The sequence below is a fragment of the Plecotus auritus genome, assembly GCF_963455305.1.
Source record: "Plecotus auritus genome assembly, chromosome: 5".
NCBI classification, from domain to species: Eukaryota; Metazoa; Chordata; class Mammalia; order Chiroptera; family Vespertilionidae; genus Plecotus; species Plecotus auritus.
Genome location: NC_137776.1, coordinates 107865107 through 107980162, shown reverse-complemented (window position 1 = coordinate 107980162; position 115056 = coordinate 107865107). Strand labels below are relative to the sequence as shown.

Sequence of the window (115056 nt, the reverse complement as noted above, 5' to 3'; positions counted from 1 at the left end):
GAAAAAATGTAAGATCTTTTCTCTACCAGCTATGGAGGATCTTTTAGATGTTGCTCTAAGAGAAACTGGGGTAATCTGATGATTGAAGCTTCTTAACTTAAAGAAGCTGTGAAGAAAAGGAGAGATTCTTTATAACTTTATATATATCATACTTATATACATACTAGAGACCCAGTGCATGAAAATTCATGCACTGGAGGGGGGGTCCCTCAGCCCGGCCTGCCCCCTCTCACAGTCTGGGAGCCCTCAGGGCCGAAAGGCAACCCGGCAATCAGGGGAAGGCGATGCTCCATCACACTTCTGCTTCTGCCACTGCCGGCAATGCAAGCATTGGCTGGCCCTGGTTACCTGAGCCTCGGACAGCCCTGGGCAGCTGGGCAGCCGCCATGCAAGGCTTGCCTATGCCTTGGGCCGGACCTGGGCAGCTGGGGGGCTGAGGAGACTGGGCACCGCCATCTTGTGGTTGTGGGTGCCGCCATCTTTGAGGGCAGGGCAGTCAATTAGCATATTCCCTCCTTATTGGCTGTGGGTCATCCTTGCTATGGCGTGAAGGTCAATTACCATATTCCCTCATTATTAGATAAGATATATACTAGAGGCTCGGTGCATGAATTCATGCATGGGTGGGGTCCCTCAGGGTGACCTACAGGGATCGGGCCCCAGTTTGTGCCCCCAGGCTCGCAACCCCAGCTCATGCTCCCAGCCTTGCAGAACCACAGCCCTGCTTGGCACCCCACAGTGGCCTGGCACTGCCCCCTCATCTGCTCCACCATCCTGCCTGCGGGGCAATCAATCAGGGCTGGGCCCCCTGCCCGGCTCCCTCAGTGCCTGGGAGCCAGGCGGCAGGCCCACCCCCCGCTGCTGGTCACCATCTGTGGGGCAATCAGGCCCCTGCTTGCTCACACCTTGTCCTGGCGCCTCCCGCTCACCTGCTCCACCATCGCACCGCAGTCCCTGTCGTCGGAGCCCATCAGAGCCAGCAGCACCTTCACTGCCACCCACTGCCAGCACCGCGTCACTGACACCCACCTAGTTTCACGCCACCCCCTGGTGGTCAGCACATGTCATAGCTAGACCACCCACCGAGGGGAAAATTTGCATATTACTCTTTTATTAGATAGAATAACAGTATGTTATATTGAGAGATGGAATCTAAAAGGAAAGACCCACACATAAATAGCATGACTTTCTGAGCCTGAGCTCTTCCTGATAGGAATGCCTAGTAAAGACTATCACTCTGGGAAGTGACTCCAGTGAGCAGGAGTTGGGCTGGCACTGGGAGACTGAACAGGGATAGACAAGATGGAAAGACACGGATGTGTCCCTAAGCTGGTCACTGCTGTGGGTGACTGAGGTTTTGTCCTGCTGGGAAGCCTCTGAGAAACTGTAGGATGCAGCTCAGACTCTTCTGGTTTATGTACATTGTCCATTGGCTCCTGTGCCCATTGATCAAGCCCTTGGGTATGATCTCCCTCATTTCCATGTTTGCCCATATATCAGATGACTTGTGAGTGCCTGTGGGTGAAGAGGAGCCCCAGAGAGAAAAGTGAGAGATGCCAGTGTTTTAAAAAAAAAACAAAACACATCACCTGAGGAAGTTTAAATATCTCATTGGCTTTATTCAACTATTCAAAGAGGAAGTTTCTAGCAAAGGTTGGATTATCTCAGGCAAGTTCATCTACCTATGGAAGACAGAAGAGTTCTGTCAGACTGACTACCTCACTAGTATTGACCAGGTAATGCAAATTAACTGGTTAAAGATTACATTCCTGGGAGAGGCTAAAACTGCAGTTAGGTTAGGTAGGAAGTCTTGGTTTGCTGACAGGGGGCTTAGTACAAGTGACTCCATTGGGATCTATTGTCTCCTTTAAAAAACCCCTCTCCCAACCCCTTTGATCAGACACTCAGCCTGAGAGATGTGATCTAAATTTAAGGGACTCGTGCCCCTCGCAGCTACTGCTCTGTAGTTCCCACAGCTTTTATATCCTCTGTGTGGTATTCACAGGTCATGACTGTAGGCTCACAATTTTTTAGTCATTCTCATCTTTTTCCGGTGTTCCCATCTTCAGGAGATCATTTGCTTGGTGGTTAGCAGCTGTGAACATGCATTTAAAGCTTTTGGGAGAATTTAGTACATCAAGGAGAACATTATGATTATTATAAACAGGATAATTCCCTCCAATGTTTGGAGTGAACTTCAGAGCATGGTCCACATTCAAAATCAAGTAAGGAAAGAAAAGACTCCATTGCAGGAGTCACCCTTGTAAACCAAGTGGCTTGCTCAGTAATCTTACGTAACTAACTTCTAGCTTCCCCACAGGTCTTAACACAGGCTCCGCAGGTGTGCTGGCTACAGCACAGGCACTCCTTGTTCAGCTAAAAGATAATCAATGGCTGTTTAACTAAGAAGAACAACTCTAACCAGAGAGTCTACGAATTTTTTTTTTTTTTAAATATATTTTATTGATTTTTTACAGAGAGGAAGGGAGAGGGATAGAGAGTTAGAAACATCGATGAGAGAGAAACATCGATCAGCTGCCTCCTGCGCACCTCCTACTGGGGATGTGCCCGCAACCAAGGTACATGCCCTTGACCGGAATCGAACCTGGGACCTTTCAGTCTGCAGGCCGACGCTCTATCCACTGAGCCAAACCGGCTAGGGCGAGAGTCTACGAATTTTTTGTTGTTGGGCAGCTATCATCTTAGCAGTGGATTCAGCAATATTTTCAAGTGTTAAGGAGAGGTTCCTGACCATAACCTCATTTACACTTACTCCTAACCAGGGACGTAGGGCCCTGCCAAAGCAAGCAAATCCCAAGTCATGAATGCCTCCTGGCAGGTCTTTTCTAACTCCATGATGTAAATTCAAGGGAATTGACCAATAAAGTATCTCACTTCATTTGTGAAGTTTAGGGCACAAATAACCGAAGAGGCATTGCTTGGTTATGTGCCAGCCATGTAGGCATTCATAGGCCCAGGGAGAATGATAATGACCACAAAGAAAACCCTGTTGGCATTGTCAATGAATTCATTAGCAGGAATTGTTGCATTTGCCCATTCAAGCCACGGGTCGGTTAGGTTTCCAGTGCATTTGGAAAGTCAATCTAACCTGAAATAAAAGTTGTTCTAAACCCCTTGCAAAGATGGGAGTTGCTGCTGAGATCTTTTTGTGATTGGGGGCAGATGTGGTGTAGGTAATCACAAAAACATAGGGGTGCAAATGTACGTAGGTATTTATGTCGAATTGGGTAAGTACAGTTATCATTAGAGAAAGGTGAAAACAGGCACTGGGTGTTCTGGCCATAAAGGCTGACCTTGATAAGAGACTTCTGGGGCTGGATGGGTGCAGTCAGTCATAGTCTGCAGTGATGTTGGGGTAGAAGAGAAACTGCTCACAGGGAGCAGCAGGGAGTCTTTAGCATCAGGGACAGGACAGAATATCTGATGATGAATCTAGCAGTCTGAAAGGTTACCCCCTTAACAGTGGCCTGGGGTATATGGATGAGAACATTATCTTTTTTAGGCCAATGCCAGAGTCAAGGAAAGAAAGGGGAAAATAAACAGTTTCGTGGTTAAACGATGGAGTCTTGATCCAGTATCCTGCGTCGAAGTCAGCTACTTCTCTCCCTTGTCAATCTGATTCCAAGGTCTCCAGCATCTGTTCAGGACCAGCTGGCAGACAGACCCTGGGAAATGGAGACCCCAGGCTCAGGGCCTGCTGATGTGCAGCAGTGTTGGTGGTCAGCAGCACCCGGTACAGTAAGGTCCCCTCGAGTGGGGTTCGAGGGCTGTCTTCTTCTGATGGCATGTCCAGAACACCCAGCCACCAGGTCCCAGACCGTGACCACCAGGATCCTCTGAGTCAAAATCTGGAAAAGTTTTTTTAACCTGTTCAAAGACTTTAGTATAACCCATTAAACACTTACCAGTATAATCAGCAGGAAGTCGTATACCGATTTACATTGGTCTGCGGTGGCTATCGCATGTGGAGTGAGTTGATTTCCCAAAGGGGTTACTGCGAACAGTCAGCATGACCCAGCATGACTCAGGCTTCTACTAGCTTCAGCAAGTTTAGAGATTTTAAGTCTGAGGATCCCATTAGTTCTCTCAACCTTGCCTGATGGTTGAGGGTTATAGGAACGGTGATAATTCCAAGTATGTAAGGCAAAAGTCTGGGCCTGTTTTTGCAGAAGCAGAAGAGACTTTATCTACATGTGTCACAACCTTGACAGGTTCTGTTGCTGCTGCCTGTGCATGAAAGTCAGCTAGGGCCTTTCTGCAACAGGCAGGCGCTGTCCTTCCAGTGTGAGCCTCAGTGTTGGTGACAGTCCTTTCAGAAGGTTTGTAAATAGGTGTTTACTGGTTGCCCTTTTTTTTAAAAAAAGATTTTTTAATTGGTTTTTAGAGATAGAGGAATGGGGGGAGGGAGAAAGAGGAGGGGGAAGCAGAAGGAGAGGGGGTGGGGGAAGGGGAGGGAAACATCAATGGGTTGCCTCCTGCAAGCCACCCATCAGGGATGGAGTCTGCTACTCAGGCATGTGCCCTGAATGGAGATCAACCAGCACCCTTTTGGTGCACAGGATGACACCCAACCAATTGAGCCACACTGGCCAGGGCATTGTTGCCCATTTTTTACTGGGGTCCTTATAAACATAAGTAAACCCCTTTGTTTCCATAACATTCCAAAATCATGGATGACCTCACAGGCACACCAGCTGTCATGAGTCTAAACATTAGCAATGTGTCCCTTTGGGCTAATGGAGACTCAGGGAGGTTCCCCCTTACAAGTAGTTCATATTAGGTAGTAACGGCATAACCAGCTTGGAAATTCCCTTTTCATCTTTACAGTAGGAATCATCAACAAACACAATCAGATTCGGATTAGTTAAAGGGGTGCCTTGTACTAGGAAATCAGAGGGCGGTGTCATAAAATGGGACGTTGTTACCTCCCGGTCATGGGGCTCGCCTTAGCTGGGAGAGTGACGTGGCACGAATGAAAACATTGCCATATGTATGATGCAGATTAGGTGGTGAGGGCAGAGGACCTGCAGAGAAACGCCGAGTCAATTCAGAGTTAGGAAGACTTCAGAAGGCCTGTGGGGTTTGCAAATAAATTAAAGTGCTGCGGCTTCCACTCACTTTGCCGCCACCCTGACCCTTGAGGTGGGTGGGATGGGCACCAGCAGTGGAATGTGATTGGGATGGGCACCAGCAGTGGAATGTGATTGGGATGGGCACCAGCAGTGGAATGTGGCTGCTTTAATGGGCAACAGGCCTGTGGTGATTGCCATGTTCTCGTGTGAGCATTCCCAGGGCTTCGTCATCTCTTTCATACACGAATCAGGTGAAAGGTTCTGAACAGTCAGGTAACCTTAGGGCAGGCGGTTCTTACAGCACTTTTTTTGGTCTTAGAAAGGCCTGCTCATGTGGTAAAAAGTTGGCCCCTGGACTAAAAGTGTAAGACCTCAGATTAGAGAGACAAATTATGTACTTTACTGCAATATCCCCATGTTTGGTGTGGAAGGAGAAAGGACTGGGCCATGTAAAGAAATAAACAGGACCAAGTAACCAAGTTCACAGAGTGCCCTCTCCCATCACCCGAGTGGATTGCGGGGGAGGGGTAGAAATGCAAAGCAGCTGGTAGAACTTGGAGAGACACTATGTCAGGTAAGGCCTCGCCTAGATATGGGCCCAAAGGGAGCCCCAGATTCAAGGACAAAGGTCAAAGAACATCTTGGAGCTGAAAGACATGGGCAGAAAATTAAACAGAGAAACTAGTATGCAAACGTGTGAAATAATATTTAACCTCATACATTATTAGAAATTCAAATTAGAGGGCAGGATGGGGGGTGAAAGGGGTGTCTTCCCAAGGCTGAGGATCCCACGTGGCATAGTAGAGCTGGCAGGGGTCCTAGGCAGGTCACACAAGTCTCCAGGCCTCGGGGAATTGGGCCATCAAGGAAGGGTGAGGCCGAGCGCGGGTGCTGCCTGCAGAGGACTGGGAGTTCCTGGAGTCGGGATCTGGTACCACCCACAGGGTGAAGTGTAAGGTAAGGGGGTCAGGAGCTAGGGCGCAGACTAAAGGGGAGGGTACCCAACGAACAGACCCGGTCTAGACCTCCAAGTGAAATGGGTTGGCAGTCCAGGGCGGGATCGGGGTCAGAGGTTGCAAGTCTGGGGGTGGATCAGGCCGTTGATCAAGAGTCGGGGGTCGGGGCCACGGTCACCTTGAGCAACACGAAGAGACGGCGGAAGGCGAGCGAGAAGAGCGGCGAGTAGGTGACTGCCATCGTGAAGAAGAGCGCGTGGAAGTGCCAGTCGCTCACGTTGAAGAGCAGGTTGGGGTTTAGGTTGGGGGTGCGGGGCCCGAGCGCGAGGGCAGGGCCGCCGCCGTTGGGTCCGGACCCCGGGGCTCTGGGTGCCGCGTACTCCGACTTGCCGCCTAGAGTCGCGCCCTAACGGCCCGCGGGTCCCCGAGGGCGCCTCCCGGCCGCCAATCGACCGTCCTCTCCGCCGCCGCCATCTCCTGCTTCCATGGCCCTTCTACGCCCGCGGCGGCCCCGCCCTCTCGCCCGGCCGTGCCGGGGGGGCGGGGCTGCGTCTGCCCGGTCTTTTACATACTGCGCCCACAATACCCCGCGGCTACTAGGACATGCTTGGACGGTAAAACTGTCAATATATGAGGGTTTTACGTGATCAAAGACACCTTACATAAGCGCAACGATAGGACATGTTCTATAATGTGGGCTTTGTAAGAAGTCAGGTCAAATGGAAGTGTAAACTATATCGCTCTAACTATGAAAGTATTTAACTATCTGCCTTTAAATGTCAGGGCGCCCGGCCCTAGTCCTAGTGCTCTCTGTGCAAATCGCTGCGGGCTCCACCCGATTTCCTAGAACGCCTTACGTTCTAGGCTAGCTTGGCCAGGCCTCTTTGGCAGGCTATCTAGGTGCCCCGCCTCTCCCCCCATTGGCCAATTTGGCGTTTATGGGCGGCTTCTAGTCGGGGTGCCAAGCTCGGAACCAGCAACTGCGCCGGCTGGGGACGGGCCCTTAAGAGTGATTGAAACCCTGGCATGAGGGAAGAGTGGTTTGTTGAGCCGCGTTTTTTTCTCATCTTACACACCTGCCTTTATTTCTTAATTTTATTTTATTGTTTAAAGTATTACATATAGTAGCATATGTCTCCTTTTTTCCCCCATTGACCTTCCCCCAGCCTTCCCTACCCCCTGGCACATGCCCTCATTGCATTTATTTCTTACAATGGGTTTTTGCCACTCCTCCCAACTGGATCCTTTTTCCTCTATAACAGTGGTTCTCAACCTTTCTAATGCTGCGACCCTTTAATACAGTTCCTCATGTTGTGGTGACCCCCAACCATAAAATTATTTTCGTTGCTACTTCATAACTGTAATTTTGCTACTGTTAGGAATCGTAATGTAAATATCTGTGTTTTCCGATGGTCTTAGGCTCTACAGCAGCGGTTCTCAACCTGTGGGTCGCTGAGAACCGCTAGCAGGGTCGCCTAAGTCTTAGACCATCGGCGCTAAGACCATTGGAAAACACAGATATTTACATTACAATTCCTAACAGTAGCAAAATTACAGTTATGAAGTAGCAACGAAAATAATTTTATGGTTGGGGGTAACCACAACATGAAGAACTGTATTAAAGGGTCGCAGCATTAGAAAGGTTGAGAACCACTGCTCTATAAAGTGTGCTGTGTAGTTCGTATGCCCTAGGACTTCAGTAATACGACCCAACAGTCATTGTATGCCACGCACTTCCCCTCCCGCCACAGCCCCTACACACTCGAACATTCTAGGCACAGGTTGGCTGCATGCCAGCGCCCAAGGCAGGAGGACCAGACAGGAGGCATGGGGCCGGGACCCTGACCAGCGGCCCTCAGGAACAATGGACACCTCCGTGTGCTGAAAATGGCTTGAGGAAAATGAGCACACAATGCTCAGGGCCCGTGCCAGTGCTGGTCACACACGCAGGGTCCCTGCCCTCACAGAACTTGGAGACCAGCATGGACACACACAAACAGACAAGGGGGTGTCTGCTCTACTTCCTAGAGTTGAGCGCCCAGCATGAGGGATGCAGATGGGGCCTCTGAGAAAGGCCACGACATGGGAGGTGGTGGCAGTGGCTCTTCTCAGTTGAATCGTGTGCTAAGGGAGGGAGGTGACTTCAGCTGTCACCCAGAGGTTGAGGAAAACCTTCCAGACCTACCTGTCGGGTTTCATAATCCTGGGAGCCCAACAGCCTGAGTGGGAGGATAGACCCATACCTGTGCTACCACAACCAGGAGGCAAAAGTCCTTCTCTTCCTGTGCTCTGCGTGGAGTCTGCATTCAGTAGGTGCTCAAAAATGCACATTCTTGAAATTATTATGAATTCCCCCCCCCATCCGCCCCCAGATCACTTATTAGTTGCAAAGGGGGAAACATAATTCTTTACAATGGAGAGACCAGGCCAACTTTACCCCTTGACCTGGGGAGCATACCCAGCCGCACTGTGGGAGGCGCTGTGGGTCTCTGATATGTCCAGCGAGGCCCCATGCGCATGGGCTCCTGAGCAGGGAAATTTAGCCAGTCTGGCCAAGAAGCAGAATGTTTATTTTTATTAATATAATATACGTTGAAATAGCCGCACGTGCTGGTGGCTGCTATATCCAGCAGTGCAGTCTAGAGCTCTGGGGAAGTGGGGAAAGACAGTTCTACACCTAAACCATAAGAAATGGAGGAGGATTGAATGCCTCGCTATCCCCTCTGGGAACAGCAGGGAAGTTAGAAGCTTGGCTGGATTTCCGAGGAGGCTGTGGGCTGTGTATAGGTAAGGGGCGTGAGGGTGTAGCTGGTTTGGAGCATGTTGACAGTTAACCTGGGACTTGAGAGGGGACACTGAGCAGATGACCCTCCAGCAGGGGCTGGAAGGAGGACAGTGCAGGCACCAGGTAGAGAAGGTCAGGCAGAGGGCATAGCTGAAGCAAAGGCCCTGAGGCAGAGCAAGGAGAAGGCCCGCTGCCCTGAGCGGAGCAGGGAGCCTAGCGGACACCTTGTGGAGGGGTCAATGGGGATCTGGGGCGGATTGTGAGCAAGAGAGGGTTCCTGACCCGAGTTACCAGGCCAAGTTTGTGACTTGTGTTGCTTTTGCTGCATCATGCTCGTTTTGTCTGAAGGGTCCAGGAGCAAATAATGCCTTTTTGCAGAGAGCAAGGGGAGCGCCTGAAGCCCCCCAGGAGGTGCCCAAAGCCTCTGCTGAAGGGCCCAGTCCTGGGTCCCACCCTGACCCTCTGGGGTCCGGCTCAGAGCCCAGAAACTGCAGGGAGAGGATTGCCATAGAGGTGGCTGCCGGAAAGGGGCACCAGGGCCATCTGCTCCTGCAGCCCCCCTGTGCCAGACACCAAGACCCCTGGGCTCACACCCAGCTGTGTGGCTCAGTGGTTGAGAGTCAACCTGTGAACCAGGAGGTCACTGTTTGATTCCCGGTCAGGGCACATGCCCGGGGTGCAAGCTGGATCCCCAGTGTGGGGCATGCAGGAGGCAGCCAATCAATGATTCTCTCTCATCATTGATGTTTCTATCTCTCTCCCACTCCCTTCCTCTCTGAAATCAATACAAATACGTTTTTGAAAAATACCTCTGGGCTCACATCCCTGCCCAGCACCTGAGGCCCCTGCCGTCTCCCCAGGGGTCAGCCTGGTTGGATCAGTGAGTGCCGTGGGCTCAGGGCACAGGGTAGTTGCAGAAGCTCAAGACCTCCCAGCCAGGTTCCCTGGCTGAGGCCAAAATCCCTAAGATTTTGACATGTGTTAACTCAACAGCCTTTATCTCAGGGTTTACACAGATAAATCCACAGATGTCAGTCCTAAGGGCAGCAGGCGCTTTACAGACAGGAGAGGGAGGCACAGACAGGGGGAGCGTGACTGTGGAAGGCCACACAGCCAGGTGGGCAGTCATAATTTGAACCCAGCTCCAAGGCAGGGACACTGAAGTCAGAGAACTAACTACACAGAATCATATAATTCTATCAGTCTGAAAGAAAAAGAAATTCAAATTAAATAATAAAATATTACGTACACATGAATTAGTAAATAGAACTTCAAGCAGTTATACACTGCTCATGAGGATGCAATGAAACTGACATTCTCCTTCATGCATTAGTGTCCATAGATTAAACTGGCAAAACTTTATTAAAATGTACGGTATACAAGCAGGTGAGTTCTTAGGGCTGGGGATAGAAATGGAGATTGACTATAAATGGAATGAGGGGTTGTTCGGAGGGTAATGGAAAGGCTCTAAAACTGGATTGTGGTGATGGTTGCACAACTCTAAAAATTTACCAAAAAATCATTAAATCATACACTTTACAAATGGTAAATTTTATAGTATTTAAATGAAACCTCAATAAATCTGTTTGTTTATTCGGTTTAATTGGGAGGGCTTGGATGTAAACCCACTCCATCTGATTCCAGAAGGTACCATCACAACAGAAGAATATACCACAGTTAGAAAATGCCAATCATCTAGACCGCAGCAATATCCTCGGTTGGTTTCCCAGATAAAATACACAAGGACTAGACCATCCCACTCAAAACTATATACATGGGGGAGAAACCAAGATGGCGGCATAGGTAAACACCTAGACTGCTGCATCGCACAACAATTTCAAAACTACAACTAGAAGACAGAACGGACACCATCCAGAACCACAGGAAAGCTGGCTGAGTGAAAATTCTACAACTAGAAGGAGAGAGGGAGGCTCGCAGAGAATTGGAGGTACGGCAAAGGGGCTTTGTGCGCGCAGAGAGGAAGGGCGGCTGAGAGCCTGGCTGACTTTCTCTGGCGGAAGGGGGAAGGAAGCCTCCGACCGCACTGAACCCCAGTTCTGACTGCACTGAACCCCAGCTCCGGGCGAACCCCTGGGGACCCACGCTCTTACGGGGGGAGTCTGGACTCTCGGGCGGAGACTCGAGCGGGGAAAGGCAGAAGTCTGAAGGCGCACGCGGGCCAGTGCGCACAAAGGCTGCGGAGGTTGCCACAGGCTTTCCCTAGTGGAAGGGAGTCAGAGGATCCTGGCTGCACTGAGCCCCAGTTCTGACTGCAGTGAACCCCAGTTCCAGGCGAGCCCCTGGGGACCCACGCTCTTGTGGGGGGAGTCTGGACTCTCGGGCGGAGACTCGGGAGCCGGGGAAGGCGGAGGACTGAAAGTGCGCACGCGCGCGTGCGCCAGTGCGCACAAAGGCTGCGGAAGTTGCCACAGGCTTTCCCTAGTGGAAGGGAGTCAGAGGATTCTGACTGCACTGAGCCCCAGTTCTGACTGCAGTGAACCCCAGTTCCAGCCGAGCCCCTGGGGACCCACGCTCTTGTTGGGGGAGTCTGGACTCTCGGGCGGAGACTCGGGAGCCGGGGAAGGCGAAGGACTGAAAGTGCGCGCGCGTGCCAGTGCGCACAAAGGCTGCGGAGGTTGCCACAGGCTTTCCCTAGTGGAAGGGAGTCAGAGGCTCCTGACGGCACTGAGCCCCAGTTCTGACTGCAGTGAACCCCAGTTCCAGGCGAGCCCCTGGGGACCCACGCTCTTGTGGGGGGAGTCTGGACTCTCAGGCGGAGACTCGAGCTGGGGAAGGCGGAGGACTGAAAGCGCACATGCGCGCAAGGGCAAGGCTGACAGGAAGCCAAGACTGAGACTCCACCCCATCCAAGCTGAGCACAGAGGCTATTGCAATTTGGCAAGCCTAATCCTATAAGGCTGTCTCCAGCACCGAACTTCTCCCAGCATAGACACAGCTGATCCTTACAGCCAACTGGCCTGGAGGTCAATTCTTCCCAGTGATACCAACAACAATAAAGACTTAATTACAACAAGGCTGTACACACAGTCCACAAAGGGGTGCACCAAGAGTGTCCACCTCAGGTTAACTGGGGAAGCAGACCCACTGGGCCATATTGGAAACCTAGCACAAATATCTACCTTACCAACTCAGGGAATCAGTGAAAATGCGGGGTCAAAGAATCAGATCACAAACGAAAGAAATGGAGGAAAACAAACGACTGGATATAGAATTCAAAACCACGGTTATAAGACTTTTTAAGAATATCCTAGAAAAGGCCGATAAATATAACGAGACCCTCGAAGATATGAAAAAGGACCAACTAGAAATTAAACATACACTGACTGAAATAAAAAATATTATACAGAGACCCAGAAACAGAATAGAGGAACACAAGAATCAAGTCAAAGAATTGAAATACAAAGAAGCAAAAAACACTCAACCGAAAAAGCAAAAAGCAAAAAAAAAAAAATCCAAAAATTTGAAGATAATGTAAGAAGACTCTGGGACAACTTCAAGCATACCAACATCAGAATTATGGGGGTGCCAGAAGAAGAGAGAGAGCAAGATACTGAAAACCTATTTGAAGAAATAATGACCGAAAACTTCCCCCACCTGGTGAAAGAAATAGACTTACAAGTCCAGGAAGCCCACAGAACCCCAAACAAAAGGAATCCAAAGAGGACCACACCAAGACACATCATAATTAAAATGCCAAGAGCAAAAGACAAAGAGAGAATATTAAAAGCAGCAAGAGAAAAACAGTTAATTACCTACAAGGGAGCACCCATACGACTGTCAGCTGACTTCTCAACAGAAACTATGCAGGCCAGATGGGAGTGGCAAGAAATTTTCAATGTGATGAATAGCAAGAACCTACAACCAAGATTACTCTACCCAGCAAAGCTATCATTCAGAATTGAAGGGCAGGTAAAGAGCTTCACAGATAAGAAAAAGCTGAAGGAGTTTATCACCACCAAACCAGTATTATATGAAATGCTGAAAGGTATTCTTAAAGAAGAGGAAGAAGAAAAAAGTAAAGAGAAAAATTATGAACAACAAATACATATCTATCAACAAGTGAACCTAAAAATCAAGTGAATTAAAACCTGAGGAACAGAATAATCTGGTGAATATAATAGAATCAGGGGCATAGAAAGGGAGTGGACTGATAACTCTCAGGGGGAAAGGGGTATGGGGGGTTCATGAAGAGAATGGACAAAAATCATACACCTATGGATGAGGACAGTGGGGGGGAGGTAAGGGCAGAAGGTGGGGTGGGAAATGGGTGGAGGGGAGCTATGGGGGGAAAAAGGAGAAATAATTGTAATAATCTGAATAAAGATTTATTTAAAAAAAAAAAAAAAAAAAAAAAAAAAAACTATATACATGGGAATACCATCCACCTTCATCTCTTCTGGCCAGGACCCCAAGTTTGCAATGAAAATGCATGAGCAACTCAGTCTAAAGGAATTGTCCTACCTAAACAAAAATCCCCAAGTCCCTGGGGACCTTCTTTAAAATTCACCCTCAAGTGATTTTTTGTCTCCCCAAAAAGCCAACTTTTCAGAACAGTTTTCCATCAGCACGCCACAAGGGCTACAAGAGAGCAGAGAGAGGAGTCAGAGGAAGTACCTAATAGGAGCTGCCATTGCTCTCTCCATGGAGTCAGGACACATGACTTCCCCAGCACCGAGATGTGAGCACACGCAGGGAGTCCTGCCAACCAGGGGCGCTCCCCCAGGCCTCGGTGTTCCGAGTGTTGATCATATCACAGCATTTTACATTGTGCCTCCATTACACAGGCATGACTGATTGCCCAATGGCGACCTCAGTCTACAGCACCCCCAGGCATCACCCATAGCCCCCACCCTAAACCACAGTATTGATCTTTCGGGGGTGGCCAGCCCCCACTCAGGTAAGGCCAGCCCCCATCTCAAATCACCCAAAGTCCCCAAGTAAACAATGACATTTCTATCAGGCCTCACATGCCAAGGGATTAGGATGATCTCCCAGAAGCCCAGGGCTAACCAGACATCTTTTTGGATAAGAGGTTAAATTCTTTACTGCACAGCCTGCACCTCCTGGGAAAAGTCTCTGACCTGCCACTCTGGGTGCCAGGCCAGGTAGCAGCCTCCTCTGGTCTTGTCCGCTTGCCTCTCCCCAGCGTGGAGCCTCTGCCCTACCATCAGGTTGAAGTGAGGGTGACTGGGAACCCAGTATTCTTGGCTACTTCCCCTGGGGGAGAGCCTCCATCCTATGGGTAGGGCCTTGGTGGAGGGTGGCCCTATCCTTCAGCTGCACGCACTAGTCATTGAGCCTCTTCAACTTGGAGATGAGAAATGCTGGCGGCCTGCCCTCCTACTCAGCTATGGTGGCACTCCATTGGGAGCTGAGATGAGAATGAGCCCCGCCTTCTTGGCCACACCCACCTGCGATGGGGCCTCCATCAAGCTGGGTAGGGGCTGGGGCAAGACTCAAATGCCACAGCCTCTCACTGTTCTTACCAAGTTTTACCAGGTTTTCTTGAATCAATGGTTCTCCATTTGCTACATTAGGACAATTTCAAGAGATCTTCAATTTTTTATAGTCGTCTTTAGTTTTGCTGGTTTCCCTGGGAAGTGGGTTCACAGGGCTCCTCATGCAGTCATCCCACGCCCATGGACTCTTAGCTTACACTCCAGGCAGCAGGCGCAGAACCTGACGAATCAAGTTCTGTGCAGTGACACTGAGGATCCACATCCCTGTTCTCATCTTTGAACCAGGAGGCAGTGAAGCCTACCTGCTTGCTCTCTCTCTCTCTCTCTCTCTCTCTCCCTCTCTCTCTCTCTCTCTCTCTCTGCCTCCCTCTGGCTGCAGACAACTGACACCACTGGCTGGAGGATGGCCCCCTTCCACCATGTCAGATGCAAAAGAAGGCCCGGGACTCATCTGCACCCATTCAGACAGCAACCTCCACTGGACTAACCATTTCTGAGAAAATAATCTGGACTTCTCCTCCCCCTAATGCAGGGCCCTTCCTTTCTTCTGTGCTGGAGGCCACAATGGCAGTCTAGGGATGGCTATAGCCTCCTTCTTTGAATAATTTTAAATGCATAAAATAAAATACAAAAGATTATAAAAGAAACCCCCTTTAAAATGTTATCACACTATTTTCTAAATATGACCTACTAAAACATGCTTCTTTATGAACAGATTAAATAACAAGGACTAGCGGAGGCTCTGAAAACTACCAAAACACAGAGCAGGGCATAGATGATTTTTTTAATAAAAACTGCAGGTGATAAGAAAATAACCCAACTTCTATTGATAAACAAGTACAGCTAATACTACTATGTTTTTTGCCTACATTCAAATAAAAAATAAATGCTAAATTTTGTTTTGGGGAATCAAGATGTATCGTTTTCCTATGCAAGTTCACCAGCCCCCTAGCCCAGGTTAAGAACCCCTGGTATTAATAGTATGGTCTAGTGGTCGGCAAACTCATTAGTCAACAGAGCCAAATAGCAACAGTACAACGAATGAAATTTCTTTTGAGAGCCAATTTTTTTAAACTTAAACTTATTCTAATGCCACTTCTTCAAAATAGACTCACCCAGGCCGTGGTATTTTGTGGAAGAGCCACACTCAAGGGGCCAAAGAGCTGCATGTGGCTCGCAAGCCGCAGTTTGCCGACCACGGGTCTAGGCCAATGGCCCGGGGTGGCGCTTCTCAAATCCCGGGTTAAAATGCAGATTCTAACTCGAGCTGCAGCCTGATGGTCTGCGTTCCTAACAAGCCCCAGGGGATGCCGAGATTCTGGCCCAGGGAGCCCACCGCAGGGAGAAAGGGCTGCAGGCTCAGCGTGGGGGCCTTCCCCCTGCGGCGGAGTGAGTCAGCAGTCACACAGATGGCACTTCCCGGCCTGCGAGTCCCCAGCAGCAGCTTGGGGACATCCCAAAGGGCCACGCTGTCTTTTCCAGGTGCTTCAGGATCTGACGACGGAAATGTGGAGATTCTGAGCTGCTGGGCGCCCTTGGTTTCCAGAAAACTCCCGGGAGTAGACACGGCTGGCGGGCTGGCGCTGACCCTGGGCAAGTCTCAGCACAAGGACACATCTCCACATGCAGAACACAAAGGTGACTCGCTGGTCGGAAACAGGACTCCCCAGGACTGAACAGTTGAAGTGATCATGCAAAAGGAAGAAAGTAACTAACGATTCTGAAATTATTGGCGTATATGTACCTTCATCATTTTCCTGAGGGCATAGAGAATAAACACAAGTAGATATAAGAAAAAGATGTAATATGGATTGTTATATATAATACATAATAATGTATGTACTATATAATGTATGAACTATATAACATATAAAAACTTCGTTTCTACACTAGGTTCTATTATTGAAGCAAGTTCGGCTGTCACAAACTCCAGTGCCCTGTACTTGAGATATATTTAATATACAGAAAAATATTAAAACAACAGAAAAAAACCCAAGTAAACAATAAGTTGCTGTTATGAGCAGTACAATAGCCTAAGTAAGCAAAATAACAAGGGCAGTTTTATTTGTCCCATCCATACAGAGTGGTTTTTATGTATTTTTAGTAACAAAAAGGCAACTGGGGGCCTAAGGGATTGTTTTCTTCTTGAGGCTCCTTGGAGCTCATGGATCCCTCGGAACCGCCTCTCCACGTCCAGTACCCTCAGCTCACCTTCATTTAGAAGCCAGACGGGAGCTGCCACCTCGGGGACCTGGACCTTGAGCGGGATACAGAAACTGTGTTTCAAGCCAGGTACCAGGCCCGCCAACTGCGCTCAGGTGCCCCCTCCTGGGCACCGAGGGAAGCAGGCGTCTTCCCACACAGGTAAAAAGGAAAGGTGGTTGAAGAAAAGGCAAGGAGAGGTATTTGGATGATTGCAAAAAGGAAAAAAAATCAGTAAGAACCCCCACTCCCAACCAGCCTAGCTATGAAAACAAAGGACTGGCCATATTGAAACTAGAAAAACACAAAAGCAATTTCCTTTAAGAATTCTAAAAATAAAAATTAGAAAACATCTTTGGAAGAAAGCAAAAGGTTGTTTTTGTTTCTTGTCACTAAAAATAGATGGTGGTTACACAGCTTGGGAGCCCAGGGTCAAACTCCACAAACCTTTTAAAAGTTAAAAAAAAAGAAAAGAAAGAAAGAAAAACTGGAACAATAAAGAACTCCTACAACTCAACAACAAAAAACAACCCAATTCAAACATGGGCGAAGGGTGTGAGCAGACATTTCTTGGGAAAAGAGATACAAATGCTAAGTACTTTAAATGATGCTCAACATCACTAGTCACCAGGGAAATGCAAATCCAAACCATGAGATTCCACCTCAGACCCACTAGGATGGCTACAGCCAAGAAAATAATAATAAAGCAAGTGTTGGACAGATGTGAGGAAACAGGAAACCTTATGCATTGTGCAAGGGCTGTGAGGTGGGGCAGCCGTGGTCCATGTGTCTGTGGCTAAGAGGAACGCAGCCCAATTGGTGGGGCTTGGAGGGCTTCGGGCTTGGTGAACACATTGCTGTGCTGGGGAGAGGAGGCCCAGAGAGGGCATGGCCGCTCCACCCTTTCCCACATCCCTCGCCCTGGGCACCTCTTCCCTTTGGCTGTGCCTGTGTCCTTTGTAATCAATCAGGAAGAGAAAGTAAAGCACGTCCCTGCATCCGTGAGCCGTTCTAGCAAACTATTGAGCCCGAGGGAGAGGAAAGCCCTGGTTTATGGCTGGTTAGTCAGAAGCACTAGTTAAAGCCTGGGACTTGGGATTGGCATCTGAAGTGGGGGGCAGTCTGGAGGGACTGCGCCCTCACCCTGCGGGGTCTGTGCTGGCTGCGGGTAGTGTCAGAATTCAACTGTAGGACACGTCCAGAGAGTTGGAGAACTGCTGAATGTGACAGAAAGGCCCCACACATTTGGTGTCAGAAGTGCTCCATGTGCAGAGGAAGTGAGTTTTATTTTGATATCCAAAAAGAGCCCCGTCGGTTGGAGCGCCATCTCAATACGCCAAGGCTGCGGGTTCCGTCTCGGGTCAGGGCTCACACAAGAACCACTGAATGCACAGCAAGTGGAACAAGTGATGTTTCTCTCCATCTATCTATCTCACTCCCTTCTCTCTAAAAATCAATAAATAAGGGTTAAAAAATAATATCCAGAAAGAATTGAAAGCATGGTCTCAAAGACACAGCATACACCCAGGTTCATAGCAGCAGTATTCACACATGGCCAGGACGTGCAAAAGCCCAAGTGCCCACTGATGGGCAAACAAACGTGGTCTATGCACACAGCCGCTTAGCACTCAGCCTTAAAAAGGAAGAACATTCTGACACACAGGATAGCACGGTGACCCTTGAGCACCTTATCCTGAGTGAAATAAGCCCGGCACGAAAAGTGAATGCCGTGTGACTCCCCCTACAGGAGGCAGGAGAATGGCCAGCTCATACAGGCGGAAAGTAGAATGGCGGCTTCCTTCTGAGAAGGGGACGGAGGAGTTACTGTTTAATGGATACAGTTTCAGTTTGCAAGATGAGAAAGGTCCGGAGATCGGTTGTACCACATGTGAATATATTTAGCACTACTGAACTGGACACTCAGAAATAGCTAAGAGAGTGCATTTTATGTGTATTTTACAATTAAAAAATTTTAAGTTGAAACAACACATCAGCACAATCATTCCTTCATTTGCTGCCCTGGCCACATCTGGCTCAGCTTCCAAAAACTTAGAAAGTTAGAGCTGGCGGGGATTTAAAGGCCTACTTCAGTTTCACAGGGTAAACCATGGAGGCCACGGCAAGGTGCCCTGGCCGTCTCGGTGGACAGCAGCAGAGACAGGGCTGGAGGGAAGGGCTCTCGTAGTTCAGACTGAGGCCTGCCCTGCACCCCGACCCTAGCTCACGATGGAAGAGTAGTGATAACTCGCATCCACTAGGGGGGCCTTCCCACACCCAGGGGCCCGGGGGCCAGGTGGGCGTAGGGAAGAAAATAGGCCTGTGGTTAAAGTCCACATGGTCTGACTGTCACAGCCCCTGAACACACCTGGAGGGAGACGAGGAGAGAGGTGACCCGCTGAGACGTCACAGGGCACACGCGGTCTCGTAGTGTGTTCCACCGGGTTGTTCTGTAATTTCCCCCACACAGACCTTAAAAGGAACGTCACCCCTCAGGCAGTGAAGAACTGACCCTTCTTCTGCCCATCTTCCGGAATATCACACACAGCAGGAGGCGTGCGTATGGGTTATTTTTTATTTTACGTTGATGATTGGGAAAATACCAACATGTAAGATGGAACTGAAGCTAACAGGTGATTGTACTGGCAGTTAATTGGATAATTTTGTGAAAATAAAGATGCGCCTGTTTAAACTGAAAAGCACTTTTAGTCACTGCTTGGGCTGGGACCTTTGCCAGGAAGGCGAAGGTGCTGGTGAGAAAGTAATCGCCCTCCCAGCGCCTTGCACGTCCTCAGGCACCTGCAGTCCCGGGACAGCAGAGCGGCGGCCGCACCCCCCGGGGCAGCCCCGGTACCCACTGGCTTATTCCGAGATTCCCTTTGGGCCAGTGAGGCTTTGCCCGGACGCAGTTCTCCAGGCGACAGGGCTCACTTGGCAGTGCGCACGAGGTAGGTTCTCTTTGCAGACATTCCTTTTCTTGCTTTAACCGGAGGGTGGCCCACGTCCAAGGTCAGAGCAACCCCTCAGCCGCCAGGCTGCCCGGAGTCTGCGATGCTGCCCAGCATCTAACTCTTCAAATCCGGGGGGATGTTCTCTTCGTCCACAGGCTGTTTGGGCTTTAACTGGCTGCTCAGGGTTAAGAAGGAGTATCGCAGGCCCCCCGCCATGCTGAAAGGAGGAGGAAGGGGAGATAAAGAATGCCCGCAGCTGCTCCATCTTGGTAAGCACAGTCAGCTTACTTAGAAGGGAGCTAGCGAGCCCCGTTTTATCCCTGTTTTTAGGTTACTTGATGAGCATTACCCCTCTTATTTCAGAAATCTTTTGGGGCAGAAAAAAAAAGAGTAGATCAAATCTAATACAGAACTGTGTTGAGAAAATAAGCACTCGGTTATTACTGAATAAACTGTACATTATTACCCTAAAATAGCGCCCCATGTCTAGAACCCCCAAATGCCCTTTAAAAGTATTTTGGTCTTCCCTCCTGCTATCCTCAGCCCGTGGTGCTTTGATGGCACACGAGTTTAATGAGGCCACTGCACCAGAGGGAGACAGGCCGGGGGCTCTTCCGGGAGGAAGGCGCATGGATTAAAGCCGACCTCAGCCCTGGAATGTTCATTACTCATGACACACAAGGGGAAAGAGATGAACTGAGTGATTTAAGTGAAATTATCTTAGAAATTGGCATGTCAAAACACCTACTCCTTCACTTATAACACACTAGAGGCCCGGTGCACGAAATTCGTGCATGGGGTGGGGGGTGTCCCTCAGCCCGGCCTGCGCCCTCTCGCAATCTGAGACCCCTCGGGTAGGGTCCCTAGGCCTGGCAGGCGATCAGGGCCTATCAGGGCTTTCCTTCCCCCAGCTGCTGGCAGCTAGCCCCGCCCCTGCTGCTGCCACTGCTTGCCATCTGTGCGGCACTGCACCCCCCTTCCCCCACCACCAGTCACCTCCCTCTGCAGGTGATAGGCATGGGGTGTGGTCATTTGGCTGGCCTGGGCTTCCCTCTGTGGGGCAATCACTGGCCGGCCCCGCACACCCACCACAACGCCGCTGGCCAGTAGCCTGGGCCTCCCTCTGCGGGGCGATCGTGGGGCGATGGCGGGGCCCCCCAACCAACTGCATCATACCTGCCTTGGCTGGCCTGGCGCCAGTGCGTGTCACAGCACCGTCATCCAGAGCATCGTTCTGCTGTTTGGTCCTTCGGTCAATTTGCATATTACGCTTTTATTATTATAGATTAATCAGACATTTACAAATTCATATTTTGCAAAAATGAGTTCACTTAAAAACCCCACTTACCAAATATTTAACCCTATGAAGTTTAACACAGAGAAAACGTAGTCTCCACCGACTAACATCCCAATGTAGGCAATGGATACATTCTGCAGGGAAAGAGACGATCAGTCATTTTAAAAGTGAAGAATTTTGGGGGAAAATACATGTCTATGGTGAAATCTGAAATTAACTTTTAATTACTTTGCACATAGTAGGTGCTCACAGAATGTTGGATGAATGGAAATCCATTGCATATAAAAAAAATGAAGTGAACTGTGGCGTGGCAATCACAGAAGACTGCATTATTCGTGCTTCACACACGGGAAGAAGAGGTAAGAGTTGGGTAATAATCCACTTTCCAGATCCCATCTCTCTACCATCACTGGGTAGTGAACTTTCATTATATTGACCCTAAACTTGAACGGATCAGAGACGTCTCATCAATTCCAAGCCGCACTCTGTCCAGCGTATCACAGGAGGCCTCTGGGCAGCTGCAGACAGCCTCCGGGGCCCAGGCAGCTTCCCCACCTAGTCCACGTGAGGAGGAAAACAAAGCAACTATGGAAGAGAACGCAGACACCCTGTCCTCTTCATCCGTGCGTGCACTCAGCTGCCTGCACGCACACACGTGCCCAGGCCCACGGTGAGTGGGGCACCTTGTCACGGAGTGGCTGTCTTCACAAGGATTCCCTTTATTTGTCGGCAGATTCTCCCAGGAAGCCAACGTGCAGATGACAGGACGTTTTGGTGAGCGCGGAAATTTGGCCATGTTTCAGCTTTTTTACTCCATTTTCCCATACCATGCCCCTGCACCACCCCTAATTAAAACATCATAATGTGCCTCCCCTTTTGCAATTAGCTAGTCCTCCCTCTGTTTTATGGGTTAGAAGACGGAAGAAGTGATCGCCCAGGCACAGCTGGAAATGTCACAGCCTCCACTCTTACTCCACTGATAACAACAAAATCAAACTCGGTTTCTACAGCAAAGACTGGGTTCACAGGAAGTCCTGCTTCGACTCCATACACACACACACCCCACACACACCCCCGGCTTCAGCTCTTACCTTGATGGCTCCCACCACGGCCGTGGTCAGCGCCGAGTTGTAGTGGCTGCACAGCACGGTGGAGTACATCAGCAGGAACCTGCGAGGGATCAACACCTGAGCACCGGCCGGCTGCATGAGAACCGCCGGCTGCTTCAGTCGAGTGACCCCGAGGGCACTTGAGTGGATTTTACCACCTACACATTAAAACGTCTTTTAACTCTGACCTTTCACAGGAGAATGGTCCAGTCATGCATTTGCCAGACTTCCTACCTTAAGTATCCTTTTCATTTTGTCTGTCTCTTTCCCATTCATGGTTCCTCAAAAAGGGGGTAGGAACAATGAGATTTTTTTTAAACGATCTGAAATCTTTCATTTGACAGCTACACTAGAGCACTGGGTTTTAATCCCCTCTGTGCATCAGAACCGCCTGGTGCACTTTATTGTTGTTGTTGTTGTTAATCCTCACCTGGGGATATTTTTTCCATTGATTTTTTGTTTTAGAGAGGGTGGAAGGGAGGAAGGGAGGGAGGGAGAGAGAGAGGCAGAGAGAGAGAGAAACATCGATGTGAGAGAGACACATTGATTAGCTGCCTCCTGCACGTGCCCTGACCAGGGCAGGGATGGAACCTGCAACCCAGGTCCGGGCCCTTGACTGGGAATTGAACCTGAGAGCCTCCGGTGCACAGGCCAGCACTCTAACCACTGAGCCACCAGCCAGGGCACCTGGCACACGTTTCCACACGATGGTGCCTGGCAGAGGCTCTCCTTCCAGTGGTTCGGGGGTCGGGGGGTGGGGGGGAGAGGGGCCACAGGCAGTGTTAGCTCCGTGAGGAAGCCCACGAGCAGCCAGCGCTGAGCAGCACAGGTGTTAGGATGGAAAATCAGCGAGCAGCTGCTGGCTTTGGACAAAGGCGATTGACATGAATGGATTTCCCGTGTCAGTGACACCCCATACCTATTACCAAAGTTAACTCAACAGGCATTCGACACTGTCAGCACTTTCTTACCCACTTGCCAATAAAATGACCACAGAACTGTGCCCAAGCACCAGACAGGAAAATACACACACCCATGAAAGGACCTACAATCCAGTCACAGGGACACAAAGAGATTCGTTACCACCAAGTAGTGAAGAAAACTGGCTTCAAGGTAAGTGGGGAGCAAAACACCACCCACCTGAATCAGGTGATTAAATGCTGACAGAGATCACAATCAACAGGGGTACGGCGGCGGGGGGGGGGGATAACACTGGATTTTAAAGCCAAATCCCAGTTGGAAGGCAGGAGCAGAGGGAACCCCAAGAGAGGACTCAGCCTGTGCACCTGGAGGATAAATCCTGCGGGAATTCAGCGCTCAGTCTCCAGTCCAGGCCCAAATCTCTCACTGCTGGTAACAGAATCAGAACCAGAACAGTAACGGCGTTTAGCCTGAGATGTTTATTAGCAGGGGTGGTAGAGAACAAAGATTAAAGTACATCACGAGTTAACATAAAGTTGAGGAACAGACTCAATTACAATCTTCAATTTTGTAATTCTCAGAAAAATCTCTGTTCTCGAGGATATTGCAATAATTTGACAAGTGAGAGAAGCCACCATCTCGGCCTGTGTGGCTTTAATTTGGAATGTGCAGCTGACAGACTTGCAGGTTTCATCTGAACATGCTACTCACATGTTGAAAAGAAGCTGATTTATTTTCAACTTCTGTTTCTTAGTTTTCAGAGGGCTGCTTTGCTGTGCAAAGCAACCAGCTTCATTAGCTTTGCTAGGGCCGCATTAGGGCCTGGAATTACTGGGGGAAATCAGGTAAAGCAAATTGTAAATGCAGTTTTAAGGGGTTAAAAACCTTTTAATTCACTAAGTTGTAAATGGAACTAATTTACAGTAAATTGTTTAGGAGATTTTAATCAGTTAAACTTGAGATAACAAACCATTAATCAAATAATGAAAGTAAAATTATGTTTATGCAAAAATTACTGGCTTTATAAATAGAGCAGCAGTATTTATATATTAAAGGCTTAACGAAACCTCCGTTTTAATTTTTACATTTTTAATAAATTCAACATTAATGTAGAGCCCCGAGGAACTATAAATAATCCTGCTCATGCACAAAACGAAAAGATTGAAAAACGCAGCCTGCAGTTGGTGAGGGGGCGGCTCTGCGGGGCCCGGGGAAGAGACAGTGCCCCCAGCATCTGCTCTGGAGGAGCCCAGAGTCTACAAAATCAGAGAGTGCAGCCCAGGGCAGGGACCAACCCAACTCAGGGACACAGGAAAGCATCCAGCAGGCTTCCTCACGGCACTGCAGCCTCACACCAGGACAAGCATGGACATCCTTTAGTGTTATTTTCACTTTGAAGTTCCTATCCCAGGGTTCTGGTCCCGCATTTTCTCCATTCCACGTTTTAGTGAAACAATCTGGGCCTGCATTCAGAATCACGGACACCTTGGATCTAAGATCCCAATGTCCACCTACCACGAGTGTGGGTGACCAGGACACTCACTGGACAGCTGGGGAGGAGCTCCCTCTCTAACGTGCTGGGGGTGGGGTGGGGGGTTGGGTCTGAATTAGCCAGCAGATCTTGGTAACAGATGGCGTCGCCACAGAAAGGCTGCAGTTCTTAGTGTAACCACTAGGTGTCCCCAAAGAGGATGAATATAAAACCGCAAGATCAAGGTGGTGTATTTTTTTTTCTCTAAGAAACAGAATGTATTTCTATATGCAAATAAGTACCTGTGCAATCCTTTGGTAAAGACCTAGGTTCTAAACTAAAAGAACCTCTATTAACTCAGTCCAAAGGAAACCACACCACTTTTAACACCAAAATGTCGACCTGCACATGACAGTTTTGATTTTGGCACCTGTGGTTGAATAAAATGCTAATATATTTAAAAGCACTGCAAATACTCAGCAGCTTTTTGCCATTCTGCATTTTTTTAAATCGCATATCATCTGTGTACATTTGAAAAGTAATAGCACATATATGATATACATCTATTTAGATAGCAGATGCCAGCTATGCCCAAGGAATAGAGGTGCCCATGTGGACAGCCCTGGACCAGAACCCCTGCTCAAAGGTTTCCTCCTGTTTCTGCAAATCACACACACACACACACACACACACACACACTTCACATATTTACCCAAGCCTGTCTGGCACACTGGTGGCCGACACAAACAGAACTCAAATGACCTCATTTACAACCTGCTGCTGGTTACCATCCCATGCACAAGCATATAGAAATTCAAAACAGATGTTCAGGTAATAAAAGGCACTTTAACACTCCTTGCACCGACCACAATGGTACCCAGAACATTACTGTTCTATAATTCTGGGTTTCAAAGAATGTCAAGCATTCTCATCTTGCCATCTCTGATAGGACTCTCCAACCCCAGGCCTCCGTGATGTGTGAAGACACTGGTCATGGGATGAATAGGCCCGTCTTCCTAGAGCAGTGTTCGGCAAACTGTGGCTCGTGAGCCACATGCGGCTCGCGAGCCGCGGTTTGCCGCTCTGTTGACTAATGAGTTTTCCGACCACTGTCCTAGAGCATTGATCACACACGAAGATTTCTTTGCTGGGGAATTATGGGAATATCTGCCACCTTCAAAGCTCTGTCGTACCAGTGCCCAGCAATCCACAGCATCCTGTTCTCTCGTGTGCTGCATCTTGCCAGTATCAATGACAGTTCAAAGAATAGAACACCTTTTATCGAGAGTAGGGAAATCTGATGCTTTTGTGTTTTTATTAAGGAATACATTACTGCTTCCGTGGGGTTAAAGCAGGGGTGGGCAAACTTTTTGACTCGAGGGCCACAATGGGTTCTTAAACTGGACCGGAGGGCCGGAACAAAAGCATGGATGGAGTGTTTGTGTGAACTAATATAAATTCAAAGTAAAGGAGCGGAGGGGAGAGCAAGAGAACCGGATAGAACAGCCGGATCCGGCCCGCGGGCCGTAGTTTGCCCACAGCTGGGTTAAAAGGCCTGTTACTGGGACAGAAACAGATTAGGATAATCTCCCTCAGGCCTGAGGGCAGGTGCCAGTGGCTGGTATCAATGAACCGGAACCTGTCATTTCTCAGGGAGATTAAAAAGACCTGCAGAACCAGCTTTTAAAATCCAGCTAGTCAGCTTACTTCCACTCTGTGTTTTACAATCTTCGCTCCCACAATCCAGCTTATCTTCCTGACACAATTTCACTCGTCATACGCTTTATTTACAAACGCCTGATTACAAATAGCATTTCTTAACGCTGAGTCCTTCACCATAACTCCAAAGAAAATTCCCTCCTTTTCACCATTCCATTGGCTCTTAAATCACATTTTTGAAGTGTTATAATTTTTTAAATTTACTTTCAGCCGAAACCAGTTTGGCTCAGTGGATGGAGCGTCGGCCTGCAGACTGAAGGGTCCCAAGTTCGATTCCGGTTGAGGGCATGTACCTTGGTTGCAGGCACATCCCCAGTGGGAGGTGTGCAGGAGGCAGCTGATCGATGTTTCTCTCTCATAGATGTTTCTAGCTCTCTATCCCTCTCCCTTCCTCTCTGTAAAATATCAATAAAATATATTTTAAAAAAAAATTTACTTTCAACTTGGGATAGAGGTTCGGTGGTTGGAAAAGTTTGAAATGAAAATTTGAGCGCAGTGACTGTAAGTAGGAGGCTGAGCGTCCGAGGCCTCAGGTGTCTGGGGTGGACGCTCCTTGAGCAGGGACTTGACAGAAGGGACAGCCAAGCCCAGCGCCAGTTGTCTGAAACCCAAGGACGCTCTCAGAGGCTCAATCGTTTCTACTACGGCGAAGAAGCAATGGGCCCATCCCAGGGTCCTGTGAGTGAGAAACTGCAGAAAGCAGGGTTCTGCAAAACCCTCCAGGCCAAAATGGAAGCTTCCCTCTAAAGCAGCTTCAGAATGAACACTGGACCCTGGAGTAAAGTATACCCCACAGAAGAAAACTCTCAAATCCATGCTAAGGTAGACCCAAATCTGTCCGAGTGAACAGAGGACAGTAAGCCCTGGCCGCGTGGCGCAGTTGGTTGGAACGTCGTCCCATAGTTTGCAGGTCTGATTTCTGGGCAGGGCACCTACCTAGGTTGTGGGTTCGATCCCTGGTTGGGGTGTGTACAAGAGGCAACCAATGGATGTTTCCCTCTCTTTCCCTTCCTCTCTCTAAAATCAATAAAAACATATTTTCAGGTGAGGATGAGAGAGAGAGAGAAAGAAAGGACAGCCAAACTGAATGGGCTGGCCTCAAGAAACAGAAATATTAACAACAATATGTAATACTTATTGAGCATTTCTATATGTGTGTAGCACTGTTCTAAGTGCTCTTTACTCATTCAGTTCACAGAACCCCACCTTATAAATCAGATACTTTAGCAGCTAAAGTTTAGCTCATTGTTCCCAGTTTGGAGGTAAGGAACTGAGGCTCGACAAGGTTAAATAACTTAACCAAGAACCATCCTATCTAATAAAAGAGTAATATGCAAATTGGCTGTACCTCCACTATACCCACAAGCCACTCCCACAAGCCAATCAGGAGTGAATATGCAAATAAACCCAACCAAGATGGCTGCGGCCACAGAGAGCAGGAGGGAGGCAATGAGGAAGCCAAGCTTTCTGCCTGCCCTTGCCAGCCCAGGCCTCCACTCCAGGCTACAAAGTTTCAATTATAGAAGATAAATAAATCCCAACAGAAATGGCGGCAGCCACGGAGCTGGAGAGAGTAGGAGGCTAGGGTTGCCCCCAACGATGGAGGAAGCCAAGCTTCTGCAGCCCTGGCCTGCTTTGGCCTCCGCTTAAGGCTACAAAGTTTCAATTATAGAAGATACATAAATCCCAACAAAAATGGCTGTCGCCATGGAGCAAGCAGAAGGCTTGGCTCTGCTCAAGGCTACAAAGTTTCAATTGTAGAAGATAAATAAATCCCAGATACCAGGGCCTCCGCTTGGGTCGCCGGGGGGTGTGGCCGGCCTGCAAACCACCACAGGTCCTGGCCCAGGACGCCCAACGCCCCAAGGGAACCCCAACCCTGATCCGGGACACCCTTCAGGGCAAACCAGCTGGCCCCCACCCGTGCACCAGACCTCTATCCTATCTAATAAAAGAGTAATATGCAAATTGACCATCACTCCAACACCTAAGATGGCTGCCCCCATGTGGTCAAAGATGGCTGCCCCCATGTGGACACAAGATGGCCATCACAAGATGGCCAGCAGGGGAGGGCAGTTGGGGGTGACCGGGCCTGCAGGGAAGGGCAGTTGGGGAGGACCCAGGCCTGCAGCGGAGAGCAGTTGGGGGGTACCAGGCCTACCGGGGTGGGCAGTAAGGGGTGACCAGGCCTGCAGGGGAGGGCAGTTAGGGGTGACCAGGCCTGCAGGGGGGGGCAGTTAGGGGTGACCAGGCTGGCAGGGGAGCAGTTAGGCATCAATCAGGCTGGCAGAGGAGTGGTTAGAGGGTGATCAGGGTGGCAGGCAGAAGCAGTTAGGGGCAATCAGGAAGGCAGGCAGGCGAGCAGTTGGGAGCCAGCAGTCCTGGATTGTGAGAGGTATGTCCCAGATTGGAGAGAGTGCAGGCTGGGCTGAGGGACACCCCCCATGCATGAATTTCATGCACCAGGCCTCTAGTTGATAATAAGTGGCAAAGCCACAATTGAAACACAGACCATCTGATTCCAGAGTTCAGACACTTAGCTGTTGGAATGATGTGATGATTTTAGTGTCCTCAAAAGACCTACTTAAAAAACTGAGGCCTACCAAGTTTTCATCCTTAAAGTTTGATGAAATCTAAAATGTTAATGATTTCATCATTTTTACTAATTTATTTATAATTACTATGCTTTAGGACATTTTCATTTGCAAAATGAGTACTGATAAAATAGTATACTAAAAACTTTTAACAGGAGAGTATTTGTTTTCTATGAAGCACATTATTAAATGGTGCAGGGAGAAACCAAGATGGTGGCATAGGTAAACACCTAAACTGCTGCCTCACGCAACAATATCAAAACTACAGCTAAAAGACAAAACGGACACCATCCAGAACCACAGGAAAGCTGGCTGAGTGGAAATTCTACAACTAGAAGGAAAGAGGAAAGCACATTGAGACTCAGAGGAGCTGCAAAAGGCTGAGGTATGGAGACACACGCGCGGGGAGGACTGACTGCTCAGTGCACGGACGGCTGAGTGCGCGGTTGGCTTTCTAAAGCGGAGGGAGACAGAAGCTCCCGACTGCGCTGAACTCCAGTTCCGGGCGAGTTTCTGGGAACCCAGACTCATTCGGGGAGAAACTGGACTGTCTGGCAGCAGGCAAAACTCAAGGGTGGATTTCTCTCAGGGGTGCTTGCAGTGATTACCGAGGGACACTGAGACCCAGGGGCCTCATAGGGCAGGGCTGACAGGAAACCAAGGCTGTCTGCTCCGCCATGAAACTCCGCCCCATCCAAGCTGAGCACAGAGGCTTTTGCAATTTTGCAAGTCTTGTCTCATAAGGGTGTCTCCAGCACAGAAGTTCTCCCAGCGTAGATACAGCTGATCCTCACAGCCAATTGGCCTGGAGGTCAATTCCTCCCAGTGATACCAACAACAATCAAGACTTAACTACAACAAGGCTATACACACAGTCCACAAAGGGGTGCACCAAGAGTGTCCACCTCAGGTAACTGGGGAGGCTGAGCCACTGTGCCCTAGAGGACACCTACCACACAAAGCTACTCTACCAACTCAGAGAAGCAGCGAAAATGCGGAGACAAAGAAACATATCACAAATGAAAGAAATGGAGGAAAGCAAAAGAGTGGATATAGAGTTCAAAACCACAGTTATAAGGTTTTTCAAGAATTTCCTAGAAAAGGCCGATAAATTTAGCGAGACCCTCGAGGATATGAAAAAGGACCAACTAGAAATTAAACATACACTGACTGAAATAAAAAATATTATACAGAGACCTAACAGCAGACTAGAGGACCACAAGAATCAAGTCAAAGAGTTGAAATACCAAGAAGCAAAAAACACTCAGCCGGAAAAGCAAAAAGCAAAAAAAATCCAAAAATTTGAAGATAGTGTAAGGAGCCTCTGTGACAACCTCAAGCATACCAACATCCGAATTATGGGGGTGCCAGAAGAAGAGAGAGAGCAAGATACTGAAAACCTATTTGAAGAAATAATGACCGAAAACTTCCCCCACCTGGTGAAAGAAATAGACTTACAAGTCCAGGAAGCGCACAGAACCCTAAACAAAAGGAATCCAAAGAGGACCACACCAAGACACATCATAATTAAAATGCCAAGAGCAAAAGACAAAGAGAAAATCTTAAAAGCAGCAAGAGAAAAACAGTTAATTACCTACAAGGGAACACCCATACGATTGTCAGCTGATTTCTCAACAGAAACTATGCAGGCCAGAAGGGGGTGGCAAGAAATATTCAAAGTGATGAATAGCAAGAACTTACAACGAAGATTACTCTACCCAGCAAAGCTATCATTCATAATTGAAGGGCAGATAAAGAGCTTCACAGATAAGAAAAAGCTAAAGGAGCTCATCACCGGCAAACCAGTATTATACGAAATGCTGAAAGGTATTCTTTAAGAAGAGGAGGAAGAAGAAAAAGGTAAAGATAAAAATTATGAACAACAAATACATATCTATCAACAAGTGAATCTAAAAATCAAGTTAATAAAAAATCTGATGAACAGAATAAGCTGGTGAATATAATAGAATCAGGGGCATAGAAAGGGAGTGGACTGACAATTCTCAGGGGGAAAGGGGTGTGGAGGGTGCGGGAAGAGATTGGACAAAAAGCGTACACCTATGGATGAGGACAGTTCGGGGGAGGTAAGGGCAGAAGGTGGGGAGGGAACTGGGTGGAGGGGACCTATGGGGGGAAAAAGAGGAACAATTGTAATAATCTGAACAGTAAAGATTTATTAAAGTTTTTTTAAAAGTAAAAATAAAAAATAAAAAATAAATGGGGTGGGTGGTATATGGAACTGTACATAGATGGGGTCAAGCCCCAGAGAGTGACAGCTTCCACCCAGCTCCGCAGGCCACAGCACTTATAGGACAGCTCCCCCAGAGGGCTCACTTCTTGATTCCCTTCATGGAATAGTCACATAATAAAGTACAAGTATCTCTTCAAGTTTATAACAACACTAGAAGCCCGGTGCACGACATTCGTGCACTGTGGGGGAGGGGAAGGGAGTCCCTCAACCCGGCCTGCACCCTCTCACAGTTCAGGATCCCCTCGGGGGATGTCCAACTGCCAGCTTAGGGGGAGCGGGCCTAAGCTGGCAGTTGCACATCCCCCGAGGGTTCCTTAGCGCTACCACGGAGGTGGGAGAGGCTCCCACCACCACCACTGCACTCGCTAGCCATGAGCCCAGCTTCTGGCTGAGCGGCACTCCCCCTGTTGGAGCACACTGACCACCAGGGGGCAGCTCCTGCGTTGAGCATCTACCCCCTGGTGGTCAGTGCACGGCATAGCAACCGGTCGTTCCACCATTCGGTTGATTTGCATATTAGGGTTTTATTACATAGGATGAGAAAAGACTTGGAAACTTGGCTCTGCTGCTCACAGGTGAATGGGCCGAGGCAGTAGAAAGGTGCTGATCTGAGTTTGTATATATAGGTTGATTTTTTTTTTTAATTAGAAAGGGAAAAAAGATGGTTTGATAAGGGTAACTCACAACATGACTTTGTAGACTGTTTTTGCAGTTAAGTGTTCTCAGGCAACAACTGGGAAAACTACAAATATTTTACTAACTTATGTTAGTAAACAACAATGGCTGCCTCAGCACTTTGAGTACTTAGTCCTCTCTCTCCCCTTGAGAACAACCAATGACTGGAAAGAACACATTATTGGAGAGATTGTTGGTCTTTCAAAATCACTCCTTTGAAAGAGGAGGAACTGGGTGCGGAGTAGTAAGCAATCAGGGCCTGGCAACAGTCAGGGCCGCAGACAGTGGGGCAGGGTCAGCTGCCTCGGGGCAGGCAGAGCAGAACAGCACTGTCTGAAACTGAACCCTGGGCCAAACTCCAGGTGGGGGAGACGGACCACTGTAGCCCCCATAACCAGACCCTCAAAAAGGCCTGAAGTGTCCAGGTCAGGGGCAACCAGCTGGAGCAAAATTGATTTGTCCCTGTAGGAAAGTTTCTCAAATTCCCAATTTCAGCCAATAGGCCTGATTAAGATTAAGCAATAGACTCACAATCACAAGTCATCAAGCACACTAGAAAGAAGACCATAATGACAGTCACAAACTACACAGTTAGTCAATAAAGTACATATTTAGATTCTCAAAAACTGTAGATGTTGGAATCATATGATACAGAACATAGAATAGCTATGCATGTGACACTTAAGGAAATAAAAGGTACAGTCACAAGGACTGAAAGAATGAGAAAAGAAGTTTGAAAAAAGGCTGTGAACTTGGACAAATAAAACATAAAATTGTTCAAATAAAAGAACTCCATCATCAGGTTAAACATTAAGTCAGACACAGCTAAAGAGAGAATTACTGAACTGGAGGATATACATAAATATTTTTACTGTATGTGGCTGCATTATGCAATTAAAACCCAGTTTGAAAATTGAGTGCTGATCAAAGAGATCATGAGTTACCTTTCTTCAGATACACATAATTAAAATGGCAGTCTTCATAGTTAAAAAAATAAGGGGGGAATTCATCTTTCTTCACAGGAAAAGCCTTTTGATAACTCCCTGAGACTCATGAAAAAACGCTTTTGTGTGGGAAAAGACACAGGTGCTTATATACACATGGAGCCCAGCCCTGGAAGGATGCTGCAAAGACTTCAATCAGTGCTTGTCTCTGGAGAGGAATCCTGCGGGGCTGCCAGACAGGAAGCAGGGAAAGTGGACGGATGAAGGAGGATGAGGGAGGGAGGGTGGCGGCCTGTCCTGTGCATTCTTTCGCAGGTTTGGATTATTTGCTAATTGCATGTATTACCTGTTCCTGAAAATTTTCAGGTTTGGGGAACATAAAAAAAAAGAAGAAGAAGAAAAGAGAGACATGGCTGCATGGCTCTAACAGGAGAATATTCCTAAGAAATTTTTTAAGAATAAAAGCCTAAAATTATTGGACAACATAATGACCTTGACATCTCTCAGAAATTTCCCTGAATACAGCAGGTACAACACTACAGAAAATGGTTGTCATTTCCACTATATATGTGGGCTAGAGCTTGGAAAACGTGGGACATTGTGACAAAGACAAACACAGTACGGAATCTGACATGTCAACTAACTTCATTTCAAACTGTCGGAAATCAATAGGCAACATCATATTTGGAATAGACTGTGACATGTGACATGGGTCCCAGTCCACTCCTCTGCTACAGGGGTACTTTCCAGCAAAAAGTGGAGAAGCCGAAACAAAGGAATTTTGACAGAACAGAGAGAATGTATATTTTTTTATATTACCTGTCAAGAGATGGTCTATGGGACCAAAGCTTGTACTTATCTATGGTTTCTTACCCCAAAAAACAGGAAAGAAGAAACTGTATGATAAACAGAACATTCTTCCATTGGTTGAATTCAGTAGCCTGAAGGAAATTAATGATTAGATTAATAACGTTACAGTTTAGATCTACTGGTTTTACCAAATTGTGCATTTTATTTAGTACATGAACCAAGTTCCCAAACAGAAAATATATGTGTTTTTTTTTAAATATATTTTATTGATATTTTACAGAGAGGAAGGGAGAGGGATAGAGAGTTAGAAACATCAATGAGAGAGAAACATCGATCAGCTGCCTCCTGCACACTCCCTACTGGGTATGTGCCTGCAACCAAGGTACATGCCCTTGACAGGAATCGAACCTGGGACCCTTGAGTCCGCAGGCCGACGATCTATCCACCGAGCCAAACCGGTTAGGGCTATATGTATTTTTTTAAATCCTAGGCAGTACCAGTTATGTGAGATTGGGCAAATTACTCTTCTTCCCTAAAACCTCAGGTTCATTTTACAAAGTAAGGATTATTTTCTTAAAACTTCCTCAAAAGAGCCATCTGAGGATTTAATGAAATTGTTTAGAACCTTGCAGGTGACAAGGACAAAATGGTAGTTATGTTGCTATGGTTATCGTTAAATCTTCACTAAAATTGTAGTCACAAAATCAGGTTAGGTTTACTTTCTATAAAATAACCTTAGAAGAAAGTTTATTATAAAATTAATAATACTGGCATTAATTATTAATTATGAACTTGAGAAAACTAAGTTTTCAAGAACTTGCAAATGCTTAGGAAGTATCATAAACAAATAAACAATTATTTGCTTGTAATTATTTACAAAGCAATGAAGTACTTCGATGGAGGAGCCAGTGAACAGAGAAGTTTAGGACAAGCTTTCTGCTCTTAGTCCCCAGCTAAGAAAATAAAATCAACCCTCTTGATATGACAGGTGACAATAAAAAGGAGTATTTGATTCATGATTTGTCTCTTGCCTGCCTCCAAAAATAATTTTAAGGTGACTCAAGACTATACTTAAGTATCGCTGAATAACATAATTAAATGTAAATTCTATTCACTTTCTGTTAAGCAATACTGTTAGCCAAGTTTTAATAATTTTATGTTTAAAATTATTTAAATCCTTCTTAAGTTTATAATTCAAATTATTTAAACCAATTAAATGGAATTCTCTCGTCTGATTACTACAACCTTGTCACACTTTACTGTCATTATTTCATTAGTAATGCTTTGCCCACCTCTCTTATAAAAAGAGACACATACCCCGGCCAGTTTGGCTCAGCTGTTAGCGAGTCAGCCTGAGGACCGAAGGATCAGGAGTTTGATTCCTGGTCAAGGGCATGTACCAGGTGGCAGGTTTCCCAGCCTCAGTCAGTGCACGATCAATGTGTCTCTCTCATGTCAATGTCTTTCTTTCTCTCTCCCCTCCCCCCATTCCCCCCTCTCTTTCCCTCTCTCTGGAAATCAATGGAAAAGGTATCCTCTGGCGAGGATTAAAAAAAAAAAAAAAAAAAAGACACACATTAAATGTTGATAATTTCTGAAACTGGTTGCTAGGTACATGGGGATTGCGATACTATTCTCTCTCCTTCTGCATAGGTTTGAAAGTCTCCATCTTAAAACATTTTTCAAAAAGTGCTTACTTGTGAAAGAAAAATATGTAATGAGTACAAACCTGTCAGACTGACTGGCAAGCCCCAGGCCAATCAAAGGGGCAGAAACCATCCCCATGGCTGACACCAGGACTAAGATCAAAACCAAACAGAAACTACGGAAGGCTCTCTGTGTCTGAAAGTCAGATAAAATTGGGAACAGGAGGAAACCATAGTCCCCAAACTAAAACACTGACCTACTCAAAGAATGGCAGGTATGTGTGTCAACAGTAAATGAAAGTTATATATTCCTGAAGCCACATAACCAGGGGGCGATGGAGAAATGTTCATGAATCATGACAACATCGGGATTCTTTGCCAGCTGAAAGTTTGACAGGTTTTAGTTTTGTTTCTCTCATAATGATGAGGCTGTGTGGGTAGCATTTAAAAAAAAACAAGGTAGCATGACATTTATTTAACACACAGAAAATAATTCATGAATAACAATAAAGTACTTCTTCCTTTACACTCATTATTGCTGTAAAAATACGTTGGTGTATGAATCCTTTTCATTTCCTTTTAAGGACTTTCTAATCATAAGAAGGCATACTTATCCCTATTCATCAACTATAACACATTAAATGTTCTTTGCACATTGCCAGGTAGACAGTCACAGGAATGGGAAGTGCAGCCTGGGGAATACAGACAATAATATGGTGGTAACTACATATGGTGTCAGGGGCACGGAGACCAGAGTTACCCAGGTGATCACTTCTTAAGTTATATAAACGTAAGTGTCTAATCAATACACTGTACACCTGAAATGGATACAATATTGTGTGTCAATTATAATTTTAAATTTTTAAAATAATTTTTAAAAATAAATAAGTACTTTGATTCAAATAACTAAAGAAAGTTCACCCACTGAGTGTTCTCACAGAGGCCCAATCTGTGAACAGTGCAGACCTACTGCCTGTGAAGTTGAGGCCCAGGAGCAACCCACACACAGCGGCTCACCGCCCCGCCACCACCCCCCCACCCCCCCCCCCCACACACACACACGCACACCACGGACCCTCTCCAGCCAGCCAGGAAAACTGACTCAGCAAGTGCTTTTTCTACCAACAACAGAAGTTGACATTTAGTCTAATTCATGAATCAACTCCTGGTACAAACCACATTTGCCAAGTCAAGTGCAGTTTTATGTTGCAGACGAACACACCTCTGTACAGAAATGTGCTCCTTTCTTGTATCTGGTTCACCATCTAACACGGAGGCAGCCCTGGTGGAAAAGGACCTATTGGGAGAAGCTTGTCCTCACTCAACTGTGGGGGAGGAAGAAACCCCTCCACCCTCGAGGCTCTCCGCTGGTCTCGTGATCACAGAGGCAGGTGAGCAGGGGAAAGCCGCACGTGCCACGTGCACACACTGTTTAGTCTAGTTTGCTCACAAGGTACCTAAAACTCAGTTTCTGGTCACCGTGCCTTCATAATATTGCTCCTACGGGGAAGTATGCTTTTCCTTTCAATCAGGTGCTGAACGAGTTTCTAGGAATTTCTAGATTTCTACTTCAAGGAAGAAATCCAGGCCATCTCTGAACCGGCCCTGAAACACCCAGGTGGACTCCAGGGACTTCACAGGAAAAACTCGTTTCCGTGGCAACAACATGGGACAAGCTGCGAGGGCCACTCCACCGAGGCGCCTCATCTCCCTTGTTCATGGCTCAAACTGGCGGCTGGAGAGTGACTGTGCTTCCAGCCCCTGCCTGCTCCTTGGCTGGGGAGGGGGGGTTGGGGGGGGAGGAGGGGGCATGCTTGCTCTCCTCCCAGCGCTCCACCAACAGTGAGCCCTCCACGCCAGGCAGCCCTGCCTGAAAGCTGGCGTTGGGGGGCAGTTTTCAAAAGAAAACATGGACATGGCTGTTGACTCCAGGGACGCCGCTGCCAAGCCCACCTGCTGTCCCCTGGTTTTCCGGAAGGAATTGTGCGAGTGAGACAGCAGTTTCAGAAACAATGATCGGCCTTGCCATCAGCCCGGGAGTGCCCGGAAGCCCACGGCCTTACAACCCCTGAAGGACAGCGATGGGGCTGCCTGTCAGCCTGAATGCTCCCCGCCACGCGGAGGCAGCTCCAGGACCGCTGCCAGGCCTCTCAGACCCCACCACGGCCCAGCAACGCGAGGGTTAACACCGCAGCAGGGGGTTGGCGGAGGCCACATGGGGGAGGGCTTTGCCCAGCACCTAGGGTTTCACCTGAACTTAAACATCTGCTGAAGGTGCAGGCAATGCTCCTGGAGGTGCGTGGCTGGCAACTTCTGAAGCAGGGCTGGCAGGGCAGGCACTCCCGCCACGGCTGGTGTCCCGGGTCACACGCCCCCTAAGAGCGGCCCCCACTCTCTCCAGTGGGGCCTCCTGCATTCCTACTAACCCACCACCGTGTGTGTCTCTCTCTGGTGTGCAGCACCGACGGGAGCAGGGCCGACACCCAAAGAAAAATACCTTCTCCAGATTTAAACACAGAGCCCGGATATAGAGACAAAAGGGCACCGTGCCTGGAACTTGCTTTAAAGTATTGGGGGGGGATGAGGATACAGAGAGAGATGCCAGGTGAATGAGAAGATGCCAGGCAGCATGGAAGCTGGGTGGGCCCCTGAGATCATTAAGTTATTCTCTCTCCTTTGTCTAGGTTTTAAAATGTCCATGATTGAGGTAATGAATAAAGAAGTTCACTTTTAATGTCAAAATCCCCTTCTGTGTTAAGTAGCTTTCCCAGGCTCCCCACATCAGCAAGGGGCAGCGAGACTCACCCTTGGACTTTTATGGGGCTTTTCCCCAGAAGCTTCCAGGCCGAGGAAAGGATATTACTGGGACGTCGGCCATCTCGCTGTCATGGAACCCCAGCAACCTGTTCCCCTGTTATTTCAGCGGGACCGGAGGTTACGTATGAAAACTGCCAGCTGCTGGTGAGAGGGCAGCCGGGCGGCTCACCTGCAGGAGGTCCCCGGTGGAGACGCTGAGGATGAGGGTGGGGACGATCATGAAACAGGCGTTGTAGAAGAGCACCCCGTACTTGCCCAGCTCCTGCAACAACAGAAACTCCGCTCAGCACCATTTCCATCACGACAGCTCGTGTTTGTGCAGTGAGCACGTGCACCCTGACCAGCTCTGTAGTGGGCTATTTTCAGCACATTTCTGACATAAAATGCTGCCCTTCAAGTACACTATCATCTCGGAACAAACACTTGTGTCACACGGAAAGGACAGATAAAACGGAGGGAGATGAATGACCTCCAAGGTTCCACCCTTCTCTGACATCCTAACTTTTTTTAAAGCAGGCTATTACAAATAGGAACTCTGGAACAAAATAAAGAACATAAAAAATGTTAATATACTGCCCTAGCCGGTTTGGCTCAGTGGATAAAGTATCAGCCTGCGGACTGAAGGGTCCCCGGTTCGATTCCTGTCAGGGGCACATGCCCAGGTTGCGGGCTCGATCCCTAGTAAGGGGCGTGCAGGAGGCAGCCAACCAATGATTCTCTCTCATCATTGATGTTTCTATCTCTCTCTCCTTCTCCCTTCCTCTCTGAAATCAATAAAAAAGAAAAAAGAAAAAAAAAATTGTTCCAGCTTTGGCCTTGCGAGCTCTTTAAAAAAAAAAAAAAAAAAAAAAAAGTTAATATAAACAGAACTCCTTAGAAACATCTGTTCTTTCCATTAAAGAACCGCAGGTTAAGACACCAGGTCTCTCATTTTCCAATCTCCCATAAACTTGCTTGTCATTAAAGTGGCTCCACCCCTTCTCCACCACTTCCCACACAGGGTGACATACTGTGATTTCTCAAAAGGCAACAAACCTGTTTTTGTAAAACTGCCACCATCAAAGAACAAATGGCTGAGCGGAGAAAGGCACGGGCCTGAACGAGCTCGTGGGAATAAGCCTGTCATCAGAGCAGCCCCTCACGCGACACAAAGAACTTGGAACAAAGAAACACATGTCTGGCTCATCCTCGGAGTCTCCAGAACAGCTGGGTGGGGAGAGGGGTGGGACTCCACGGAGGCAGCAACTCAGAAGAAAAGCTCATCTGCCCACCAGCCCCTCAGGACTGGGTGAGGCGGGACGCAGACAGGACTCAGCAACTGCCCGCTCCAGGCGTCTCGTCCACAGAGGAGGAAACTGAGGTTTGAGGAAGTCAAGTCACAATGGTCCCCGGTAAGCAGCATGACTTCACTGTAGCCCTCATCACAGACTCTCACACTGGAGTCCCTCTCAGTCTCTCCCTGTCGCAGAGAATGATGGGAAAAAGCTCCTTTTAACTTTAATTTCCTTTCAAAACATCCCTTTTATATATTCTGACTTTGCTTCAAAAGGGTGGCATCTTTTCCTGTCCTATCTAATTTTCAACCAAAACTTTGCAAGGCAAGGAGTAACAAGAAACTATATGGATGAGATCACTGGAAAGAAATGAGGGACATTATGTAAATTACATTACTTGCCAACTTTACAATTCATTTTCTTTGTTCACGTAAGTTCAGGAGCCAGATGACAAAGCCTGAGACACAGGAGGGAGAGATGGTACCTGTGGGTCCATTTTCTGCTTGGTGTAGACCCCATTTGCTGCCGTGAAGATGTCATTCAGGAACACGAACACATAGCCTTCCAGGCTAAAAGCCAGGTCGGAACTGGGAGGGAGAGCACAGAGGAGGGGTTATTCAGCTCACAGCTTGGCCTCCACGGCTGCCTGTTCCATCTTTCCCTGACAGATCCGCTGTGATGCTAGTAATTACTACCTCCCCCACCCCACCCCCCCCCTGCGTGAGGGCCCAATTCTCCTGCTTGGCCTCCAGACAAACAAAAGCAGGCCATCAGGCGGCAGCGCCTCCATCACAAATGGCTTAAACCCAGAGGACATGAACCGTCCTGTGACTGCAAAGCCCTTTCTCGTGCTGACTGACCAGATGGCGTGACTGCTGAGCTCTGCTTTTCCAAGGGAATGATGCTCCCACACACCCCGCGGCCGTTGCTTATTGTAGCAAATAGGGCCATCCCCAGGGTCCAGCGTGGGGACAGCTGGGCAGTGACTGGGGCAAGAGGAGAAACGGACACCTCCATCTGGTGCCCAGTCACACACCCAGCACCCCCAGTACCCTGTCCATTAAAAACGTCAAGCAGGGGCCCATGCTCTCTCTGCAACTCCTCTAAGGCTCCCCTCTTCCTATTCTATTGAAACATCTTCTCCTCCATTTCCACATTACATAGGTGACACCAGCATGAACAGGTTTGGGGGAGTGTTGCATAGGGAGGAGAGAGAACAGAAGCTCAGCCATGCATCCAGCTGCACTTGACCTTCCAGGCAGCATCAGACCCACATCCTAAGTCACAAACAGACACTGCCCAGGAGGTCCTCTGCCCTCTCAGGGTCAGTGAGTGGGGCCTGCAAATGTAACTGGCAATAGACAGGTAAAAATAAAACTAGGTATACAAATTGTAGTCAATATTTTATGTGTACAGAGCCCACAGAGACAAAGTGGAACTCAATGAAGCTGTAGGCTCTGGGGCTTCTACACCATTTTAACAAAGAAGAGGGTTTAGGTTTTGAGGAACAAATAAGTTGCAGGAATGGGGGAAGCTAATGAGGAGCAGGGTTGTTTGAGTGAGATCTGTTATGCTGACTCCTCACCGCCGTGACAAGAACTGCCTTCCTATTCCTGGGGAGGAAAGGGCACCCTCACAGGCAAACGTGTGGCCTGCTCATAGGCAGAAAGGGGAGGGCAGAGAATTCCTACACCTGTTGATTCTCAACAGCCTGCCGCTCAAAATAATGCTTATGCCAAAGTGGCCTACTTTGGAGCAGCATATCCTGATCCCCTTCAATATCAAAACAAGATGATTTCTAACCAAAGAGGAGGGGGTAGAGAGGGGCAAAAACTGCACCAAGATATGAACACAAATTAAACCAGATTTTGCTTGAAGCTTCCACTGGCACTAGTATCTACAAATATATTTGTGAGAAAGTAAATTAATTTTAGATCATCATAAATCAGAATTGTCTGGCTCAGTCACAGAAACAGAATCGCTCAAACCTCTTGCCTGTGCACACTCGGCTCAGTGTTTAAAAGGTTCCCTAAACTGGCAGAGCTGAGTTAGCAGAAAGCCAGGCTTCTCAGAGGGAGGGAGGGAGGTGGAGCTCACTTCCTCAGGAAGCTGAGGGATCCCGGAGTTCTCAGATCTCTCTGGGGCTGGGGTGGGAACGTAGTTCCGACCGTCATCTGTTTAGGCCAATAGTAAAAGCACAGAGGTTTGAGAAGAATTCACTTGTTTATAAATGCGCAGATTCATGGTTAACCCTTGTGGTTCAGCTAGGGCTGTTCACACACATTCTATTTCAGCTTCTTCTGGACATGTGCCTTGATTTGGCAAATAAAATGTCAGAGGAATTAACTCGTCACTGTGGGCCAAAGTGTGCAGAGTCGGTGCACAGTCCCCACAGGCCCTCTCCTGGCCTGGGGGAGGCAGGGTCCCTCAACCTGGATCCCTGAAGCTACACTGAGCAAAGCACACACAGCATGAACTGGTGTTGGTTCTCACGCATGGTGGGAGCAGAATATACTTGGTATGCTAAACCACCGATCTGAGATGCAGGGGCTGTTTGTTACAGCAGCATAAGGTGGCTGATCTAACTGAGTCCATTCTAGGATTACTTGCATTTGGATGAGTTAATCTCAGCGAGAGGAGAGAAGGGTGGGTCTCAGCTGGCCTACAGTTCAGAACACACTTGTCACCCATCAGGATGGTATCCAGGCTGCGGGTGCTGAGAAGTGGAAATAGAGACTCATGTTCCAAGCTGGGTCCCAGGTAAGTGTTGGACATTTGGGAAGCACGCCACCCTTCCCGCTCAGTAGGGTGCCACGCAGGTTAACGATAAGCTGAATTTCCACCAAGTGGTTCTGGAATGTGCTTCCCGCTGCAGCACCTGAAGTGCCATTCCTCACCACGGGCTCACAGACATTCTTATAAACCAGTTTCTGTAAAAGTCTTCAACTGGCTCTAGGTCAGCAGTTCACACTGAGCTCTAAGAAACCCAGAAGGGGAGGCTGCGCAGAGACCCCCGGAGTGCCCTCACCCCTGTGGGAGGAGGGCACTCTAACAGAGCACCCCCTTTCTTAGCTACTTGACTCGTCTGATTTTGTTGGAGCAAAAGTCTTCATGAGTAAGACGGACTTTCAGATGCCAACGTGGAGTTGCATATCAGGAAATAAGATGGGAGGCATGCGCTGGCACTGGCTCAGGTCTCAAACATACCAAAGCCTTTCATGAGAGGTTTCTGCCCTTGGAAATACTGACTCCTAAGGCATCACAGCATTCAAGGGCTTTATGAATCTGCCCAAGTTTTCAAGTAAAAGTTTTATACTGAAGACAAATACTCAGTAATAAAAGTAAACAGTTCAGTCCTTTTTATGAAGGAAAGCTGCATTAATATCCTATAACGCTCTCTTTGTATATTCTCAGACATGTTCTGGCCCACATGGAATCCAGCTTGGCTTTCACAGGAACACACAGGGATTCCCCCGACATCAACAGATGTGTCTCCTGGCTGCTCAGCCAGATGGGAAATAAAAGTGAGAGCGGCTGGGCCTATTGTCAAAGACACAAAGAAGTTACTGAGCAGGAACTGCCCAAAGTCTTACCCAGCTGCTATGAAAGCGCCGAGAACTATGGCAAAGACGCTGATGATGATGTTCAAGGGATACTGTTTCCTGTCACAGATAAATAGATGGTTAGCTAGACAGACAGACAGACCAAGGAAAGAAAGAGAGTAAAAACATATACATTCTATTTTTAAAACAAACTGAAAATAGACACTATTAACCCTTTTATAGCTAAAATCTAATGAATACTGCTTTACCTAGAGAAAGCATTAAAAAAGTATCTTTAAGTAGATGAGTAAGTCAAACCAAATTCACTGCATTTCTTAAGCAACTGCCTTCATCTGATTATGAATGTCTTTCTCTGTTCTCACTGGAGATGCTGAGACAAAATGCAGGACAGCTCATGCTGGTAGGGCTAGTCAGTATGTACTTTATCAAGCATCCAAAGGTTAAGATAAAATTCAACAGCAGGACTTAAAGCACTGGGCCACCACCCAAATTTCATGGCTAAATCTTCACAGCAAATCAGGAATGACCTTTCTGAATGTCAACCTCAGTATCCTTATGAGAAATTTCTAAAACAACATTATAAAAATCAACTTATTCTCATTATGTCACATCATAATCTCTGCATCAGAATGGGTATCCCAGCTCACCTCCCCTCCTACCCTAACAGTTTTGTGTGGACAACTGTTCCTCTGTATTCCAAAATCAGAGTACATTCCATCTGGATCAGGAAACAGAGTTACATCTATTTGGTGTTGGTGGCGCCTTTTTATAAATATCTATCATAAACATACATTATTTGTCTAATGTAAAACTACAATAAAAAAATCACTCGTGATTTGATTAGTGTGGCAAAGTTGGTTGGACGTCATCCCATACACCAACAGGTTGTGGGTTCCATCCCTAGTTGGGGGTGCATGTGGAAGGCAACCCATCGATGTTTCTCTCTCTCTCCTTTCCTCTCTCTCTCAAATCAATAAAAACATATCCTCAGGTGAGGATTTTTTTTAAAAATCACTCGCCCTAGCCAGTTTGGCTCAGTGGATAGAGTGTTGGCACTCAGACTGAAGAGTCCCAGGTTCGATTCCCGGTCAAGATCAGGTTCCTGGGCTGCAGGTTCAATCCCCAGCCCCCGTCAGGGTGCATGCAGGAGGCAACCAACTGATGTGTCTCTCTCACATGGATGTTTCTCTCTCTGTCTCTCTCCCTCACTTCCACTCTCTGTAGAAAAATCAATGGCAAAGATATCCTCTGGTAAAGAGTAATAAAACAAAACAAATCATTCATTAAGTTGGTAGGGAATCATGAAAACAGAAGACTGCTTTTAAGTTAAACTATTTATCCTTAGTTACAGCTACTAGTAATTCAAATCAACTGTTTGGAAAGAGGACGGGATGTTGAGGATTTGCTAGGGAGAAAGACTGCAGGGAAGGGAGAGAGGAGTCAGAGGAACCGAGGAAAAAGCAATCACCCGAGTATGATGGTTTCCAGGAGTAAAGTCAGCGGGATGGTAAACTTCCTGAGCACGGTGAACATCGGCAGGCTGTCAGGAAAAGATGCAAGCAGAATAACATCAGACCCCCAAAAAAGGTTTCACATGTTTTACATTTTTAATTAAGGCACCGATTTTCCAAATGAATATGAGGAATTAATCTAATTCTCACATATACTACTACTAACAAATTACATTAAATAAAAATGAAGGTGAAATAATTTCATGCCACTTTCACTTATTAGCTATTTAAAACATCATAATATCCAACTACTATAAAACTGTGCTAAAACTAGTAGACAATGTGAAGAACCAATGGACCCTTTGGCAAAACGAACTGGGCCTATGTATCAGGAGTCATTAAATGGGCCCTGGCAGATGCCTCAATTGGTTGGAGCATCTGGTAGACCTAAAGTTGTGGCATCCATTCCTCATCAGGGCACATACCTAGGTTGCGGCTTTGATCCCTGGTCAGGGCGCCTATGGGAGGCAATCTCTCTCTCTCTCTCTCTCTCTCTCTCTCTCTCTCTCTCTCTCTCTCTCTCTCTCTCCAATAAACATGCCCTCAGGTGAGGATTTAAAAAGTATTAATGAAAGAAAAGCAGGTAAGGTATACTTAATGATCAAAAGTTAAATGTTTTCCCCCTAAGATCAAGAATAAGACCAGGAGGTTCTCTCTCACCACTATTCACTATTATACTTGAGGTCCTAAAGAGGGCAATTAGAGAAAAAAAATAAGGAAGAAAGGGAAGGGAAAAAGCATACAGTTTGGAAAAGAAGAAAGAAACTTATCATTATTTGCAGTGGATATTTAGAAAAGCCTAAGGAACTCATTTAATAATTATTACAACTAATGAGCTAAGCAAGTATGCAGGAAACAAAATGAGTCTACAAAAGTCAATTGTATTTAGCATTGATCAGACCATCAAACCTCAGAGGAAAGGTGCACTTCCAAGCTCCTTCTATGAAGCCAGCATCACCCTAATACCAAAACCAGATAAAGACAACACAATGAAAGAGAATTACAGGCCAATATCCCTCATGAACATAGATGCCAAAATCCTCAACAAAATTCTAGCAAATCGGATCCAACACTACATCAGAAGGATCATACACCATGACCAAGTAGGATTTATCCCAGGAATGCAAGGATGGTACAATATCCACAAATCAATCAACGTGATACATCACATAACCATATGGAATTAATTGAGATCTTCAGAAAATTTCACCCCAAAGCCACAGAATATAGATTCTTCTTAAGTGCACACGGGTCATTTTCAAAGATAGACCATATGTTGGGTCATAGGCAAAGTCTCTTCAAGTTCAAGACGATAGAAATCATATGAAGCATCTTCTCAGATCACAGTGGCATAAAACTGGAAATCAACTACAATAAAAACAATCCAAAAAAATCAATCACCTGGAGACTAAACAGCATGCTATTAAACAATGACTGGGTTACCAGAGAGATCAAGGAAGAAATAAAAAACATCATGGCAACAAATGACAATGAAAACACAACAATCCAAAATCTATAGGACACAGCGAAAGCAGTCTTGAGAGGGAAGTTCATAGCTCTACAAGCCTACTGCAAAAAACAAGAAACAATGGAAATAAATTACCTAACCCTACAACTCAAAGAGTTAGAAAGAGAGCAACAAGAAAAGCCCAGTGTAAGCAGAAAGAAGGAGATAATAAAGATCAGAGCAGAGATAAACGACATTGAGACCAAAGAAACAATACAAAAGATCAACAAAACCAAGAGCTGGTTCTTATAAAGGATAAACAAAATTGATGAACCTCTAGCCAGGCTCACCAAGAAGCAAAGAGAGAGGACCCAAATAAACAAAATCAGAAATGAAAGAGGTGAAATAACAACAGACCCCACCGAAATACAAAGGATTGTTAAAAAATACTATGAACAACTCTATTCCAACAAACTGGACAACCTGGAGGAAATGGACATATTCCTAGAAAAATATAACCTTCCAAAACTCAATCGGGAAGAATCTAAACATCTCAATAAGCCAATAACTATGGAAGAAATTGAAGCAGTCATCAAAAAGGTTCCAGCAAACAAAAGCCCAGGGCCAGATGGCTTCACAGGGGAGTTTTAACAAACATTCAAGAAAGAAATAAAATCTATCCTCCTCAGACTATTCCAAAAAGTTCAAGAGGAAGGAACACTTCCAAGCTCCTTCTATGAAGCCAGCATCACCCTAATACCAAAACCAGATAAAGACAACACAATGAAAGAGAATTACAGGCCAATATCCCTCATGAACATAGATGCCAAAATCCTCAACAAAATTCTAGCAAATCGGATCCAGCAGTACATCAGAAAGATCATACACCATGACCAAGCAGGATTTATCCCAGGAATGCAAGGATGGTACAATATCCGCAAATCAATCAACGTGATAAATCAAATAAACAAATTGAGAGATAATCACAGTCATATCAATTGATGTAGAAAAAGCATTTGACAAAATCCAACACCCTTTCTTGATAAAAACTTTCAACAAGGTGGGAATAGAAAGATCATACCTCAACATAATTAAAGCCATATATGACAAACCCACAGCCAACATCATACTCAATGGGCAAAAACTAAAACCATTTCCCCTAAAAACAGGAACAAGACAGGGATGCCCATTCTCACCACTCCTGTTTGACATAGTACTGGAAGTATTAGCCATTGCAATTAGATAAGAAGAATAAATAAAAGGCATCCAAATTGGAAAAGAAGAAGTAAAGCTGTCCTTATTTGCAGATGACATGATATTGTACATAAAAAACCCGAAAGACTCCATCAAAAACTAATACGACTTAATAAATGAATTCGGCAATGTAGCAGGATACAAAATTAACGCCAAGAAATCTATGGCATTTCTATACACCAATAGTGAACTTACAGAAAGAGAGACTAAAAAAGCAATCCCATTTACCATTGCACCAAAAACATTAAGATACCTAGGAATAAATTTAACTAAGGAGGTAAAAAACCTGTACTCGGAAAACTACAGGACACTGAAAAAAGAAATAGAGGAAGACGTAAACAGATGGAAGAACATACCATGTTCATGGATTGGTAGAATCAACATCATTAAAATGTCCATACTACCCAAAGCAATCTATAGATTCAATGCACTCCCCATTAAAATACCAACAGCATATTTCACAGACCTAGAAAGAACTCTCCAAAAATTCATCTGGAATAAAAAAAGACCCAGAATATCCACAGCAATCCTGAGAAAGAAGAACAAAGTAGGTGGGATCTCAATACCAGATTTCAAGCTGTATTACAAAGCTACTGTTCTCAAAACTGCCTGGTACTGGCACAAGAACAGACATATAGATCAATGGAATAGAATAGAGAACCCAGAAATCAACCCAAATCACTACACTCACTTAGTATTTGACAAAGGAGGCATGAACATACAATGGAGTCAAGACAGTCTCTTCAATAAATGGTGTTGGGAAAATGGGACAGATACATGCAAAAAAATGAGACTAGACCACCAACTTACACCATACACTAAAATAAACTCAAAATGGATCAAGGACTTAAACATATGACGAGAAACCATAAAAATACTAGAGGAATCCACAGGCAGAAAAATCTCTGACATATGCCGAAGCAATATCTTCACTGATACTGCTCCTAGGGCCTTGGAAACTAAAAAGAAAATAAACAAATGGGACTAATCAAAATAAAAAGCTTTTGCACAGCAAAGGAGACCATCAATAAAACAACAAGAAAGCCCACTGCATGGGAGAACATATTTGCCAATGATATCAACGATAAGGGTATAATCTCCAACATTTACAAGGAACTCATGCAACTTAACAAAAAGAAGATAAACAACCCAATCAAAAAATGGGCAACTGATCTAAGTAGACACTTTACAAAAGAAGACAGAAGGAAGGCCAAGAGACATATGAAAACCTGCTCAAAGTCACTAATCATCAGAGAGATGCAAATCAAAACAACAATGCAGTACCATCTCACACCTGTCAGAATGGCTATTATCAACAAATCAACAAATGACAAGTGCTGGTGAGGATGCAGAGAAAAAGGAACCCTCGTGCACTGCTGGTGGGATTGCAGACTGGTGCGGCCACTGTGGAGAACAGTATGGAGTTTCCTCAAAAAACTAAAAATGGAACTCCCATTTGACCCAGTGATCCTACTTCTAGGAATATATCCCAAGAAACTAGAAACACGAATCAGAAAGGATATATGTACCCCTATGTTCATAGCAGCACAATTCACCATAGCTAAGATTTGGAAACAGCCTAAGTGCCCATCAGCAGATGAGTGGATTAAAAAACTGTGGTACAGCTACACAATGGAATACTACGCTGCAGTAAAAACAAAGGAGTTCTTACCATTTGCAACAACATGGATGGAGATGGAGAGCATTATGCTAAGTGAAATAAGCCAGGCAGAGAAAGGTAAATATCACATGATCTCACTCATTTGTGGAATATAATGAACAACATAAACTGATGAACAAAAATAGATCCAGAGACAGAGAAACATCAATCAGAATGTCAAACCTCAGGGAAGGTAGGGGAGGGTGGGGGTAAGGGGGAGAGATCAACCAAAGGACTTATATGCATGCATTTAAGCCTAATCAATGGACACAGACAACAGGGGGGTGGGGGCATGAATGGGAGGTGGGGGGTAAAGGGGGTCTAAGGACACATATGTAATACCTTAATCAATAAAGAAATTTAAAAAAAAAATTCCACTTGGATAGTATCAAAAACAACAAAATTCTTAGGACTAAATTTAACAACAGAAGTGTAAGACTTCTAAACTAAAAACTACAAAATAGCCCTGGACGGTGTGGCTCAGTGGGTTGGAGTGCCGTCCCATACACCAAAAGGTTGTGGGTTTAAGTCCCAGTCAGGAAATTGAAGTTTGCAGGTTCAAGCCCTGGCTGGGATGCATACCAGAGGCAAAAGATTGATGTTTTTCTCTCTCTTTTCTTCTCTCTCTAAAAAATCATTAAAAACATAGCCTCAGGTGAGAATTACAAAAAAGAAGAACGAAAAAAAAACTACAAAATATTGCTGAAAGATGATTAAATAGAAAGACAGTTCATGTTTATGAACCTTGAGAGTGTGTGCGGGAGGCAACCTCTTACATGGATTTATTTTCTCTCTCTCCCTTTCTCTCTCTCTAAAAATCAATTTTTTAAAAAAGTATTTAGGAGAAGCGTCCCTAGCAACAGTCAAACAAAGAGAGGACTTGGTTGCCAGAGCATCCCCTGGGAATCATTTTGGAAGTGAGTTGAGCTGTTGGTCGCTTCCATGGAGTCTTGAGAAGCTCAGCATCAGACTGAAATTAAAGATGGTGGCAGAGTAAGTGGATGCCGCACGGACATGCTCCCAGGAACAAACTGGAATTACAACTAAAATACAGAAAATTTCCTGAATAATCCATGGAAGACTCACAGGAGAGAACCCTGATACTGCATAGAGACTGGTAGGAGGGGTGGAGGCACAAAAGGGCTGGCTGGGTGCCCACAGACAGCAACTGAAGTTTGGAAGCGATATCTCAGCTGTGGTGGAGAGCCACTGAGAACTCTGGGATCTAATCCCTAAGCTGGGCTTCCCAGCAGAGAGCACCAAAACTGAGAAGGGTGCCCACACAACATCTGGCCATGAAAAGCATTAGGGTTGCCGTCTGCCAGGGAGAGAGCTGGAAATGCAGGCACCCTCTTAAAGGGCCAACGCACAAAATTCCCTGTTGAGCCACTCACCTTGTGCTCTGGCAGAGGGAGAGCAGAGTGTACTAGAGCTGTGTGAGCAGAAGTCAGGATTGGGGACTTGGGGTTAGAGCTCAGAAGGTAGACATCCCCAGTTTCCTGTGCTGAGTCATTCCCTCATGCATAGGAGGACATCTTTCCCACACAGACATCTGCCTTGCCTGGGGGGAAGACAGTTGACACACCCTATTGGAAAATACCTTGTCTGAGGCCACTTAAGAGATTAAAAGTAACAATTAGCCTCACACTGTTGAGAAAAACTCTCACCACACCAGAGGATGATTGCCTGGGGGCAATTCACGTTGGAATCCTATTAGTCTGTAGGTAGAGGCAGTCTCTGGAGGCTTTGAGTCTTTGCCTGATCTAATTAGTCAGAAACAGCATTTGACACTGTCCTGCACTAGAGATTGAGAGATGTAGAGGACCTACCTAATACATAGTCACAAACCAAAACAAACAGCCAAAATGAGACAAAGAAACAACCCACAAAGGAAAGAACATGAGAATTCTCCAAAAGAATAGATAAATGAAGCAGAGGTAAGAAATTTATCTGAAATAGAGTTCAGAGTAATGATAGTAAAGATGCTCAAGAGCATGAGAAAAGATATAGTAACTATGAAAAAATTAAATAAATCCTTACAATTATAGTCAATTATTTCCAACAAAGGTGCCAAGACACTACAATAGGGAGAGAACAGTGTTTTGAACAAATGATGCTGGGACAAGTAAACATCAATTTTTCACCTAATAGTAATTTATCATCTAGACCCATTATTTCCACTCCAAATTACAAAATGGTAACTTTCTAACTATATCACCCCTTCTGCATTTTTTGTCTAAACTTCTCCAAAAAATACAAATTTTCACCATTTCCCACAGGAAAGGCAGGATAAAAGCATCATTTATAAAGGTTCAGAGTCATAATAGTGTTCTGTCACCTTCACTGGTAACCAATGAGAGTTGCTTTTGCTGTCAATATGAACTCACAAATTTTCATTTACTTGATACAAATCCTTTATCAGATATGTGTTTGCAAGTATTTTCTCTCAGTCTGTGGCGTGTCATTCTTTTAACACTGTCTTTCAGAGCAAATGCTTTCAATTTTAATGAAGTTCTGCTTTCATTTTTTTCTTTCATGGACTGTAGTTTTGGTGTTGTATTTAAAAACTCATTGCCAAACCCAAGATCATCTAGATTTTCTCCTAAGTTTTCTTCCAGAAATTTTATAGTTTATGTTTTACATTTAGGTGTATGATCATTTTGAAGTTAATTTTGGGAAAGGTGTAAGGCCTGTGTCTAGATCCAGTTTTCCGTGTGTAGATGTCCAGTTGTCTGAGCACTAATTGTTGAAATGACACTCTTTTCTGCTGGTGGAAATGTAAATTGGTACAGTATGAAGGTTCCTCAAAAAAATTAAAAATAGAGCTACCATAGGACCCAACAATCCCTCTTCTGGGTATCTACCCCCAAAAAAGAAAATGTGGTACATATATACAATGAAATAATACTCAGCCATGAAAAAAAAAGATAAAAGACTGCCATTTACAACAACATGGAAAGCTCTTAAGTAAAATAAGTCAGATGGAAAAGGACAAAAACCATGTGGTTTCACTCATATAGTCAATATAAAACAAAAAAGCAACAAATGAAGAAACGAAACAAATTAAAAAAAAAAAACAAAACCTCACAGATATAGACAACAGAATGGTGGTTACCAGAGGGGAAAGGAGCTGAGGGGAGGATAAAGAGGATAAAGGGGGTCAAATACAAGGTGAGGCAAAAGTGGGTTTACAGTTGCGAGTATGCAAAACACAGAGTTTATTCTTATATTATTATTTATTCTTTGTATTATTTTTCGTACAAACAACTGTAAACCTACTTTTGCCCCACCCTGTATATGGTAACAAAAGGAGACTAGACATCAGCTGGTAAGCATGCAACAGAGTATATGGATGTACACCCGAAATTTATATCATGCTATTAATCAATGTTACCCCAACAAATTTAATTTAAAAAAAAAAAGATGTTCCCACTAGGATCACTAAAAAAGAAGCCCTCATCTGGGAGGCAGAGCCCCGAATGTGAGAGGTGGGCAGCTGTCAGTTAGCTGAGGGCACCCCCCGGCTGCAGCTAAACTCAGAGGAAGCCCAAGAGGATACATGGTAAGACAGCAAAAACCTTCACCATAGGAAGCTCTAAAACAAATTTGAAACAATTAAGGAAAAATGATTGCCCTGATCCCAGAGGGAAACAACAAACCAACTAAAATGTGTAACTGAAGCCCAACTAGCATGGCTCAGTGGTTGAGCATCAACCTATGAACCAGGGGGTCATGGTTCCATTCCCGGTCAGGGCACGTGCCTGGGTTGTGGGCTCAATCCCAGTATGGGGCATGCAGGAGGCAGCCCATCAATGATTCTCTCTCATCAGTGATGTTTCTCTCTCTCTCTCCTTCTCCCTTCCTTTCAGAAGTCAATACAAAAATATTTATTTTTTAAATAAACTTTATTGATTTTTTACAGAGAGGAAGGGAGAGGAATAGAGAGTTATAAACATCAATGAGAGAGAAACATTGATCAGCCGCCTCCTGCACACACACCCCCACCACCCGGGGATGTGCCCGCAACCAAGGTACATGCCCTTGACCAGAATCAAACCCGGGAACCCACAGTCCACAGGCCGACGCTCTATCCACCAAGCCAAACCGGCCGCTAGGCAATACAAATATATTTTTTAATTAAATAATAAAATGCATATCTGAAAACAGTATTTCATGTTTTATTTTTTGTTTTTTGTTTTTTTGTTTTTAATCCTCAACTAAGGATATGTTTTCCATTGGTTTTTCAGAGTGGAAAGGAGGGGGTATGAGGGGGAGAGAGAGGGGAGAGAGAGAAAAATCATGTGAAAGAGACACATTGAATTGTTGCCTCCCAAACATGCCCTGCACAGGGACCGGGGATCGAACTTGCAACCCAGATACATGCCCTTGACCAGGAATCAAACCCTCGACAATTCGGTGTGCAGGCCGGTGCTCTAACCACTGAAACATGCCAGCCAGGGCACTTTTTTTTTTTCTCATGACCACACCTGTCCTTTCCAAACAAGAGTGAAAGGTAACAGGCCTAATTTCACAATTCTTCATTTTATATGTCGTTTTCCTTCTGGTCTACCTCCCACCTGCCTCTTCCACTCTTACTATACAGGCAGGTTTTCCTCCATTTTTAAATATGTTTTTATTGAGTTTTTAGAGAGAGAGGAAGGGAGAGTGACAGAGAGATAGAAACGTTAATGAGAGAGAAACATCATCGATCGGCTGCCTCCTGCACGCCCCCTACTGGGCATGTGCTCTGACCGGGAATCAAACTGGTGACCTCTTGGTTCATGAGTTGATGCTCAACCATTGAGACACACCGGCTGGGCAGTTTTCCTCCATTTTTTTCACCCTTTGCACAAACTTAATTATTTATATCTTTGTCACAAGATTAGTGGCTATGATGTATTCATTAGGCTACATATTTCACACCAGGTTTCCTCATTTGTATGCTGGCTCTTTCTACACTTCCATTTTTATTTTTTACAGTGACTTTTAACAAAAGTAGAGTCAATCAATGGACCCTAAAATAAATATAAATGCAAATTTCAGAAGTGTATAGCACATACTTGAAAATAACGCCTGTTATTTCATTCTCCATGTACCAAGCTCAACCTATACCATATCTAACAGAATGTTTCCGCTTTTATAAAAGTGTGATGAAACCAAAAGTTACACAGAAATGGTTCTTCCTGAATAAATCACCCCTCTGTATCTTGACTCTAGAGGTCTCATTTTCTATGTACAAAATTGAACATAAACCAAAAAAAAAAAAAAAAAAAAAATCAGCTTTTTAACATTTATAAAAGCATTAACAAACTAAACTCAAAACACCTTATTTTCTGCAATTATTAAATACTAGAGGCCTGGTGCACGGATTCGTGCACTGGTGGGGTCCCTCAGCCTGGCCTGCGCCCTCTCGCAATCCAGGACCCCTCAGGGGATGTCGCACTGCCAGTTTCAGCCTGATCCCCGCAGGCCAGGCTGAGGGACCCCACCTGTGCACGAATCCCTGCACCGGGCCTCTAATATGCATATAAGATCTTTGGTTAATCTCTCCCGCCCTCCCCTCTTCCCCCTTCCCTTTGAGATTCATCAGTCTGTTCCATGTTTCCATGCCTGTGTGTTGAGCGTCTGCCCCCTGGTGGCCAGTGCAGGTCATAGCTACTGATCGAACAGTCAAACGGTCGCTTAGGCTTTTATATATATATATATATATAGATAGATTATTATTAAATAATATTATGTAGTACAGCAATATCTTAAAAAATCAAACTTGGTCTTTGCACCATTAGAAGCAAACAAGTGAAGAACCTCGCATCCACCATTGACCTGCACTCTACCTTAACTTGCTTGTGCTTGATAATCCACTGATGTGGTTTCCAACGTAGAGGAGAGGCAGGGGAAACAGCTTCAATAAAAAAGAATGAATATTTGGTTAGAACCCCAATTACATATTTCCCTTTCTATATAAAAACGGTGACATTCACTCCCCAGCAGAATTAAGCAAGTACTTCTGAGTTCCCTTCCCTCAATGAATGTGAATTGTTCAGAACCCAAAATACATTCACAAGTTTCTCCATGTGATCAAAATGGTTAGGTGGACATTGATACCCATAATCACGGGGGAGCTGGATAGAAACAGAAATCTTGACCTTGTCCATATTAATAGACTATGATTCTAAAGGAAGGCTCTGGACAAAGAACTCTGTTGAGTAGAGACCCCTGGTTGGTGAGTTAAGGATGGGTGTTTCCAGCTTATGCATAAAGATCAAAAGGCTGTGAAAAGGTGTGCAAACTTGTTATCTGTGCTTATATTCACTCTTCTGGACAAAGGCAAAATTGGTTTATATCTCTCATTGGAATGTCACAAGATTGGTGAACCCTTCAAAAAATGTGTATCCCAGCCACATTACTTTAAAGTTACTTTGTTTTAAAAGCCTAAAATAATTATCTACCTAAATCAAACAACACGCTCTGTACTTGAATTAGGTTTGCTGAGCCCTGAGCTCCTGAATTATTTTCTGATTGTCAACAGATATATTGTGACAGAGGAACTAAATGGTGGCACAGGTAAACAATGGCACCCACCTCCTCCAGCAAGCACATTAATATTGCAACTAAAATAGAGAATAACCATCATTCATAACGGCCTGAAATCTGGCTGAATGGAAGTCTACAACTAGAGAATTAAAGAAGAAAGCACGTTGAGACTAATAGGAGGGGCAGAGGCATGAAATGAACTGGTCCCACACCTACCTGTGGTGTGGGTTGTTTTTTTTTGTTTGTTTGTTTGTTTTTTATTGATTAAGGCATTATCTCACTTCTAAGGTGGTACCACTCTTTTGGATTGAATTACTGGCCTCAATTTTTTATTCTTCTCTGTAAATTTCCAGTTCACTCTACAAACAATGAACTATATATTTTTTTTAATTTTTTAATTTATTTTCTTTATTTTATTTTTTTCTTTATTGATTAAGGTATTACATATGTGTCCTTATCCCTCCATTGTCCCCCCCACTCATGCCCTCACCTCCCTGGTGTCTGTGTCCATTGGTTAGGCTTATATGCATGTATACAAGTCGTTGATCTCTCCTCCTTACCCCGACGCTCCCCTACCTTCCTTCTGAAGTTTCACAGTCTGATCAATGCTTCTCTGTCTTTGAATCTGTTTTTGTTCATCAGTATATGTTGTTCATTATATTCCACAAATGCGTGAGATCATGTGATATTTATCTTTCTCTGGCTGGCTTATTTTGCTTAGCATAATGCTCTCCAGTTCCATCCATGCTCTTGCAAATGGTAAGAATTCCTTCTTTTTTACCACAGCATAGTATTCCATAGTGTAAATGTACCATAGTTTTCTAATCCACTCATCTGCTGATGGACACTTAGGCTGTTTCCAAATCTTAGCTATTGTAAATTGTGCTGCTATGAACATAGGGGAGCATATATCCTTTCTGATCCGTGTTTCTAGTTTCTTGGGATATATTCCTAGAAGTGGGATCACTGGTTCAAATGGGAGTTTCATCTTTAGTTTTTTGAGGAAACTCCATACTGTTCTCCACAGTGGCCGCACCAATCTGCATTCCCACCAGCAGTGCACGAGGGTTCCTTTTTCTCCACATACTCGCCAGCACTTGTTGTTGATTTGTTGATGACAGCCATTCTGACAGGTGTGAGATGGTACCTCGTTGTCATTTTTATTTGAATCTCTCAGATGATTAGTGACTTTGAGCATGTTTTCATATGTCTCTTGGCCTTCCTTATGTCCTCTTTCGAAAAGTATCTATTTAGGTCCATTGCCCATTTTTTGATTGGGTTGTTTATCTTCCTTTTGTTAAGTTGTTGAGTTCCCTGTAAATGTTGGAGATTAAAACCTTATCAGTGATAACATTGGCAAATATGCTCTCCCATGCAGTGGGCTTTCTTGTTGTTTTATTGATGTTTCTTTGGCTGTGCAAAAGCTCTTTATTTTGATGTAGTCCCATTTGTTTATTTTCTCCTTAGTTTCCATTGCCCTGGGAGGTGTATCAGTGAAGATATGTCTGAGATTTTTCTGCCTATGGATTCCTCTAATATTTTTATGGTTTCCCGTCCTATATTTAAGTCTTTTATCCATTTTGAGTTTACTCTTGTGTATGGTGTAAGTTGGTGGTCTAGTTTCATTTTTTTGCATGTATCTGTCCCATTTTCCCAACACCATTTATTTAAGAGACTGTCTTGACTCCATTGTATATTCATGCCTCCTTTGTCAAATATTAATTGAGCATAGTGGTTTGGGTCGATTTCTGGGTTCTCTATTCTATTGCATTGGTCTATATATGTGTGTTCTTGTGCCAGTACCAGGCAGTTTTGAAAACAGTGGCTTTGTAATACAGTTTGATATCTGGTATTGAGATCCCTCCTACTTTATTGTTCTTTCTCAGGATTGCTGCAGCTATTCAAGGTCAAGGTCTTTTTTTATTCCAGATAATTTTTTGAGAGTTCATTTTAGGTCTGTGAAATATGCCGTTGGTATTTTAATGGGGAGTGCACTGAATCTATAGATTGCTTTGCGTAGTATGGACATTTTAATGATGTTGATTCTACCAATCCATGAACACATTATGTTTTTCCATCTATTTACGTCTTCCTCTATTTCTTTTTTCAGTGTCCTGTAGTTTTCTGAGTACAGGTCTTTTACCTCCTTAGTTAAGTTTATTCCTAGGTATCTTAATTTTTTTGGTACAATGGTAAATAGGATTGTTTTTTAATCTCTTTTTCTGTAAGTTCACTATTGGTGTATAGAAATGCCTTAGATTTCTTGGCGTTAATTTTGTATCCTGCTACATTGCCGAATTCATTTATTAAGTCTAATAATTTTTTGATGGAGTCTTTAGGGTTTTCCATGTACAGTATCATGTCATCTGCGAATAATGACAGTTTTACTTCTTCTTTTCCAATTTGGATGCCTTTTATTTATTCTTCTTGTCTAATTGCTATGGCTAGCACTTCCAGTACTATGTCAAACAGGAGTGGTGAAAGTGGGCATCCCTGTCTTGTTCCTGTTCTTAGGGGAAATGGTTTTAGTTTTTGCCCACTGAGTATGATGTTGGCTGTAGGTTTGTCCTATAGGGCTTTTATTATGTTGAGGTATAATCCCTCTATTCCCTTTGCTGAGGGTTTTTATCAAAAAAAGGGTGTTGAATTTTGTCAAATGCTTTTTCTGCATCGATTGATATGACTATGTGATTTTTATCTCTCAACTTGTTTATGTGATGTATCACATTTGATTTGTGTATATTGTACCATCCTTGCATCCCTGGGATAAATCCTACTTGGTCACGGTGTATGATCTTTCTGATGTACTGCTGGATCCGATTTGCTAGAATTTTGTTGAGGATTTTGGCATCTACATTCATGAGGGATGTTGGCCTGTAATTCTCTTTCATTGTGTTGTCTTTATCTGGTTTTGGTATTAGGGTGATGCTGGCTTCATAGAAGGAGCTTGGAAGTGTTCCTTCCTCTTGAACTTTTTGGAATAGTCTGAGGAGGATAGGTTTTAGTTCTTCCTTGAATGTTTGGTAAAACTCCCCTGTGAAGCCATGTGGCCCCATGCTTTTGTTTGCTAGAAGCTTTTTGATGACTGCTTCAATTTCCTCCATAGTTATCAGCCTACTGAGATTTTTAGATTCTTCCTGATTGAGCTTTGGAAGGTTGTATTTTTCTAGGAATATGTCCATTTCCTCTAGGTTGTCTAGTTTGTTGGAATAGAGTTGTTCATAGTATTTTTTAACAATCCTTTGTATTTTGGTGGGGTCTCTTGTTATTTTGCCTCTTTCATTTCTGATTTTATTTATTTGGGTCCTCTCTCTTTGCTTCTTGGTGAGCCTGGCTAGAGGTTCATCAATCTTGTTTATACTTTCAAAGAACCAGTTCTTCGTTTCATTGATCTTTTGTATTGTTTTTTTGGTCTCTGTGTCATTTGTTTCTGCTCTGATCTGATCTTTATTATCTCCTTCCTTCTGCTCACTCTGGGCTTTTCTTGTTGCTCTTTTTCTAAGTCTTTAAGTTGTTGAGTTAGATGATTTATTATCATTTTTTCTTGTTTTTTGAGGTAAGCCAGTAGAGCTATCAACTTCCCTCTCAGAATTGCTTTCACTGTGTCTCATAGATTTTTCGATTGTTGTGTTTTCATTGTCATTCATTTCCAGGATGTTTTTAATTTCTTCTTTGATCTCTTTGGTAACCCAATCATTTTTTAATAGCATGCTATTAAGCGTCCAAGTGTTTGAATTTTTTTATTGTTTTTATTGTAGTTTACTTCTACTATTATGGCATTGTGGTCTGAGAAGATGCTTGATATGCTTTCAATCTTCTTGAATTTGGAGAGACTTTGCCTGTGAACCAATATGTGGTCTATCTTTGAAAATGTCCCATGTGCACTTGAGAAGAACATATATTCCATGGCTTTGGGGTGAAATGTTCTGAAGATGTCAATTAAGTTCATCTGATCTAGTGAGTCATTTAGAATTGCTGATTTTTTGTCTGGAGGATTTATCCAATGATGTCAGTGGGGTATTAAAGTACCCTACTATGATTGTATTGTTGTCGATCTCTCCCTTGATATCTTCCAGGAGTTTTTTTTTTTTTTTTATGTATTTGGGTGCTCCTGCATTTGGTGCATATATATTTACCACGGTTATATTCTCTTATTGTATTGATCCCTTTGGTATTATGAAGTAGCTTTCTTTATCTCTTGTTATGGCCTTCACTTTGAAGTCTATTTTGTCAGATATAAGTATTGCCACCCCAGTTTTTGTTTTGTTTTGTTTTGTTTTGTTTTGTTTTGTTTTTGTCATTTCCATTTGCCTGGATGATATTTTTCCATCCCTTCACTTTCAGTCTGTGAGTCCCTTGTTCTGAGGTGGGTCTCTTGTAGGCAGCATATATATGGGTCATGGTTTTATTCAGCCACTCGATGTCTTTTGATTGCAGCATTTAGTCCGTTTATGTTTAAAGTTATTATTGATAGGTACTTGTTTGTAGCCATTTTTATTTTTTGTGCCTGGTGTAGTGTGTTTTTCATTGGGAGTAATATCTTGGCTCAGGAGGCCTCCCATGAGGAGGAAGGGTCCCAGCCCCACAGCAGGCTCTCAGCCCAGGGTTCAAGTGCCAAGAAGAGAAGTCCCAATAACTTCAGGCTGTAAAATCCAGGAGGGATTATGGCTGAGTGACAGGGAGGCAGCCAGAGACCCAGGCAGTTCCTCTTAAAGGGCCCATGCATGGACTTATCAGACTCACTCCCTCTGAGTTCCAGCCCTGGGGCAGCAGCTTGAAAAGACCCAGGAACATATAGGAGGAAATAATTGGTTTATCATCAGGGCAAGATCTGGAGGGGCAGCTTTCTCCCAGACAAAAATGCTGGGACCTCCCCACCACAGAGCTGACTGGCAGGCACCATATCTGAGCCTCGGTCAACCTGGCCCACCCATACTGTTCATCCTGCCTTGGTGCTTCCTTGAAATCTAACCCCACCCAATTTGCATTTCCACCCAAACTGTTTGCAGTGTCTTTTCCATATGAATGGCCTGTCCTGGCTCAGGCTTCAGACTTTCCTAAAATCTCTCAAACAAGCAGCAGCTGGACTCAATGTGCCCCATACCTCTCCATAAGTGGCCCTAGATCTAACACTAGCAACAGCTTGCCAAGTTCACAGCCTGGCCTCTCCTGGGCACCTCTAAATCCAACACAAATAGCAGTCATCTGCAGATCACGCTGTAGCTCATGCTGAGTGGCCCCATGCAGGGCACAGGCAGTGGCTGACTTTGTACCTCCTGGGAGGCCCCAGAGCCAGTGCACCCAGTAGACAGCATCAGACCATATCAGATTACAACTCTACCTAATCCACGAGTGAAACACTCAAGGGGTGAACTTGGTGAGCACCAAAGCCCCACTGAAGGAAGTCCTGCTCCACAGAGGTATCTCCTACACAGCAACTCTTCCACTATAGTCCCAGCTGGTTCTCACAGCCAAATGGTCTGGGGGTCAATTCCTCCCAGTGATGCTGAGAGCAATCAAGGCTCAACTGCAACAGGACAGTGTACACAGCCCACACAGGGGCACACCTAGAGTGCCCAGCTCAGGTGACTGGGGAGGCTGAGCCACTGGGCCCTACAGGACACCGACTAAACCAGGCCACTCTACCAATTCCAGGAGACATAGCAGCTCTACCTAATACATGGAAAAAAGACACAAGAAAGCAGCCAAAATGCAGAGACAAAGAAACATGTCACAGATGAAACAGAAGAAATCTCCAGAAAAAGAACTAAATGAAATAGAAACAAGCAAACTACTAGATACAGAGTTCAAAACAATGGTTATAAGGATGCTCAAGGAACTTAATGAGAGCTTCAAGGAACTTAGTGTGAATTTCAAGGAAATTAGTAAGAACAACAAAGACATGAAAAAGGACCAGTCAGAAATTAAGCATACACTAACATAAATAATCATTTACAAGGATTCAACAGTAGAGAAGAGGATTCCAAGAATCAAATCAACAAGTTGGAATATGAGGAAGCAACAAACACCCAATCAGAAGAGCAAAAAGAAAAAAGAATCCAAAAATATGAAGATAATGTAAGGAGCCTCTGGGACAACTTCAAGTATACCAACATTCACATCATGGGGGTACCAGAAGGAGAAGAGAGGGAGCAAATTGAAAACCTATTTGAAGAAATAATGACAGCCGAAGCCGGTTTTGCTCAGTGGATAGAGCATCGGCCTGCGGCCTGAAGGTCCTGGGTTCGATTCCGGTCAAGGGCATGTACCTTGGTTGTGGGCACATCCTCAGTGGGAGGTGTGCAGGAGGCAGCTGATTGATGTTTCTCTCTCATCGATGTTTCTAGCTCTCTGTCCCTCTCCCTTCCTCTCTGTAAAATACCAATAAAATATATTTAAAAAAAAAAAAAAGAAAAGAAATAATGACAGAAAGCTTTCCATACCTGGTGAAAGAAATATACATACAAGTCCAGGAAACACAGAGAGTCCCAAACAAGATGAACCCAAAGAGGTTCACACAGAGACACATAATAATTAAAATGTCAAAGGTTAAAGACAAAGAGAGAATCTTAAAAGCAGCAAGAGAAAAGCTGTTAGTTACCCACAAGGGAGCACCCATACGACTGTCAAATGATTTCTGGAGAGAAACTTTGCAGGCCACAAGGGAGTGGCAAGAAATATTCAAAATAATGAAAAAGCAAGGAACTACAACCAATATTACTCTATCCAGCAAAGCTATCATTTAGAATTGAAGGTTAGAAAATGAGCTCCACAGATAAGAAAAAGCTATTACATGAAATGTTGAAGGGCCTTCTGAAGAAGAAGAAGAAGAAGAAGAAGAAGAAGAAGAAGAAGAAGAAGAAGAAGAAGAAGGAGGAGGAGGAGAAGGAGGAGGATAATGATGATAGATCAAAAATATGAACAATAAAATGGCAATAAATATATATCTATCAACAATTGAATGTAAAAATCAAAATAAATGAACAAGGAGTCTATTGAACAGAATAAACTAATGAATAAAATAGAACCAGAGGCATAGAAACATGGAACAGACTGATGAATCTCAGAGGGAAGGGAGAAGGGTGGGCGGGAAGAGATTAACCAAAGAACTTGTGTGCATGTATGCATTACCCATGGACACAGACAATAGGGAGGTGAAGGCCTGGGGCAGAGCAGGATCCATGTGGAGGAGAGCAATAAGGTGGGGAGGGGGACATCTATAATATTCTCAAGAGTAAAGGTTTTTTAAAAAGAGAGATATATTGTTCAGAACATACTGAGGAAACAAAATGTAAGACCTAGTCTTCCTTAAGTGAAATAAATATGTAACTTTTCATAAGGTCATACAGTAACTTTTAAGAACTTTCTGATTGACATAATAGTCCATAGCAATCAAGGTGAATCCAACATTTCTTTTCCACTAAAAAGACATTAAGCAGCCCTGGCCCGTTTGGCTCAGTGGATAGAGCGTCGGCCTACGGACTCAAGGGTCCCGGGTTCGATTCCGGTCAAGGGCATGTACCTTGGTTGTGGGCACATACCCAGTGGGGAGTGTGCAGGAGGCAGCTGATCAATGTTTCTCTCTCATCGATGTTTCTGGCTCTCTATACCTCTCCCTTCCTCCCTGTAAAAAATCAATAAAATATATTTTTTAAAAAGACACACAAAAAAAGACATTAAGCATGTAACTCAGATAAGATATCCTTTGAAGAGTTCTGAAACAGTGTCATGTGCCCAAAAAAAGTTATAGAATTCCATTATGAGGAGACTTGCACAAGAAAGGTTTAAGAAAGAGAACATACCATGTTTCCCCGAAAATAAGACAGTGTCTTATATTAATTTTTGCCCCCAAAGACACGCTAGGTCTTATTTTCAGGGGATGTCTTATTTTTCCATGAAGAAGAATACGGTACACATTTATTGTTAAATGAAAATAAAGGAAATTTATTACCTGTATACGGTACGGTAGTACAGTAGTTGTCAACACAAACCAGACAAACTGTGAATCCTACAGTATCAAGAATTTACTCATTTATTCAATGACAATCACATCATCATCTTCTGGAACATCATCATAACAATCCAATTCCTGAATTTCCTGGTGAATTTCTTGTGACTCCATTTCTTTCAGAATCAGTGGACCAAATCTCTCATGTTTAGCAATAGCACTGTCTTTAAATGAGTACTTCTTGTCAAGGTAGCCTGCTCGCAGTGCATTTGCAATGCAACTGTCGGTGATTTTCTCCCATGAATTCTTCACCCAAGTCACAACTTCTTGCAGTTTAGGTTTCACAAAGTTTCCACACTGAGTTCTCTCCATTCTATTTTCAATGTAGTCATTAATTTCCATGTGCAAATTGTCTTTGAATGGCTTGTTTATTGCAATATCAAGAGTCTGGAGATAGGCCGTCATTCCTGCGGGAATCATTATCTGATCTATTTTTCTTTTGTGAAGAAATGTCTTCATGTCTTTAGCGCGGTGAGTGCTGGCTGCATCCCAGACTAGCAGACCTCTTTGGCTCCCTCGCATAACAAGCGGCAGCATTAAATCGACCCACTTCCTTATAACTGCTTGTGTGGCCCAGGCTTTTTCAGTTTCAAGAAAAAAAACGCCTAAAACATGTTCAATCTTTTCCTTCTTGCCCTTAGAAATGATTAAAGGTGGGATTTTAGTGCCATCCAGACGAATTGCCAAAATACAGGAAACACGTGCACTTTCGTAAGCAGTGGAGGGAATGTACGCTAAGGAGGCACCCCGCTGTTCAATTGTTGTTTGAGATGATTGGCCCATAAACACTGCAGTTTCATCCATAGCAATCATGTTGGAAAGATTGTATTTAGAGAAGTCAGCATCATCAATAAAGGACTTGAATGCAAATGCTCGCTTAATAACTTGAGTATCTTCCAACCTAAACAATGTTGTAGATCTTCTTAAAGACAGTTCACTTCGCTGAAGGAAATTATCCAGCCAGTGTTGTGATGCTTTGAAGTCTCCGGGGGCTATGTCAAACTGTGGTGCCATTGCAAGGGCAAATTCTTGAATCTGAGCCCTATTCACAACCAAAGCCTTTGCTCTCCTGTCAACAACCCATTCACAGATCAGGTCTTCCAGCTCGGAAAATAATGGTTGCCGACCTGATCTGCACTTGCGCTTTTTAGCATTTCCCTTGTCCACTTGTTCAATGAGGTTACCATACTCTGCTCGCCATTTTCGGACCAATCGGATACTCAACATCTTCTCTTTGCAGAAAGCAGTAAGATTTTGGCCCCAAGAGTCTTCCACGATTCCTTTCTTGTACTCCACGGAGTAGCTTTTTCTTTTTGCACTCATTTCTAAGGGTAAAAAAAAGGAATTGGGGTATCAAGGTGGGGGGAGGGGGATCACTCAAAATGACACAGGGGGGATCAGAGGGGGAAATCAAAATGGCACAGGAGAATCAGAGGGGGGATTACCATTTTAGTAACCCCTTTTGATCCTCCTGTGTCATTTTGATTGCCCCCTCTGATCCTCCTGTGTCATTTTAAGTGATCCCCCTCCCCCCACCCCTGTGCCACTGAACACCTTCACCAGACATCCCCCCTACCCCTTTATCAGACATTTACCCCCTGGGACCTGCCTGGGGACTGTCACTGGGCTTGCTGGGGCCTGGATCTGGGCTGGAGCAGGGTCTGCCACTGACTGAGAACCTTCAGTCATCATGAAGGCGGCCGCGAGCATCAGGTAGTGTCACCAGAGACAGACCAGCACTCACCACCTTCGCCGCATCCCGTCCGCTCTAATCCTCCTGTTCTTCTACACGCATCTGCGAAAGTCTCCTCCTCTCTCCCGCCCCGCGCTCACCGCTCACTCCGACCTCCGCTCCGCCTCCACACAGCAGTGACGTCAGGACTCCGCATAACGTCACTGGTTGCTAGACGCCAGTTGGGGCGGCCCTAGCGACCAGTTTACGGTAAATTAATTTTCATTCTGAGACAGAGCCTGGGCCTTATTTTCGGGGGATGCCTTATATTTCACTCAGAAGGAAACCTGTAAGTAGGTCTTATTTTCGGGGGATGCCTTATATTTCACTCAGAAGGAAACCTGTAAGTAGGTCTTATTTTCGGAGGATGTCTTATTTTCGGGGAAACACGGTATTAGCCCCTCCCCCTCTTTCGTCAATGTTCTAGCCTGCAACTGACTCAACAATAACACAACTGGCCATAGTACAACTTTCCAGGTTCTTAGGCATTGGTAAGAATCGTTGCCTTCATTTCTGTAACTAATTCAAAATAAAAACAATACTGACTTGTAGTTTCTGGTAACAGTGGGCTAGATTATTTATGCTAGTCCTGCTGCTAGATAAAATAACTTAAAACCTTCATAAAAGCATAAAACCGGAAAAATAGGAATTCCCAAGCCAAAACTAAAGGGAGACAGATACCCAGAAAGAACAATGGAAGCCAGAGGACAGAAGAATTTCATCTTTAAAATTCTGGCAAACTGGAACTCTGCCAACAAGAATACCTTTCAAGCCCGGCCAGTGTAACTCAATGGTTGAGCGTCGACCTATGAACCAGAAGGTCACAGTTCAATTCTCAGTCAGGGCACACGCCTGGGTTGCAGGCTCGATCCCCAGGGAGGGGAGTACAGGAGGCAGCCAATAATGATTCTCTTTCATCATTGATGTTTCTTTCTCTCCCTCTCCCTTCTCTCTGAAATCAATAAAAATATATTTAAAAGAATACCTTTCAAAAACAAAAGAAAAACTTCGACCTTTTCAGACTAACCAAAACTGTGGGACTTCACCAGCAGACCATCAGTAAATTCTAAAGGAGGTACTTCAATCAGGAGGAAAATGTAAAGTGTGAGACAAAAATAGTCAAGAAAAGCAAAGGAAGCAATAAATACATGGATATGTAGTAGGCAGTTAGACAGACATGAGCAGAGCAAGGACAATGGGCCAGGTACAGAAGATCACCAGGGAGGAAAGCAAAGGTCAATTGTAGGGTGGTGGGACCTCATCCCCAGAGTGACCTTTCCCCTCTAGCATATAGATGGTCAAGCAATTTGGACCCCTTGACCTTTTCTCTCTAGAGATAACATCTAGACCTCAGTTGTATTTCAGCTCCAGGCCCAGAAAAAGCAGGAAAACCAGACAAGTGACCCCCATGGCTGACCTCAGGGACCAGCAGCATTGGACAATGATCCCTGCCCTGGTGTTGACTACTCAGTGGAGACCCTGACCCTAAAAGGACACACCTGGAAAGCTGATGAATATTCTATTGAGATCCTCCCTCTGGGACCTCCCCTAAAATTTCCACCCTGAAAACTCTTAGGATGGAGGGCCCAGCACACTCTCCCTCCCTGAAGATGCCACCACCTTTCCCCTCTCAATGCCCCTCCCCATTTCCCCAGGCATATCACCTTTACCTTCCTCACTCCCCAGGGCCCTTCCTTTGCCTCTATAACTTGTCTCCTCAGCCCATTTCATCTGTGAATTACCTCTTCCACCTCTGTGATTTTCCAAGTAAATGTTCTCTTATAGTTCGGCTCTGAATTGGCTCTGAATTGTTTCCTAGTCAGAACCCAAGTATGGAAGTTCCTGAACCCAGGTCCAGTCTGACCCCACTGGTCTAACACCTGGTGCTGGTGGCACCACCCACAACAGGTCAATAAGAATACACATTTATCATTTTTTAAAAAAGGAAATAAAATGTATTGTGAAATTTAAATAATGGCCAAGTATATACTAAAGTATCTGCTGACAAAAGCACATAAGTTGTGAGGAGAGAGAAATGGGTGGAAGTCCTGACATTGCTGAGGGGGAGGGTACATTTATTAATCAAGTTTAGAATGTGGTAAGTCAGGTGTGCCTGTGGTCATCTCCAGGGTGACACTAAATGAACTGAAACAGAAGAGGTCCTCCTCGTATAGTTGCACACTTTACTTCACCAGAATGACTTAACTAGTTAATTTTGTAGTTACCTAATGATACAGCCTCAAAATAAGTAAAACAAATCAAAAAGCCTGATGGAAATACCGAGAGAAATAGATAAATCCCCAGTCAGAAATGATGGCTATAACAATTCCACATGCTTTTAAAATGTGACTCTGACACTTCCTTCTATCCAGAGGTAGGATCTACATTCCTTCCTCTTAAAATTGGATGGGACTGTTTTAACTAATAATGTACAAATTCAACGATGCTATGTGACCTCCAAGGCTAGGTCATAAAAAGCAACGCGGTTTGGGCCCTGCCTGCTGGAACACGCTCACCCTGAAGACTCAGCCAACACATGCCCATTATGACTCCCCTGAGCCTGTCATGTGGTAAGGGAGCCCAAACTAGCCTACATGGGTGGCCACGTGGAGAAGCCTGAGCTTACAGGAAGAGAGAGATACTAACCAGCCCCAGTTGCACTAACCAAACCCCACCCCCTGCTCTGCCATCATCTGCAGCTATATGGGAGCCCTACGCCAGAACTATCCAGTTGAGACCTTCCTGAATTCCTAACCACAGTAGCTGGGAGAAATAATTCAGTGATTATTGTTCTGAGTCACTAAGTTAACTTTCGCAGCACAAAAAAAAAACCACAGATAAAAGGTATCTACAAAAAACAACACCCTTAGTGGTGAGTTGTTGAAACTTTTCCCTCTGAGATCAAACAAAGATGCCCAGTACCACCATTTCTGTCAACCCTGCACTAGAGGGCCTATGCAACAGCGTAAAGAAGTAAAAGAAATAAAGGTTAGAATGTTGAAAAGAATGAAACAAAATTGTCACTTTTTTCAGACTAACTAATTGTGAATGTAGAAAAATCCAAAAGAAACTACAAATATGGACTATTAACTACGGTTAATAGTCCATAGTTTTGCAGGTACAAAAGCAATATAAAAATATGCCCTCTAATTTTCCAAATAATATATTTTTAAAAGATACGTTCAATAGCAAAAATACCTATGCAATCCCAATAAAAATCCCAAAAGTTTATTTTTCTGAAGGGTGACAAGCTACTTCCAATATTTATATGGAAATGTAAAGGACCAAGAACAAGGAGGAAAGACTTGTTCTACCTGATAGCAAGACTTTTCCTAAAACCATAGAAATGATATCGTGTGGTGATGCTGCAGAAAACACAGACAAATGAAAAAGCAGAGAGAGCCCGGAGACAAACCCATGCACATGTGAACGACAGTACCATCATGTAAGTGGCACAATATTAAGGAAAGACTTTTCAACTGAGTCTGTGACAACTGATTGCCTCACACCTTCCACAAAAAAACAACTCCAAGCAGATTAAAAACCTAATTCTGAAAAACTATATGCCATTTATCTAGAAAAATATCTTTATAGCCTCAGAGCAGAGCAGGATTTTCTAAATTAGAAAAACAGTGATCCATCATAAAGGAAAAGACTGGTAAAATTTAGCTATTTTTAAATTAAGATTCCTTTTCGTAATAGGAAATACATCATAAAGGGAAAAAAAAAAGATATGCCCACAGAAAAAATGTATTTGTAATACTGTATATAACTAACAAAAGGACTATCATTAATATATTTTTTTAGCTTCTACACAAATCAGTAATAATAAGACATCTACCCAATAGAAAAACGGGCAAAGTCTTGAACAAGTACTTCACAAAAGAGGATATCCAAATGGGCATTAAAAAATGAAAAGGCACGCAACCTCACTAATAACTAGGGAAATGCAAATAAAAGCCAAGAAGATGTTATTACACACCTACCAGATTAGCACAGTTTAAAATGACTGACATATCAAGAATTGGCAAAAAGGAGGAGCAACAGGAGTGCACTTTTGTTAGGACTGTGAACTGGTACAACCACTTGGGAGAACAGTTGGACATCACCTACTCAAGTTGAAGATGAGCACACACTTGGAGCCAGCAGTTCCACTTCTTGATGCAGCTCCCAGAAAAACGCATGCACACTTGCTGTTTTGGAATGAAATTCAGATTTTAACACCCTGACTCCCAGGTGACTGTATTTGCAGATAGGACATTTAAGGAGGTAACTAAGGTTAAAGGAGGTCATGAGGGCAGAGCCCTAATCCACTAGGACCAGTGTCGTTATAAGAGGATGAGACAACCCCAGGAGTGCCTGAACACAGAGTAAAGGCCACGAGAGGACACAGCAAGAAGGCAGCTGTCCACAAACCAACGACAAGCACCTTGCCCCTGAACTTCCTGTCTCCAGAACTATGAGAAAATAAATGTCCGTTGTGTAAGCCACTCTGTCTGTGATATTTTGTTATGGGACTGCTAGCTGAGATCCAACTATAAGTATGTTGAAAACAGTACTTTTTATTTTTCTAGCTCCCAAACCAGAAACAACCCAAATTCCCTTAAACATGAAAACAGATAAGTAAATAAAAGGATACAGCTAGAGACAGTGTGGATAAATCTTACCATCATCATCATCATCATCATCATCATCAGACCCAAGATACAAAAGAACACATGGGGCTTAATTCCCTTTATATAATGCTCAAAAATAGGCAAAACTAAACTACATAACTCAGGGATGCATACAAATTTAGAAAAATTACCCCAAAAGCAAGGTAATTATTATTACAAAAGTCAGAAGAGTTTTTGGTAAGGAGGATTCTGGGATCCCAGCTCATGACCTCAGTAATGATTATAAGGATAATTACTTACTCAACTTATTCGCATACAATGCCTTTTCCCTATGTATGGACCACTATTTCAGAATTTTAAAATGTTTAAAGTGTTTAAAAAGTATAGTATATCATAAACAAAGTGTAAGCAAGCCCAATAATATTCTGATTTTTCCTATGATGACTGGCTTAATATCTTCTGTATACTTCAGTATTTTGTTTTTTTCTTTCGGTGGATGTCCCCGATGACTGATGCTATACCTCAGCCTGACCAATAATCCAGTGCTAGCTGCCAGCATTTTCCCAGGCCTCGGAGACACAACCATGAACAAGCCATGGGAGTTTCTAACCCTAAGGAAATGACAATCTAATTTAGCCTTTAGCCTCCCTAAATTCAAAATGTCATCATAACCCATTACATACCACCTGTCATTGGGACTGCTCTAAGGATTCGATGTCTGACCTAATGCCTGGCACCCAGCATCTGTCCACTAAGTTCCATTCCACATCCCAGGAAGAAATGGCAGGTCTCGTGTTTCTAGTTCCACCATGGACAAAACTGTGTTATTTCTGTATATATCAAATTGTATTCTTCATTCTACTCATAGCTTTTATCAATCCATGCTAAAAATGAAAACTTAAAACAGAGATCAACAAATTAGGACCCAAGAGCCAAATCCCACCCATCTCTTGTTTATGTAAATAAAGTTTTATTAGAACACAGCTACACCGATTCATTTATATACCTTCTATGGCTGCTTTCATGGCACAGCTGAGCAGTTGCAGCAGAGGTGGTCTGGCCCACAAAGCCCAAATATTGATGATCTGGTCCTTTATGTATTATCTGATACCAGACTTTGCCATTTCAGAAGACACAGCGTTTTTAAATGTCAATTGCTAAGCACTCACTTCTACTATTATTATGTTACAATAATGGACAACTGAATATATAAATCTTAATTAAGAAGCTTCTACCTAATGTAAGCAGGAAGCATCATGTATATAGAAATGGACATGTACTCTAAGATCAATTTGTATTTATGTGCGGGAAGCCACCTCTTGCCAATACTGTCACAAGTGTACCAAGGAACGCAGAAGGCCGATGGACCTTGGGCGTAAGCAGGGCTGATGCTAAGCACCGATTGTTCGTGTTGAAATAGTGGTGGCTCAAGGCAATTCTCTAACCTGATAATTCTTTTACTCTTTACCTTTGATATAGCTGTATGCATTGCTAGAGAGCAAGATGTGTATCTAAAACTGAATAAAAAGCAGACGGGTCCAAGTCTTGGTGTGTCTCTTCAAGAAAGAGGCACCACCTGGCCCCCAAGGCCTTCTAAATTCATATTTCGTGTATAGTATTTTCATTTGTGTATCGACCCCACCTTCAGATCCTGAACCCTGCTGCGAAGGTCATGGCAATTATGTAATATTTTCACATCTTCCATCATAGTTGTATATCCTTTTATTCACATACCTTTACAGGAATTTTCTTGTCAAAATCAGGGAAGTGAATTATTTTATTTAGCTTGGACACATACAGTATCACTATGGTAGCCGCCATCTAAAAAAAGGGGGAAAGAAACTTCAGCAAAATATGTGGACTATTTCAGGTACAAAGACATCAGAAGAAAACAGATTCACCAAAAAGCAATATATCTGCAATAACTGGTTTGCTCAGTGGATAGAGCACCAACCTGCGGACTGAAGCGTCCCAGGTTTGATTCTAGTCAAGGGCACATGCCTGGATTGCGGGCTCGATTCCCAGTAGGGGGCAGGAGGCAGCCAATCAGTGATTCTCTCTCATCATTGATGTTTCTGTATCTCTCTCCCTCTCCCTTCATCTCTGAAATCAATAAAAATATAATTTTTTAAATGGACAGGAGAAAATCATTGATCAGCTGCCTCCTGCATGCCCCCTACTAGGGATCGGGCCCGAAACCCGGGTCATCTGTGCCCTTGACCATAATTGAACCTGGAATGCTTCAGTATGCAGGCCCTCGCTCTATCCACTGAGCCAAACCAGCTAGGACTAGGATGCAAAAATTTAAAGACTCCTTCAACATGATCATAATCCTAAACCTTGATCCCAATAAGTTTACAAACTTAATGGGACCCAGGCTGAATTATAACTGTGGTTTATATTTATGACTTACTTTATAATTCTTACAGAAATATACTAACACTTATTTAAAATATTCTGTAATTCAGACTTTTAAAAATAGGTCTGCTGGCCTCTTCCCCCAACAGATTAAAAATCAAAAAGACTTTATTTACCTTGAGTACAGCAGTGACTTTATTTGCCTCAGGGATTACCAAGGACAGTTTATCACTAATCTTTTAAATGTTTTCTCTACTTATTTTCACAATGAAACATAAAGATAACATATTTTTTTACCTTAAGGAAATAAATTGTTTATTTTTTTCTCCCTAACATGATGTTTCAAAGAGTACCTTATTAGCAAAACATGTAATCAGAAAAATGTTTAATCATACAAATGACAGCTTTTCCAGATTCACAATTACCATTAACAAGATATAATTTCCATAATTTTAAATTTTTCTCCCTATAAATTAAAGCAAAGCAGGACAAATAAAATCTCTGATGCCTGTTACACTTGTCTACTGAAAATCACCAGCCTATGACCAAAAGAATAAACAATCCACAAATTAATATTAATGGAAAATTTCAGAAACAGCCAAGCAGGTTAGTCTGAAAGATTTTCCAGGTCAACTTTATACCTGAGAACAAAAATCACAAACCACAGGAAGCAAACATGTTCTGTTTGGCCCACTGAGAGTTTTGTGAAATTGGAATCCATTGCTGGCATTTACAAATGGGAGATCTGATGTAAAAACTCAAATACCCTGCTTCTCTTGAAAAAACTCTGGAGTTCTGATAATTAGAGCCTCGTGGGCCCCACGCATCTATCTCCCCAACCCTTTTCCTCGCCAGCACAGAGGCTGAAACTGAGTAGCAGGTGCACACCTCAATGGTCACTATGTTCCCGGTACCGCCCCCGCCCCAGCCCATTCCTTTGTTACCCACAAGACAGACCTTGGAGACGGCAGTCTTCTGGCCCCTTGTTTTAAAGTAATTACATTCCATTAAGGAAATTAAAATCAGTACTTGTTTTTCCTACCAATACACTGTTCCTAAATTATAGAATGACATTAAATATGTGTTATTTCATATTGCTTCACCAATAGAACCATGATCAGATGAATAAATTTGTAAACCACAGTCTTAAACAAAAGCACTTAAAACTGCACCACGTGTACTGACTAATTAAGAGGTTGACTTTTTTCCACTTACCTGTCCAATTCCAAGAACAATTGGTGATGGAAAACTACACACACAAAAAAAAAAATAAGTGATTTTAGCAATTCATAAAAATTTCAAGACAGTATATAATACACAGAGATAGGCATTATTTAAAAAGCCTTCAACTTTTTTTCCACCTTAGATGAAATCTTATCAAATTCGTTCACTTTTTATCTGTTGGTTTCTCTTTTACTTTTTAAACTGATGGTTGCAAAACCTGGCAAACGTCATTGCCCCTTGAGCTGGACTGTCATTATATTAACAAACAACATGATTGTGTATATAGGAAGCCAAAGGAAAAAATTATCAGAAGTAATGAATACTTGAGCATGATTATTGGATACAAGACCAACATATAAAAAATATCTCTATACCAGAAAGACACAAAGAAAAAGAAAATCTTAAAGACCTCATATACACTAGCACCAAAAAACACAAACTAACACTAACTGCGTATTTTATGGTGCAAGGAATTATTTCTACACTAGAGGCCCAGTGCACGAAATTCATGCGGAGGGGCGGGTGTCCCTCAGCCCGGCCTGCACCCTCTCCAATCTGGGACCCCTCGAAAGATGTCCTACTGCCGGTTTACAGGGATCAGGCCTAAACCAGCAGTCGGTCATCCCTCTCGCAATCTGGGACTGCTGGCTCCTAACCATTCACCTGCCTGCCTGCCTGCCCGATTGCCCCAACTGCCCCCCGCCGCCAGCCTGCTCGCCCCCAAATGCCCCCCCACCAGCTTGATCACCCCCAACTGCCCCCCATGCCAGTGTGCTTGCCCCCAACTGCCTTCCCTGCCAGCCTGCTCACCCCCAACTGCCCCCCCTGCTGGCCTGCTCAACCCCACCTTCCCTCACCACTGGCCTGATCACCTCCAACTGACACCCACTGATGCCCTGCTCGCCCCCAACTGGCCCTTCTGCTGGTCTGCTTACCCCCAACGGTCCCACCCCCCACCAGCCTGATCACCCACAATTGCCCTCCCCTCTTGGCCTCTAACCACCTCTACCTCAGCCCCGCCACCATGGCTTTGTCCAGAAGAACATCCTGAAGGTCTCCTGGAAGGTCTCCCAGTCTAATTAGCATATTACCCTTTCATTAGTATAGATAGAGGCCTGGTGCACAGGTGGGGGCCAGCTGGTTTGCCCCGAAGGGTGTCCCGGATCAGGGTGAGGGTTCCCTTGCGGCGTGGGGCAGCCTGGGCGAGGGGCCTGTAGTGGTTTGCAGGCCAGCCATGTCCCCATGGGGTGAGGGTCCCCGCTGGGGTGCCTGGCCAGCCTGGGTGAGAAGCTGTGGGCTGTTTGCAGGCTAGCCAAACCCCCAGCGGGGACCCTAACCCCATGGGAGTGTCACCAGCCTGAGTGAGGAGCTGACAGGTGTTTTCAGGCTGGCCATGACCCCCAGTGATCCAGGCTCCCAGCCCCTCCTTTTTTTCTTTTTCTTTTTTTCAGTGCCTCCTTGAGTGGAGGCCAGGGCCGGCTGGAAACAGGTATCTGGGATTTATTTATCTTCTATAATTGAAACTTTGTAGCCTTGAGCAGAGGCCAGGGCCGGCCAGGTTGGGCAGGAAGCTTGGCTTCCTCCGTCGCCGGGGGCAACCCAAGCCTCCTGCTCGCTCCAGCTCCATGGCCGCCAAAAATCTTTGTTGGGTTAATTTGAATACTCGCTCCTGATTGGCTGGTGGGTATAGCAGAGTGATGGTCAATTTGCATGTTTCTCTTTCATTAGTGTAGATTTTCAGGTACAAAATTATATTGGGCGTTTTGTTGTTTTATGGGCAGCAGACACTCGTGCGCGTCTCTAACAGCCGGACAGGAGGCGGCACCTGCCTGGTCTGCACTAGACCTGCCCTGGGAGAGCCGCCTACTCAGCCTGAGCCACACCCGTAACCAGGCCACACCGCAGGCCAGGACGGTGGTGTTTTGCACCCCAATTTGAGGTTAGGGAGGAAAAACAATCAGCAGAAGCAAACACTCTGCAAGGCTTTGTTTGTCTGAAGTTTGGGAGGAGTGGTTCCCGGCAGGGCTGACCTGTGTTCCGCTGGCCCTGTGGAGAGGCCCACGCTGGCGCGGTGGTCGCAGAGACCCCGGAGGAAAGTGGCCGGGATGCACGGACTTCAAGGCTTTGTGTTCACTTTGCCCTCAGCCCCTTTTCCATTGGCATCCCCTGTCCTTCCTGCAGAGCTTAAGGCCGAGAGCTCTCTCAGTTGTGCCCAGAACCTGATTCGGACCAGCCCGTCCACTCTCGTAGTCCACGATGACCTGTGGCTCTTCGGTGACTTCTGCCGCCAGGCCCTTCTGCATCAGCCCCAGGCCCCACGGGCCTGCTGGGTCCTTCCCATCCCTGGCTCTCCCGTCTGCTCGGCTGCTCGTGGTGAATGACCAGTGGCCCACTCCTCAGAAGTCTCCACGTCTCCTCGTGTCAGAGCTGAGACGGCCTGCATGGGTGTGGCCTGCGTGGCCATGGCTCACACACCCTCCTCCACAGCCTTCCCTGTGGTCCCCCCAACCCCCGTGGGGCAGGCAGGTCTGGCAGCTTCAAGACCAGGAGAACCAACGTTGCCTCCTCACCCTGGGTGATGTTTATTTTTTTAAACAAGGTCCTTCTTATGTCTTAGAAATACATATTGGAATACCTATTATGATATACACTGAGTAGCCAGATTATTATGATCTCTGAACACATAATAATCTGGCCACTCAGTGTATATCCTATATAATAAAAGGCTAATATGCAAATTGTCCCCTCGACCAGGAGTTCGACCAGCAGGCAGGCCAGCCAACTGCCCATGTCCCCTTCCCCTGGCCAGGCTGGCCAGACCCCACCCATGCATGAATTCATGCACCAGGCCTCTATTATTTATATTTATATATATATATATATATATATATATACACACACACACACACACACACACACACACACACACACACACACACTGAGTGGCCAGATTATTATGCATTCAGAGATCATAATAATCTGGCCTCTCGGTGTATTTTAAAGTTGCTTCCAAATAAGCTGGGAGGAAATGGTGGGATTGAGCGAAGGAGGGATATAAATGCAACAAAGCTGTTGAAAATGAGTGATAGCTACATAGTGATTCATTACATTGTTTTGGGTGGTTTTTCTTTTTAATAACATACTCAGGTATCCTATCTAATAAAGACAGAATATGCAAAATGACCATCACTCAGCAACAAAGATGGCGGCACCCACAGCCAATAAGGAGGGAATATGCAAATTGATGTGACAAAGATGGCGGCAGCCGCTCCAGGCCTCTGCGCAGTGTGCACATGCAGGCGCGGAATGGCCGGGGCAGGGTGGGATGCCTGCTATGATGGGGGCGCGGCGGGTAGAGGGAGCTACAGGAGGGCAGCAGGGCCGGAGCGAAGGCAGAAGGCGGCTCTGGCCGGAGCAAAGGTGGAAGATGGCGGCCAGAGTGAAGGCCCAGGTCCCGGGTGCCGGAGGGAAACCAGTGCCGGCAGTCAGGGGAAGGAAGGCCTATTCTTGCATGAATCTTTGTGCATCGGGCCTCTAGTAAATCTAATAAAAGTTTTCCAAGAAACACCTCTACATATAAAACTATAAGCCAATATTTAAAAAGTAAAGAAGTCCTAAATGAAGTTCTCGGATTGGAAACCCACTATTGTAGCAAAGACCATCATACTCAAACTGAGCCACACAATCAATGCAATCTCTGTAAAAACATCAGCAGGTGCTTTGAGGAAACTGACAAGCTGATCCTAAAGCTGAACAGAAAGGCAAGGAGCACAAAGATTGCCCAAGATAATCTTGAAGAAGACATGACTCTACTGGATGTCAGCATCCATTGTAAACTTACAAGAAATGAGACGGGTGCTATTCGGACAATGACAGTCCAAAGGCCAATGGGAGAGAACAAAGATGGACAGACACAGACATATACTGATTCGTGACAAAGGTGACAGTGCAGAGCAATGGGGAGAAGATGTCTTTCCACAAATGGCACTGGGTAATGTAGATGCAGAATTCTTACCCCCACCTCACACCATACTGAAGGCAGCCCACCACCTCACCGGGCTCACTCACTGTCCAACCCTTCACTGGCTCCCAGTCATTCTCTCAAGCTATGAAAATAGGGGGAAATTAAAAAACAAACCACCTCAGCCCTCGACCTGCCTATCAGAAGGAAACACACCTATTTCAGACAGGTAAGAAGAGAATGAAAAATCAGGATAAATATCTGGACAGTACCATGTGAGAATAAAATTGACTCTAATGGATGGATGCCAAGTTGTGCCACCCAGATACCTATCCTCTTCATTCCCTAGGAGCCCAAGCGCATCCTCCGCTGAAAAAAGCTGCCTTACCATGGCACACGCCCTCTCTGAGAGCAGCCTGCATTCCAACCGCTGATCTATGCAGACGTAGAAAGGCTACGGCCTCTCGCTCCAACTCAGGACAACTCGGTCAGAGTGGGATCAGCTTTGTTGTGAGCACAGCACAACCCAACCTCTCCCTCTGCCTAACCCTGCTTCCCTCATCCCCCGCGCTGGAGTGAACCCCAAGAGTGGCCCTCGAATACTTCCCCCAAATCTCAGAGTCTGCCTCCTGGAGATTACAACCTGGGACAGCAAACAAAATAAAAGACAACAATATAAGCAAACAGTAAAACAACGACGAAAGGCTTACAGGAGGGAGACAGAGAGCCAACCTAGAAGAAAATAAGACACATGGAGAGAAGGAACTCTTCATAATTGCTTCCGGCTAAAGAACACCTTAATGAGAAAATGATGACATGCTGGCTGGTGTGGCTCACTGGTTGGAGCACCAGCCTACACATAGAATGGTCAAGGGTTCGATTCCCAGTCAAGAGCACGGACCTGGGTTGCAGGTTCACTCTCCCCGCCACCCCACCCGCCGCAGTGTGTGTGCAGGAGGCAACCAAAGTGTCTCTCTCACATTGATGTTTCTCTCTCTCTCCCTCACCCCTCCCTCCCGCTCTCTGAAAAGCAATGGAAAAAATATCCTCAGGTGAGGATTAACAACAACAAAAAAGGTGATGTCAACAAAACAAGACTTCAAATTGAGAAGATAAAACCATCAAATGAGAGGAAAAGGGAGTGTACAGATCTATGGAAACCAACTGAGGACCAAAACAACATACCTGCCACATGAATAATTTAGAAATGACACAGAACTAAATGACCACTGCTGAACATTGAATTACCAGCACTGGAGGTAATCAGAGTGAATGCAGAGGAAAAAGACAAACTCAAAGATAAATAGATATGAAAGATAAACACCCATGCAGGGTGTGAAGAACTCAATAAAAAGAGAAAATGATCATAATAATAAAAGGCTAATATGCAAATGGTCATCACACCATGATGCTGTAATGACCAATCAGCAGGGACCTGAGGCTGCATGGTGCCAGGCCGGGGCGGGGGACCTCAGGCCACGCCCCCCACCCAGCAGGGCTTGACAGGGGACCTCAGGCCGTGCCCCCTGCCCTGGTGCCGGGCCAGGGGACCTGAGGCTGCGACCCCCACCTGGTGGGGCTTGACGGGGTGGGGCCAGCCGGGTCTGAGTCTCGCCCAATGAGGGTGGGGACGGCCAGGTCTGGGTCTCACACGATTTCGAGGCACACGCAAGGACTTGACTCTGGGTCCCATGGCATGCCCCAGACTCTGACAGGAGGGAGATTTTCATATACATTTTACTAATTTTCTTTCATCTCTGACACTTCTATTCTAGAGAAAGGGCAAATAACAATATTAAAATATTTCCTCTAATTAATTCCCTTTTAATGTGCACGAATTTCATACACCAGGCCACTAGTTTAAAGATGAAAGAAAGTCATTCCTATGGCATAAGGAAAATAAACTGAGTCTCCAGATCTAAAGGCACACCTGTTACAGAAAAAATCTGTTAAGAATGCTGAACATGCCCTAACCGGTTTGGCTCAGTGGATAGAGCGTCAGCCTGTGGACTCAAGGGTCCCAGGTTCGATTCCATTCAAGGGCATGTACCTTGCTTGCGGGCACATATCCAGTAGAAAGTGTGCAGGAGGCAGCTGATGGATGTTTCTCTCTCATCGATGTTTCTAACTCTCTATCCCTCTCCCTTCCTCTCTGTAAAAAATCAATAAAGTATATTTTTTAAAAAAAGAAAAGAATGCTGAACATGATTAACACAGCAGCCATGAACTCTCCATAAAAAAACTACCTGACAAGGGAATGCACCCATTAGGAGTCAAATCAAAATAAAGAACCCTGGAATGGAGACGTTGTGGTAAAGGGCTGTTACTGATCACTGTATCCATCTAAACAGAACAGAGTCAAACAACTGTGGGATTATAATGACAGTACCGGATGCTACATTACAAAAGAAGTTTTAGAGGAGAGAGGAGTGGGGAGAAGTGTGCAGGGGTCATCTTTCAGCAGAGAGTTTATACATACTATCAAAAATTGAAACGTGTCTATAAAATAAACATAATCACTTCAACTTCTTAATGTTTTTCATGACCTCTAAATCTGAGAGGGATCTTGTAAGAAATATTAGCTCTTGTAGTGAAGAAATATGTACTTGAAAGTCAACAATTCTTTTAGTTGAACTTTCTCTTTTCTCCATTCAAATCAGTTAGAAGTAAATTTCATGCTTACATGCAACTTGCATTCTCCACCTTAAGATTTTAAATGCAGGTAGCATGATTAATGGTGAGACAACCCCTGTAAGATGTAATAGGAAGTTCACAGGGTCAGCAATGAAGTCGTGTTGCAAAAAATGTTTAATCTGAATGTAATCAAGTCTGTAGATCTAACTTTCAGGGAGGGAATAGAGGAAAATAAATTCAGTGAAACTTCAGAAAATAAATCAGGTAATCCATACCATGGGACATTTTACAACACAGCTGGCCAGGGCTTTCCATCAAGTCAATAGCATGGGGAAGGAGTAGAATGAGGCCCTTTTCTAGATGAAAATAAACTAAAGACATAACTCTAAGCAGTGCATGAAGCTTGACTGGATCGTCATTCAAATATATAAAAACAACTATAAAAACTTCTTGGGGACAATAGAAGTATAAATTTGGTATTAGATTATTTTTGGAAATTGCTGTTAAACTTAACAGAAAAAATGATAACTATGTAGAAGAATGTCCATATTTCAGGAGAGGCATGTTGAAGTATTTCAGAGTGAAGTATCATGATGTTTGCAACTTACTTTCAAAGGTTCTGAGGAAAAAATGCAAATAGCAACATGTTAACCATTGCATCTCAGTGGTGTATATGGGTGTTCATTGTACTTTGCTTTCCATTTTCTGTATGCTTAAAACTTTTCATAATAAAAAGTGATGGGGAGGATGTAGGTGGTCCTCAAAAAAATTAAGTAATTACGTGAAAGTCCCCTTCCCAACTCCTTTTTGGATTCAAGAAAACTATTTATAAATAAACTAGAAGCCCGATGCATGAAATCTGTGCAAGAGTAGGCCTTCCTTCCCCCAGCTGCCGGCACCAGTTTCCCTCTGGCATCCAGGACCCGCACTTCGCTCGCACTTCACTCGCAGCCCCAGCTTCGGCCAGAAGGACATCCGGTCTAACTAGCATGTTACGCTTTTATTATTATAGATGAGTAAATATGTGACACTTATAGTGTGGACCCATTTATATAAGAAGTAATTCAATCTATGCATCTGTCTTCAATCCATCCATCTAAAAAGGCAGGAGGAGATTAGGGGTGTGGAGGTATCACATCAAAGAGCAAAGTCTGAAAGAGCCATTTCTGGGACAAGAAGAGCTGTTTGAAGTTCGTGATCAACAATTTAAAGTCAAACCCACCAGCCCAGAGAGGTTTTTCTCTCGGACAGTCAAGAGTTGCTCAAGCACTGAAGGAAGGAGGCAAATGAAAGGAGGCGGCGGTGCTGGACACGTGACAGCTAAGGTGGGGGGCCTCACGGGAGTCACGTGGCTTCCAGGGCTGGCCCTGTGGACCGCTGGACCCCTGGGCCCGAGGGAAGACTGCCGGGAGCCTCCCCCCTCCCCCCCACGGCCTTCCCCGCAGAGGCTGGAGCACGTGGCCCTGGGAGCCGCCATGGCAGGGGCACGGGGCCAGCGGCCATGGCTCAGGATGCTGCACGTATATGCTGAAGCCAGAGGTTGACAAGACGACCAGGCCTCTCCACTAGGAGTCACGGGGCTCAGGTGCCATCACTGGGAGCAGGGAGAGGGGGGAGAGGAGTCGCTAGGGAGCCTGTGCAGGGCGGGGAGGGGGGAGCCACCAGCCCCTCCACAACCAGCTCCATCCCGGTGCGGAAGGGAGCAGCGTCTTCCAGAGAGGCACGTTTTCATCCAAGTTTTGAGAAAATTAAGAACTGGTTTCGTTTTTCACCGTAGACTTCCCATTCACCCACTGGCAATTCCGAGTCCGTCTCTCTTCTAGAAACCTCTCCGAGTGGCTCATTCCCAGGCGGTTTGGGACCCGCTGCTAGGTGATCCCCATGCCCCGAGAGGCAGAAAGCAGTAGACACACAGCCATGCTTGTGAGGTGAATGCCATTTAGTTCTATACTTTTAAAGCATCATTTCTAAATCTTTTCATGTCATAAAGAATAGCATTAAAATGACAACAAAACAACTGACCACCTGCACAACCACCATGACTCTGAAAGCCTTGCTTTTCCCGCTCATCCCAGCACGGTCCGACAGTTCAAGGCCGTCGGCGACCCCTCTGTCCAACCGGGAAAAGATAGCATTATGTTGAACTAAGACCAAATAAAATAACTAAAACAGATAACTAAGGCCACCCATCCGTCTTGTACCCCAACCCCAATCTGCTCAAAATCAAAGAGAAAAAAACATTCCCTGAGCTACAGCCCCATGTCCCTGTGAAGGAGGTGAGGACTAAGGTCCATCCTTCCTTCCAACCTACATCAGGACATCATCCCGAGCAGCTAATGCTCAGATCAGATTACTATGGTTATTGTTGTAACCAAATCCCACCAACCCTTCTCCCCTCAAACCTGCTCCTGAAGCATTTTGAGAAAAGAGAATGAACAATGTTATTTGAACAGGGTTCTCCAATTGCATAACATTACATTACAGAAATGTGAACCATTCACATAGAAGGGTGATAAGGGTTTTGTCTTGCTGAGACAAAAACTCTATTTTCTCCTTCAATCATGTTGATGATAGAAAGGCTAGAGCACGGGATGCCCCCTGTAACACTCTTCCAGGCTGGGCACTGCCCTTCCCCTGCAAAGCATGTCAGTGGTGCTCACTGCTCCCTGCTTCCCACAAGAAGGCACTGACTACCTGGCCAGAAAGTACACCTGCTCACTCAGGTTCAGAAAGTGGGGGCTGAGCTTCTCCTGTCATCTGGCATAACTCCCAACCACTCCCACGAATAGTGTTCTCTTGTGTTGTACCAGAGGTGTTCAAGTTCTCTTTTTCTTTCATTGGCTTCCCTTGCGTGTGTTAGATGACCCAGGTTTAGGCACTGGGCCATTCTAATTTCTTTAAAGCAGGGTTTGTGTTTCCCATGGACACCAGCAAGCATGCCGCAACACACTGGGAGAGACCAACAACCATAGGCCCACCAAAACATACCCGCCATCTATTGCTCCCCCTATATCCCATGCTTACCCTACCCTAGTCCAAGCAATCTCTTAGAATTATCTAGAATACTGCAATGGCTTCCTAGCTCTTCTCCCTGCTTCCAGTATCATTACTGTTCCACCCACTCACCAACCAAAGAAATCTTTTTAAAAACACAAATTATGTCATATCATTCCCTTTGTAAAACCTTCCAAGGGGTTTGCAATTGCATTCAGACTACAATTAAAATAATTTGTTTGGTTTGAAGGTCTCCCTTTTTCCACACTTGTCCCCCAATATCTGATCTCAACACAGCAGCCAGGGTGATTTAGGCCATGCTATTCCTCTGCTCCTTCCAGTGGCTCCCAACTAGCTCAGAGCCTCCATGGTGGCCACAAAGGCCCTACACAATCTACCAACCCTCACCTGGGACCCACCTAGTACCATTCATTCCCACCCAAGCTCCTTACTTATCTCACTTCAGTCTTGGCTCAAATGTCACTTCCTTGGTGAGGCTTCACAGACCACGATGAGACAGAATTCTTTCCCATGCCCACACTCCCTACCTCACTCCCTTTCCTGCCTGATTTTTTTTCTCTTGTCTGCACAGCCACATCTGCCATGACATAAATTCTAGCAGTTTATTTCTTAACTAGAAGCCCAGTGCACGAATTCGTGCATGGGTGGGGTCTGGCCGGCCTGCCCTGATGGGGGCCCATCAGGCTGGGCTGGCAGGGGTGAAGGGCCATGGGTGGTTGGGGGCCAACTGGGGGCAGAGCCAGCCAGGGAGTGGGGGCTGATTGGGGCCCGGATCAGGATGGTTGGCTGCCACAGTGCATGTTATAGCCACCGGTCATTCTGGTCCTTCCGCTGTTCAGGTTGCTGGGCTTTTACATATAGAGATTCCTAGAAAGCTCCATGTAAGCTCTGGGAGGATGGTTGTACGCCCTCTGACATTTAGGATGTTGATCTGCTTTATTCACTTCTGTATCCCAAGTCCCTAGAACGGTGATCGGCAAACTGCGGCTCGCGAGCCACATGCAGCTCGCAAGCAGCGGTTTGCCACTCTATTGACTAATGAGTTTGCCGACCACTGGGATAGGGGCTTAATCACAAGGAACAACAACAACCTGTAATTATTGGAATCGAGAGTCTAGGTCAGTGGTAGGCAAACTCATTAGTCAACAGAGCGGCAAACCGCGGCTCACGAGCCGCATGTGGCTCACGAGCCGCAGTTTGCCGACCACTGGCCTAGAACAATGACTGGCATAAAACAGGTGCTTCATTAATATTATTGAATGATCTGATCCTGCCTTCCCTGCCGGCCTCCCAGACATCTCTCCTTCTCCCACTTGCTCATTCAGCTCCAGCCACAGTGCCCTCTCTCTGTTCCCGCAGCAGGTCCCTTCAACACCTTCCCTGCTGTCTAGAATGCTGCAGCCCCAACCCCTCCACCCGGGCACTCATTTCATACCTGAAACCGCCTTGTTGACTCATGAACCCACTTGTTTATTTTCTGTCTCCACCACTGACCTGGGACCTCCCAGCAGAGGCTTTGTGTTGTTCACAGCTGCTTCCCTGGTGCCTGCAACTGCTTTGCGCATAGTAGGTGCTGCTCAGTAAGTATGTTGCAGGTGTAACCAGCCCAGCCCATGTGGGTCTCCACTTTGTCAGGTATTATAAGAAAGCTGAAGATACTCTGACATCTCTTTGTGCTCTTTATGAAATGCTGATTTTACAGTCCGTAGCAAGTATAGTTTGCAAAGAGCCTCACTTATATCAAGTCCTGCAAAGCTCTGGGAGGCAATTTACAGGAGCATCTGAGAAAACTTTGTTGACTGTGGGTCTGGCCCAAGAGGGCAGCCACTAAATGGTGGAGCTGAGTCTGAATTCACAGCTTCCAACGCTGCTACTGTGACAGCAGAATTAAACAGGTTTTTCTAGTCCTTACAAATAGGTTCAAGGAACCACAAATTTGCTGGGAACTAATCCTGGGAACTTCCCATTGTTTTCCCCTGTTTTCCCTGAACATGCTGGTCGTTTGAGAATTATCACACAATACAAATGAACTCATCCGCTCAGGACTGATATGATTATTGAACATCTAGATACGTATTTTAAAATGTTCACTTGTTTCAGCTCATGGGTGCACCTGAAAGCACTGGGACGAAGTTATTCGCCGCACAGCTTCGCGGGGTGTCCCGCGGGAGTAAGCAGTGGCGAGGCTGTCCCGTCACCGAGGGAGGAGGACTTGGTTAGGTTGTGGCTGGGTTTTCAGAAGGTCCGGGCCCTATGAAACCTGGTCAAGGAGCGGAGCACCGCCACCCGTTGGCACTGGGACTCCGCTCTCCGGCCCTGCCCGCCCGCCGGCCGACCCGGCCTTAGAGCACTGAGGGCAACCGCAGCCCCGCCACTCTCGGCCTCGCGGGGCCTCGCGGGTCGCGCCCATCCCCGCCGGCGGCGCGGAAAGTGCCGGCTCCAGACGCTGCGGGGCGTCCCTCCCCCCACCCCTCCCCCCGGGCCCCGCCGGATCCCTGGCGCCCGCCTCACCCGTAGGTGGTCAGCAGCGCCTTGTTGACCAGCACGATGAGGAAGGAGCAGGTCCCGTAGAAGAGCGCCGACAGCAACTGGGGCAGCCGGCCGGAGGCGGGGTCCGCGCCCGCGCCCGCGCCCGCGCCGTTGGCGTGGCGGGTCATGGCCCGCGCCCGTCGCCCGTCGCCCGTCGCCCGCCTCGGCCCCACTCCGGGCCGCCCCACCCTCGTTCCGTCTCCGCTCTGTCGCCCCGAGAGGGCGCAGTACAAACAGGAAGGGCCCCAGCGGGAACCCCACGTGTCCGCGCGGCGGGGCCGGCGCCCCAAAGCTGCGGGCGCGGGAGGAGCCGCGCGGGGGAGTTGGTCCTCGGAAGCCAGTGCGGGGCACCTGTGCAGTGGGAGGGCAGCGCGGGCTTGGGAGAGCCCTGCCTGCTTCCTCACCTCTCTCGTGGGGAGAAACGATTCAGTTAAGTTTTAGGGTTGGTTCTACTTTTTTTCTACAATACTTTTTAAAGGCATACTTTACATAAAATGAAATGCAGATTTTCTGAGTCCACAGTGTAATGTTTTTGACAAATGCATACACCCATGTCACCACCCAACACAGAACATTCCCATCACCCCAAAGTGCCCTTTTTCCCGAAAAGTCAATCAGAACTTATTCTATTGCCATAGGTTAGCTTTGCTTTTTCTAGAAGTCCCCGAGTAGGTCCTCTTTGAAGGCTTCCTTCGTACCCGTTTCTTTTCATTGTTGAGTAGCGCTACAGTGTGTCCACTCGCCAGTTGGGGGCATGCAGGTTGTTTCCAGTTTAGGGCGATTATAAAAAAACGTTTCCACAAACATTCGTGTGTGCGGGTGTTCATTTCCGTTCAGTAGGCCCCCGGAGTGGGAGGGCTGGGCGCGTGAGTGCGGGCTCCAGGCTCCCTTGCTTCTGCGTGCTTCCTGGCGGTTACCACTCCCTATCTAGCGGGGTAGCAAGGAAGCAGGTGTGTTGTTGACGTTAACTGAAGGAGAGCCTCCCAGAACCGCCTGCTCTGACCAGAATCCACCTGCTTCAGCAATTTTTTAAGTGTCCCGTATTTTCATTGTAAATAACTTTAAAAATCTGAAATCTTAGCTTTTAAGAAAAGCTAAATATTTCAACTTAAATAGATGTTTGAGCCTAATTATATCCATGCCATACAATTGTTTTTCTATTGTAGGCACTGAACAACCAAGAATTTTTTCAACATTGATAAAAACTAAAGCAGACCTTTTGACAAATAACTAGCACTAAAAAAGGCAGGAATAGTCCACATTACCCAAAACAAGAAAAAACACACAAGACCATTTTAAAATAGAAAATGAATTCATAGGCAAGTTGAATAAAATAATCTGAACTTGAAGTCATTTTGGCTAATTTCCTAAAAAATCAATTAAGTTTCCAGTGAGTCTCCAAATAAGTTTTGACTGCAAGACAGTGAAGTCACTTTTAATGACAGCCTTAACAATATTTGCTTTTAATTTGTTTCTATGTCCATACTTGCAAGGCTACATCGCTGTTAAAATCTCATCCTTATTCTGTTACCGTCACAAGTGGAGCTGCAATTCTTTTGCAAAGCCCCAGGCTGGACCTTGCCATTTCCAGTACAGAACTAAAGATGTACTAAAAATAAGTCATGAAAAATACAAAGATTTGCTTGACTTAAGTGCCCCCAGACTCAACACATCCTGAATATAAGTAAAATGAAATCCCGTTCCTGATTTCTCTAATGGAAGGTCTGCGATAGGGCTGGCAATACTATGTACACCAGTGTACTTTTAACACTAATAATGAACCAGATGAGAAAGTTAAATGAATATCTATAACCTAAAAGGCCATCATTTTAAAGTAAAAAATAGTAATTCATACTATGGTTCCAACTATTCTAAAAAGATGACTGAGATGAGACTGGGATGAAATATAAAATGTATCAAAATAATAAAAGAAGGGCTACAGGTAACATTTCTTTCTAAATCTTTTTAATTTTTTAAATCATGGTTGTTATACTTTTTATAGGAAAACAAATTATAAAGGGTTCAAGAATGAGCATGTACTTTAAACTGTAAATTAAAATTTTATTCAAAGCATCTTTTCAAATTACAGCATGTTTATTTCTTATGCTGTTAATTCTGCCAAACTACAACTTAGCCATATGAAGCATAAAACTTCAAAAATTTGAATGTAAACCACATTTTTAAAACAAAAAGCAGTCCTAACACACCTCAGATTTTAAATGCTAATGTATTTTGTCCAAGTATAGCTTATATCAAAAAAATCCTTAGCTTATGCCCAAGAATCTACTTTTGAAGTATTATATTTTAAATATTTCTATAGTAAATAGTTGTAATCATTTCTGAAACTTTCAATTATACAAATAAAGAATGTTTGTGAATATAACTATTGTAGTTGACAAAAGCTGACCAGAGAAACAAAAACTCTTACCTTTGAAGGCCTTAAATTGTATTATTTTTGAATTGGCAAGTATTTGTATTTTTAAAATTCTTAACATTTTCCTTCTTTATGTAATTTCATCAAATTTTAAATTTCCCAAGACTGATAAGTGTTGCTTTTTATAGTTCATTTAATTCATACTTGAGAGGAAAAATCTAGAGAAAAATGTTGACAGCTAAACCAAGAAAATTCAATGCTATAGTCTCTTTTACTGTGCCTATAAGTGCTCCAAGTTAAAATTCTATATATCAGATTACAAGCAAAATTCTTAGACCATTACAAATATAAATTTTCTTATTAAAAAAATCCTTCAAGATCTGTAATTTACTGTACTGAGGATTACATTTGTAAAGTATGTCCTCATCATATACATTATTTGTTACCATCTTTCACACTTTTGCTCCTTTTCAAGGCATTTCATCCCTCCCCTTCCCCACAGCTACATATGTGAAACTGTGACTGCAACACACTGGGATTTGGGGAGAAAGAAGCATATATTTTAGATAATGTTTAAACCATATCTGTCGGCTACTACTTCAATTCAAAAACGAAGTAAAAGGCGCTGAAGAGCCCAGGTTTCCCTCTATTATTCTGAGGTTTACTCCAATTCAGCAATCCATAAAAATTTCTGTTGTGCATGTTACTTAGTTTCTGCTTAAAACAAAAGCTAAAATGATCGAGGTTTATGCCTACATAAAGGAGGTGAACCGCTCAGCTCTTGATTTTTCTGTTCATGCTTCAGTACATAAAGTGGTGTTTAAAAATGTCATCTACTTGGAAAAATGGTTTAAAACCACCCTTCAAGTTAACACACATGCAGTTAAAACTATCCCAGAAGCCTATTTATTTGAGTAGCTAATCTTTTCTGCAGTGTTTAACTGATAGTTGAATTTAGTGAGCACAAAATAGCTTGGCATGTTATTCTGAAAAGCAAAAAGGTGGCTTTATGCACTGAAAATATAAATAGGAGGCTTTCATTTGCTAATAATTCTAAACAAGCAGTACAATTGAAATTTAGTGTTTGCTAACAAAAGATCTAAAACAGTTCACTACAAAACAACCCTGTAGATGTCCCTTTTATTAATAAAAATCCAAGTGCCAAATCTTAGTACAGGGCCCATATTAAAAAAAAAAATTACCAGGTTACCTAGACTTTGCAAGATTAACCACTCAATTTCAGCAAATGAGAAATATGAAATGTGCAAAAGTTCCCAAGTTAAGAGAGGGATAACAAGTGCTTTTCAAAACTAAACATCATAGTAAGTTGTAAAGCCTCAGAAAGATAGAATAAGACCAATTTTACTCCAATTTTAAAAATCCTGAACTATTATGCATCTTACCAAGATCTTCAAATATCTATTTTTCTTTCAAAATTCATAACTTAGGACATCTTCTGAAATAGGCAGATTTCCATTTCTCTAGTCTTATTAGTCACACTATTTTGCAATTTAAAAACATCTTACACACATCTTACACTTTCTCACTTACTTCAGTGTTGACAGTATTGTTAAACGTACTAGTACACATTGTTAAAAATGTTCTTATAAATAATCTCTCCTAACCTTCTTTGGCTACATGTCCCATTCTGTTTTTGTTGGTTTTTTTTTCCCCTAAAAGTGTCTTATTCAGAAAGTGCTTCCTGTGAAAACTGCTTCCAATGAATGCATTAAACTTGCAAAATCTAGCTTCCCACAATACGTAGTTTCCTACCCTGTACTAAAAGTCCCATATTTACAAAATATTTTAAACTTTACAACAATCCATTACCATATAAAAAAAAGTGCAATTCTCTCTCACCCCATATGTTGGGGCAATGACATTCTTCATCAATTTCTACAGAATAGCAGCCTATGGTAAGCAAATAAGGTGCTTAGCTTATGCCCAAGGATCTACTTCTGAAGTATGCTGGGCAGTACTTTTGTACAGTGGGAGTCAGTGTGCAGGCTACTGGCGGAGCGGCGCGCCGGTCAGATTGGCGAGCTCGATGAGAGCGAGGGCTCCGTGTAGGCGCTCGCGCTGCTCCTGCAGCCGCCGCTGGGCCCCCCTCTTCTCGTCGTCCTCCTCGTCCGACTGCAGGTATTCCAGAGGGTCCTGCTGCTCCTGGTCCGCCTTCTGCGTGAGCTTTCCTTTCAAGGTGGGGGTGCGCTGCTCTTTCGTTTCCCAATACCTATGGGACATGCAACCGCGTGAATCAGAGGGTATGTAGGACAGCCTCAAAGGTTTACTTTGCTTGTTAAAAAAAGGGTTCTTTACCACGGTATTCAATGCATTTTAGTCCCAAAAGTTACAGGATGATTTCACGTTTATTATACACCTTTCTCATTACAGAGGAAACAATTCAAGTTCAAGAAGTTGAGGGACTTCCTCAGATTTTCAAAAACTGGCAGTTCTGGGTCTCATACTCAACTCTCTAATCAGTGTTTTTGCCATTAAACTATGCCTTAAAGATCATATGTAAAATGCACTAAGGTATAGAACAAATAAACATTAAAAACCTACTTACACTATCCACAGAGGGATGGTGACTTCTGACTGAGTTAACTATGAGAAACTTAAAACTTACAAAATATGATTTACAGATTAATATCTGTAACATAAAGAACGTATTCAAAAATTTAAGAACACCACCATTATTCTATGACATGGCCAACTGGTGATTCACAAGAGAAAATGCAAACTTGGTAAATTAAAGAAATAAATGACAGTATCATTACATCCAAAAATGCCCCTACAAAGACTTGTATATTAATGTTCATAACAGCCTTATTTGTACCCTGCAATAACCCAATGCCCATCAACAGATGACTGAATAAACAAGTTGAAGTGTATCCACACAATGGATTACTATTACTCAGTTATAAAAAAGAATGAACTACTGACACATGGATCAATCTCAAAATAATTATGTTGAGTGAAAGAAGCCAGACAAACAGGGAGTGCATACTGTATGGCTCCACTTGTATAAAACACTAGAAAATGTAAACTAGTTTATAGTGACAAGAGTAGGTCAGTGTTGTTCAGGTAGAAGTGGGAGGAAGGGATTATGAAAGGGCTTGAGGAAACTGCTGGGAGTGATGAGTATGTTCACGATCTTGATGGGTGATGATTTCACAGATGCATACATGTGTCTAAATGTGTGAAAGTGCACACTTTAAATATGTACAATTCATTATATGTCAATTATACCTCAGTAAACCTGTTTTTAAAATTAGATACAAAAAAAGGACAACTACTAGATGTCAGGAAATCCAGACTACTCAAACTGGAAAAGTTTATACTCAAAGAGGTATAAAAAAAGAAATGCAAATAGTTCAGTCTGACTTGAAGGACAACTAGAAAAGGAGAGTGGCAAACGATAAGTTTAACTGGGTCGGCAGGGACCAGGTAAGGAAGGGCTTTGAATGCCATAATAGGGTTTAGACTTCATACTGAGGATCACACTAGCATTTTAGAAAGATCCTGTGGAAGCAGCATGGAGAATGGATTGAGAGGGATGACGTAGCTGAATGTGAGAGTTGTAAGGAAGTAGACTCCATAAGTAGATGGGAGAGAGAATAAAGATAGGATGACCAACAGGTTTCTGGCTTGGACCAAATTAGAGATAACGGGCAGTGGAGGCCAGCCAGGAGAAGGGAGAGGGAGGAAGGAAGGGAGGAAGGAAGTGATACCGGGGCAAGGCAGACATAAGCCCTGCCCTTGTGGAGCTTGCAGTGCAGCAGGGGAGACAGACACTGAGTGAGTGAATAAGTGTACCATGTAAGTCTTGAAAGGGAAAATACAGTGTGTTCTAAAAGTATCTATTAAGTGAGTCTAACCTTGTGTTTTGGGGGTTGGTGAGCAGGTTAAGGAAGAACTTCCTGAAATGAGTTTTAACCTGAGTAAGAAATGAAGAATAAGCCATGTAGCTAAATGAGGAGGGAAGCCAGCATATTTGCAGAGGCAGCAGTGAGCACGAAGGCCCAGAAACCACAGGGAGAGTGGTGCTGAGAAACCAGGAGCCCAGATGGCAGTGCCAGAGGGAGGCAGAGCTCCGGAAGCACACTCAGGAGCTTAGACTTTATCCCAAGTGCAGAGGAAGCAGAGAAAGCAAGGGAGTGGCACAGTCAGCTGCTGGTGGTTTGTATAAAAGGGATGACTCCTTACATCAAAATATCCTTAGGGAACATTTTTTATACTGCCCCCCCACCACCACCTTGTTGCCATTAAAAAAAAATTAAACTGGGTGATTCTCGGAACATCTCTCTATATATAGCTCTATCCACATACTATATCTGTATCTATAGATATGGGGAAATATGGATATACCTATATCCCCATAATAATCAGCACAGATCTAATTCTAATATAAGAAAATGAAGAGGGGTTGCACGAAACACAAATGAAATATGTATTAAATATTCTTTTTAAATGAGGGAAAACTCTTGCTTTTAAAATAAATTGTGGTACGGGCACTCAAGACTAATTAATATCATATAGTTTTCTATCACACACAGTCCTAATAACACTCCTAACAATTCTGTGGTTTAAGAAAATAAAGCAGCATTTCAAGTTATTTCATAAAATGTATATAGAAGCAACTTATTTAAAATGAGAGAACTTCGGAAGTCCCCACAGCAGCCCACGCGCGGGGTGGCAGTGGTCCAGGGAGAGCCTTACTTTGCCAACCACTCGGCAGCAGCCTGGTTGTCCACAGCCTGGTGCTTGCTGAGAGCATCAGTGGGCTCCTCCCGCTTCAGCCTGGCATAAGGGTGCTTGGGACAGTGGCGGTTTGCGTGGGTGAATCTGCTCAGGCAGCCTACAAAGCACAGAGGGGAACACTCATTAGAATCGGGACCTGAGGCAGACATGGGAAACGTTGTTTCACTGATAACCAGGAAAGTAAATAAGACAATGAGACTTAGCATTCTATAACGTGGAGGAGGAATAAAACCCTAAGCACAGTATTTTATCAATGCTCATGAGGGGGACAGGCGCTGGTCTTTCACCTCTTGGTCATTGCGTTATAAATGCATGCAACCCCACTGCGAAGTGATTCATTTGCATGAGTCATAAATATGGTCAAACCCTCTGACCCTGGGATTCTATTCTCAGGCTCTCTCATAAGGCAACATCCCAAAAGATGAACAAAGCTTTAACAAAGTTTAAGTAGGAAAACGTGACCTTTAGCTTTGTTGGTAACAAACAATTTTTAAAACAAATTAAATATTCGATATCAAACAATAAGGCAATCAGTGTGTACAGCTGACTCTTGAACAATGTGGGGGTTAGGGCAGAAATCCAGATATAACTAGTATATGCTTCAGCAAATTCACTAGGTGAAAAAGCCTGAAGACATCTGTAACTGACAATAATAAAACCATAGAGCTACAAAACAAAACTGCATTGAATTTTAATTATAACTGCATAAAAATGTGCACAAGAAAAACATCTTAAGAAACTGTGATAAGAGATTAAGAAAATCACTTCAGAAAAGTGACACGCAATTACTAACAGTGGCGTGTTAAGATAGAAGTTTCCCCCTTCACTGAAAACGCAGACAATATGCTTTCTTGAGTTTAATAGATAAAATGTTTAAAATCAAAGTAAAAGCCTACTCTAAAGGCTGTATTTACTTTCATAGGTTTTTCTACTGCCTACAACTGAATATAGTATTTTTATTTGCCTTTTAAGATTTTCACCTAAAAATAATATTTTAAAAATCAATCTTTCCCCAGAAATTAAACATGTTTTCTAAAATCTTGATTAAAAAACTCTCCTCCCCAAAAATTCAAGCAAAAGGTATTTTTTAACTACTAACTCACTACTAGTTATTAGATAAACTTAACTCCTAACATCATACCATTTTCTGAACAAACAAAAGGTTTCTCTCCTGTGTGAAGGCGCTGATGCGTTTTGAGCTGTCCGCTTTGAACAAAGGCTTTGCCACAGTCTGGATAGTCACACAGGTAGGGTCTCTCACCTATGTAGACAGATGTGATATATTATTTCTGAGAAAATAAGGTTAGAAGAAGGGGCAGGGGCTGAGAATCAATCTTTATATAGATCAGGGGTGGGGAACCTTTTTTCTGCTAAGGGCCATTTGGTTATTTATAATATTCACTTAATATAAATTTATGTTGCTATGAAAAAAGCTCCTAGATTTATTGAATTTTGAGTCCTGCCTGCAGTTGCCTTGGTAGGGCCAGACCAAATGATTTCTCGGGCCTTACACAGCCCGGGGGCCAGACGTTCCCCACCCCTGATAAAGGTCATGCTGCCAAACAACAATTAAACACGTCAGCCTCTCTAGAACTGCAAGTGAAAATGCTAGACAGCACTCCATGCTCTGAAGCAGCTGTCCACTGGGAGCAGTGTTTTCCTTAGGCCTTGAGCTTTTAGGTACCCAGGTTCAAATCCTGGAAGTTATCATCTTCAGCTTAGCCCGTATTTTCTCCTCCCCATAAGCCAAATCACCTCCTTCGGATTCTTTACAATGTCTCCCACTCCTACTTCCCCCTGCAACTTGCCCTGGTCAACTGGCAGCCCCTCCACCTCGAACAAACCCTGGCTGTCCTCTAGTCACTCCACCTGCATAGTACTTCCAAAATAGCTGGCACAGAACTCTTGCCTTTGTCATAGCAACTACCTCCGAACTCACCCCAAACCCTACTACACTCTTTGGACAAATAAAAATTATCTACTGAGCCCTAGCCAGTTTGGATCAGTGGATAAAGGGTAGACCTGCGTACTGAGGGATCCCAGGTTCAATTCTGGTCAAGGGCATGTACCTCGGTTGCAGACTCCAGTCAGGGCACTTGCGGAGGGCAACCAATCAATGTGTTGTCACTCTCACAGACATGTTTCTCCTCTCTCTCTCTCTCTCTCTCTCTCTCTCTCTCTCTCTCTCCCCCCTCCCTTCCACTCTCTCTAAAAAAAAAAAAAAAATCATCAGTGGAAAAATGTCCTTGGGTGAGGATTAACCAAAAAAAAAATTTATCTGCTGACTTCTAAATGGTACCCTAAGGTGTGCAATGTAGCTACTGGGTTAAGGGGCAGGGCTTATCTTTACTTCACCCCTGAGATTCATTCCAGCCAGGCAGTTCCTCATCTTGTTCTACTCCTTGCAAATCCCATCTTCTCTGCCCATTCAAACCTTCTCAATCCTGTAGGCTCTCAGTGAAATTCCTCCTACCTCCAAATAATGGAGCTCTGTATCCTTTCACTTAGTATCCTGTGTTGTCATGTATCATGGAACTCTCCTTATACAAAGATGCCCCATACCTCATACTCACTTTATTTCCTATACTCAACACAGTGCTAGGCTGGAGAAAGTGCTCAACAATGTTGCTCAATCATAATTAAATGTATTATTTCTTGAAAAATTATTCTTTGATCAACAATTATATACTGGTTCTTCCAATACAACTCAAAGACCAGGAACCAGTCCTCCCTAAATTTCTCATTATTTAGAAATGTACTAAATGGTTGTGATAGTTGAACACAAGTTAATAAAACACAGGAGATAGGGGGATTATTAAAAGAGTAAGAGAGAAGCTTTTTACAAAGTATATACTATTAGAGCTTAACTATACCATGATCTTGAGCTCAATTTCCTGACAGACAGCATAGCAGGCAGACACCTGAAAGTATCAGGTGACTCACGGTGGGTTAGTGATCAGGACTGGGACTCAGAGATCTTTTCATTATGCCACATGGTCTTAAATCTTATCTACACTGGCAACATGTACTCCACAGCCTGCAAACCAATTACTTGGGGTATTTCAAACTAATTATATTTTTTCCCAGTTTTCTTTTTATTTCAACAAAAACGATTTTAAATAATATAATGTTACATGCAATAAACCATAATATTTCAAGAAAAACGATCTTAAATGTTACATGCAGTAAACACCAATTATTCAAGAAAAATGATCTTACATGTAATATTACATGCAATAAACATTAATATTTCAAGAAAAGGATTCTAAGTATAATAATATTACCAAAACTGTAATAACATATTATGATATCACAAAAGTTGTAGGAAATATTAAAAATCTGCAAATAACAAGATTTCTTCTATTATATTTCTAGAATATTTTCCTCCCCCTCTGGCTCTATTTTTGTTCATCAGTTCTTTTTCCTTATATTCCACAAATGAGTGAGATCATATGATATTTATCTTTCTCTGACTGGCTTCTTTTGCTTAGCATGCTGCTTTTAAAGGCTATTTTGTCAGATATGAGTATTGCTACTCCAGCTTTTCTTTTTCTTTTCCATTTGCATGGAAATTTTTTTTCCCATCCTTTCACTTTCATCCTGCGTGTGCCTTTTGTTTTGAGGTGGGTTTTGAGGTGTAGACAGCATATAGTTGGGTTATGTTTTTGTATCCATTCAGCTACCCTACACCTTTTGATTGGAGCATTTAATCCATTTACATTTAGGGTTATTATTGAGAGGTAGTTATTTACACTGAGTGGCCAGATTATTATGATCTCTGAACACATAATAATCTGGCCACTCAGTGTATATCCTATATAATAAAAGGCTAATATGCAAATTGTCCCCTCGAACAGGAGTTCGACCAGCAGGCAGGCCGGCCAACAGCCCATGTCCCCTCCCCCTGGCCAGGCTGGCCGGACTCCACTCATACACGAATTCATGCACCGGGCCTCTAATATATATATGTGTGTGTGTGTGTGTGTGTGTGTGTGTGTGTGTGTGTGTATATATATATATACACATATACATACATACACAAACAATGAGTGGACAGATTATTATGACCACCCCATCAGTATTTTGTTGGGCTGCCTTTTGCCTTCAATACTGCAGCGATTCTTCTTGGCATTGACTCCACAAGATGTTGAAAGGTGATGCAAGGAATCTGACACCATGCCTGATGAATAGCACTGTCCAGTTCTGTGAGATTTGATGGTTGTGGAACCAGCTGCCTGATGGTTTGTTTGTTTTTTTTGTAATTAAAGTATATGCTCACTTAATTTTATTAAATAAATCTTTATTGTTCAGATTATTACAATTGTTCCTCTTTTTCCCCCCCCCGATAGCTCCCCTCCACCCAGTTCCCACCCTACCCTCTGCCCTTAACCCCTCCCCCCAATGTCCTCATCCATAGGTGTACAATTTTTGTTCAGTCTCTTCTCGCACCCCCATACCCCTTTCCCCCTGAGAATTATCAGTCCACTCCCTTTCTATGCCCCTGATTCTATTATATTCACCAGTTTATTCTGTTCATCAGATTTTTTATTAACTTGATTTTTAGAATCACTTGTTGATAGATATGTATTTGTTGTTCATAATTTTTATCTTTACTTTTTTCTTCTTCCTCTTCTTTAAGAATACCTTTCAGCATTTCATATAATACTGGTTTGCTGGTGATGAACTCCTTTACCTTTTTCTTATCTGTGAAGCTCTTTATCTGACCTTCAATTCTGAATGATAGCTTTGCTGGGTAATCTTCGTTGTAGGTTCTTGCTATTCATCACTTTGGATATTTCTTGCCACTCCCGTCTGACCTGCATAGTTTCTGTTGAGAAATCAGCTGACAATCGTATGGGTGCTCCCTTGTAGGTAACTAACTGTTTTTCTCTTGCTGCTTTTAATATTCTCTCTTTGTCTTTTGCTCTTGGCATTTTAATTATGATGTGTCTTGGTGTGGTCCTCTTTGGATTCCTTTTGTTTGGGGTTCTGTGTGCTTCCTGGACTTGTAAGTCTATTTCTTTCACCAGGTGGGGGAAGTTTTCGGTCATTATTTCTTCAGATAGGTTTTCAGTATCTTGCTCTCTCTCTTCTTCTGGCACCCCCATAATTCGGATGTTGGTATGCTTGAAGTTGTCCCAGAGGCTCCTTACACTATCTTCATATTTTTGGATTCTTTTTTCTTTTCCGGTTGGGTGTTTTTTGCTTCTTTGTATTTCAAATCTTTGACTTGATTCTTGCGATCCTCTAGTCTGCTGTTGGATCTCTGTATATTATTCTTTATTTCAGTCAGTGTATGTTTAATTTCTAGTTGGTCCTTTTTCATATCCTCAAGGGTCTCGCTAAATTTATCATCCTTTTCTAGAAAATTCTTGAAAAACCTTATAACCGTGGTTTTGAACTCTATATTCAGTCATTTGCTTCCCTCCATTTCTTTCATTTGTGACCTGTATCTTTGTCTCCTCATTTTGGCTGCTTCCCTGAGTTGGTAGAGTAGCTTTGTGTGGTAGGTGTCCTATAGGGCACAGTGGCTCAGCCTCCCCAGTTAACCTGAGGTAGACACTGTTGGTGCACCCCTTTGTGGGCTGTGTGCACAGTCTTGTTGTAGTTAAGCCTTGATTGTTGTTGGTATCACTGGGAGGAATTGACCTCCAGGCCAACTGGCTGTGAGGATCAGCTGTGTCTATGATGGGAGAACTTCTGTGCTGGAGACACTCTTATGAAACAAGAGTGTGTCCCTTATGGATCTGAGGAGTTGTAATCTGGATGGTCCCACTCTGACCCCTGGGTACACTGGCTCTTGGATGTCCAAGGAGGTGCTAATTTAGCCTCTGCCTGAGGCCACCCAGCAGGAGCTACGGAGAGATCTTCAGATTCCTCTTCTTTGTTTGGGTTTTGGAGGTGCCCAGATGAGGCCCAGCTGTGAAGCAATGAAAGCTGCTGCGGGGCCTTGAGCCTTCTTTTGGATGTTCTGGGTCTCACTGACTCAGCTGCAGTTTGTTAGGTAAGATTAGAATTCAAAGGACCAGGCTATTCATATGCAAAAGCCTCTGCGCTCAGCTTGGATGGGGCAGGGTCTCAGGGCAGAGCAAATAGCAATGGCTTCCCGTCAGCCCTACCCTAAGAGGCCCCTGGGTCTCAGTGTCCTGCAGTAATCACTGCAAGCACCTCTGAGAGAAAACCACCCTCAAGTTTTGCCCGCTGCCAGACAGTCCAGTTTTTCCCCGTATGAGTCTGGGTCCCCAGAGTCTTGCCCGGAACTGGAGTTCAGAGCAGTCGGGAGCTTTTGTCTCCCTCCCAATTGAGAAAGCCAGCTGCGTACTCAGTTGCCAGTCCTCTCCGCGTGTACGCGCCTCCCTCTCTGTGCACGCGCCTCCGTACCTCTGCCTTCCACAGCTCCTCTGAGTCTCAGTGTGCTTTTCTCTTTCCTTCTAGTTGTAGAATTTCCACTCAGCCAGCCTTCCTGTAGTTCTGGATGATGTCCGTTTTGTCTTTTAGTTGTAGTTTTGAAATTGTTGTGTGAGGTAGTGGTTTAGGTGTTTACCTATGCCGCCATCTTGGTTTCCCCCCTTATTAAACTCCCTGATGGCTCTTTTAACTTTGTCCCACAAATGCTCAATTGGATTGAGATCTGGTGATTGTGGGGGCCACCTAAGCAAGGTAAAGTCTCCATCATGTTCTTGAAACCACTCCTGCACAATACAAGCACTGTGGCATGGCGCATTGTCTTGTTGGAAGAAGCCATCTCCATTGGGATATGCCATCAATGTGATAGGATGAACTTGATCAGCAACGATACTTAGGTATGTTGTGCTATTCAGATGTTGTTCCACACGAATTAAAGGGCCCAAATCATGCCAGGAAAACATGCCCCAAACCATAACACTGTCCCCCCCACCAGCTTGAAGGGTTGTACTCATGCATGTGGGGTGCATGCTTTCATGTTGTTTCCGCAAAATTCTCACTCTGCCATCTGCATGATGCAACTAGAAACGTGATTCATCGGACCACATGACTTTTTTCCAATGCTCGACTGTCCAATCCTTGTGTTCCTGTGCGAATTGGAGACATTTTATCTTGGTAACTGCAGACAGCAAAGGTGTTCGAACAGGCCTTCAGCTTCCATATCCCATATGATGCAGTGTACAGCTAATTTGCCTACAAACGTCAGGTGGTCATAATAATCTGGCCACTCAGTGTGTGTATATATATATACACACACTGAGTGGCCAGATTATTATGCGTTCAGAGATCATAATAATCGGGCCACTCAGTGTATAGCCATTTTAATTCTGTATGGCTAGGTTTCTCTCTCTGTTTCTTCTTCTTAGCAATCCCTTAAGTATTTCTTGTAATGCTGGCTTGGTGATGATGAACTCCTTTAGCCTTTTTTTGTCTGGGAAGCTCTTTATTTGGCCGTCTATTTTGAATGATAGCCTTGCTGAATATAGTAATCTTGGTCTCAGATCCTTGCTTTCCACCACCTTGAGTACTTCATGTCATTCCCTTCTGGCCTGTAGAGTTTCTGAGGAGAAATCTGGTGTCAGCCTTATGGCAACTCCTTTGTAGGTAACAGTTTTCTTTTCTTTTGCTGCCTTTAATATTCTCTTTGCCTTTAATTTTTGCATTTTAATTATGATGTGTCTGGATGTGGGTCTGTTTGGGTTCTTCTTGTTTGGGGTTCTCTGTGCCTCCTGAATTTGTATGACTTTTTCCTTTACCAGTTTAGGGAAGTTTTCAACCATTATTTCTTCAAACACCTTCTCTATTCCTTTCTCCCTTTCTGCCTCTTCTGGCACATCTATTATTCTAATATTGTTAGGTTTCATATTGTCTCACAGCTCCCTTAAGCTGTCCTCCTGTTTTTTAATTATTTTTTCTTTTTGGTTCTCTAATTGAGTGATATTTTCAATTCTGTCTTCTGATTCACTGATTTGATACTCAGCTTCCCCTAATCTGCTGTGTATTCCTTCCAATGTGTTCTTTCTTTGTGTTATGTCATTCTTTATGTCAGACTGTTCTTTTTTCATAGTTACTATATCTTTTTCCATACTGTTGAGTATTTTTAACATCAGTACTTTGAACTCTGTTTCAGATAAATTTCTTACCTCTGCTTCATTTATCTCTTCTTCTGGAGAATTCGATAGCTCTTTCATTTGGGGGTTGTTTCTTTGTTTCTTCATTTTGTTTGTCTCTTTGGGTTTGTGACTATGTATTAGGTAGATCCTCTATACCTCTCAATCTCTAGTGCAGGACAGTGTTAAAGGCTGTTTCTGACTAATTGGATCAAAGACTCAAAGCTTCCAGAGACCACCTGTCTATAGACAAATGGGATTCTGACTTGAATTGCCCCCAGGCAATCGTCCTCAGGTGTGGTGAGTTTTTTTCAACAGGGTGAGGCTAATTGTTACTTTTAATCTCTTAAGTGGCCTCAGGGCAAGGGGTTTTCCAATAGTGTGTGTCGACTGTCTTCTCCCCAGGCGAGGCATATGTCTATGTGGGAAAGATGTCCTCCGCTGTGTGAGGGAATGACTTAGCCCAGGAAACTTGGGGTGTCTGCCTTCTGAGCTCTATCCCCTGACTCCCCAGGCCTGGGTTCTGCTCTCACAGCTCCAGTCCACTTCACCCTCCCTCTGCCAGAGCACAAGGTGGGTAGTCCACAGGGAATTTTTGTGCACTGGCCCTTTAAGAGGGTGCCCGAACTTTCAGCTGCCACTCCCTGGCAGACAGCACCCCACTGCTTTCATAGCCAGTTGTTATGTGAGTACCCTCCTCAGTATGGTGCTCTCTGCTGGAGAGTCCAACTTCAGGATTAGATCCCAGAGTTCTCAGTGGCACCCCGCCAGAGCTGAGATATCTCTCCAGGACTTCAGTTGCCATCTGTGGGCGCCAGCCCTTTCACCCCTCCACCCCTTCTACCAGTCTCTATTCGCTCTCCACCTTTGGTCCTTGGATATCATGGTTCTCTCCTGTGAATTTTCCGTTGATTATTCCGGAAGCCTTTCCATATTTCAGTTCTAATTCCAGCTTGTTCCTGGGAGCATGTCCGTGCAGCATCCTCCTACTCTGCCACCATTTTTCAGATATTTTTAAAAATACAAAGATTCTGCCCTGGCCAGTGCAGAATTTTATCATAGCAACTACCTTCTGGTGGCTCAGTTGGTTGGAGCATTGTCCCATACACCAAAAGGTTAGGAGTCAGGGCACATACCTAAGTTCTGGGTTCAGTCACCAGTGGGGCGCATATGGGAGGCAACAGATCAATGTTTCTCTCTCACATCAATATTTCTCTCTCTTCTCTCACACTTCTCTCCCCCGCCCCTTTCTTTCCCTCTAAAAAAAAAAAAAAACCAATGAAAACATATCTTCAGGTGAAAATCTACAAAAAATAATTTTCAAAATCAGATATTCACTTGTTTTACTGAATGGTTCATAGTCAAAACTTCTTGGGACACCATAGTTCATGATTCAAAATTTAAATTGTACCATTTTTCAGGAATTTAGCTAAGGATTTAGCTGTATTCTAGTATAACATTAGAATACGTCTTTTTAAAAACTAAAAAAGAAGTAGGTGATGACCATAAAAACAGTGGGAAAAATAGGGGACTAAGAGTTAAAAACCCAAATGCCAGACCAATAGTGCCCAACACAAATAAAGTATAAACTACTTCTAGTAGCCACATTAAAAAGGAAAGAAAAACAGGTGAAATTAATTTTGATAGTATATTTTATTTAACCCACCATATGTAACACATTATCATTTCAGTATGTAATCAGTATCAGAAATTATTAAGGACATCATTTACTCTTTTATTCATTCAAGTGTACTTCACACACACTGCCCATCTCAGTTTAGACGAGGCACATGTACTACTCCAGGGGCCAGCAGAACTCCAGACTGCAGGACAGGAGAGGGTGTAAGCAGTGGTATTTGCCTTTTGGTACCTCAGTCTCCTCAACTGTGAACTATTAGATACCATGACTAGAACCATAAGGCTCCTTCTTCTGAGGCCACCTTTCTCTGTGGAAAGAGCAAGGATGCTATATTTTTGCTCTCTTTCTATATGGTATTTTAAATTCAAGTATCATTTCTCTATACAAATAGCAATGTATGTTAGTCTTGAAATAGCTGCCTATGATACATTAATTCTGAAAAGTTATGCTTCAGCTTGGATTTAATGACTAGGTCAAACACTTGCATGGCACACTGAGGGCTCTGGAAATTTTATTAAAAATTTGACAATTACTATTTTAGTATATGGCCTACAAGTCAGTTTAAACAATTATACAGACAAGAGCCTATCAAGTAAAACTCAGATAGGTAGAAGGATAACACTAAATGTAGTAATAACATTCCTCTGACTACTAGATTAATTGCCCTATAACTTTAGAAGTCACCTGGTTCAGAAAGCCATCACTTTCCACCAAAAATAAACTGACTACCTGTAACAGTGACTACCTTTCTCTTTTGGCCTTCAGCTAACTGCTCCTGCTATAGATTATGATAATTAACTAGAGGAATTCTGCTTGTGGTTTTGGGTTTTTTTAAATTTTTATTTATTGATTTGTGAGAAAGAGAAACATTGATTTGTTGCTCCACTTCTTTATGCATTCATTGGTTGATTCTTGTATGTGCCCTGACCGGCAACCAAACCCACAATCCTGGCATAGCAGGGACTATGCTCTAACTAAATGAGCTAGAGTTTTTGCTACCCCACACCCCCAAGAGGTAAAAAATAATGTACAATTCACAGGAGCCTCCACAACTGGACTGAGATCTCAGAGCAGTGGAAAGTGGGGTCGTGGAGGGGTGGGTGTCAATGGACCAGGACCAACTGGGAACAAAGGGATTGGGAAATTTTACTCTTCCTTGGATTCCTTTCAACACCTACCTGCCTACAACCACCCTTGTCTTGCCCCTCCTCCCTTCCCTTAACAATAAAAGATGCCTGAATTCCAGATTCTTCTTAAAATGGATTTGATAATTATTTCATCTTCTCAAGTCAGGCTTTTTCGATCAATAAACCTTTCCTTACTTCAAAACTCTGATCCATTGAATATTGGCCTTTCTTTTGAAGTATCAGGCCCACACACCTTGGACCTGTAACATACACAGTGCCTGTTTAAAAAAAAACTACAATGAGAAAATATAAGGCAACTAAAAAAATTTATAAGCCCAAACATCAAATCAGCTTTCAGTTGAGTATTATTTTTGACATTCTCTAAAATTTGCTCAACCTACCTGTATGAGTCCTTTTGTGAGCCTGGAGCGATTTCTCCCGTGGAAACACCCTATTACAGATGTTACAACGAATTCTGCTGGACGAATGCTCTCCTTCATTTATTAAATCCCGGACAGTATCTGCTCTGGGTCTACCACGCCGGATTCCATCCTGTAAACAATTTGTATAAACATTATTATATTTCTTGGACTCCACTCATTCTAGCAAAATATCATAATAAATTATTTTTTAAACTCCTTCTAGAGTGACATCACCAAAAACGGTAGAGTAGATATTTCAAGGACCCATCCCTCTCCAGATCACTGAAAAATCGAGCTGTCACAATCAGCTGCACAACTCCAGGAAATCACAGCAACTCAGCGAACACTGAGTCAAGAAAAAGGCAACTTGAAATAGTAGGAAAGCTTTACAGCATTTTGTACTTGCCCTTGCCCCTCTCCTACTACACATGGGTCTTGAAGATAGCAGCCTTCATTCTCAGTATGGGAACCTAGTCCCTGGCTCCAGAGAGAGCAGAGCAGACATTATTATGAAAGAATTGTGTCTGTTTCACCTGAAGGACTGAGGCAAGGTGTCTTTGTTCTAACTTAGAACTCTCGGGGGTATAACAGTGCTATTCAAAACCTCTGTGAGACAAATGACAATGTGCTGCCACCTGGGGCAAAAGAATTCAACTGAGGCAAACAAATATGCCAAAAGCCTGGGAGGAAACACTGGGGAAAGAGTGTCTTTGGGAAATTAGGGCATTGGAAAGTGCCCTTGAATCCTAAAAATAGGAATTTAGAAAGCCCAGGGTGGGAAGCATGCCCAGAATTTAGAAAGCCACACACTTGCCCAAGGTGGGAAGCATGCCTAAAAAGGCGCGAAGCTTTCACCTTTGGCTGATGTTAGGCTCAACACAAGCAGGAAATGAAGACTAAGGTAGAGTTGTAAACAGTGTGGCTCAGCTTTGAAAAAGAGCTGGCACAGAACCATTCTGCAACAATTACAAGTTTTTTCCCTTTCTTTTTTTGGCTCCAAGCATTTAAGGAGATCTCTCTCAAAAGATGAGCTGATCACAAGCTAAAGAAACAGACTTTAGAGAACAAATATAACAATAGTTTTCAAATACAGTCCAGAAAACTTGCCAGACAACTAGAATCCACAGCAAACAACAAAAACAAATTCTGAGAGAGAATAATCTGATTTTCAGAGTTACCACGTTATAATATTTAAAACATCCAGTTTTCAACAAAATATTATAAAGCATGCAAAAAAACAAAAGCATGGTCCATATAGAGGAAAAATTAATAGAACCAGACATTGGCGTTACTAGAGAAAAACTTTAAATGGACAAGGAATAACAAGAAATCAGGAGAACACTCTTTCAACGAAGAGACTATCAATAAAGAAACAGAAATTATTTTTTTAAATAGAAATTCTGGAACTAAAAAGTACAGTAACTAAAATGAAAATTTTGACTAGAGATCACTAATGGCAGATTTAAAAGGGCAAAAAGAAAAAAGTTAGCAAATTTGAAGATAAGTCAACTTAAACTAGAGGCCCAGTGCACAAAATTTGGGCACGGGGGGCAGGGGGTGTCCCTCAGCCCAGCCTGCACCCTCTCCAATCTGGAACCCCTCAAGAGATGTCCGACTGCCCGTTTAGGCCCGATCCCACCAACATCCCTCTCACAATCCAGGACTGCTGGCTCCCAATTGCTTGCCTGCCTGCCTGCCTGCCTGCCTGATTGCCCCTAACCACTTCTGCCTACCAGCCTGATCACCCCCTAACCACTCCCCTGCCGGCCTGATTGCCCCTAACTGTCCTCCTCTGAGGCCTGGTCACCCCCAACGGCCCTCCCCTGCAGGCCTGGTTGCCCCCAACTGCCCTCCCCTGCAGGCCTGGGTCCCCAACTGTCCTCCCTTGCAGGCCTGGTCCCTCCCAACTGCTCTCCCCTGCAGGCCTGATCACCCACAACTGCCTTCCCCTGCAGGCCTGGTTGCCCCCAACTGCCCTCCCCTGCAGGCCATCTTGTGGCGGCTATCTTGTGTCCACATGGGGGCAGCCATCTTGGACCACATATGAGTGGAATCATGGTATTTTTCTTTCTCTTACTGCCTTATTTCACTTAGCATGCATAATGCTCTCCAGGTCCATGAATTACACTTTATAAACATGTACTTGAAAAGCTCAATCCCAACATGGATGAGTTACCTTACAGAATAAATCATGTTTTAAAATTTCTTTAGATATTAAAATCTATTTCCACAATAGCCAAGAGGTATAAGCAACCAAAGTGTGCACTGACAGATGAATGGATAAAGAAATACGGTATATACAATGGGATTCAGCCTTAAAAAAGGCAATCCCGCCATATGTTACAACATAGATGAACCTTGACATTATGCTCAGGTAAATAAGCCAGTCACAAAAAGACAAATTTTACATGATTCCACTTACATGACATAGCTAAAGTAGTCAAACTTTTAGAAACAGAAAGTGGAATTGTGGTTGCCAGGGGTTGTGGGCAGGGAGAAAAGAGTTCAGTGGGTATAATGTTGCAGTTTTACAATATAAAAAAGTTTTAGAGATCTACTGCACAACAATATATATAGTTAACACTGAAAAATGGTTAAGATGATACATTTTATGTTGTATTTTTTGCCACAATTAAAAAAAAAAGGAATGTGCAAAGGCACAATGGCAGGTTATATTATTATAAAAACTAGAGGCCCGGTGCACGAAATTCATCCAGGGGGGTGGCGTGTCCCTCAGCCCAGCCTTTACTCTCTCCAATCTTGGACCCCGCGAGGGATGTCCAACTGCCCGTTTAGCCCAATCCCCAGTGGGATCGGGCCTAAACGGGCAGTCGGACATCCCTCTTACAATCCAGGACTGCTGGCTCCCAACCACTCGCCTGCCTGCCTTCCTGATTGCTCCTAACTGCTTTTGCCTGCCAGCCTGATTACCCCCTAACTACTCCCCCGCCAGCCTGATCGATACCTAACTGCTCCCGTGCCGGCCCAATTGCCCCAACTGCCTTCCCCTTCTGGCCTGGTCACCCCCTAACTGCCCTCCCCTGCCAGCCTGGTCACCCCTAACCTCCCTCCCCTGCAGGTCTGGTCGCCCCCAACTGCCCTCCACTGCTGGCCTGGTCTCCCCCAACTGCCCTCCCCTGCCAGCCTGGTTGCCCCTAACTTCCCTCCCCTGCAGGCCTGGTCCCCCCTCAACTGCCCTCCCCTACAGGCCTTATCCCTCCCAACTGTCCTCCTCTGCCGGCCCGGTCACCCCTAACTGTCCTCCTCTGCAGGCCTGATCACCCCCAACTGCCCTCCGCTGCAGGCCTGGTCCCTCCCAATTGCCCTCCCCTGCCGGCCATCTTGTGGTGGCCATCTTGTGTCCACATGGAGGCAGCCATCTCTGACCACATGGGTGTGGCCATCTTGTGTGTTGGAGTGATGGTCAATTTGCATATTACTCTTTTATTAGATAGGATATTCACTGCCCTCTCTCACTGTGGGCCTCCATAAGGCATACCTGGCCATATAACTCGCTTTGGCCAATAACATGCAAGTGCAAATTACTTGTGTGACTTCTGAGCACAAGCTTCAAAAATCACCACATGGTTCTTAAGTTTCCATTTATAATGAAACTCAGAATTGGCAAGGTCCTAATTGGAACTTGACTTACTTATGTTTAAGTCCAAATTAGCCAATCAATTTGACAATTATTGATGATTATCAAATATTTTCATCTTCACCTTCTTACTCCTTGGCTATAATCCTCACTAGCTACATGTAGCACTAGTCTTTCTTGATAAAATTGTTCATCCAGAATCAGCAAAGGGAGATCAGAATAAAATTAGAGAATCCGTTGTCATGACTTATTGAGCCACAATAATTGTAAGATTGTTGCTGGTTATAGTCAAATCATGAATAATTGTTTTAAATATTGCTTTTAAAATGCTAAACAAATAAATGTAACATATGAATCATAAAAATAGGTGATTCTGTTAAGAAATGGAACATGAAATTAGTTTAATTAAAAACCTTAGTGATACAACTCCTCTGCTTGAAAAAATCCTTTTCCCAACATATATATTTATTGAGAGAGAAAGGGGAGGAGAGAGGGAAAGAGTGGGAGGGAGGGAGAGAAACTTCAATTTGTTGTTCCACTTATGTATGAATTTCATTGGTTGATTCTTATACTGCACCAACTAGGGATCGAGCCCACAACCTTGGTGAATTGGAAGATGCTCTAACCCAGTGGTCGGCAAACTGCGGCTTGCGAGCCACATACGGCTCTTTGGCCCCTTGAGTGTGGCTCTTCCACAAAATACTACGTGTGGGCACGCACGTACAATGCAATTGAAACTTCATGGCCCATGCGCAGAAGTCGGTTTTCGGCTCTCAAAAGAAATTTCAATCGTTGTACTGTTGATATTTGGCTCTGTTGGCTAATGAGTTTGCTGACCACTGCTCTAACCAATTGAGCTATCCAGCCAGGGTTCCTGATATTGTTAAAATACCAAAAAATATATTGTTGATTACAATTATTTTATTTTTTTATTTTAGGAAATAAAAAAAAATGTGTTTACTGAGGGCAAGAGGATGCAAGCAATATAAAAATCAAAAGCTTCTCTAGCTTTAAGTGGCTTTTTTTTCTCTTGTCAAATGGGATGGGATTTTATTTGTACACTAGAGGCCTGGTGCACGGATTCATATACTGGTGGGATCTCTCGCCCTGGCTTGCACCCTCTCACAATCTGGGACCCCTCAGGGGATGTCAGATTGCCAGTTTCAGCCCTATCTCCACAGGCCAGGCCAAAGGAGCCCACTGGTACACATGCACCGGGCCTCTAGTATGCATATAAGATCTTTGGTTAATCTCTTCCTGCCCTCCCCGCTTCCCTCTGAGATTCATCAGTCTGTTCCATGTTTCCATGCCTGTGCGTTGAGTTTCTGCCCTCTGGTGGTCAGTGCACAGCATAGCTACTGGTCGAACAGTCGAATGGTCGGATACTTAGCATATTAGCCATTTATATATATTAGTATAGATTTCCTAAGGATCCCAATCTGCTCATCAAAGCTTATACAAGGGAAAGCTGTGGGGCAGAGATTCCTTAAGCAACCGATTGGGAGAACTCTTATCAGGGCGGAGAACTGCTCAGTGCTGCCTGCTTCTTTCCCTTCTGCTTCATGTATACTACAGACAGTCACTGCAACGATGGTGAACCAAGCAGTTAAAAGAGAAGCTCTGGAAGCCTACTCTGCCGCCTCGGCACTGATCCGTGTCCTTCATTATTTTGTCCACAGCCTCATGGACTTTTTGATTTTCCAAAAATCCAGGGAACTCCTTTCTCACAAGTACTCTCCGATCCTTATTTGTTAAAGAGCCTTTATCCCCAGCAAATTTGTGAAAGGTAAACATCATGGTTCCCATGGAGTGTTCTATTTGAAATGGCATTTTGGTAAGGTCCTGGCCAAAGGCACGGCAGGACCTCTGGGCTGGCTGGGATGTGCGGCCGGCTATAACAATTTCAAATAGCTGATCAGTTCATTAATATAAAACATTTTAAGATTACCCATTTCTATTTTCAATGTTTCTGGTAAAAAATTAATAAATAAGCAAACATGTTTAGTAAGGAGGAAGATATACTTTAAAAAGTTAATCATTTGCCGAAACTGGTTTGGCTCAGTGGATAGAGCATCAGCCTGCAGACTGGAAGGTCCCAGGTTCGATTCCGGTCAAGGGCACGTACCTTGGTTGCGGGCACATCCCCAGTGGGAGGTGTGCAGGAGGCAGCTGATCGATGTTTCTCTCTCATCGATGTTTCTAACTCTCTATCCCTCTCCTTTCCTCTCTGTAAAATATCAATAAAATATATTTTTAAAAAAAGTTAATCATTTGGCTGCTTTTCAGCAACTCTTTAAGATCTTGTTTCAGCTACAAACCACACATTTATATTTCCCAGATGAGAAAGATAGCTAAAAAATACAACATCTTAGCCATATACAAGGCTCCACTAAGTGCATTCTTTGAACTAAGAAAATTAGGCAAGGCAAGTAAGTAATGATCTAATGCCCTAAAATCAATAACTAAAGAGCACGTTGTAACCATACATGTAAAAATAAGCAATGCTACTTAAAAAGAACCTCTTTCATTTTGGCCTTAGCGATAACAAAACATTTCCAGGTCCATTTTGACAATAATGGTCTCATCAGCAACCAAATATACCCATAGCCTAAGAGAGAAATCTTGTAGAGACTGCTTGATTTGCAAGGAAAGGTTAACAAATTCTAAGACACCCCATTGCTATTATGTAGCAAGTGCAGCAAAAGAAGCTACTAGAAAGAAGCAAGATGATTAAATTGCCAAGAATGTTTCATACTTCAGTAAATTTTTTAAATAGAATCTTAATACCTCCAGAGGTAGATTAGTGACTTTTGAGTGTTTTCTAAACTATTTCATGAGTTCTCAATGCCAATAACTAACTTTAAAATTATTTAATAAAATTTGGGTTATTTCTCAACCCACTTAGCATAATGTACACATTTACTTAGGCTTTAGAAAAAGTTATATTAAGGCCTAGCTGGTTTGGCTCATTGGATAGAGCATCAGCCTGAGTACTGAAGGGTCCCACGTTCAATTCTGATCAAGAGCACATGCCCCGGTTGCAGTCTCTCTCCCCAGTGCGGGGCATGCAGGAGGCAGCTGATCAACATCATTGATGTTTTTATCTCTCTCTCCCTCTCCCTTCCTTTCTGAAATCAATAAAAACATTTTTAAAAGATAAAGTTGTATTAAAACTTGGTATTCATGTAATTACTAAAAAACTAAAAGGCTAAAAGTCTTTGACACATTTTTACACAAAGTAAAATTCAAATCAAGTACTCAAATAACCTAGAAGGAAAAGGAAAATCAGTCACAGAGAGAGGATATGTACATTGACGAGAAAATGTAATTTATCATATTTCCCCTTTCGAAATCAGATTTAGATTCAAATTTCCTATGACTCCCACACCTGCATCCTAACTCTATCCCCCACCTTGACCTATCTGCAAAACTTTCCAAGTCTTAATTTGAATGTATCTATTATATTGTCTGTACCCTCATAAAGCATCTCCATTAAGCTATAGACAGGTATCAATAGTATGTGTTAAGTCTCCTTGCATTAGCTTAATATTAAAAATATAATAAACCCCTAATGTCAATTCATACATGTTATACATGGGAGCAATATCATGTAGGAATTAAGAGCAAGGGCTCTGGAAGGCCCCATCAGTTCTGCCACTTACTATATGATATTAACTTAATCCTAATCTTGGGGACTCTTTTCTCTAATTCCTTCTTCATCAGTAAACAAGGTAAATTGGGAAAGGAATTCAAAACATTCAACACAGAGCCTAGCTACTATGTTAATGTTATGTTTAATAAGGTAGTAATTGCTCTGTACTAATCAGCTATCATCAGACCGTTCAAGAGTTCAGGTGACGATAGAAAGGGGAAGCAGGATAGGCAGCTGACAGGTCCTGAAGGGTGAATGGTATCTGAGGCTAAGCACAGAGAAGCCAGTGGAGAAGCAACCTCATTAGTGCAGTTGGGTAGAGGGTACAAGGGCACAAGGTGGGGAGGCTTGGAGTACCTTATGGCAAAGGGAAATCAGACCTGCCCTTCCCTCCCAAAATTCTATAGAAGATAATGCTAATATGTAATTATACCCACAAAAGTGCTAAGCAATCTTGTGTTTAGGGGCCAAAATAAGTGGCTAGATGTGGATGTTCTCCCCACAGGCAGGGGAGGCAGTTTTGGATAGGGACAGAGGAATAGAAGCTGATACCAGGTGTGCAGGACTCAGGCATCTCCCTTGGAAGCAGCAGCAACAGACAACCAATGAACACAAATGTTGTTCTCAAAGCCACAGCTGTTGTTGCCTCTAACCTCATACTGAGAAGGAGGTAGAGCGGAGTGTGCTACTAACACCAGCTTTATTGCAAACTTGTCTTCCATCTTCCCAAAAAGTAAGCAGATTCAATCAGTATGATTCACGTGGAGATTAAGAACTACAAGTACTTTCAGGAAGGAAAACAAAGGGGACTGGGCCACCCTGTTTTTTAGAGGATATGATCACAAATCATACTAGGTAACTTCCTTAAATAAAGGCATAATCCAGACTCCCCCCACCCTGCCCCAACTACCCCAACCCTGCAAGGTGAGGAAGCTTAAATGAGTGAAATTTTGGAGTTGTATTTGGATTGTTCATTGATGAAAGAACAAGTTAGAATCAATTCATCTAATAATTTATCAACAGTTACAATATGAAAAATTGAGGAAATATAAATATAAAACAGCCTTTTCACTTTTACACGTTCTTCATAACTTCCAGTATATTTTAGCTCTGAAAAGAGGTGGAAATAAAATCCAAACCTGTGTGAGCAACTTTTATAAAAGGTTTGTGCGAAAATAAGTCTGTTTTAGGCCAAAAGAAACATATATACAGATTTCATTTGTCTATGATAACATTAATCTTCTTGGGTAATCCCAAATTAGATTCAGTTATAATTAATGAAATAATTCCAAAACCTTCCACAAGTATTTGTGTATGTCTTTCTGTTGCTCAACATATAACCTAACATGTTTTTAAAAAGGTCTAAACACCAGAAAACACACAAACACACACACACACACACACACACACATCTAGGATACCTATCCATCTTACTAAGGGCTACCTAGAAATAGCCAACAGTAACTGGTTCCTTCGAAAACTCACTCAACACTATTGTGAACATTTTTACTGCTTGTTCAAACTTTTACTGAAGTGCAGCTTCAAGAGTTGAAGTGTGTCAAAGCTCATAGTTTTGTAACTTTATAGCTTTTTAATAACAATGACATTAGAAACACAAAGTGTATCAATTTCCTCGGGGCTCAAACAACACGGAGTTTCAACATCTTTGCTACTGAATGTAAAATGATCAAACTTGTTTCAATTTATAAATACTGTATTTGCCAATACAGATGTACTTATCCACTGACTAGATGATTTACTTGTTTTATCTTTGGCAAGCTGCTTATCTTATATAGCCAGTTAACACACAGAATCTGAATAGTAACTTAGAGCAGCACCACTCATTCATTACTGAGCACCTTTACTCAACATTTACAATGTTTAAGGTACTCAAGTCGAAGAGTCTACCAGAGAGAAATGATCCGGTCCTCCTGGAGTTTACAGTCTACAGAGCAAAGTATATATATGTGCAGAGAGGAAGCCCGAACACATGCTTCAGGACTAGGAGCCACAGAAACTCAACCCCAGGCCCAGCTCTCAAACTACCTAGCTGAGTGACCGTGGGGAGGTCCCTTCACCAGGCTCTAAGCCTCAACTGCCTAATCCGTAAGATGTAGGTTTGAACCAGGCAGTCACGCCCTTCCCAGCTCTAAACAGTCTCAGAGTCGATCAATTCGAGGTCAGCGACAACAGCGTCGCATGCCACTGTGCTGCAGCACCTAGCAAAGCAGATCGCTGGATGCACGGAAGACAGCGAGGGCCCGAGTTCCGTGGCCGAAGATTCCCCGACGTCTTCTCTCACTCGTCGGCTGCCTCCGCAAGGCATCTTTGGCGGGGCCAGGGCCGGGTATCTACGGTGATGGAGCAGAAACTGCGCAGCCCCCTTCCTTCCCGCACCCCGAGGAGCTCCAGGGGGCAACTACTTCCCTCCCTCTCAGGCCAGCGGACTTTGCGGTCGGCCTCTGCGACCCGGGTTGAGCGCCGGTCCCCGGCACCTTCTGGGGCCGCCCGGGCCGCCCGGCCTCGCCCTCGCGTCTGCGCTGCCGCCCCGCCACCACCCGCAGGGGCCCGTTTTTTGGCGCGCGGCAGTGACGTCAGTGTCCTGTCACCCGCCCCCGCCGCGGCCCCTGCAACTTCGCGTTTTAAACTCGGCCCCGCCCCACCCGCCGGGTCCGCGGGCGCTGCCAGCTCCCGGCCGCGCCGTTAACCGCCCCGCGGTCCCGCGCCCCGCCCCGCCCCGCTCACCTTGAGGTGGCCGCTGTCCGGGCTGCTCGCTTCCTCCTCTTCCTCGCCCCCCGAGGCTGCGGGATGAGGCGCGCCCCGGCCGCGGAGCCCCGGGCGCTGGGCGGCGGCGGCGGGCTGGGCGGCCGAGGCGGCGCCCCCCGCGGCACCCGGGCTGAGCGTCACGTTGTGCGCGTTCTCGCCCCAGCGCCACGGGTACACCATGAAGTCGCTGAAGCCGGGGCTGGTGGGGATGAGCGGCGGCGGCGGCTCCGGCTCCCCTCCGCCGCCGCACGTGGCCTTGATCGGGGTCGTCCTGATGACCGACACCAGCACCCGCTTCGGGGAGTCGTGGCAGAAGATGACGGGCGGCGGCGGCGGCGGGTGGTCCGCCATCGGCACTTCCACACCCCGGATCATCGCCCTTCCCCGATACGCAGCGCCGCCGGCCGCACTCCCTGAGCCCGGGGCTGGCCCTTCGTTCCCGTTGCCCGCGCTGATCCGAGTCGCTGGCTCTCAGTCCCGCGGGCTCATGGCCGCGGACGTTTCCCGGAATCCTCCTGTGCGGCGGCCAGCGATGGAGCGGGGCAGCTCGGCTGGCACCGGGTTCAGGGCCGGACCCCAGCCCCGGAGCAAGCCCGCCCTTCTCTCTTTACTAGCAGGCTGCAGAGGCGGGAAGCAGCGGGCGGCCCGGCTTGCGGGGATAGGAAAGCAAAACTCACGCCGCTGAACCCCCAAATAACAACCTGCTGCTGCGGTCCCCACTCGGACTTTTCCCGCGTTACATTTCGCGCCTGGGCGGAACCAATCACAGCGAGGCGCCTGCCCAGTGGCCCCAGCGAGGAGTGACATATCAAGCGAGCCAATGGCCGGGCCTGCATTTCTTTCCAGCAGAGCGGGGCGGGGCCGGGGCCGCGCGCGGGTTCTTCCTGACCAGCCATTGGCCGCCGCTCTTGTGTTTTTTCTGGCCTGGAGGCCAACTGCGTTCGAAACTCCCGGGGAGCGTGCGACGTCAGCGCTCGCCCCGACACCCCGCCGGGAGCCCAGCCTCCGCCGGGCCGGGAGAGGATCGTAGGGGCGGAGGCGCGCGTGGACAGGGAAGGACAGGGGCGGTGGCAAGAGAGTTGCTGATTGGACAAGCGTTTGGCGAGAGGCGGATCCCGGGCGGTGGTTGGCGGGTGACCCGCCTGTGGCTGTTGGGCTCTGGTTCCCGCGCGCCCGGAGTTTAAAGGTCTGGGGCCCAGGGGCCAACCCGTCCTGGCGCTCGGCTCCCGCCACTGGCTCTGCGGGCCCGAAGCCTTCCCACTACACAAGTTTTCACCACACGCCCAGAGGTGCTCCGTTTCTTAATCGGTTTCCGTCTGCCCAGCTGTTGAACTGGCTGTGAACTGACCCTGTCCTCGCCCCTCGACTCCCCCCAGGCTTAGGTGGGCATCAGTCCGGACCTTGTGAGCCGGGGCATTGGTTTTCCATCTTTGTGGAGTACTTAGGAAGTGGTCTCCCAGGGCCCCTGCATGCGGCGTGGAGAGGACACGTACTCGGACTTGTCCGCGCTCACATCTGGGACCGATGCCCCAAAGTCGCCCCAAGGACCCCCGCCGGCGGTCCTCCCCCCCCACCCCCCGCCCCCGAGTCTCCAGGCCTCTGCT

The 115056-nt window shown here is 44.7% G+C and overlaps 2 protein-coding genes across 5 annotated transcripts; both read right to left on the bottom strand.

Moving 5' to 3' along the window:
- Positions 1–15774: 15774 nt before the first annotated feature.
- On the bottom strand, positions 15775–85221 carry SLC35D2 (solute carrier family 35 member D2). Of its 4 annotated transcripts, XM_080667249.1 has the most exons (12): positions 85021–85221; positions 72891–72924; positions 71052–71138; positions 54262–54329; positions 44024–44095; positions 42586–42654; positions 39477–39579; positions 37888–37980; positions 33319–33386; positions 21853–21931; positions 20813–20895; positions 19072–19681 (listed from the first exon to the last, which is right to left on the bottom strand). In XM_080667249.1, the coding sequence occupies exons 1-12, from the start codon at positions 85164–85166 to the stop codon at positions 19579–19581; spliced, it is 1005 nt and encodes a 334-aa protein (XP_080523375.1). In that variant the 5' UTR covers positions 85167–85221; the 3' UTR covers positions 19072–19578. The 4 variants fall into 4 exon arrangements, with proteins under 4 accessions (XP_080523377.1, XP_080523376.1, XP_080523375.1 ...); XM_080667251.1 differs by lacking the exons at positions 19072–19681; positions 20813–20895 and adding an exon at positions 15775–15986; XM_080667250.1 differs by lacking the exons at positions 19072–19681; positions 33319–33386 and adding an exon at positions 15879–15986.
- Positions 85222–87081: 1860 nt separating this feature from the next.
- ZNF367 (zinc finger protein 367) lies at positions 87082–113907 on the bottom strand. The gene is made up of 5 exons (XM_080669041.1): positions 113432–113907; positions 103416–103566; positions 93315–93434; positions 92132–92270; positions 87082–89642 (listed from the first exon to the last, which is right to left on the bottom strand). The coding sequence occupies exons 1-5, from the start codon at positions 113825–113827 to the stop codon at positions 89420–89422; spliced, it is 1029 nt and encodes a 342-aa protein (XP_080525167.1). The 5' UTR covers positions 113828–113907; the 3' UTR covers positions 87082–89419.
- Positions 113908–115056: the final 1149 nt, after the last annotated feature.

Bases quoted from the DNA above. Each gene is read 5' to 3' on its own strand.
- SLC35D2 (XM_080667248.1), bottom strand. From the start codon at position 85,166: ATGACCCGCCACGCCAACGGCGCGGGCGCGGGCGCGGGCGCGGACCCC. The intron at 39,580-42,585 runs GTAAGACTTTGG...TCTCCCTCCCAG, and splicing joins GGCGCTTTCATAGCAGCTGG to TTCCGACCTGGCTTTTAGCC. The intron at 21,932-37,887 runs GTGAGCCGCCCG...GATCCCTCGCAG, and splicing joins CCACCGGGGACCTCCTGCAG to GTTCCTGCTGATGTACTCCA.
- ZNF367 (XM_080669041.1), bottom strand. From the start codon at position 113,827: ATGATCCGGGGTGTGGAAGTGCCGATGGCGGACCACCCGCCGCCGCCG. The intron at 103,567-113,431 runs GTGAGCGGGGCG...AATTGTTTACAG, and splicing joins CGGACAGCGGCCACCTCAAG to GATGGAATCCGGCGTGGTAG. The intron at 92,271-93,314 runs GTATGATGTTAG...TGTGCTTTGTAG, and splicing joins TTTTGTTTGTTCAGAAAATG to GCTGCCTGAGCAGATTCACC.